General features: G+C 42.3%; 1 protein-coding gene and 1 non-coding gene across 2 annotated transcripts; both read left to right on the top strand.

Annotated features, from left to right (window-relative positions):
- Window positions 1-47,787: 47,787 nt before the first annotated feature.
- LOC121574252 (teneurin-2-like) lies at window positions 47,788-124,903 on the top strand. Its single transcript, XM_045222697.1, has 4 exons — window positions 47,788-48,062; window positions 69,895-69,954; window positions 76,638-76,949; window positions 124,758-124,903. Exons 1-4 carry the CDS (start codon window positions 47,837-47,839, stop codon window positions 124,901-124,903), a joined length of 744 nt encoding a protein of 247 aa, XP_045078632.1. The 5' UTR covers window positions 47,788-47,836.
- Window positions 124,904-129,405: 4,502 nt separating this feature from the next.
- On the top strand, window positions 129,406-129,480 carry trnas-uga. Its single transcript has one exon. It is a non-coding gene; the product is annotated as a tRNA-Ser (tRNA).
- Window positions 129,481-144,179: the final 14,699 nt, after the last annotated feature.

The raw sequence follows: 144,179 nt of genomic DNA, 5'->3' as shown, positions 1-144,179 counted from the left end.
ACAGTAAATACTGAATTCATTCCGTCCGTATGCTGTTGCATAATTCATTTTTATCAAGTCGACCAGCTCTGCCCTTGGCTTCAGTAGAATATATTGCCTTGTCTGCTCTTATGAATACATTTATATGTTGTTGAAGAGTGTATAAGTGCCTGTGTTCCCTGCAATGCCCTATCTGTGTTGGTTTAGTTGCTTTGGCAAAGCTTGAAAGAGAAGTCTTGACACAACAGAGGAGATATACTGTAAGACTGAATCAAATTCGACGGCTGATAACAGTCCTTGCAAGTCAATTCATAAAATCTTCAACGCTCAACAATCCCGTTTTTCAGATTGTATCTTATTACATAACTGCAGTGTTCATGTTATTGAAATTCTTTTGATAGCATACACCTTGTCAGACTGTACATTTTAGGCCTATCAACTTAACCTGTTTTGGCCATGGAGTTTTTACATTTTGAACAACATTTTTTTTTTGCAAAGTAACCTGTTGTGTTTCTGCACAGCCAGGTGTTGCCTTGAAGGTAAATTAAACATTCTGTAGTCTAAATTAATAAAAGAGTGCAATCAAGTATACAGTTTTAGAAAGCTCCAACTTCTAAATAACTCCCCAAGGAACATTGAATTCACTGCCTCGCTCCCTACCTACTCCCTCTCTGCTGGAATTATTGAACTTTTGAGGCTGAACTTTTTTATGGTATTTCCTTTTCAAAGAGAAGTCAAGTGACAGAGGATATGCTTTTTAAACCAGCTAAATATTTAACTACAGTGAGGGGAAAAAAGTATTTGATCCCCTGCTGATTTTGTACGTTTGCCCACTGACAAAGAAATGATCAGTCTATAATTTTAATGGTAGGTTTATTTGAACAGTGAGAGACAGAATAACAACAACAAAATCCAGAAAAACGCATGTCAAAAATGTTATAAATTGATTTCATTTTAATGAGGGAAATAAGTATTTGACCCCCTCTCAATCAGAAAGATTTCTGGCTCCCAGGTGTCTTTTATACAGGTAACGAGCTGAGATTAGGAACACACTCTTAAAAGGAGTGCTCCTAATCTCAGTTTGTTACCTGTATAAAAGACACCTGTCCACAGAAGCAATCAATCAATCAGATTCCAAACTCTCCACCATGGCCAAGACCAAAGAGCTCTCCAAGGATATCAGGGACAAGATTGTAGACCTACACAAGGCTGGAATGGGCTACAAGACCATCGCCAAGCAGCTTGGTGAGAAGGTGACAACAGTTGGTGCGATTATTCGCAAATGGAAGAAACACAAAATAACTGTCAATCTCCCTCGGCCTGGGGCTCCATGCAAGATCTCAGCTCGTGGAGTTGCAATGATCATGAGAACGGTGAGGAATCAGCCCAGAACTACACGGGAGGATCTTGTCAATGATCTCAAGGCAGCTGGGACCATAGTCACCAAGAAAACAATTGGTAACACACTACGCCGTGATGGACTGAAATCCTGCAGTGCCCGTAAGGTCCCCCTGCTCAAGAAAGCACATATATAGGCCCGTCTGAAGTTTGCCAATGAACATCTGAATGATTCAGAGGAGAACTGGGTGAAAGTGTTGTGGTCAGATGAGACCGAAATCGAGCTCTTTGGCATCAACTCAACTCGCCATATTTGGAGGAGGAGGAATGCTGCCTTTGACCCCAAGAACACCATCCCCACCGTCAAACATGGAGGTGGAAACATTATGCTTTGTGGGTGTTTTTCTGCTAAGGGGACAGGACAACTTCACCGCATCAAAGGGATGATGGATGGGTCCATGTACCGTCAAATCTTGGGTGAGAACTTCCTCCCCTCAGCCAGGGCATTGAAAATGGGTCGTGGATGGGTATTCCAGCATGACAATGACCCAAAACACACGGCCAAGGCAACAAAGGAGTGGCTCAAGAAGAAGCACATTGAGGTGCTGGAGTGGCCTAGCCAGTCTCCAGACCTTAATCCCATACAAAATCTGTGGAGGCAGCTGAAGGTTTGAGTTGCCAAACGTCAGGCTCGAAACCTTAATGACTTGGAAAAGATCTGCAAAGACGAGTGGGACAAAATCCCTCCTGAGATGTGTGCAACCCTGGTGGCCAACTACAAGAAATGTCTGACCTCTGTAATTGCCAACAAGGGTTTTGCCACTAAGTAATGTTTTGCAGAGGGGTCAAATACTTATTTCCCTCATTAAAATGCAAATCAATTTATAACATTTTTGACATGCGTTTTTCTGGCTTTCTTTGTTGTTATTCTGTCTCTCTCTGTTCAAATAAACCTACCATTAAAATTATAGACTGATCATGTCTTTGTCAGTGGGCAAACGTACAAAATCAGCAGGGGATCAAATACTTTTTTCCCTCACTGTATATATGCTTTTAGGCTGACAGATGATATTTTCTAAGAGATATATTGTAGGACTTAAAATTCCTCAATATGAATAAAGTTGACGGTTACTTTTTTGGGTGATGGTGAATCAAATTGACATGTTATAAATGAACACGCTCTCTTGAGAATGTCCTCATCCAGATTGTAGTACACAATACAGCTGGTGTTAATAACAAGGGTGGCAAGTACCCTAGCGGTTAAGAGGTTACGAGTGTTGGGATAGGTCGCTGGTTCGAATCTTCGAGCCGACGAGGTGAAAAGTGAAAAATGTGTCTGTGCCCTTGAGCAAGGCACGTAACCCTAATTGCTCCTGTAAGTCACTATGGATAAGAGTGTCTGCTAAATGACTAAAATGTAAATGAAAAGAACATGCAGGACTGAGCTTATTTTAGCCTAGTCAGAAATTAACAGGTTAAATTTGCTGGACAGCCTTTGTGCCCCTGAAGCCAATGGAAGCCAATGGTGAGAGAAGCAAGTAGCCTTATTTATTCAATTTTCTCTCCATCTTAACCTCTCACCATATGCCTTTTCAGCCAAAGAAATTACCCAAAATTGGAATTATAGTCTGAAGAAACGTTGTATTAATACATTTGAACAAGACAATCAAATACTTTTGTGTTAATGTGGCTTTAGAAATTATGCACCGTCATGCTGGGTGTTTTTCTCCTGCTGATCCTATGCCCAGAAGCCAAGTGAGCAGCGAGCACTGATCAGATCTAATTTAGATGGAGTGTACTTACTAACTACAGTATACAGACAGGACTTTGCCTCTAACTACCCTCTTCCCACTACACACTGTGTGACTCTGCACAGCGCTGCCCCACTAAATTAGATATGGTAGAAATAATTGCATTCTACGGAAGCCCTGAAGTCCAAGGCCACAAAAAATGTAGAATGTTGGAATTGGAATTAACTTGTTTGAATGACTTTGTATCTCGTTTGAATGACTAAGTATCCTGTTCGAACGACTTCAAACAACTTAGCATCTTGTTTGAATTACTTAGCATCTTGTTTGAATTACTTAGTATCTTGTTTGAATGACTTAGAAGAAGGAAAAACAATGACTTCGTTGTTATTTTGTCTAATTAGGCCTCATTTGTTATGCAGATTGTCAGACTGTGTAATGGTTGCTGCAGCCATTTATTCACTGATTCCATCCATTGATATGATTATTCATTGACAGTTCTTTGATAACCTAAAGCAGGGCTGCTTTTGAATGCCAGAGCATGTAAGTGGGTGAGTGTGGAGCAAGAAGCAGAGCATAATTTGAGCAGATTCAAAAAATGGTGTCGGCTCCAATTTCGCTCTGGTACTGCTCAGCCACACGCTTTGTTTCCTTTATCACTATTCTTTAAATTATTGTGACGACACCCACAGTAGCCTATATTTAGTTTATATTCTACTTTCTATCATTAGGATATGTTGTTTCTATTTTGAAGGACTTCAAATGTATTAATGGACGTTTTTAGGTAAGCAATACATAGGCTACTGTAACATATATTTTCATTTTTCTTGGAATAGAAACACCATAATATACAGTAAATCAATTTAATTAAGCTAAAATATCAGAAATAAAGAGTAAATAATAAAGGTCAGTATTCTTTTCATAAATAAAAGGGAATAAATAATCTCAATCTGCAGCGGTCAAATTATTTGCGCACAGAAGCAAGCACCAACAAGCTTCATATGTGCATTGAGCATGGGAAATGCGCTCTACAAATAAAATATTATTAGTATTATTATAAAGACAGATGTAAAAGCTAAATTACATAAAGGAATATTAGTGGGAATATAGCCATAATATAAATAAGAGAAATGAGAATGGAATGAATGCCTTCAAAAAGTATTCATACCGCTTGATTTATTCCACATTTTCTTGTGTTACAGCCTGAATTCAAAATTGATTATATATCATTCGTTTTTTACCATCTACACAAAATGCCCCATAATGACAAAGGGAAAACATGTTTTTAGAAATGTTAGCAAATTTACATAAGTGTTCACACCCCTGAGTCGATACTTTGTAGAAGCACCTTTTGGCAGCGATTACAGCTGTGAGTCTGTCTGGGTAAGTATCTAAGAGCTTTCCACACCTGGATTATACAACATTTGCCAATTATTCTTTTCACAATTCTTCAAGCTCTGTCAAATTGGTTGTTGGTCATTGCTAGACAGCCATTTTTAGGTCTTGCCATAGATTTTCAAGCAGATTCAAATCTATAAATCGGCCACTCAGGAACATTCACTGTCTTCTTGGTTTACAACTCCAGTGTAGATTTGGCCTTTTTTTTTAGGTTATTGTCCTGATGAAAGGTGAATTCATCTCCCAGTGTCTGGTGGAAAGCAGACTGAACCAGGTTTTCCTCTAGGATTTTGCCTGTGCTTAGCTCCATTCCGTTTCTTTTTTATACTGATAAACTCACCAGTCCTTAAAGATTACAAGCATACACATAACATGATGCAGCCACCACTATGCTTGAAAATATGTAGAGTGGTACTCAATAATGTGTTGTGTTGGATTTGCCCCAAACATAACATTTTGTATTCAGGACAAAAAGTGAATTGCTTTGCCACATATTTTGCTGTATTACTTTAGTGCCTTGTTACAAACAGGATGCATGTTTTGGAATATTTGTATTCTGTACAAGCTTCCTTCTTTTCACTCTGTCAATTAGGTTAGTATTGTGGAGTACAGTAACTACACTGTTGCTGATCCATCCTCAGTTTTCTTCTATATGTCAGGAATAACTTTACACGCTCTGAGAAACAAGTCCTTAAATGTCTAGAATGACACCTCTATAGTCATACGCCCAGCGGACAAGGGTGGCGCTGTTACTGTACAAGACTACACTCTCCACAGTGGTTCCCAACCTTTTTTGGTTACTGTACCACCAACTGAATTTTTCTCTGCACAGAGTACCCCTGAAGTAGCCCCTCATTTGCATTTTACCAGTAGGCCTATAGTCAAATGAGTCTTCTCAAGTACCCCCTGTGGATTGGCCAAGTACCCCCAGGGGTCCTAGTACCCCTGGTTGGGAACCACTGCTCTATAAGACTGAAGTACTCAGGCAAATTAATGATCAGACGTTCTGTAAGAGACTTACTACAAACCACCAAAACAGCTTTTGGCTGTAATTTAACAGACTGTGACCAAGTGCATGCACAATAGTGATATCACCAAAAGAGAACACAGATTATTGATGAGTAAAAACAGCTCCATGCTGGTAATCTGCAGTTCCTAAAATACTGTTTAATCATCTAAATCCCCAAAGGGACAGGACAAATCTTCTTTGCAATATCAGACCAGGTTTGATAGAAGACATGAAGATCTCTGTTCAGCTTCAAATGCCCTGATTTGATAAATATGCCCCTATGTATTGTGACACTTTTGTTTGCCAAAGACCCCACAATTAGACATTAGTTAAACTTCTTACTGCTAATAAAAAGGACTCCACACAACATTATTGTCCTGATAATCCATCCGCACCTCAATATTTTTGCGTAGGTGGCTTTTGACTCCTGGTAGCTTGAAACATTTGAAATAGCCTAATCAGTATGCGTCAGTCTGTGCAGAATAGTAAGGTAGTAATCATTTATTACTATTATTATTATTATTATTATTATTATTATTATTAGTGCTACTACTGCATGAGGCTATAAAACTGCCACAGCAAGTTGATCCCTGCAATGTGACGATTTATTTTGCAACCTGTCCGCCAAATCCATCCATTACGCACCAATTTGTAAGTCGCTCTGGGTAAGAGCATCTGCTAAATGACTTAAATGTAAATGTAAAAACAGTTCTCCCTCTCAAATATTTCAAATACATTTTTTTGGCCTTATCATCAAATTAATAGGTTGCTATCATCGGTTCTATAAAAAAATCGGATAGCTTCCTTATGTTTCAGTAAACCATTAGCCAACACTTCAAAGATTAATCGAAGTGTCATCATGAAAGTTAACAATCTCTTCACTTTATTTATTGATTAAATGTATTTTTTCCTGTTATTGTGAACTGTAGGCTATAACAAGTTAAACCTTTCAATTGAAGGCCTATCACAAACCTATTTTTGTAAGCAATATTGGTATGCTAATAAAAGCATGTTGTTCGCAGTATAAACCAGCCTATTATCTCTGAAGTTCATTCATTTATTGGTGATGTATACTTTAAATGTATGTTTAGGCTACACTCTTAGAAAAAAGGGTTCCAAAAGGGTTCTTTGGCTGTCCCAAAAGGAGATCCCTTTTTGGTTCCACATAGAACCCTTTTGTGGTTCCATGTAGAGCCCTCAGTGGAAAGGGTCCTACATAGAACTCAAAAGGGTTATATGTGGAACCAAAAGGGTTCTACCTAGAAACAAAAAGGGTTCTTCAAAGGGTTCTCCTATGGGGACAGCTGAAGAACCCTTTTGGGTTCTAGATGGCTCCTTTTTTTCTAAGAGTGTACTGTTAGTGCTCACATATGCTACTTCTCTGCCAGAGTGCGTGAGATAACTAGTCCTACTGGTAAGTGCGGTCTAAGCAAATTCCCTTATGATTTCACTTTACCTCCCTACACTGATTCAATTGATGGAAAACCGTTGTTTGCCTCTTGTGTCGTACGCATTTAATTCAACATTTAATTCTAGCTCACAATCAAAGACGGCTGTGTATCCCATCCAGCAGTGAAGTGTAGGCCTATGCCTATGTAGCCCTGTGACACTGTCCTACTGCACTCTGTGCTGTCCTACTGTGCCGGGCCGTACTTAAATGAAATAGATTTTTTGAGAAATAGCATCCACAAATCATTTGACCGCTGCAGTTTGAGATTATTAATTCCCTTTTATTTATGAAAGGAAGCTGATACTGGCCTTGATTAATTACGATTTATTGCTGATATTCTATCTTAATTTAATTGATTTATATTATTGTGTTTCTATTTCAAGAAAAACAACAATACATTTAACATCTGTTAATACATTTGAATAGAAACGACATATCCTAATGATAGAAAGTAGAATATAAACGAGATATAGGCTACTGTGGGTGTGGTCACAGTAATTAAAATAATAGTGATAAAGGAAATGAAAAATGCAGAGCATGCCCAGAGCTTGTGGCTGAGCAAGCTCTGGGCATTTTTTTAATCTGCTCGAATTACACTCTGCTCCTCACTCCACACTCGCCGATTTACATGCTTTGGCATTCAAAAGCAGCCCTGCTTTAGGCTATCAAAGAACTGTCAATGAATAATCAGATCAATGGGTGGAATCAGTAAATTAATGGGTACAGCAACCATTACACAGTCTGACAATCTGCATAACAAATGAGGCCTAATTAGACAAAATAACAACGAAGTCGTTCAAACAAGATTCTAAGTCATTTGAATGAGATTCTAAGTCGTTAAAATGAGAATTGCAAGAGTCCATTTTTTCTTTTAAAAAATTGCCTTGGGCTTCAGGGCTTCTGTACTTCCATAACATTCCTTTCATTAGTCAGAGAGAAAAATGTCAAGCTGAAAACTATGTTCTGTAGCACTCCGTTGCTGATCCGACAGGTACAATGTATTTGAAGGAAAGGGACAGCCTACTTAATGTTAATGTCGGCTTATTATGTTGTGAACCACTGATACCATTTGTTCAATAGTAGATTCATACACTCTTCAATTAGGCATATTTTTCATTTTAACAGCCAAAGAATGAACATGAATGAAGAGGAAAGTACAGTACGTTGGCTTTGGTGCCTCATATTGTCATTTAGAGTGGTCGTTATTGTCCTGTGAGAAGGTATTTGAACAGGATGTTGTTCTTCTATGGGAAAGATTGAATGTCACATTGCTTATTCTTTTATTTTCTTATTTAGTGTTTTCAGTAGGTGTAGGTAGGCAGCATTCAGATAAATGTAGGGGCCCGAGGGGGAAACTTTAGAATCCAGAATCACACATAGACCTGCTGTCTGATGTTTTCCCATTTCTCTGAAGGTATGATTCTTCCCCTTTCTCCAAACAGGCAAAGTTTTTTTTTTTTTTCTGAAGGCGGGGGTCCAAGACTCCATGAGGGTGGTATGAGGGCCCGACATCCACAGGTGGGGGTTGTGCTTACAGCCCAACACCGTGCAGGACGTTTAGCATTTGCCAGAGAACACCAAGATTGGCAAATTCGCCACTGGCGCCCTGTGCTCTTCACATATGAAAGCAGGTTCACACTGACAGACGTGACAGAGTCTGGAGACGCCGTGGAGAACGTTCTGCTGCCTGCAACATCCTCCAGCATGACCGGTTTGGCGGTGGGTCAGTCATGGTGTGGGGTGGCATTTCTTTGGGGGGCCACACACCCCTCCATGTGCTCGCCAGAGGTAGCCTGACTGCCATTAGGTACCGAGATGAGATCCTCAGACCCCTTGTGAGACCATATGCTGGTGCGGTTGGCCCTGGGTTCCTCCTAATGCAAGACAATGCTAGACCTCATGTGGCTGGAGTGTGTCAGCAGTTCCTGCAAGAGGAAGGCATTGATGCTATGCACTGGCCCGCCTGTTCCCCAGACCTGAATCCAATTGAGCACTTCTGGGACATCATGTCTCGCTCCATCGACCAACGCCACGTTGCACCATAGACTGTCCAGGAGTTGGCGGATGCTTTAGTCCAGGTCTGGGAGGAGATCCCTCAGGAGACCATCCGCCACCTCATCAGGAGCATGCCCAGGCGTTGTAGGGAGGTCATACAGGCACGTGGAGGCCACACACACTACTGAGCCTCATTTTGACTTGTTTTAAGGACATTACATCAAAGTTGGATCAGCCTGTAGTGTGGTTTTCAACTTTAATTTTGAGGGGGTGACTCCAAATCCAGACCTCCATGGGTTGATAAATTTGATTTCCATTGATAATTTTTGTGTGATTTTGTTGTCAGCACATTCAACTATGTAAAGAAAAAAGTATTTAATAAGATTATTTCATTCATTCAGATCTAGGATGTTATTTTAGTGTTCCCTTTATTTTTTTGAGCAGTGTACAATATGTTAAAAGTACTTGTAGTTAATTGAAGTGTTCATCAGTGGTTTGATTTAGAAGTCTAATTGGAGAAGTGCTATTAACTCATTGGAGCTGTGACAGGACTGTCATCAGTCTACTCCCCCTAGTAGGCTCTCTCTGCCTGCTGGATAACACTGTGGGAGGCACTGCTGCTGGCATTATCAAGCCTAACTACCTTCCCTGACCTGAGAACCCCTTTTGGAACACAATGTGACTGTGACCCAATTGATTGTGTCCTCCGTGTATAAAAATGCACAGCACAGTAATAGATGCTTGCGCAGTGATACACAGAACTCTGTGGCGATCCTACTCATGTGACCTTAGTCTATGTGCTCAGATAACACTACTTTTTGGACTCTGTCTACTGTACAGGGTGGTGCACATTCAGTCGCTACTCTGGCCCGACACACAATGTAGAGGGGACAATGCTACTTCATTTGTATTGTCACATACTGCCTTGATGGTGTGTTTCTTCGTCTTTTACTAATTAGATGTTTTTCCTCCTTGTGATGCTCCATAGTGTCACGATCGTCATAATGATTGGACCAAGGCGCAGCGTGATATGCGTACATCTTTTTAATAGTGTACTGGCAACACGATACAAAATACAAAACAACCAAACGAAACGTGAAGTCCTCGGTTAACAACACGGAACAAGATCCCACAAAACACAAGTGCACAACAGGCTGCCTAAGTATGGTTCCCAATCAGAGACAACAAGCAACAGCTGATTCTCGTTGCCTCTGATTGAGAACCACCCCGGCCAACCTAGAAAACACATGAACTAGAAACTGAACATAGAACACAAAACATAGACCCTACACACCCTGGCTCAACATATAAGAGTCCCCAGAGCCAGGGCGTGACACATAGACTGCTCTGTAAGGTGCCATGTTGTGCTGGCCTAGTGTCTATTCACAAGAACAATTACAAATCAAAGTGTTTCTAGTCTAAAGAGAAATGAATAGATAATTGTATATCACTTTTTAAGTTAAATTCAATCATATGTTTTAATGAGATCACTTTGGAAGATTCATTCCTATTATCCACTCATATCTTACCTCTTTCTCTGTCTCTCATTCTCTCTTTTGCAGTACTCACACGTCCTTTCCTCTCTCTGTCTGTTTCTTCCTCTCTCTCTCTCGTCTTTGCTGTCTGACTTGTTTGCTGTGTGACAGGCTTTTAGTGGAGGGGATTTGTCAGATTAACCAGGGCCACCCCATCATCGGAGCCATCCCCAGTGAGGCGTCTGTCTGCCTGCCATTTGCCTTTGCTGTGCTGGCTGGAGCTCCCCTGCTGTGCTGTTCCTCAGTGTCACACATTCACCGGGCCGTTGAGCCATCAGAGGTGTCAGCATACAGCCCCAGTCTTATCTCCTGCTGTAATAACTGTGCCCACTCAGGCAACTCCATCTCCAAGGCAATTTCCCAACTCACTACCCTGGTTTAGGGGTCTGAGGAAAGGGTACTCATGTATGTGTATGTGTATTTAAATGTTTACTTGTTTATGTATTTATTCACTGTGTTCTTTGGCATGTTTGTTCATGCAGAGCTCCGGCTTGTTAGAGGCACTTTATGGATTTGTAACTGGCCAAGTGCTCTGTCAGCCGAGAAGGTGGATGACTTTGAAAAAAAACTATGAATTTACATTTTACATTTTAGTCATTTAGCAGACGCTCTTATTTTAATTTTTTTCATACTGCCCCGTGGGAATCGAACCCACAACCCTGGCGTTGCAAGCGCCATGCTCTACCAACTGAATCACACATACGTACACATGTACACATAGAGAAAACACACACGCACACGCACACACACACACACTAGAAAGGCACAGCAGGAACTTCTTCCTCTCTGACTTGTCTGGCTGGGCCTTGATTGTTTCCCAAACAGCAGGAACCAAATAAGATTGGATATGCAGTGCTTAGAGATTGATCTGCATTAAGGAGAGATTGTTGTGATGAGTCATTACGGATGCAGTGTGCTTTTGCTGGCTGTTGTACTTCTGGCAGCCATTCAGTTGTACTTGTGTCATTAGAAAGGAAAGGATTAGACGCTAAAGCTTTTGGGTTTAGATTTGGTGTGGCAACTCACCATGGCTGCTGTAGAGCATAGACCTAAATCAGGAAACTAAGAGTGCTTTGTGAAAGCTTTTTGATCAACACCACTCAAATGTATAAGTAGAGATGGATGTGATAGTAGCTAACATCCTAAAGGCACAGAGGAGAGGCCTTGATCAAATCAAAAGAGAGATGTGTTTACTTTGCATAAGGCACTTGGAAATGACTCTATTGCTCAGCATAACAGCGCTGTACACTCAGTCAAAAGCCTAGTGATTGGACCGGGAGGATTTAACTGTGATTCCTCCATTTGGTTTGTATAACTGACTGTCAACATACAACTAGTTCATCTGTAACAGAGAATTGATGAAAAACGGTTCATGAATTTCAATGGGGGTGTATGTCAGTGTGAGCCTCCCTGCTCCAGTCAGTTTAGGAATTGTGATAATCAGGCTTTACTATCTATAGAACAGATCAGAAATGACTGCTAGATTAAGACACTTCAATATTTGGTCGCCAAATCCGACATTTAATCTCAATCCGCTGTATTGGACTGCAGAAATTCTCTGACAGGAAAAGCAATCTTCTGACAGGAAAATCAGGTTCTCTCTCAATTTCTTCAGTTTCCAAAAGCTACTATAGTATCCTAATACTCCGTGCTTCTGTGTACGAATCTAATATATGATTTCAGTTCCGATAAGGACCATGATCTGGACATAAAGTCTGAGGTATTTGTTAGTGATAGCAGCATGGCAGGTGGATTGTGGTGAGGGGATCATTGGGACTCATTTCTACAACAGTAACGTACTGCATTTAAATGGCTATTTTCCCTCAGCAATTTCGAAATGTCTGACAGCTCCATAGCTTGAGTGGAATCTGATCACACCAGAAGGACATCTTGTTAGGTCTCCAGGGCAGTCTTCTACATAATGGAACCCAGGCCCAGCAATGATGAAATTCTTAGCAGTCTAGTTGACTACAGCTACTAGTATGCCTCCTCCTTCATTTCATGGTGAGTATATTTTCATACGAGAAATCAAATGATTATAGTAATTCCTATAGCCTTAAGCTGTCCCCATTAGATGTGGGAAATGTTTTATTTTGTTGTTTAATTATAACCCCCCATTTTAACTGTAGTTTGAAATATCGTAAGAAAAAATTATAACGCAGAAAATCAGCTGATAGATTCCTCCTACCATTTGCTTGTATTCAGTACCTGCTCATGTTCAACTCAAATTGTTTTTACTTGACCTCTGGCACATAATCTCACACATAGTCATTTCATCATATGATATGATGTTTGATGTCAGTACAAGCCTATACAATTTCACATGGGGCACCAGAGCTAGAGATATCCACATCCATTTAACTTATCCCTGCTCTCACACACTCTTGGTTTGGCCCTGTAGGGTTAAAGATCCAATTACCAGACTGGCAGATTCCCTAAACTGCTTTAGATGTCACAGATGTCACACTCTCCCAGGTCGGACACCGAGCCCCTCAATCCAACCCATTTGCATGCTGGGAGGGTTCCAGGGCTGATAAAAATTGTGATTTATAGGATGTCTCTGATGTTAATCCCTGATTGATCGGTAAATTGAGTCTTATAAATGAGTTATTTTCTGTGCCGTACATAAAACAGTCCTTCTTCACTAAATCTCTATTTAATGTTTCTCTCTCTCTGCTCTCACATGTTCTTCTCATATTTGCCTGTATTGAAATATTAAGGAGGGTACCAGGAAATGATATGTCTACTGGGAAATGAGGTGACATTTTTGGCAAAGGAAGTTTAGATAAAAACAATTTGAAGCCAGACTGTAACTCTAACTAACTAACTTTGTGTCAGTGCTTTGTTGGCAAGTGGAGAAGTTGATGTCACCCTTTTTTAAATATCTTAAAGTTGAACTTTACAGAAATAGCTAGGTCACCTTTCCCCTCACACTTCTCAGTCAATGTGGCAGAATATTTCAGTTGAGTCATTTAGGTTTTGTTCCTGTTTTAAGTCCAACCTAGATGAGTTTGAAGTGCTCTGTGGTGCTGCAATCTGTTTCTGCCTCTCATCCTTCCTTTTTATTACTGACGTAGAGTTTGAAGCATTTGTCGACAGCCTGCAATAAGTGGATTACTCAGGGGCACGTTTTAATGAGCAAGGGAGAGAAGCACAGATGCATGGTGAGAGGATGGCAATCATGTTTTATGCTGCACATTGAGCAAATTAATCAATAGACTCATTAATGGAAGAAACACCTGTTGTAAACACAGGCACAGATAAACATCTGTTCTCTTTATCGCAGACCATGAGAACAGGTTTTCTGTCATCTCTGTTCTTTTATACTTCAGTGTACTTCCATGTATAAAACAATCTGCATGTATGCTTTTCTAACTTCTCTGATGTGTTTCAAGTAGGGGCCTATTGTTTGACTTAAAAAAAATATATATTTGACGGTTTAGTATACTGCAGATACCCGAATACCTGAATAGTTACCCAACTATTGTGGAATAAGGCTCCTCTTATAGCCCACTTACAAATCATTCAAACCCCTGATAATATTTACACCCAAAGCTGAAGTGTAAAGGCCCATGGTTTGGTGTATCTGGGCCCTGCAATACAATCGGAGGATGGAAGCCTTCCAGTCAATCATTGGGAGCCAAACCTGGGGGTAGTGAGGAGAGCTGGAGACCATCCAACTGCTTTTTCTCTCATTACTGTGGGGCTCCATCAATATCACATTGGCATAGACGGTGGTTTCCCGTAGCTTTAATTCACTTTCCTCTCCCCCACTGTAGAACACGCCTGTCTGTTCATTCACAGAGATGGCACATCGGGCCAGGTCTGAATATGAGTCTTGCTGCCATCTGTTCATGGGACTGAGACTCACACCGAAGGTGTAGGCGGAGACGATTGTTCACTTTGGCCTGTGAATATTTTAGGGAAGGAGTTCAGTAAAGTGTTAGCTACAGTGCCATCAGAAAGTATTCATACCCCTTGACTTATTCCACATTCTGTTGTGTTACAGCCTGATTAGCTTTCATCAAGGCAAAGCGTGTCTACTCTGAAGAATCTCAAATATAAAATATATTTTGATTTGTTTAACACTTTTTTTGGTTACTACATGATTCCATATGTGTTCTTTTATAGTTTTGATGTGTTCACTATTATTCTACAATGTAGAAAATAGTACAAATAAAGAAAAACATTTGAATGAGTAGGTGTGTCCAAACTTTTGACTGGTACTGTATGTAAATGAGATATTTCTGTATTTCATTTCAATACATTTGCTAAAATGTCTAAAAACATATTTTCACTTTGTCATTATGGGGTATTGTGTGTAAATGGCTGAGAAAACAAATCCAGGTCATCCATTTTTAATTCAGGCTGTAACACAACAAAATGTGGTATAAGTCAATGGGTGTGAATACTTTCTGAAAGCACTGTATGTCATTTTGATTGCTTGCCTGAATGATGTCTGCCTTTCCATCTACTATGATGTGTGTGAATCCCTGCCTCAGAAGTTTGTCTATACCTGTATGTGGGACTTGTTGGGTTGAAGCCCTGGGAGTGTTTGTCGGCTGCTTATCTGCTCAGGTGGCTCGCATGTGGAATCAACAGGGTCCTAAAGGGCATATTCACTCAAAGCCCAGAATTTATGCAATTCCCTGTGGAAACCTGCCAGTCACCAAGTGACCAAGTGGAAAGATGTGCATGAATTTGGAGGAGGGAGGAGAAGGGAAATGTTCAGAGAAGTAGCTATGCTCAGGGAGCAAGAGGCTACCGTGTAGAGCCACATGAGACAGACCTCCTTAAAGACATTTCTCTCTACCTTCCTACCTCCCTCAGTAGTGTTGCCTTGTTTGTACAACTAAGTTTGTGAGACATAGTAATTTCATTGTTCTGGTTTTATTTATGGTTTCGATGTGTTGCAGTTCTAACTGTTTGAATCCATTGAATGTGCCTCACAGTAACTTGTGTTGAAATTCAGGTCAGGCTCCAAACACCAGCAAAGCTGTGAAACCGATTGTTATTGTCTATATTATTTTATTTACATGGTCAAATAACTCAAGCGTAGATTGGTAACTTTCTAAACTAATGTGGCGCACAGAAACTAGAGGCCATGAGTAACTTCGTCAAAAAAGAATGGCACCAATTGGCCTATAGGTGGTACTGTTATAAGCACCCTCTTATCCGCCACCCCGTTTGAAACGTTGTATGTAGGTGACTCATTCGGAACAAATTTGGCTCAAGGAACCATAAGGTCCGTCAGGATAGATTTTCCTCCATCTTGTAAATTTTGGAAAACCTTTAAAAAACGTATTCTCAAATATGGTATGTAGGCCCATGGTACATATCTTAACTTAGTCTGAGAAAAGATAAGGGGTTAGTTAAGAGATGGCTGAGTTATTGATAAATCAGAAAATCCCATTTTACTTGTCCATCTAAATCCCCTTCACAATGGCCTATCAACTTGAAACTGTTTAGGGTCATCAAAGACATTACCATGATGAACCATATGGAAAGCTTGTAATTGATATCTTAACAAATAAGGATACTATTAAAAATTCACTTTTCTGACTATGTAATAACACTAACGCTTCAAATACATAATCATAAAAAATCTAAAAGTCAGATTCACTCCAGATTTGGTTTTTGGACTCTTCATAATAGTCCCTAAAGAGTTGAGAAAATAATATTGATGCATTCAAAAATGGCCAAACTATACCAGTAGATGCATATTAACACATACACTAATAAGATAAAATATTCTAAAAAATACTGTTTTTGGGAGATACTGGTTTATCACATATGCGTTCACGAAATTTCCTTTCATAGGATACCCGGAGGCAAAAGGTGTGTTCCTCTGCTCAGATGTTGCTGACACCTGAAAATATCTTACAATGCCGAGATAGGTATTGTAAGTATCAGCTAATCATATGTTATAGCAATCTGTCAGTTGATAACACAGTCGATGACGTTGCACGCAACCATTGGTTGATGCATGCAACATCTGAGCAGGGGAACACAACCCAAGTTACCATAGCAACACCCACCCGTAGTATGCATTCCAGCAGGTATATCTCATTGGTCATCCCCAAAGCCAACACCTCCTTTGGCCGCCACTCCTTCCAGTTCTCTGCTGCTAATGACTGGAACGAACTGCAAAGATCTCTGAAGCTGGAGACTCTTAACTCCCTCACTAACTTTAAGCATCAGTTGTCAGAGCAGCTTACCGATCACTGAACCTGTACTCAGCCCATCTGTATTTTATTTTAATTTTTTTTAACCTTTATTTAACTAGGCAAGTCAGTTAAGAACAAATTCTTATTTACAATGACGGCCTACACCGGCCAAACCCGGACGACGCTGTGCCAATTAGCCCACCCAACTACCTCATCCCCATATTGTTATTTATTTTGCTAATTTGCACCCCAGTATCTCTATTTGTACATCATCTTCTGCACATCTATCACTCCAGTGTTAATACTAAATTGTAATTAATTTGCACTATGGCCTATTTATTGCCTTACCCCCATAACTTACTACATTTGCACACAGTGTATATAGATTTTCTATTGTGTTATTGACTGTATGTTTTTGTTTATCCCATGTGTAACTCTGTATTGTTGTTGTTTTTAATCACACTGCGAAGGTTAATTAAATAAATAAAAAGTAAAAAAAAAAATATCCGCTGAGTGATTGGTTGAGGCTTCTTAGGTGTGTGATGTCACTACGAGCCCTTACCAAAACAAAAAAACATGGCGGACAGTTTCTCTCCTCGGATCTTAAACCAGTATTAACCACCAACTTCAATGACAGTTACCTTAAAATTAAAAGACAAATCTAACATAACCACACCCAAATTGTCACAGAGGAGGGCTTGCTAGCTAGCTACAGTGTTTGACATCTCAGCCATTTTCTTGTAAAACAGCTCAGCTAGCTAGCGAAATGCTATTTTACGATGCAAGCTAGCTAACGTGTTGGATAAATTGCTTCTAGACTCGGGAGCTCATGGGGGCTACAGGAGCCAGCAGGTTACGGTACGTCTTAACATGTTCCGTTGGGGGAAATGAAACATCAGAGCCCCATTCCTTTTCAATGAAGGGAAGCGAAGTGGGCCGGGGGACCATTGGGCGATGCAAGTATGGGCGAAGGGATGTGAACAGGGTGGGACCAAAGTTGGGGAAAGCTTAACTTTATGCAAATACTCTGTGACATTGCGGCACGCTTGACCAATCTAAGTTCCCTATACTGTAGCTTCCAGACCCTACTGGATTGGCTGTTGATACCTAGCACTACCTCGCTTGCTTGCTGGCACCCACACGAGGGTGAAGCTAGTGTGGCGAGGCAGAATACAAGTGCTAGTTAAAAGATACCGTTATATGATTCCACAATGGACAACAACAACTAGCTAATAGAACTGAACCGATGAACACAGGCCAATGAAATTTCATTTGTAAACGTTATGTCCAGTGCATTTGGAAAGTATTCAGACCCCTTGATTTTTTTCCACATTTTGTTACGTTACAGCCTTATTCTAAAATGGATTAAATTAATGTTTTTCCTCATTAATCTACACACAATTCCCCATAATGTTTTGCACATTTATAAAAAATTTAAAACTTAAATACCTGTGGTATTCAGACCCTTTGCTATCGAAATTGAGCTCAGGTGCATCCTGTTTCCATTGATCATCCTTGAGATGTTTCTACAACTTGATTGGAGTCCACCTGTGGTAAATTCAATTGATTGGACAAGATTTGGAAAGGCACACACCTGACTATATAAAGATCCTACAGTTGACAGTGCATGTCAGAGCAAAAACCAATCCATGAGGTCAAAGGAATTGTCCATAGAGCTCCGAGACAGGATTGTGTTGAGGCACAGATCTGGGGAAGGGTACAAAAAAATATCTGCTGCATTGAAAGTCCCCAAGAACACAATGGCCTCCATCATTCTTAAATAGAAGAAGTTTGGAACCACCAAGACTCTTCCTAGAGCTGGCCACCCAGCCAAACTGAGCAAGAAGGGCCTTCATCAGGGAGGTGACCAAGAACCCGATGGTCTCACTGCCAGAGCTCCAGAGTTCCTCTGTGGAGATGGGAGAACCTTCCAGAAGGACAACCATCTCTGCAGCACTCCACTAATCAGGCCTTTATGGTAGAGTGGCCAGACGGAATCCATTCCTCAGTAAAAGGCACATGACAGCCCGCTTGGGCTTTGCCAAAAAGCACCTAAAGGACTCTCAGACCATGAGAAACAAGACTCTCTGGTCTGATGAAGCAAGGTTGAACTCTTTGGCCTGAATGCCAAGCGTCACGTCTGGAGGAAACCTGGCACCATCCCTACGGTGAAGCATGGTAGTGGCAGCATCATGCTATGTGGATGTTTTTCAGAGGCAGGGACTGGGAGACTAGTCAGGATCGAGGGAAAGATGAATGGAGCAAAGTACTGAGAGATCCTTGATGGAAACTTGCTCCAGAGCGCTCAGGACCTCAGACTGGGGCGAATGGTCACCTTCCAACAGGACAACGACCCTAAGCACACAGCCAAGACAAGCAGGAGTGGCTTCAGGACAAGTCTCTGAATGTCCATGAGTGGCCCAGCCAGAGCCCAGAGTTGAACCCGATCGAACATCTCTGGAGAGACCTGAAAATAGCTGTTGAGCGACGCTCCCCATCCAACCTGACAGAGCTTGAGAGGATCTGCAGAGAAGAATGTGAGAAACTCCCCGAATACAGGTGTGCCAAGCTTATAATGTCATACCCAAGAATACTCAAGCCTGTAATCGCTACCAAAGGTGATTCAACAAAGTACTGAGTAAAGGGTCTGAATACTTATGTAAATGTGATATTTCAGGGTTTAAAAAATAAATAAAAATCTAACAAACCTGTTTTTGCTTTGTCATTATGTTGTATTGTGTGTAGATTTATGAGATATTAGTCGAAAGTTTGGACACACCTACTCATTCAAGGGTTTTTCTTTATTTTTGCTATTTTAGACATTGTAGAATAATAGTGAAGACATCAAAACTATGAAATTACAAATATGGAAGGAACAGACACATCTCAACATCAACTGTTCAGAGGAGACTGTGTGAATCAGGCCTACATGGTCGAATTTCTGCAAAGAAACCACTACTAAAGGACACCAATAATAAGAAGAGACTTGCTTGGGCCAAGAAACACGAATAATGGACATTAGACCAGTGGAAATTTGTCATTTGGTCTGGTGTCCAAATTGGAGATTTTTGGTTCCAACCGCCGTGGCTTTTTGAGACGCGGTGTGGGTGAACGGATGATCTCTGCATGTGTATTTCCCACCGTAAAGCATGGAAGAGGAGGTGTTATGGTGTGTGGGTGCTTTGCTAGTGACACGGTCTGTGATTAATTTAGAATTCAAGGCACACTTAACCGGCATGGCTACCACAGCATTCTACAGCGATACGCCATCCCTTCTGGTTTGGGCTTAGTGGGACTATCATTTGTTTTTCAACAGGACTATGACCCAACACACCTCCAGGCTGTGTAAGGGCTATTTAACCAAGGAGAGTGATGGAGTGCTGCATCAGATGACCTGGCCTCCACAATCCCTTGACCTCAACCCAATTGAGATGGTTTGGGATGGGTCGGATGGCAGAGTGAAGGAAAAGCAGCCAACAAGTGCTCAGCATATGTGGGAACTCCATCAAGACTGTTGGAAAACATTCCATGTGAAGCTAGTTGAGAGAATGCCAAGAGTGTGCAAAGCTGTCATCAAGACAAAGGGTGGCTATTTGAAGAATCTCAAACATAAAATATATTTTTATTTCTTTAACACTTTTCTGGTTAGTACATGATTCCATATGTGTTATTTCATAGTTTTGTTGTCTTCACTATTATTCTACAATGTAGAAAATAGTTTTAAAAAATAAACTGGAATGAGTAGGCGTTTCCAAACGTTTGACTGGTGCTGTATATCTTTTTTTAATCAATTTTAGAATAAGGTTGTAACGTAACAAAATGTGGAAAAAGTCAAGGGGTCTGAATACTTTCCAAATGCACTGTATATGTCCTTAGAAGCTGTGTGAATAGAAAGTCACTGCAACCTTAGATGTCTGATCTAGACCGGTTTGTGGCACTGTAGATGTCATTGGTACAAGTGGCACCATAGAAAACTAGAGCGATAACTATTGATCAAGTGGTCTAATGCAAATGACTGTTCGATTCAAATTATGCAGACGAACAATGTGAATTATTGTGATCAGTATAGGTGTATAATCACATATTGTTGCCCTATTATGTGGTCTGAACGTTGTGAATAGTGAATATTTTATTCCGTAAAATGAGGAGCCGGAAGTCCTGCCGCTTTCGCAGTCAGCGTATTACAGCTGTGAGAGTGTATTGAAGTATTTCGGAAAGGTAATGTGGAGTGTACCAACTGAGATTTAAATCAACATGGTAGTTCTTTCACTTAGGGCCGGGATGATACCAGTATCGCAATATTTATTCCATGGCAAAAATGTTAGCATGAAGCAGACCAAACTCTTTGGTCCTTTTAAAAACCTGCTGTATGTAAAATAAATGGTGTGCTATAGCTTGGAAAATAAAGACATGTGACTCTGGATGACAACAATGATGTTTGTTTCCAACATTAGGGCTGTTTTCCTAAAGAAGTCAGTCTCTTCGTGTTTTGTTTCCTTGCCACAACACTATGGAGTATCGCGATACTGTTATCGTTCCGGCCCTACTTTCACTGATAAAATAAGTTTGTTCCTACACGATGGACTGCTTGCTTTGTTATCCAACTGATCTTGTGTCCTATCTGTCATTCTGTGAACCCCGTTCATTTGCTGCTCGCAGCTATATTTTTATGTTGTTTTTCCGTGACACCACAGAACGCTATTCGAATGGCTCACAAAACATTTATCCTACTGGCATTGTCATTGTGGAGGGATAACACATAATTTGACCCTTTGTTGCTGGGTGTGAGCTACAAAGAGAAGATAGTCAAAGCCTCATTTTTTTATTCAAATAAGTTTAGTACCTACTACCTATAGATCTCTATACTGAATTCACACACACACACACACACACACACACACACACACACACACACACACACACACACACACACACACACACACTAACTCAGAGACGTGGTTTCATATTGATGAAGTCGTGGTGCATATTGTATACTAGATATACTAGATTAGCATTTATTTTTGAGAAGGGAAATGGTTTGAATACTATGATAGATAGTTTTCCAAGAAATGACCATTTTAAACCGAAAATTTAATAGACTCAAAAATATAATGGGCATGCATATTTTCCATAAATGTAATGTTGGAAAGATATGGTGGGCAAACAGAGTATTTTAATGTCAGTTTCCCTCTGTCCTGTTACTACATGAAACTTATACAGGAACCATTGTGACCCACAGAGGATAGCAGAGGGAAATAGATGCTGTGTAAGAGTGACATGTAGTACCTGGAAACAAAGATACTGTTTGATTTAGCAATGGTCGATGATTTTAGCAGCGCGAGTACAACAGTCGATATCAACATATCGACTGTTGTACTCGCGCTGCTATAATCCTCGACCATTGCTATTTGAACTTCCGGGATGTTTATAAGGCCCTCCCCCGCCCTCCTTTTGGCAAATCTGACCACGACTCCATTTTGCTCCTCCCTTCCTATAGGCAGAAACTCAAACAGGAAGTACCCGTGCTAAGGACTATTCAACGCTGGTCTGACCAATCCACACTTCAAGATTGTTTTGATCACGTGGACTGGGATATGTTCCGGGTAGCTTGCGAATTTCTTTTTGACGAATACACTGAAATGGTGACTGAGTTATCAGGAAGTGTATAGGTGATGTTGTGCCAACTGTGACTATTAAAACCTACCCTAACCAGAAACCGTGGATAGATGGCAGCATTCGAGCAAAACTGAAAGCACGAACCATCGCATTTAACCAAGGCAAGGTGACTGGGAATATGCCAGAATACAAACAGTGTAGCTACTCACTCTGGCAAAACATCAGTATAGAGACAAAGTGGAGTCGCAATTCAACGGCTCAGACACGAGACGTATGTGGCAGGGTCTACAGACAATCACGGACTACAAAAGGTAAACCAGACATGACACCGACGTCTCGCTTCCAGACAAGCTAAACACATTCTTCGCCCGCTTTGAGGATAACACAGTGCCACCGACGAGGCCCACTACCAAGGACTGTGGCCTCTCCTTCTCTGTGGCAGACGTGAGTAAGACATTTAAGCATGTTAACCCCCACAAGGCTGCTGGCCCAGACGGCATCCCTTGCCGCGTCCTCAGAGCATGCGCAGACCAGCTGGCTGGTGTGTTTACGGACATATTAAATCTCTCCCTTTCCCAGTCTGCTTTTCCCACATGCTTCAAGATGGCCACCATTGTTCCGTTACCCAAGAAAGCAAAGGTAACTGAACTAAATGACTATCGCCCCGTAGCACTCACCTCTGTCATCATGAAGTGCTTTGAGAGACTAGTCAAGGATCATATCACCTCTACCTTACATGTCACCCTAGACCCACTTCAATTTGCTTACCGCCCCAATAGATCCACAGACGATGCAATCGCCATCACACTGCACACTACCCTATCCCATCTGGACAAGAGGAATACCTATGTAAGAATGCTGTTCATTGACTATAGCTCAGCATTCAACACCATAGTACCCTCCAAGCTCATCATTAAGCTCGAGGCCCTGGGTCTGAACCCCGCCCTGTGCAACTGGGTCCTGCACTTCCTGACGGGCCGCCCCCAGGTGGTGAAGGTAGAAAACAACATCTCCACTTTGCTGATCCTCAACACTGGGGCCCCACAAGGGTGCGTGCTCAGTCCCCTCCTGTACTCCCTGTTCACCCATGACTGCGAGGCCAAGCACGCCTCCAACTCAATCATCAAGTTGGCAAATGACACAACAGTAGTAGGCTTGATTACCAACAATGACGAGGCCGCCTACAGGGAGGAGGTGAGGGCTCTGGGAGTGTGGTGCCAGGAAAATAACATCTCACTCAACGTCAACAAAACAAAGGAGATGATCGTGGACTTCAGGAAACAGTTCTAAGAAATAGAACACTAGTCATTTTAATAATGTTTACATATCTTGCACTACTCATCTCATATGTATATACTGTATTATATTCTATAATATTCTACTGTATCTTAGTCCATGCCGCTCTGTCATTGCTTGTCCATATATGTATTTATTTTTTTATTCCATTCCTTACTAGATTTGTGTGTATTGGGTATATGTTGTGAAATTGTTAGATATTACTTGTTAGATATTATTGCACTGTCGGAGCTAGAAGCACAAGCATTTCGCTACACCCGCAATAACATCTGCTAAACACATGTATGTGACAAATAACATTTGATTTGATTTGATTTGGTTCTGTAATGAGACTCTTCACCAAGGCAGCATTTTATGTGTAATTTACATGGCATGCAAACTGTTGTCTACACACTAGTGCTTTGCATTTGCATGCCTACTTTATTACCATCCAATCAAATGTGCATTCTCTGTGTAATTACAACACACAAACAACCGCCCAGACAAAAACAAAAACTTTCAGTGTGTTCACCATGGTTACTAATACAAATGTTATACAGCTGAGATCGATGGAGCACAGGATGGGATTCTATCATCACTCTGTTTCTTCCCAAGGTTGATCCCACATCATGTTTTATCTCTTGTGGTTGAAACCAGCTGTTATTTTTACCCTCAGTGCATCAATTAGAGCACTAAAAAAGATTCACATACTAATGGCAGAGGTAATTTTGTTCAGACTATCACGTAAGAGAGGAGGAAACAGCCCCCTATTCATTTGTCTGAGCAAACCATGGCTTGAATTATTTAGCGTTACCTATTTGATCGATGCCAGAGACCAGTACTCCTCTGGTACAAAATAGTTGTCCGGATTCTCCCTTTATTATTAATGAAGGAGGGAGGAGAAAGAGAGTGTGTGTGTGTGTGAGAGAGAGAGAGAGAGAGAGAGAGAGAGAGAGAGAGAGAGAGAGAGAGAGAGAGAGAGAGAGAGAGAATGTTCTTCATAGTTTTTAGGTTGAATGGTCTCAGCCATTGTGCATATTTGATTCATATTGTATATTTTCTCCTCTGTGTATTCCCTTATTTTTCAGCCTATGCCAATGTGTTGGGCAATCAATGGATGCTCATTGGTTGCTCTCTGAGCTGATGTCATTGAGATGGAATAGAGATCAACCTGAAGGCCTGATGTGTTGGGTAAAATGAAGGCACTACTTACTGAGTATTTCCCCAAAAACATGTGTACCTTCATTACTAGCATTGAGATTTCAGATCAGCAAAGAGATACGAGCTTGTTGATTCTGGGGATGATAATCTTCTCCCACATGTTGCTGAATGCTGATAGCAGCATGTATGTTTTCCACCCAGCTTCAGATGAATGACAACGTCTCCAAAAGAATCCAGTTCATCACACACTTCAATTGGCAGTATAGCTCATAAGGAGAGATATCTGAGGACATACAATGGCTTTGATTATCCTGGAGATAGTGCTTGCATGAAAATCACGTTCTAGTGTAGTAATGAGTGATTTGATAGTCAATAAGCATAATTTATTTGTATGCCTTAGCGCAGGAGTATTCAACCGGTATTTAACCGCGGACCCCAGGTACTGCAGGGGGTCCGCGTAAATATATGAGTATCAACAGAATAAACAGATTTTGAATTACATACCTACAGTAACAAAAAGAGGAGAATATCTTTTTTTGAATGATGTCAACTTTATTTCTCAACTCCAAATATTGAGCAAATTACACTCATTGGAGCCAATTACACTCACTGGAGTATTTGACATAGGCTTTGAAAGAGCACCCGTGAATAGGCTACCAGTTCGGCAAGTTAGCCGCTAGCTGCTGGTAAGATTTCTTGACTTGGACATACATTTTTGCCAACACATGGCTAACCTTTGCTTAACTAGCTAAACAGCTGCGATTAGCGAAAATGAATTTGGAGTTACCTTCCTAGCTAATAGGCTATGTCAGAGTTTACACCTCTTCTTCCAATTATAATGTGGGTAGGTCAAAATAATGAAAAACAATGTTCCAAACCTATTCAATTTAAAATGTTGATTACTTCTCCATATCATTCACCTGATTATAAGACAATACGTGTTTTTGTTTTTTTTTGCTGACGTATGATGAGGTTCTGTGAGTCGCCGATTTGCTTGGGAGGGGGGTCCCCTGGTCAAGAAAAGGTTGAAGACCCCTGCCTTAGTGACTCAGATCCTTTTTGGCTATTTATTAAGGTTTTTCAGTTTTCGAATTTCATAAATATTTAATGGTTTACAATTTCATATTATATTTAGATGGGTTAGATATATTTAGATGGGTCATGTACATTCAAGGTCCCGGGGACCCAAAGGGGGGTACACATTACCCCCCCCCCCCCCATACACCCAACCCCAATGAGTGGTTCAATGGGTCCCGAGAGTCAGGACCAAGAAGCACAGCTCAAAGGTATATGGACATGTATGGTAGCAGATTCTCAGCATTTTGGGCTTTTCTAAGATAAAAAGCTCTCTCTCACACACACGCACGCACGCACGCACACACACATTTCACGGTACACCTGTTGTATTCGCCGCATATGACAAATAAACATTTGATTTTACATTGTGTATGCACTGCATGAACCATTGTATATGGAGGAGGATAGATCATCTGAGGATTGATGGTGCAGCACTAACAACATGTACCCTTAGATACCCCTGTGCTCAAAGTTCAAATACATGCAATTTGTACTTTCTCATGTACCAACCCAGCAGTGTGCAAAGCCCCTTGTGCAAATACTGCAAAAGCTACATAAGCCATGGACTTGCTACAATATAACCCTCAAGGGTTTAGGCCAGTAGCTTGCTCTCTCTCCCTTACATTGATCACTTACTCAACTCTCCTCCACTCTGTCAAATGGCCCATGAGTCTACAATATAATGTATTGTCTGTAGTTCCTTCATACTGCATATAACACACTCATACTGTATGCAGTAGCAGTGCGTGGATAAAATCACTGGGGAAGCCAAGCCAGGAAAAAAAGCCATATTACAACCTATGTGTTGTGATAATTGAGTTGTTTGCTCTATAACCTGTTAGTTCATATCCCTTGCCACCGTGATATATAGGCCTTAAGGCCGAGACAATAAGAAGACACAGTGGCAGAATAACTTCAACCACACCATTGTTTCATCACAAAACTGGAGAGCAACATCTGTCCGGTGGAGTCCACAAAGCATATTGTATGTAACAAACAGTTCCCCTACAGCATGGTCAATCAAGTTAATGTTTCCAATATTTTCAGACTGCTCAACAACTATTGATTTAGAACACCAGAGAGTTACCGCAAGTCGCAAAGAGCTGCCTCCACTATTCCAGCACCATTTCAACTTCAACATCATCAAATCACCTATGATTAGTCTAGTACAGAGACAACTAAACGATTCCAAAAACAATTTAGTCCAATCAACTTAAGCTAAATATCAAGTTTATGTCCATGGCACTGATTTCTGTATGTGTGTGTGTGTGTGTGCGCGTAAGTGGATTTTTTTGGGACGTTAGAATCATTGGCCAGTACGGAGAAGTAAAAAAGTCCAAATCAATGTCTCCACCCATGGCTAATTTAGGAAAGGGACCATTTTAGCTAGCTAGCTAGCTAGCCACCGGAGGACAACAACACAACAAGATGCAACAATTCAAAAATGTTCTGTCAATGACGTTTGGCTTTTAGATGTGATGTGATTGGTTTGAAGCCAAATCCAAACTGGCTTCCCTTGACACTTTATTTTGGTTTGCTTTATCAGTTTAGCTCAATGCTGATCAGCTATTATTGTATTGGCCAAATGCTCGCTGGCTTCCCTTGCATTCAATGCTACGGGCGGCAACATTATCATACTCTTTTTGACCAGACAGCATCAGATAGATGGGCTACACATACAGAGACAGAGGGGCGCTGTTTCTCTTGCTCGGATGCTTTCTCCGGTGAGACACATTCAGCTTCTTGTGAATTGAAGGAAAATTATGAAACACAGAGAGACGAAAGTTACATTCTTTTATATGTTTTTTTCTTTGGAGAAGCCTGGCTTCCCTTGGCACCCATGAATACACGCCACTGACTGTTGGCAAAGTGGATACCAAGTCCGTTGCACAACGGAATGCATTCAACCGAAATGTGCCTTCCGCATTTAACCCAACCCCTCTGAATCAGAGAGGTGATGCCTTAAACAACATCATCAGCGCCCAGGGAGCAGTTGTTGTTGGGGGTTAACTGCCTTGCTCAAGGGCAGAAAGGCAGAATTTTCCCCCTTGCCGGCTCTGAGATTCGAACCAGCGACCTTTCAGTTACTAGTCCAACGCTCTTAACTACTAGCCTGCCTACCTAGCGGATCAAGTCTAACACTGCTAATTGTGTCCCAATGCTTTGCTTTCAATATAGCCCAAAGTTAAGTCAATGCAATAACTCCCTTGTTTCAGATATGAGAATAAAAATCAATGTCTCTTGTTGTAAGTCAATGTGTGTCTATTGAATTCATGGTCCAATTATGTTTTTAAGATAATCCCTATTATTGCTGTGGGTATGTGTGTTTCTTGTTGGCTCCCTTTGTACGGGTTTCAACACATTACCAAAGTCCAGACTAGAGGAGCTATAATTGCTATTTAAGAGTGTGGCCAAACAAAGGTACTTGAAACCCAGGGCTAAAATTAGGTGATTTTCATTGACCATCTTTCACACAAAAAAAATCCTGTTTTAGTCTTGACAGTAGAGGCTCTAAGAATAGGGACAGGTTCCAGAGTTGTTATTATCAAACATACTCAGCCCTTTTGAAATGTTACAGTTCTACTAATTGAACTCAATGTGCTTTCAACTTGTGATTGGCTGGCTAATACAGCAGAGGTTTTCCAGTGAATTTCTACTTTTATTTTTTTATTTTTTCAACTCAAGCATAATTGCACCTCACAAATGCTTGGCTGTTAATGCTTTTCTGGCTAGTTTTTGGACTGCATATGAAACGACGTTGCTAGAATGATTATTCAACGTAGGCTACTTTTGCCCTGTGGACTATTTGTTTAATGTTATTTTACTCATGGCAGGTATCCATATTATGTTATTGTGTTCTGAGAATCAGCTTTTGTCTGCATTTCACAGAATTTACACAATGGATACACCTAACAATGTAATATCAGTAAGCCTGGCTGATGTCATTCATCCCTAAGTGTTTTCAAAAGTTCTGAAATAAAGGAAGACTCAATGAGAAGTCTGGATAACATGTCAAAGAGAACAAAGAGTGAGACCTTTGGAGAGAACAAGACAAACGGATACACTTGAAGATCCGTAACATAATTTTTAAAAAAACATTGCATTCCGTTTGGTTATGATTGAATATAACTTTACTCAAGGAAATGGACAGCTTTTTCTCATTTTATAATACTTGCTCTCTTTGGCACTCAAGGAAGGATGGAATGTTGCTGTATGAACTGTTCTGATTTTGTGACTGAATGTTTGCTTGTTCCTAGAAATAAAAATTGGATTTTGCCAGTTGTTTGTCACATATTAATCTGAACCAAGCTGTCGTATACATGATTACGAGGCAGTGTACCAGACATCAACAAAATTTTCATTACTTTGTTGTTAATCTGTTTCTAACCCAATAACAATGATTATTCATCTGGTCTGATACATATAAAGCAAGATTATGAATCGTAAAATCAAAGCCACCTTAACCTAGGCATAGCATACAGTAATTGTTTCTTTTCTCCCACCAACTGTTGAATTGGTACAGTAACAGTACAGTACAGTAGATCTCATATCATTGTGGCTGCACTGAGGCTGTTTGCAGGACCCAGACCTCCTGCCCCTGTCTTAGGGCATTAAAAAAATAATCCAAAGGGATAGAAGAGAACATCATTCTTTTGGCTGGTTTATCTATTTCATGGCCAGTGCTTAGGAGGGGCCTCCCTGCTGTTCCACTGATCCGCATATCTAAGTGACGCTTTGGGAGAACCTTCCTCCCTAATACATCAGGCAGCACTAATGGACTGTTGGATGCCTCTGATAGACGTGATATTCACATGCTGTCATTCACTGTAAGCATTTTTACTGGCATCACGCCACCGTCTCGGGGTGTTGTATTAAACACCACACTGTTGTGCCTGGGAGAGCGTGGTACTGTTAGACTTTGAAATTGTGGCACTGTTGTGCCTGGAGAGGAGACTGTGGCACCATAGGGCTTTGAAAGTACATGGCACACAGAGGCTGCCTCCTCTTCTCTCTCATCAGTGTCTCCTCTCCTCTGCTGTTTGAAGCTCCAGTAGGCTGAGACACATTTGATCATTAAAGGCAGGTTGTGAAGTCAGACAGGAGGAGTCATGCAGTCCCATTTTCACGGGTGGCTCTCTGGGAGGGAAGGGAGCTTTGTTTTCAACCGGTACTGTGACTCAGTTAGTCAGTCCAGGACAGACTGGACCTTGAGACTTGACACAGTTAGGGCCGTGTGTGATGTTGTCACTTGGCGCTCTTAGTCTCCTGTGAAGGTGGCAGCAGGTGGCAGCATCTCTACAACACACTGATATCAAATCCCTCCACTCAGGGACAAGCAGGGGAGTTTATGTCATGTCAGCAGTGTTCCATTGTCTGACTCCCTGACAGTCCCCTGTTTTTACTGCTCCTCTCTCCCACCTTGCGTCGTCGTCAAAGAACATTGAGCAGTAAACGTAGAATATGCTTATGTATGTGATTTTTCTAGACGGTTATCATCACTGTGCTGCTAAATACATTTTGTACTGTATGCTAAGTCTGGACCAATAACCATTTTCTGTCTGACAGAAAAAACTAACGTATCTGATTTACAGTATCTCCAGAGTCAGTGGTGCATGCAGAGTCAATGGTGGAGGGCAAAATTTATAGAAACGAGATGCGGGAATAGAGGGATGTTTTAATTAGCCCTTTTGTCTTTTCCTCTGACCTCTGCATGTTCTCTGAACAATGCTGAGACAGAAACCAAAACACACCCATGTACTCCACACCCGGTTTGTGTGTGTATGTGTCTCCGAGGCATGCTTTGACAAATTCCCACTAATGATTTCCTGATAATGAGGCCTCCTGGAGAATTGAGGTCTCAACTCAACTCAGCCCTGTGGAAAGGTCACAGCAGCTGCATCGATGGCAGATCGGATACAGGCGGTGGTGTCACTTCCGCAGAGGACTGATAGGTGAGAGAGGGATTGGAATAGAAGAGAAGAAGAAACAAGAGGACAGTAATTTGTGGTGCTCAAATAACAGATGTAAAATGTTTTTTTTTTTAGGTACAAAGTAGACTTGGGCGGTATCCAGATTGTCATTCCTTCATACCGACCTTGTGCAATCCTGGGATATTCAGTAATACTGCACTGAACACAATGGGCGCTATTTTCAAACCCCACTGAGACTCTGTAATCCGAAGGTTAGTAATGCTAACAAATACATTTAAAATCCATAGTGAACACTAGCTAAATGCTAACGAGCTCATGCAAACATTTTATACACTCTTTGACATAAACTATTTGCAGGACAGACATCCCTGCTCATAAAGTTATAATGGTTACAAAAAAATGCTACTTACAGTTTGCTGTACACACAAAACAAATATTAGACAGAATCTTGATCCAGGAGGGGATTATCGGCTGTTACCAAGAGAGAGGCTTGATTTCGCAAGAAGCTAACGATTTAGCTACATACACTGAACAAAAATATAAACGCAACATGCAGCAATTTCAAAGATTTTACTGAGTTACAGTTCATATAAGGAAATCAGTCAATTTAAATTAATTAATTAGGCCCAAATCGATGGATTTCACATGACTGGAAATACAGATATGTGACTTGTTTCAGGAATCTAGGCGTATGTCGCGCGTCACTACTTCACTACTTCACAGGAGAGACATTTTTTTAATTAAAATGTGTTTTGGGGCAGAAATGCCTTCAGGAACATGTGAACTTTCATGTGCCTTAATAACAAACTTGTATGCCATCTGTAAATACAAATAAAATTGTTAAATTACAAGCCTAGTTGGTTTAGTCACAGAAAAAGACAGGAAACTTCCCGCTAGCCATGATTGGCTGAGATAATGGATGGCTTGGACATGCCAAGAGATGAGTTCGTATTTGTCTGTCATGTAGCATGCTTCTGTCTATAACATGAGCTGTGTAGGTAATCCTTACTAGCCGGCTATCACGAATAACTGCAAAAGTGTTGCTAAGGCGCTCTCCACTTTCTGGAGGACCGAGTTTTGAAATCAGTAGAATGCCCGGTGGAAGCAGAGTATGATAGCTAAGGAGATGGAGAAAATTCAGGCGTTTGATTGCAAATGCGGAGGGAGTTGAAAAGAGAACACAGAAGGCTGTTATTTAAAACACCTGTCTACGGATTTCATATTTTAACTAAGGTCAACATTGGCATCCGTGACAGAGAGGGAGAAGCGTTCACCCATGTATACGGGTAAGAGTGTCGAGCTAGCTACATTTTCTGATATTATAAGTTTCAGATTATTTCAGAAAGTCGTTGTCATTGCAAGTTAAAGCGTACTGTTAGCTAGCTAACATTAGCTGGCTGGTTGGCTGGCTCGCTAACTAACGTTACGTGTATGATCTGTGTAGCAATATTATTCATATCTCAGAGCCATTTGCATTGCTAGATATAGCCTAATGTTAGCTAACTAGCTAACATTGAACCTAGTTGATTAGCTTTAGCTACCTGTAGATTCATGCAGGGTAGTAAAGTTATGAGTTGGGATTATGGTTCATTGTTTAGCTAGCTAGCTAAATGTCTAAATAAAATAATCCACTATGCAAGTAACCATTTCACTGTACCGTTTACACCTTCTGTATTTTGTGCATGTGACCAATAAACTTAGATTTTATTTTATATAGTGTGTGTTTACCGGAGACGGTGATGTGAAGAACAACATTACCTGCACCAAAGTCAAATTTTGATACAACGTTAGGCCAACGAGACAGTGTCCAAGTTCTAAAATTCTCCGGTAGAATGCCCTGCTTTTATTTCGTCACACTCACAACCGTAAGCTATTTTCTGTAATTAGCTCGCCATTAACTTGTAAATAATGATCTTGTTGTGAGTTTATTTTCCTGTAATAATTTATACAAATTAACTAAAGTTAAAACATAGTCAGCTATATGATACAGTCATTATTTGAACTGACTAGCCAGATAGCTAGTCAGTTCAAACGAACCAAAATATTGTTTAGAAAGTTGCTTTTAGTTGCCTGGTTTGCTAGATTGACATACTGCATACTGAATTAATTTTTTAACGGATGGGTTTATTAGTGTTAAAATACACCTGTTATGCTATTTTGTTGATGTCAAGCAGCCTGTCATTTTTTTATTTATACTTTTTCATAACGACAATGACAAGTTTGATGTCGGACAACGATGTCACTGTGACAACTGTATACAGACATGTTGATAGACGTAGTATAAACCAGCCTTCAGTCTTGAAATCTTTGGTTGTTTAGTACACTACTGTACTCACTGTTTAACACATAGCCTCACATGTGAATCCTTAAAGAGATGGATGGGGCTAAGTCTTAAGAGAGTGTGAATGAGTGGGTGTACACTCCAGGGGGTGTACCAAAACATTCAAGGGCCATTTTCTCAAAAGTGGGGTTACAAGTTTATCAACTTTCGAAGCAGAATTACTTTTCCATTGTTCCTCAACTGTAGTTTATTATATACCATTTTGTAGCTCTGAGTCTCTACTTTTATCCAATGTAAAAAAACACCAATTCAAATTTTGCTATATAAGACCGAATCGAGCCAGTCGGTCACATATGCATCTGTTGGTCACAGATACTACACTACATGGCCAAAAGTATGAGACAGCCCTTCAAATTAGAGGATTCGGCTATTTCAGCCAGACCCGTTGCTGACAGGCGTTTAACATCGAGCACACAACCATGCAATCACCATAGACAAACATTGGCAGTAGAATGGACCGTACTGAAGAGCTCAGTGACTTTCAATGTGTCACCGTCATAGGATGTCGCCTTTCCAACAAGTAAGTGAGTCAAATGTATGCCCTGCTAGAGCTGCCCCAGGCAACTGTAAATGCTTTTATTGTGAAGTGGAAATGTCTAGGAGCAACAACGGCTCTGCCGTGAAGTGGTAGGCCACACAAGCTCAAAGAACGGGACCGCTGAGTGCTGAAGTGTGTAGCGCTTAAAAATCATCTGTCATTGCAACACTCACTACCGAGTTCCAAACTGCCTCTGGAAGCAACTTCAGCAAAATAATTGTTATTCGGGAGATTAATTAAATGGGTTTCCATGGCCGAAGAGCCGCACACACGCCTAAGATCACCATGCACAATGCCAATCGTCGGCTGGAGTGGTATAAAGCTTGCTGCCATTGGACTTAGGAGCAGTGGAAACGCGTTCTCTGCTTCACCATCTGGCAGTCCGATGGACGAATCTGTGTTTGGCGGATGCCAGGAGAACTCTACCTGCCCCAATGCATAGCGCCAACTGTAAAGTTTGGTGGAGGAGGAATAATGGTCAGGGGTTGTTTTTCATGGTTCGGGCTAGGCCCCTTAGTTCCAGTGAAGGGAAATCTTAACGCTACAGCATACAATGACGTTCTAGACGATTCTGTGCTTCCAACTTTGTGGCAACAGTTTGTGGAAGGCTCTTTCCTGTTTCAGCATGACAATTCCCCCGTGCACAAAGCGAGGTCCATACAGAAATGGTTTGCCGAGATCGGTGTGGAAGAACGACTGGCCTGCACAGAGCCCTGACCTCAACCCCGAGCCAGGCCTAATCACCCAACATCAGTGCCCGACCTCACTAATGCTCTTGTGGCTGAATGGAAGCAAGTCGGACGACCACTGCGCCACTCGACTCCCGAGTGGCGCAGTGGTCTAAGGCACTGCATCGCATTGCTAGCTGTGCCACTAGAGATCCTGGTTCGAATCCAGGCTCTGTCGTAGCCGGCTGTGACCGGGAGACCCATGGGGCGGCGCACAATTGGCCCAGCGTCGTCCAGGGTAGGGGAGGGAATGGCCGGCAGGGATGTAGCTCAGTTGGTTGTGGGTTCGATTCCCACGGGGGGGGGGCAGTATGAAAATAACTGTAAGTCGCTCTGGATAAGAGCGTCTGCTAAATGACGTAAATGTAAGTCCCCGCAGCAATGTTCCAACATCTAGTGGAAAGCCTTCCCAGAAGAGTGGAGGCTGTTATAGCAGCAAAGGAGGGACCAACTCCATATTAATTCCCATGATTTTGGAATGAGATGTTCGACGAGCAGGGGCCACATACTTTTGGCCATGTAGTGTACATTGTAAAAAAAAAAGGCGCGTTGATCAGAAAACCAGTCAGTATCTGGTGTGACGATAATTTACCTCATGCAGCGGGGCACATCTGCTTCGCATAGAGTTGATAAGGCTGTTGATTGTGGCCTGTTTAACGTTGTCCCGCTCCTCTTCAATGGCTGTGCGAAGTTTCTGGATATTGGCGGGAACTGGAACACGCTGTCGTACACGTTGATCCAGAGCATTCCACACATGCTCAATGGGTGACATGTCTGGTGAGTATGCAGGCACATGAGTTTCCAGGAATTGTGTGCAGATCCTTGCGACATAGGGCCATGGATTATCATGCTGAAACATGAGGTGATGGCGGTGGATGAATGGCATGACAATGGGCCTCAGGATCTCATCACGGTATCTCTGTGCATTCAAATTGCCATCGATAAAATGCAATTGTGTTCATTGTTCGTAGCTTATGTCTGCCCATACCATATCCCCACCGCCACCATGGGGCACTCTGTTCACAACGTTGACATCAGCAAACCACTCTCCCACACGTCTGCCATCTGCTCCTCATTGATGGAACCAACTGCAAAATATACTGCAATTGGACGCTTTGATGCTGCTTGGGCAATTAAAAATATTGATTGGGGAACTATTTGCTGGGGAATGTGGCTATTTTTCTAGATCTTTTCTTGTGCTGTGTTTTAGTTTGTTTTTCTACTATCTGATTTTGATTTGATTTTGTCTATCAATTGTATGTACAGGGCTCCCTTGCGAAAAGAGACCCTGGTCTCAATAGTGACTCCCTGTTTAAATAAAGGTAAAATAAATAAAAAATATTGCCCAAGCCTAGTACATAGTATACACCTTTTGTCATTCAGGTGATGGAATATGCAGGATTCTGTAGCACATACAGTATTTGTATGACTGGTATTGGGGTAAATCCATTTGAATTCAATCACTTTTTAACAACATGCCTTTTGATTTAAACAAAACTTTCCATACATGTTTGCCCATGGAAGAAGTGGACAGAGAGTTACTTTTTGGACCTGAATGCCAAAACCCATTTTACATACCTCACCATTCCATGAGACATCCACGTCTTCATCACTGGAAAAGGTAAACAGTTGAGTTTGATATCATTTAAACCAGGGGTAGGCAACTAGATTCAGCCGCAGGATGATTTTTGTCAGAGTGGATTGTCGGGGGGCCAGAACATAATTATGAAAAATGTGTACAATGGAAATTGACCACAACTAAGCTCAAAAAGAGATTGCATTTGAAAATAACAATTATTTCATACTTTGATTATGTCTCTTTTTTTATTCGGGGAATACTTGGGAACAGTTTCCTAAATCTAACATATTTGTACCTGAATTCCTAGTGATTTTAGACTTTCTTGACAAAAAACACCCCCCCTCCCCCTCACTCGCGGGCTGGTTTTGTCCGCCGGTTGCCGACCCCTGATTTAAATGCTTACAAACAGGGTTGTCAAACGATTGTATAATTTCTTGAAAAATATGTTTTAAAATACAAAATATGCATTTTTTTCACCTTTAATGTAAATTAGCAAAAAACATGTAAATTCAGATTTGTTTTCATATTTACATATGTTGTAGCTTAGACCCTACTTTACATCAGAGGTTTTTGTGTTGTGCCCGCCATTGTTTGAGACACAACATGCTCTTGAATACAGGGCGGGTGTCATTTCAATCATAGAAATATAATTAATGGATGGACCTATCCATTCAGACCACTGCAATTTAGCTGGTACACCATTGACATTTAAATTGAATTGACATTTTAACTTCTAATTACTACCACAACGATGGCCACCGGTCCACCCACCGCAGAATGCCAACTTAAATGCCCACACCAGTATAAATCCACTTTTTCATGTTCTAATATATGAAAAAAGTACAGAAGTTTTGGTATACCGTGCAACACCAGGGCCTGCCAGCAGCCTACCTACCAAAGATTGCACTGTGTCCATTACAATGTAGAAAAACATGTATCTTATGGAAGATGCCCAAACTTTGGAGATAACAATTGCGAAGTCAAAGATGGAAGTGTCCATCTGTGAAAAAGTTTTCCCTGTTATGCTTGTGACAAATCCAGCTCCAGAAACAGTAGCCAGCCGGCTAATCTTTTGAATACGGTGCAGTAAAAAAAAAAAGCTACAACGGATAACATTAGCTAGCTCGATAAAGTTAGCAAGATAGCTAGCTAATGTTAGCATGCTAATTAGCTACACTGACAGCTGTCAGTTCCCTATTTGTTGATGTTTCTCTCGTCAACAGGATATTTTTTCCCACCCCCAATTCGTGAATATATATAAGTAGTCTGCATCATTCTTCAGAGGTGGAACCTAAACAAGCATTTCCGCTCGAGGCCAAAATAGGGATGACATTTCCCTCTGGTGGGGGCCTTTAAATGGTTATGTCTATTCTATGATCTATATTTCTATGATTTCAATAGGTTTCCTATGGAGGATTGACAGTATAATTTAAAACAACAGATACTCCCATTCAAGGCAACATTATCCGATGTGTGGACCTCCAACCATCATTGTGGTACCATTTTAAAGTTGACATTTCTATTTTATTCCCATTTTAGTACATTTATCAGCCAAAACGTAACACCCACCCTGTATTCAAGAGCATGTTGTGACTCCTCCGATGGCAGGCACAACACAAAAACCTCAGATGATGTAAAATAGTGTATATGTACTGTATATGCGAAGATGAGTTTACGCGTTTTTAGATTGTTTACATTTCTTTTCAAGAAATTATTAAATAGTTTGACAACCCTGTTTGTAAGCTTTTCAATGATATCAATCTAAACTGTTGATATTTTCCGTTAATAAAGACATGCATGTCTCATGGTATTGTGGGGTATGCAAAATAGGTGAACTTTGAGCACCTTTATCTCTTGAATATTTTGCATTCAGGTTCAAAAAGTCACCTTCTGAGCACTTCTATAATGGATGAATATGTATGGAAGGTTTCGTTCAAATCAAAAGGGTTGCTGTCAAAAGGTGTTTGAATTCAAATGGCTTTACCCATTGGTCTATTTTTTGCAGTCAAAGCTGGTGGGGATATAGTGTATCCAATCCCCTGCCAAGTCTGATCTGATGAATTTTTACACAACCAACCAACCAACACTCCCAGTCAGAATTTGCCCATGGTTTTGTAAGTAGCACCAAATGATTTATGGTGACAATGTTCAGCTGCAGTGGCAAAGACAAAAGAGGTGATTCTATTTCCATGCTCATGAGAGATAAAGAACCCAATTTTCACATTGTGAAACATCCTCAACATAAATAGGGCAAATAATGAGATAGTGAAGGAGACATCATTCCACACACGCGCGGTCTGAATTGTATAGCCAGTGCCTCGGCTAGTGTCTGCATTCTAATTCTATGGTACTTGGGAGAGGAGAGAGCATGCCACTCCAGCCATTTGTGAGAGCTGTCTCATGCGGAATCTAATGTGTTTGGAGAGGATCTCTATTATCTCCAGGGGGGTGGGAGGCTGAAGTGGCCTATGGAGCAGTGCTCTGGATGGGGCTACCATCCTCTCTCGCTCCCCCTCCTCTCAGCATTTCCTCGTACATCATTACAGGTACTCCTTACAAAAGCCTCTCATCCATCCCTAAGTGGAAGCCAACCTGCACACTGAATGAAGATGGCCGTTTTAATACATCAAAGCAATTTGGACCTAAATAGTTCCTCATCATCATCATACGGTACATGTAACTGGAATTGTACTATACAGTAGTAGGTACTAGCGAGCGGTGGAAAACAACGCTTTAATAAGCTGTCCATCATATTAATTTTACAACTTGCGCCAACGGCACATTTTTATTGTCTGAAAACAACTGGAAAAAAACAATTTCCCTCACTCAAATCAAGTCAGTTTAATCTGGTGGTGCTTGTTTTGCATTTGAATGACCATTTGACTGAGATAGATAGGGAAAATAAATAGAGCGGGCTTAGTAATCATGGTGGTTCACCTAAATTCCCCCAGAGGCTGTGCTCAGGTCTGCCACAGCTGGACTGATACCATCCCTCCAATCTGACGCTCTCTGAAGGTAAAAATACTCTCAATCTCCATTTGGGGGAATGGCAGTGTGTTACACAAGAGTCTTTGCAAAAGGTCAGATAACTAGAATTGCTTGAGGTAACCTGAGCATCCGTGGAGGGATTAGAGATGTCTTAGCCTAAAGTTTAGTACAGAGAAAAACAGCCTCGAATCATCCAAAGGAATTTATTGAAACACTGAAATGAAAATGACATGTAGCGAAAAGGCAATGTCTTATTTTATTGCCAGGTAGAGAAACCTTCACTCCCACTCAGTAATCAATAAGTGAAATGCCATACATGTGTATTGAGTTGAAATAGCAGCTTTAGCTAAATTAAAATCACTTTACCAGTCAGTCACTTACATGACTCATTAGGCTCCCACAAAAAGGCTCTCTGTTTGTCTGGTACCCTAGCCAGACAGCTATGTGTCTGTTTGTTTATCTGTCTGGCCAGGCTACCTATGTTCTTCCAGAGGTTACCTCACCATTAGTCTGAGTGGCTGAAGGCACATCACAGCTCAGTTGATCCACAGCAAATCCACAGATGCCCTCTACCTTTACCCACTGGTCTCTCTCTATTTAGAGCTCTCGTCTCCTTCCCTCCCTTTCCTCTTCTTATGTAGCACACTTTCTCCTTCCTCACATCCCTTCTCCTATTCTATCCCTCTGTTTCCTATGTCTGGCAGTCTGCCTGCCTCCACATCCTCTCCCTCCCAGGTGCACTCCCTGGCACATGCTCTCCTTTTGTCTGCCTCCCCATTCCTCCTGTTCTCTACCTGTTGGACTAGCTCCTAACTCTCCCCACCCTCCAAGCAGCTTTAATTATCCCATCAGGACCCACAGGTCTGACTCACCGCTGACATCACAGCTATGGTCACAAAGTCGCACCTCCACCCTTTCAAATCCCTTTGTTTTCAGGCAGATTAAGGCATTGAGAGGTCTGCCCAATGTGGATTTGGGGATTAGTTTAAATGGAGTATGTGGATTGCTGCTGCCACGGTGAGCTCACAATATATTTTTTTCTCTTCTTCTGGCACTGACTGTGGCCCATGCCCATTTAGTTGTTCCCTTACTGAACTGTATCTGAAATCCCTCTGTTGTTCGCGTGCCACTTTTCATGGAAGTGTGAACGTGTTCTCTTGCTCTCTTTTTCTCTGTCTCTCTCCGTCACTCTGTCTTACAAACAAAACACACATTTAGTCACACACACGATGTTTTAAAAGGATGAATGAGTCAATTAGCACTCCTCATTCATATTCATGAACTGTTTTGTCCCTATGTTGTTGTTTAAATTAATAATTACAGTGGGGAGAACACGTATTTGATACACTGCCGATTTTGCAGGTTTTCCTACTTACAAAGCATGTAGAGGTCTGTGAGAGACGGAATCTAAAACAAAAATCCAGAAAATCACATTGTATGATTTTTAAGTAATTAATTTGCATTTTATTGCATGACATAAGTATTTGATCACCTACCAACCAGTAAGAATTCCGGCTCTCACAGACCTGTTAGTTTTCTTTAACCCTCCCGTTGTCCTAGGGTCAAAATGACCCGCCACTGTGTTGAACCAACTTTATTTAATTTTTATATTTTTTGGATCATTTGTGAGAAGGAGGCAGTGATACTTTCTTTAAAGTCTCTGTACCAAATATTAAGTTCTGCTTTTCTGATGTATCAAATACTTATGTCATGCAATAAAATGCAAATTAATTACTTAAAAATCATACAATGTGACTTTCTGGATTTTTGTTTTAGATTCAGTCTCTCACAGTTGAAGTGTAGCTATGATAAAAATTACAGACCTCTACATGCTTTGTAAGTAGGAAAACCTGCAAAATTGTCCGTGTATCAAATACTTGTTCTCCCCACTGTATGTGCTGGTATGATGTGCAGATATGTTTTTGTAATTGACAATACACCTGTTTGAGGATCAGATGATGCAATTTGCTGCAGCATCGTTGTGGTAAAAAGGGCTCGACTAAGTTGTGCAGGTTGAAAGCATAGCTCTTTAATGATAATCTTTATTTAGTGCTTTTCATCTTGATAATTGCTACTGTACCTCGTATGTGCATGACTGCACGTATACCTACCTTTGATGTTTTTGTTTGGCTCTAACTTCTTCTCCTTAATGCTGTTTCATCACTCTATCCTCTAGTCTCTCCTGATCATTGACAGTCCAGCATGGCTCCTATCATCCTACCAAACACAATCCCATCCCTCCTAACCCATATAAAAAACACTATATTATACTATGGTCTAAATACTGAAGTCTGCAAAAACACTACAGTGAATACTACAGTATTCACTGTAGTATACTGTAGTATTTACGGTTAACTACAGTATAAATACTGTAGTGAAAGAAAACTGTAGTATACATTGCATTCGGAAAGTATTCAGAACCCTTGACTTTTTCCAATTTTGTTACCTTATTTACATAAGTATTCAGACCCTTTGCTATGAGACTCGAAATTGAGCTCAGGTGCATCCTGTTTCCATTGATCATCCTTGAGATGTTTCTACAACTTGATTGGAGTCCACCTGTGGTAAAATCAATAGATTGGACATGATTTGGAAAGGCACACACCTGTCTACATAAGGTCCCATGGTTGACAGTGCATGTCAGAGCAAAAAGTTCGAAGGAATTGTCCATATGAGCTCCGAGACAGGATTGTGTCGAGGCACAGATCTGGGGAAGGGTACCAAAACAATTCTGCAGCATTGAAGGACCCAAGAACTAAGTGGCCTCCATCATTCTTAATTGGAAGAAGTTTGGAACCACCAAGACTCTTCCTAGAGCTGGCTGCCCGGACAAACTGAGCAATCGGGGGAGAAGGGCCTTGGTCAGGGAGGTGACCAAGAACCTGATGGTCACTCTGATAGAGCTCCAGAGTTCCTCTGTGGAGATGGGAGAACCTTCCAGAAGGACAACCATCTCTGCAGCACTCCACCAATCAGGCCTTTATGGTAGAGTGGCCAAGACGGAAGCCATTTCTCAGTAAAAGGCACATGACAGCCAGCTTGGAGTTTGCAAAAAGGCACTGTGATGTCACGAGAGGCTGTGTCCTGGAGGGACGTTACATCCCCCTGAGGTGGCTGCAAACCCAGACAGCTATGGCTCCATCTGCTGGTATGGTCGGGAACTCCACCCCTCTGGCCAATCTTCCCACGCAGCTGAAACAAATGAGGAGCTGATGAGCTGAAGGTTTGGGAAGGGAAGAGACACTGAGGGAGTGTGTGGGGGGTGAAGAGACACAGTCTCCAACCTGGGCTCTCTGGAGGACAAGAGTGCTGCACGTCCACTTCCATGAGGAATATAAGGATTTGGAGATACTTACCTTTGGGAAATACTCACCTTTGGATATATGCACCTGTGGAAATACGTGAGAGACATTTGGAAGGACTTTTTGCTGGGTTGGCCACTAGCTGCAACGTGGACTACAGTAAGGCTGGGGAAAAGTTATCTGAGCGAGTGAGAATTATGATTTTGGATGTGGAAGAGACATCCCTGAACTGTTAACCCTTAAAGAGCCACAAGAGAACAGAATTTTGTTATATTTTCGTTAATTTCCCAAGACCTATAATAAAATCCTTGTTTTGTTTGAACCTTGTCTCCTTGCACTACTTGAGCAATCCCGCTGAAAGCTGTGTAGCCTCTCGTGACGTCACAGATGGTGGAGAATACGGGCACGCTCAAGCGTTAATAGTGCATGTCAGAGGAGGATACCGAAGGTTTGATCACCCAGTTTTCCAAGTTGGCCGTAGGCTCCCCGCCCGACTGAAATGGAGGACATATTGAAAGCCCTTGTTGCTGGCCAGCAAGCCCAGATGCAAGCAAACGTGGCTCTCTTGGAGGAGCAAAAGAAAGCCAACCTTCTGAAGGCAGAGGAATTGCAGTTGCAGAGACAGAGGGTTGTCCAAAATACCCGCCCAATAAAGGCAAGTGACTTTATATCTAAGATGGGAGCTACCGATGACATTGAGGCATACCTGCATGCATTTGAGGCCACGGCCACTAGGGAAGCCTGGCCCAAGCAACAGTGGGTTGGTCTGTTAGCCCCCTTTCTAACCGGGGAATCGCTGAATGCTGTCCGGGACCTGGGCCCTGACCAGGTTACTGACTATGATGCCCTGAAGTCTGAGATCCTCAGCAGATATGGACTCACAAAGTTTGGTATGGCCCAGCGCTTTCACAGCTGGACCTTCCAACCAGACCAACCTCCTCGGGCGCAGATGCATGAACTTGTCCGAATCGCAAGGAAATGGCTGGATCCGCAGAGGAATACAGCAGCGGCGGTGGTGGAGGCCGTTGTGGTGGATCGTTACCTACGCGCCCTGCCTTATGAGGCAAAACGGTTCATCAGTCAACAGGCCTTGACCACGGCTGATCTGACCGTGGAAGCTGTGGAAAAGTACCAGGCCACAGCGGAGATGCTGAATGCTTCCCGAAAAGACCGCAGGAGGGCGGCCCCACCACAAATGGGAAGAACCCGTCCAAAGGACCCCAAGGTCTCGAACCCAGCCACGTCAGGACTTATCCCGGCTCCAGGGGGAGCCAGAAACCAGGCGGGTCCAAGAAGAGTACACCAGGAGGGGGAAACTCGACAGTGTTACCGGGGTGGGGAGATGGGACATATCTTCTGGCAGTGTGGGAAACCAGCCGATGAACCTATGCCCACTGCGGAGTCCTCCAGCTCAGCACCCACACACCGTTTTGCCTCGCTCTTGGGAGTCGTAGATGGCGGCCCAGATCGACCCCCCACCTGCCCGGTAACTGTGAATCACCATGATGTGGAGGCCTTACTGGATTCTGGTAGCCGGGCCACCCTGGTGCGTAAGGATTTGGTGGGCCCAACGTGTCTGACCCCGGGAAAGTCCTCCCAGTTTCCTGTGTCCATGGGGACACCAGAGAATACCCCATTACTGAACTTACAATGACCAGCACACGGGGAACCATACACACGACGGCGGGGGTGGTTGATTCCCTCCCCGTCCCTGTCCTAATTGGACGAGACTGCCCAGCCTTTTACCCACTCTGGAGAGAGTCTCAGGAGAGGATAACCCGAGTACCTCGGAAACGGAGAGGCAAGACTCATGCTGGGAAGGCTCCGGGTGCAATCCTCCGAATTACTCACTCCCGCCCGGGCTCTGATAGGGATGGCAGGTGCCCAGACCGACACAGAGACGGAGCTACAGAATCTGGACAAAGAACTGTCTGGTCTGAAGGGGACCGCTGAGAGGTATCGTTTGTTAAAGCAACAGTTAGACATGAAGACAGAAGAGTTAGATATCCTCCAGGCTAAACTCCAACAGAGCTCCTTCCATAAGCAACAGGAGGAGCTGGAGAGGCTGCGCAGGACCATCGAGGAGTGTGAGGAGACCCTGCGCAGTAGTAAGGAGGTCCAGAAGAAGGCAGAGGAGAAGTACAAGGTGTTGGAGAACAAGATGAAGAATGCGGAGGCAGAGAGAGAGAAGGAACTGAAAGCTGCTCAACAGAAGCTAAACTCTGCTAAAACCAAGGCTGATGCGTTCAGTAAGAAACTCAAGGAGAGACAACAGGAGGCTGAGTCCCTGGTCCTAGAGGTGGAGGAGTTGAAGAGAGAGCAGGCTGGCAAGCACCACGGCAATGCGGACGCCCTCTCCCGGCGTGATGCCTTCTTCGCTGCCTTTACCCGACGAGGACGTCGGTCCCGAGGAGGGGGATGTGTGATGTCACGAGAGGCTGTGTCCTGGAGGGACGTTACATCCCCCTGAGGTGGCTGCAAACCCAGACAGCTATGGCTCCATCTGCTGGTATGGTCGGGAACTCCACCCCTCTGGCCAATCTTCCCACGCAGCTGAAACAAATGAGGAGCTGATGAGCTGAAGGTTTGGGAAGGGAAGAGACACTGAGGGAGTGTGTGGGGGGTGAAGAGACACAGTCTCCAACCTGGGCTCTCTGGAGGACAAGAGTGCTGCACGTCCACTTCCATGAGGAATATAAGGATTTGGAGATACTTACCTTTGGGAAATACTCACCTTTGGATATATGCACCTGTGGAAATACGTGAGAGACATTTGGAAGGACTTTTTTGCTGGGTTGGCCACTAGCTGCAACGTGGACTACAGTAAGGCTGGGGAAAAGTTATCTGAGCGAGTGAGAATTATGATTTTGGATGTGGAAGAGACATCCCTGAACTGTTAACCCTTAAAGAGCCACAAGAGAACAGAATTTTGTTATATTTTCGTTAATTTCCCAAGACCTATAATAAAATCCTTGTTTTGTTTGAACCTTGTCTCCTTGCACTACTTGAGCAATCCCGCTGAAAGCTGTGTAGCCTCTCGTGACGTCACAGCACCTAAAGACTCTCAGACCATGAGAAACAAGATTATCTGGTCTGATGAAACCAAGACTGAACTCTTTGGCCTGAGTGCCAAACTTCACGTCTGGAGGAAACCTGGCACCATCCCTATGGTGAAGCATGGTAGTGGCAGCATCATGCTGTGGGGATGTTTTTCAGTGGCAGGGACTGGGAGACTATTCAGGATCGAGGGAAAGATGAACGGAGCAAAGTACAGTGAGATCATTGATGAAAACCTGCTCCAAAGTGCTCAGGACCTCAGAGTTGGGCGAAGGTTCACCTTCCAACAGGACAACGACCCTAAGCACACAGCCCAGACAACTCAGGAGTGGCTTCGGGACAAGTCTCTGAATGTCCTTGAGTGGCCCAGCCAGAGGCCGGACTTGAACCCTATCGAACATCTCTGGAGTGACCTGAAAAAAGCTGTGCAGCGACGCTCCCCATCCAACCTGACAGAGCTTGAGAGGATCTGCAGAGAAGAATGTGAGAAACTCCCCAAATACAGGTGTGCCAAGCTTGTAGCGTCATACCCAAGAAGACTCGAGGTTGAAATCGCTGCCAACGGTGCTTCAACAGTACTGAGTAAAGGGTCTGAATACTTATGTAAGTGTGATATTTCAGTTTTTTATTCTATAACCTGTTTTTGCTTTGTCATTTTGGGGTATTGTGTGTAGATTGATGAGGGGGAAAAAACAATTTAATTAATTTTAGAATAAGGCTTTAACGTAACAAAATGTGGAAAAACTCAAGGGGTCTGAATACTTTCCGAATTCACTGTATACTATAGTACCCTCAAACTCAACTCTGGACCTCGAAGCCAGTTTCACTGCTTTTTTTCATTGTTCCCCTATAATACAAAAAAAAAGTATTGTTTTTGCAGACTGTAGTGTTTTTGCGGACATTACTGTAGTATTTACTATAGTATTCTACAGTATACTACAACATTCTATAGTAAGTAAAACACATGAATGGGGATACTACAGTGTGTAGTATAGTATTCTACAGTATACTACAGTTTACTACACAATTCTATAGTAGGTACTGTAGTATTATATAGTAAACTGTAATATTTTTTCATGTGGGTAACCTGTGACCACAAGCAAGGTTAGCCGGAGCCATAGTACATGAGAGAGATCTACATAAGAGAAACTGTCCTGTATGTTTCATCATGACTCACTTCTTGTCTATTGTTGAGTGGGTTAATATTGTCAGTCCAGATGAGTGTCAGCGTTTACCACTTACCATGATGAGGCCTTTGTGTGTGTAAATACTGCTGGTAATCAATGCCCAGAGTGGAGATTCCTCTTGATATGGAAACACTTCAAATAAAACCTTATTAAAAGTATTGATCTGCCCTCAGCTACAAGCCCAGTCAGTGGAATAAAGAGGAAATGTTCAAAAGCTTCCTATGCAAGCTATTATCAATATATTTTTCCTTGTTTCCTGTAAACATTTTGAAACTGCAAAATGTTAAAAGAGAGAAGTAAAGTGTTCTTTCATATGCGGCTTATCGGTTGTTGAAGTGGAACAAGGACATGTGTAATAAGAATCTTTCCACGTTTTATGCCTGTGAGGTTATGCTTGTGAGCTTCAAATAATAGTAATTGTTGTACTATTCTTTTGTGCAGTTCATCTGAATCTGTTGCTGTGTGAACATTGTTAAGATGGATAACAAAATGAATGTTACTGTTTTGTTCTATACGGAGGTCTAATATTCAAAGGGAGATGCATTATACTACCTGCTCTTTGACGCCATAGTTTCCTGCTTCTCAGCTACTGCTGGTGGGGGGGTGGTGGTGATGATGGTTGTGAGGCCTTGGCTGTGCCTGGCTGGTGTAGCACAGCCTCAGCCTCACAGACAGATGCAGAGTGGGCTGGTGTCACTGAGCGTCTGGACGGAGGCCTCCTCCCTCCAGCAGAGTCTGCTAGCTATGATTCTCCTTCTCTCTCGCCTCATTGGGGGAGACAGAACTAGCTCACAAAGTGATAATGAGCCTGAGACATCGTGAAGCTCCCCAGTCCTCATCCCTCCAGCAGAGACTGCCTGCTCACTGTATGAGTGGGAGAGTGTGTCCTGACTGTGTTTTGACAGTGTAGTCAGTCAGGTGTTGATTGTGTTGATGAGTGTATCTCTTTAACCTCAGCAGGAGATTTGGAATGGGACAACTCCACCAATCCCCCTGGTGCTCCCATTCTGTGTTGACATGACGTCTCCGAAATAGACATGCATTGTTAAATGCTTGTTTGGTATATTTCTTTCAATTTCTTCTGAAAGAGCATGACTCTCACAGGCAGCGTAACGGACTACATGTCATTGATAGATACTAAAGTTAAGTACCTTACCTACGACAACACTGTATGGTGGTCCAACACAAGATTTGAACAAGCATCGTTTTCAGTCCAGTTCTTTTGACTCTGTCTTGCAGTCCAGTTCAGCATGGTCTTAGTATTCTAGGAAGTGAACATGTTACTTTGATGTGTCAGTTTTCATGCCAGCTCTGCTCTCTCTCTCTCTCTCTCTCTCTCTCTCTCTCTCTCCCCCTCTCCCTCACTGTTGCCCCTAACAGGTGAGCGCATCAACCTAAGCCAAACCCCTCGGAGCATTAGTGCCGGTCGCCGTGAAGATGGACACAAAGGAGCGCCGGCACCGCTCCCTGACCCGGGGCCGCTGCAGGAAGGACTTCCACCATGCAACGGAGTCCCTGGAGCCCGAGGAGTGCCGCGTGGCCACCCAGAAGTCCTACAGCTCCAGCGAGACGCTCAAGGCCTACGACCACGGCACGCGCCTACGCTACGGGGGCTGTGTGGCAGAGCTGGTGCATCACGAACACGAGGAGTACGTCCGCCAAGGTGAACTCTACGTTTCTGTCTCTGTCTCCACTGACCAGGGATGTTTTTCAATACATTCTCTTAGTTTCACAAGATTTCACAGTCTTCATTTTAGTCCTGTCCGCAGCGTCTTGATCATGTTTTACTAAAGATAACCTCCCACGGTCTCTGTCATGATGTGGGTCATACCTTCATACTAGAGCTGGGCAATATGGACAACAATCCATATCACAAGAAATTGCCTGAATTAATGCGATGACGATAAACAGAACGATAAGTTTATAACAATGTGCGCCACAGTTTTTTAAATGATCCTTTAAACTACTACTACTAGTTTGATGGTTGTAGCCATCAATTGTCCCATTAACAATCACCCATATTTGCACACTTATTTCATTTCATGTACTACTTATCGTAATGAACGATATCAGTAAAATGCCTGCGATAAGTGGTCGGTGTCAATAATTTTTGGTTTATCGTCCCAGCTCTACTTCATACCATTCCTATACCATACCAGGTATACAGTATTACCGGCAGTGCACACAAGGGACGCACAAAACAAATGTAGGCAGCAGGGATCTTGATCCAGGAAGGGATTGATTGTCTCTGCTGTAACCAAGAAGCTTGCTCTTGCAAGCTAGCCACTTAGCTAGCGAGTTAGCAAACCAAATACATAGCTGGAGCCCTGAGCTGGATAATTTATTTTGGCACATCTTAGAGAGGTGACGTATATTTCTAATCAGTGGATGGGCATATGACATTTTTTTACTGTTCGAGTACTCGCATGATTTTTTTTAGAGTACTCGAATGAAAAATAAAAAGCACAACAAGGTCCACACTGGAAAAAAATATGTGTGCATTTATCTATATGTCAACAGATCGCAACAATGCCTAATTTATCATAACCATTACAGATAACAAATCCTAATTGCTAAATTGCCCCATATATATATATTCAGTCAATAAAAAAGAAAGTGCCATTTAAGATTCATTTATTGAAACCGTAATATCAACTGGTTATATTATATTGTGGAACACAATCTTCAAAAAGGTAGTAACCACAGCAGTGGCGCTTGCTTGGCTGTGCAATGGCATAGCCTTGTTTTGGTAATTTAGCAGACAAGACACTCTTATTTCCAGAACCCTTATCACAGTCAAGACACACCTATTTTATAGTTTAAAAAAACATGATGTAATATAATAGAATGAAATACAACAGAATAGTTTTCCAAATGAAAAACGTTGCTAGTGCAGAGTGATGTGCATCTCATGGCTGGAACAGTTATTCTCAAAAATAGATTTTTTGAAACAGGGCTCGATTTAGCGAGTTGAAAGAAAAAAAATTCAGGGTTACAAACCAAAATCAGTGTTATTTTCGATATACAGACGTTCGATTTAGTTTGATCTGTTCTTTGAAATTTTCAAAATGGATGAACAATTCCACATTGAACATGGCATGGTAATGAATTACAGCCATGACATCTGTTTGGTGTAATATGCCTACTCACCAAACAGATGTCATGGCTGTTATTCATTGCCATTACCATATTACCATATTATGCTTAATGATTCTGATGAAAATACGCTCTTTGTCTTTATCAAACTAATGTTTTTGCATATTTTCAGTGTGGAACCTGTCTATGTTTAGGGGGTTATAGCCGAGGCTAACCAATTCTAAATGGCACTAGCAGTTCGCAAAGTAGCTTAAGCAGAAAATAGATAGGATGCAATTATTCCAAAACTGCAGCTCATTGTTGGAACACATATTTTTCTACTACAATCAAGAAGTCCATTTTACATTTGGGATAAAACTCTCGTCATTTGGCAAGGAATGTAGCTTGTGTATCCCATCAGATAGATACGTTTTTATAGGAATTTAATTCTGTAGGCCTAACGGGAGCTTGTGTGTGCACTCAGCATGCGTGTGTGGAGGGAGTGGTCGGAACGCAATTGATTGAATGAGACATGGAGCGGAAAGGGAATTTAGGGAGAAGAACAGTGTGATGCTTGGCTTGGGGTCTTTTTTGTTGTGCCTCGCAAATGCACATGTACAAATTGAACACTAGAGTCAAAGCAAATTAACGTTGTCTTCAAGACAAAATGTCACTTGCCCGTTCGGGCAGCCACAAAGCACATTACACCAAATAGTTTTAAAGTATTTGAAAAAATTAAAATCTGTTAAAGATCGAGCTTTGACATCCGTTCGAGTACTCGAGTACTCATGCCCATCCCTACCTCAAACCAATACAGTTTTTGGGGGACGGTTTTGAAAATCATACCGTCTGTATTTCAAAATACCCTGGTATACAGTATACCACCCAAGCCTATACGTCTCTCTTTCCAATCACCTGCACGTCACGCTCTCCAAACCCCAGACTCACCTGGTCATCTGTGGCGCTATAGGATTTCACTCTACACAAGGATGTTGTTTTCTATGGAAAATGGAAGAGATTAAGGGGAGTTTTTGGTTATTTTCAGTAAAAAGCGCCTCTCCAATCTCACTTTCCTGGTCCACAGAGTGTGGATTATTCATTCTTCCTTCACGGGGTTGGACAAGCAATGACCCTTAACTCTCTCAGAATATTCAGTAGCTAACTGCACCCTTTCTCATTCAATTTCACAGGATACTAAATCCATGCGAAAACAATTGCAAAAAAGGCTTTTAACATTCCTGTCAGTTTGTCAATTAAAAACGGGGTGACAGATGTGCTGCTTAGTTTGGATCCAGACTAAAGCCCATCAATATTAATTTGAGGATGAAACCGTGATGAGTGACAGGTTGGGCCCGCTCCTACAATGTATTTGTCTACAAAACGTTATTGTATGCACAATGCTGTAGCTCTCACGTTGATTAATTTGATCAAACACATCTCTGTTGGGCTCATGAAAACACACAGTCAGATGGTGGCCAGGCGTATTAGTGTCTGGGAGGAGAGATAAGCTACATCATTCACAGGCTGGGCTGCTCCTGGCCCGGACACTCAGCGGGGAGGAATTCCTAATAGAATGGAATGCTGCTGGCTCCCTGCACCGACAAAGTTTACATCTAGAAAGTCATTGAAACATAGCATAGACAAACCCTGTTGGTCAAAGTCATGGGAATTCATATCTAAACCTTGTTTAAAATGAAGGAAACATTTGAATATCATTCTACTTTAGTCAAATGGATAACAAAGGTCATTCCCCAATCAAAGACAGTCAGTCGCATAGCGGTGTCCTAACACTTGTCTGTAATCGTTCAGTATTGTTTGTGGAAATAATCAATTGTATACAGTATATGCCGTTTAGCAGACGCTTTTATCCAAAGTGACGTAAAGTCAATAGTGCATACATTTTACGTATGGTGGTCGTTTTCAGCCCTCTCATGACAGACAGACTCCGTGGCATACACACTGCTTCCTTTAGATGGATTTTGTTATAAATAAGTAGCACTAACTAATGTAAATCTGGTCATTTCAGAAACCTTTCCTGTGGTAGGGAATTGCCGTTCAAAGCAGAAGGCAGACACTTCCAGGTGCTACATAGAAGTTCTATCTCTATTTGTTATTAATCTTTAACATGAAAGATGTATTGTGACTTGTACTGAGTTCACTACCATTGTATGACCTAGGTTATGCTATTGCCTTACACAGTACAGTAATTCAATGGGTGCAGGTTTTATTATGACATTTTTATTTGACGTTTTCACTTTGTAGTTATAGTGACACATTCTAAGCGGTTGCCTGTGGTTCTGAGATGGGTTTGCTGTGGAATTAACTGCTAAGGCCTCACACAGAACTGCATTACTCTCTCTCTCTATAGCATTGTTCAGTGTGCCCTGGGAGATGAGCTCAGGTAGATATCAACGGAAGAACAAAGACAGATGTCATGCAGGAAGGAGTGTCTGGGTTGAATATGCAGCTCTGGAAAAACCTACTGAGGATACTAAACAGTATGCCTACCTCACCCAGAGCTATGGCTCACCTTGTCCTCACCTCACTCTCACTCAAACATCACACAGCACTTTCCTCCATGGATAGACTTTACCATGGAGAGCAGGTGTCACCTGACGAATATGAGAATTGAGGGCAAGAGAGAGAGAGAGAGAGAGCGCGGAAGACAGAAAAGAGACAGAATGCACCAGAACTTTAACACAACTGCTTGAGATGGACTTCGTGAAGTTTCTGCTACCATCTGATCCAATTTCTTGCAAAAGGGACACGTGCTTGTTCTCACCCTCCACCTTCTGTTCCCTCTATTCTCCTATTCCCTGGCAGGTGATGTGTCATTAGTCACCGAGATAAATGAGGACATAAAACTGTCCGTGTGTACAGCTTCAACACTGCAGTCAGGGTTCAGATGTGTGTGTGTGGGCCTGTGTCAGCCACAGCCATATGGTGGGGGATATCAGGTAGAGCAGGGTAGGCTCGTAATGACCCTGGGCTGATGAGAATGCACGCCGTCTCAGCCGCGGAGAGCCGAGCCAACCTCTCCATTAAGAGCAGTTTGGCTCCACGCAACATCTGATGTCATGCACTTCTGCTCCCCGGTTCAACCATTACCAAACACGGCTCTACCCCAAACACAGCGCCAATGTCGTTTGTTCTCATTTGCCCACATTATTTGTTCTGGGCCTTAATCTTTGTGTGTGCATGTGCCCTTCATGTTCCAGTAGAATCCTGAACATAATTTAAACATGTCAGAATAAAGCCTTATGTTAAAAGCCATAAATACAGGCCTAAATAGACATAGTATGTACAGTATTGATTCTTTGGTTATGGTAGATTGCAATATTGAGGGATGTAGACAACAAAATATAATCTTGATACAGAAATAGAGCTGGGACAGACTTGAGAGAGAACGGGCGGAAGATACAGCCATTACCATTGTGTGAATCCATAGTGACGTGTGCGACTGCTTGTAGACGAGTTGTCATAAACAGAGATGATAGATCATTTCCATTGTCAAGGGGAGCGTTTGTCCTTTGGCTTAAGGAGCTGTGTGTGCGGGCTGCGCAGACTAAGATTGGGATGTAATATTGATGGGTTTGTGGCTGCTGGTGTGCTGTCTTTGTCTGGGAGAGACTACTGGAATATGAATGAGCCTTTAGCAAGAGGAGGATTGGGTCTGGGGCCAAACAACATGAGTGTGAGGAGATGGCGAGTGGTGCGGCGCGCCAGGACAGGTTTCCCAGAATACCAGATCATGGCCATGCCACTGTGATCTGAAGAAACAGCAGGAGACATACAGGGCTGTCTATTTGTTCCTGTCTTTCAGTGGGTTTCTCTCTGCCTGTATATTCACCTCAAAGGCTGTTTTGTGTGCATTGTGTAGGTGCAGTGGGCCTAGAGTATGTGGACTGATAACGAGATTGGCTGCCCGTTGATTAATTTCAATGCTCATAGTAATAGGAGCACACAGCATTAGCAGGGGATGAGATGGTGAGATGACATTTGTAGGTCAGTGCGAGGGCTTAGTGTGAGAGGGCACAGTTTGGTTTTACTACTGTAGCCCTCAGAGGCTGTGCGGCGCTAGTTTGTTAATTCCATTAGTTGCGTCACAATATACTCTCTGCTCTAATGCACAGATTGTAAGTCACCTCAATCGACACCATTTATTTAACAATTTGAATACAAATCTGAGAAAGCAACTACTTTTCTGAAACTATTGGATTGGCTGACTTCAACTAATGGCAGGGCTGTATCTGGAACGGCATGTTGAATATAGAAATAAAATGAATAGAGCACACACAATCACCTATACTATTCCAATCTATCTGACAATCATATTTGATCTACACATTACATTTATATCTGAACATTTAGTAAATGCCAGTAGATTGTCGACTTGATTCATCTTGCTAGCTAAGATTTTGAAAGTATAATGGTGACATGATCAGTCCAATCAAAGCTAAGGTAATTATAATGTGATTTGATGTAATTTTATCTGTGGCCAATGACCTTGTGCCTTCTTGGATGGGCACATCTTTTTTTGTGGTATTTTTTACCCCTTTTTCTCCCCAAGTTCGTGATAACCAATTGGTAGTTGCAGTCTTGTCCCATCGCTGCAACTCCCGTACGGACTCGGGAGAGGCGAAAGTGGAGAGCCATGCGTCCTCCGAAACACGACCCTGCCAAACTGCTCGCTTAACCCGGAAGTCAGCAGCAGCAATGTGTCAGAGGAAACACCGTCCAACTGGCGACTGTGTCAGCGTGCATGCGCCTGGCCCGCCCCAGGAGTCGCTAGAGCACGATGGGACAAGGACATCCCGGCTGGTCAAACCCTCCCCAAGCCCGGACGACGCTGGGCCAATTGTGCGCCGCCTCTTGGGTCTCCCGGGATCGAACCCGGATCTGTAGTGACGCCTCTAGCACTGCAATGCAGTGCCTTAGACCACTGCGCCACTCGGGAGGCTTGGATGGGCACTTATAATGTAAATCTATTGCATCACCCAAGGGGCTTTAACTTTCTAGCTCTCCCTGTAGATTTTGCGGTGACGTAGTGTCCCCATTTAATGACAGAACACTGAGCCAATCATGGCGCAACTAGAGAACATTACCAACCCCTACGCTCCGTATTTTCCGCTGGCTGACCCTCCACCACAGAAAGCACTGAGCTAGGCCGAAACACCTGCATTTTGGAGCTGCCTTACTCAAAGCATAAAAGAGACCATGTTTATATGCAGCTTTATTAACTAAATTATTCTTTTTTTTACATTGTTTGCAAACTGATATGTGACACCCACCTGCCCTGAATGACGGGTCGCCACTGGTGCATTTAAGTTTCCATGTAGCTTTGTGACTGAGCATGCCAGAATAACTAGGAAGGCCAGTATGACTGAGCAGGCCAGCCTGTGTCTCCACAGTATTACCAAGGCCTCTTCCTCTGAGCAACCCTCTCTGGCTGCTTCTGCCTAACTTATGGCCATGCTTCAGTGATATGGTTATCTGTTGAAGTACAGCGTCAACAGAGGACTTGGCCTCAGGACACTGCAGCCATGGGTCGTTACGTCCTCCCCTTCCTCCCATCCTGGCTCCACTAGCCTTGTAGTGTGGTGTTGTCTCCAACCCCATCCAGGATTTAGAACAAGGATAAGAATTGTCCTGTCCTCCTCCAGATCTCCGCTTTGAGCTAGCCTCAGTGGTACACCAGTGGTATAGAGGTGTACGGTGTAGGGCTGACCCCAATTAGTCAACTGGTCGATTGTTTGGTCGATAGGCTTTTGGTCGACCAAGTTGTTTTTAGTTGAGCAGTAGCAAAATATATATATATATATATATATATATATATATATATATATATATATATATATATATATATATATATGCGCCCATCTCAGTGAATTAATCCATTGCGGAGGCCTAGACTAAGAGCCAATTTATGCTTGATACGAAAATGTGGTCGGAGGCTCCATATGGAGGGTGTGACACAATTACTGAGCCTCGGAGGCATGCAGAGACCAAATCGAGCTCCGTACTGCATCTCCATGCACCTCCCAAATGTTGTAGCAATGCAGAGGGCTCGGTTGATGGTAGGTAGGGGCGGTACATCCTGTATAAACACAAACTCACTTCCTTGACAACTTCCTTCACAACAGCTCTGCACTGCTCTGCGAAGCGCAAGAAGTATGAAGGCCCTGACTTCTGCAGAGGCGTATCACCGTAAATGCTGCACGGCCAATGCAGACGTTGGATTGACCATGCAGCGCCCAGATGCACAATGCACTTCTCGCTCCAGAATGTGCTCTCTCCCGCCAATTTGTGCACATACGTTTTTCATAACTTAATTGTGTGAATTGTTTGCGTTTGATTGTTAGTGTATATATCATTTCCCCATTACATACTGTATATCACCAGTAGTACATTTCCCATTAATTCCTATAATTATTAATCTACAATGTTTGTTTGGTTATGGTAATTTCTGTTAATACATTAAATATATTATTATTTCAGTCTTACTGTTCGGAGTGGACACATTGTTTTCAGAGCGCACAACCTATGCTATACTTGTGAGAAAAAAGTTTTAGTTTACAGTATTTCATTCCATTTACGAGTTTTGTCAATTCAATTTAGTCATTGTCTTTTGTTTGAAGCGCTACTGTCAATGTTGAGTAAGGATGCGCACCTGATTACGCATAGAAGTATATAGGCCAATAGGCTACCTGGCCTAAGTGGAAATGTAGGCATATACAGTGGCTTGCGAGAGTATTCACTCCCCTTGGAATTTTTCCTATTTTGTTGCCTTACAACCTGGAATTAAAATTGATTTTTGGGGGGTTTGTATCATTTCATTTACACAACATGCCTACCACTTTGAAGATGCAAAATATATTTTTTTGTGAAACAAACAAGAAATAAGACAAAAAAACTGAAAACTTGAGCGTGCGTAACTATTCACCCACCCAAAGTCAATACTTTGTATAGCCACCTTTTGCAGCAATTACAGCTACAAGTCTCTTGGGGTATGTCTCTATAAGCTTGGCACATCTAGCCACTGGGATTTTTGCCCATTCTTCAAGGCAAAACTGCTCCAGCTCCTTCAAGTTGGATGGGTTCTGCTGGTGTACAACAATATTTAACTCATACCACAGATTCTCAGTTGGATTGAGGTCTGGGCTTTGACTAGGCCATTCCAAGACATTTAAATGTTTCCCCTTAAACCACTCGAGTGTTGCTTTAGCAGTATGCTTAGGGTCATTGTCCTGCTGGAAGGTGAACCTCTGTCCCAGTCTCAAATCTCTGGAAGACTGAAACAGGTTTCTTTCAAGAATTTCCCTGTATTTAGTGCCATCCATCATTCCTTCAATTCTGACCAGTTTCCCAGTCCCTGCCAATGAAAAACATCCCCACAGTATGATGCTGCCACCACCATGCTTCACTGTGGGGATGGTGTTCTCAGGGTGATGAGATGTGTTGGGTTTGCGCCAGACATAGAGTTTTCCTTGATGGCCAAAAAGCTCAATTTTAGTCTCATCTGGCCAGAGTACCTTCTTCCATATGTTTGGGGAGTCTCCCACATGGCTTTTGGCGAACACCAAACGTGTTTGCTTATTTTTTTCTTTAAGCATGGCTTTTTTCTGGCCACTCTTCCGTAAAGTCCAGCTCTGTGGAGTTTACGGCTTAAAGTGGTCCTATGGAAAGATACTCCAATCTCCGCTGTGGAGCTTTGCAGCTCCTTCAGGGTTATCTTTGGTCTCTTTGTTGCCTCTCTGATTAATGCCCTCCTTGCCTGGTCCGTGAGTTTTGGTGGGCGGCCCTCTCTTGGCAGGTTTGTTGTGGTGCCATATTCTTTCTATTTTTGTATAATGTATTTAATGGTGCTCCGTGGGATGTTCAAAGTTTCGGATATTTTTTTATAACCCAACCCTGATCTCTACTTCTCCACAACTTTGTCCCTGACCTGTTTGGAGACCTCCTTGGTCTTCATGGTGCTGGTTGCTTGGTGGTGCCCCTTGCTTAGTGGTGTTGCAGACTCTGGGGCCTTTCAGAACAGGTGTATATATACTGAGATCATGTGACAGATCATGTGATGCTTTGATTGCACACAGGTGGACTTTATTTAACTAATTATGTGACTTCTGAAGGTAATTGGTTGCACCAGATCTTATTTAGGGGCTTCATAGCAAAGGGGTTGAATACATATGCACTCACCACTTTTCCGTTATTTATTTTTTAGAAATTTTTTAAACAAGTTATTTTTTTAATTTCACTTCACCAAATTCGACTATTTTGTGTATGTCCATTACATGAAATCCAAATAAAAATCAATTTAAATTACAGGTTGTAATGCAACGAAATAGGAAAAACACCAAGGGGGATGAATACTTTTGCAAGGCACTGTAAATGTGCCCATTTGGGGATCTGACAGTATTTCTGATTGGCTTAACGCACCACCACTAATGAGCTGTGGAACTTCTCAAGGTAATGTTTTCTTCACCTCAAACAGCAAGCAAACGAATCTGTTGAGAATGACAACAGTTCCTCAATGTATTTGAAAAATCTTTCCAGCTCTCTACCTTTCAATAACCACTCAGCATGAAAGGGAAAAATGTCATGCTCTGATCCAGTGGAAACGTCATAAAATAAGCCTACCTGATTACTTCTTATCAGTGCTTTACTTGGACTGAAATAGGTTCCGGTACTCAATCTGGGTGCTGGTACTGTTTATATTGAGGTGCAGGAGCACCACAATACTTTTGAGCTAATATTCTTTAAGAGGAAAAGGAGCTCAAGCAGTAGAACATTTGAGGTGTCAGTACTCAGCTCCGGTGAGCTCCTGCTCAAGTCAAGCACTGCTTCTTATCCCTTGCACAAATAGTCTACAGCTGTGTCTGTCCCGAGCTCACTGGAACTGGAAACTCGGTGTGCCCAGAATATTTTATACAATGTTGCAAGTTCGCTATCTCAAGCTTTCTTCGGCCAGACCCCAAGTTAATAGTTGATACAATGTTTCAAGTTCGTTGCAGACAGGCCATGCATAGCCAATATGATTTATAGGATATATATTTTTTATCAGGATATTTTCTGATAATGTTTTTATCTGCAATGTTTTTATTTGTTGGCTTTATGTAGGCTATTTTTACATAGTTGGCAATGACAATAGAAGTTACTTTTTAGGTTTGTATAATTTTAATTTAGATTTGGATAGAATTTTGAGTAACCACATGACAATGATTTTGAGATAAGAAGACATTATTATAAATTAAATGAAACTGTTCCACGAAAATGTGCATATGAAAACCATAACTGGCACTCAGATCTGTAGAAATGGTAAGAAAAATTGGCATTCCACATGAGAAAGGTTGCCAACTCCTCGTGTAGCCTATTACCAGCAAATTCAGGAGAGTAATGGCAGAATCTGCGAAAGCCAGCCGGAAATGGAGGAGAATGGTCTAGTGAGGTTAAGGTTTTAGTCTTCTGGTTATCTAGATCTCTGGCTCCTTCTTGAGTAATTTGTGTGTTATTTCATCAAACGGTAAGATTAACGCATCAGACAAGCTCAATGCATATAGTTGATTTTATTAAAACACATAGGGTGTGTCTATATATGGAAAAATACACATTTAAAAATGTTGACCAATCGATTGGTCGAAAGACGACTTTCGAAAGACGACTTTCGGGTCGACCAAGATTTTCTTTAGTCTGGGATAGCCCTAGTGTGGTGTGTATATACATTAGCAGTCAAAAGCTTGGACACACTTACTCATTCAAGGGTTTTTCTTTATTTTTACTATTTTTTACATTGTAGAATAATAGTGAAGACATCAAAACTATGAAATAACACATATGGAATCATGTAGTAACCAAAAAAATGTAGTTTGTATTTGAGATTCTTCAAATATCCACCCTTTGCATTGATGACAGCTTTGCACACTCTTGGCATTCTCTTGGCAGTCGCAAAAACCATCAAGCGCTATGATGAAACTGGCTCTCATGAGGACCACCACAGGAATGGAAGACCCAGCGTTACCTCTGCTGCAGAGGATAAGTTCATTAGAGCTACCAGCCTCAGAAATTGCAGCCCAAATAAATGCTTCACAGAGTTCAAGTGACAGACACATCTCAACATCAACGGTTCAGAATTGCTGCAAAGAAACCACTATTAAAGGACACCAATAATAAGAAGAGAGCTGTTTGGGCCAAGACACATGAGCAATGGACATTAGACAGGTGGAAATGTGTCCTTTGGTCTAGAGTCCAAATTGGAGATTTTTAGTTCCAACCGCCGTGTCTTTTTGAGACACGGTGTGGGTGAACGGATGATCTCTGCATGTGTAGTTCCCACCGTAAAGCATGGAGGAGGAGGTGTTATGGTGTTGGGGTGCTTTGTTGGTGACACTGTCTGTGATTTATTTAGAATTCAAGGAACACTTAACCAGCATGGCTACGACAGCATTCTGCAGCAATACGCTATATCCCATCTGGTTTGGGCTTAGTGGGACTATCATTTGTTTTTCAACAGCACAATGACCCAACACACCTCCAGGCTGTGTAAATGCTATTTTACCAAGAAGGAGAGTGATGGAGTGTTGCATCAGATGACCTGGCCTCCGCAATCCCCCGACCTCAACCCAAATGAGATGGTTTGGGATGAGTCGGACGGCAGAGTGAAGGAAAAGCAGCCAACAAGTGCTAAGCATATGTGGGAACTCCTTCAAGACAGTTGGAAAGTAGTCCAGGTGAAGCTGGTTGAGAGAATGCCAAGAGTGTGCAAAGCTGTCATCAAGGCAAAGGATGGCTATTTGAAGAATGTCAAATATAAAATATATTCTGATTTGTTTAACACTTTTTTTGGTTACTACATGATTCCATATGTGTTATTTCATAGTTTTGATGTCTTCACTATTATTCTACAATGTAGAAAATAGTAAAAATAAAGAAAAACCCTTGAGTAGGCGTGTCCAAACCTCTGACTAGTACTGTAGGTCTAGTTGCATTTCATAAATCTGGGCAAAGGTTTGCTTTTGAAGGTTCAGATCTCAGTAGTGGTATTTTTAGCGGATCTCAGTAGTGGTACTTTTAACAATAGCAATTAGCTATTGTTAAATCCAAGGGAAGGGAGGCAGTGTAATTCCAGCTCCACAGTGTGTTGCAGATCCTTTCATTTCCAGAGGCCCTATTAGCTTCCTGGGTCCCAGTTAGACCCCACACCAGGGCACTCTTATCCCGTAAGTAGCTCCCTCTTTATTTTGCATAAGATGAACAATAATGCACTGGAGTGAACCCTGGTTTTTCACCCCCCTCCAGAACATAATGGCCTGTAATGTGGAATTCCAAGGATGCAGACACCTTGAAAATTTGCCTGGCTTTGAAATTGAGCCAGCCGGTGAAAGAGGTGGGATACATTAGCCCTTAATGTCTTCGCCACAACTAAGCCCCCGTTGCTAAGATAATTAGCTTCAAGCCAGTAAAGGCTATTACGGTCTTTCTTTCTCCCTTAACCTTTTCATATCTTTTCAGTCATTTTAGTTAGTCTGAACTTAATGTACAAAATGTCGCTACTTCAACTCAACAACAAAAGATGTCTATTCTCATGTTTAGATGAAGGCCTTTTAGATCATGCTGATGTTCAAGCCAGAGAGCAATGCATCGTGTTAACCAAGATTTTGTCATCCAATTCATGTGTACATGAAATACTGAGTATACTCATCCACTTGTGCTCTGAACAAAGTATAGCTAATAGCTGCTGCCTCATCTGAGAAGATAAAAAGGGAACACAGCAATATGTTAGTGATGGTGGGAGTGGAACCCTGATGCATTGATGGAGGACTCTGAGATCTCCATGGGCCGGAGATTTTTGAGCAATCTCATGAATGAAATAGTCAGAGACAGATGCTCCACAATCAGGCAAGGAGCAGGATAGGACACTCTGAAATGACCCTAATGGGCATCTATAAGGTTGGAATTCCAGGATCTGCATATGTCAGTGGCCCACAGACTCTGATCGGTCTGAAAAGCACTGTGCAAAGTGACTGAGATCAGAGAGCATGTTAAACGCAGCAATGAGGACAAAATGGGGATGATCAATGCCAATGTATGGCGATAAATGAGAGAGATCAGTTTGATTAATGTTCATATACTGTACAGCTGATAGATATCAAAGATTTGCCATGCCCGTGATCACGGTTTAATAAGAAAGTATTTGCTCTATTTGCCTAGGAAATGCGGCTGCATTTCTCTTCTGATATTGATTAGAACCAGGCATGCCAAGTCTGAATCCTTCTGGATGTTAGGGCATAAGTGAAACCCATATGTCAGTTATGCCTCCAAACTTCTCTCCCCTTCTGCACCTTCACTTTTCTTTTTCTTTTTTTCTACTCAAATCAGGGAAAATGCAGTGAAGCGAGAGAGGAACTCTGAGACAGAAAATGAAAGAAACATATTCGATTTCATTACAGTTATGAGCTTTCATTAAGGTTTGTTCTCCCATGTACCTGAGAAATTGAGTAGTTTCAGTGAAAGCGGCTGGGAGTCCTCTATTTCAGCTCAGCAGGGATTTTTCTTTGGAACAAAATCTCTGGCATCATTATTACTTATATTAACAGTCCAGACTTGCCTAGGGCTCTCAAGAATTTAGATTTGCACTATGAGGCACAGGTTGGGCTTTGTATCACTCTGAAAAGTAATGGGTTTTATCACGGAAATACTGGGTGGCTTTTTCAATCAGCGCTACTCAGCTCAGATGGCTTTACTTATAGAAAATATTTTTTGGGGAAGGGGGGGGGGGTTGTGCGGAGGAGGGTGGGGATGGGGGAGAGAAAGCTCCAAGACAAATCAGTTTTTCATCCTGTTTGTCACTGGACATGGCCCGTATCCCTGTAGTTTCAGTCGTGTGCAGGTAGATCTGACAGGCCTGGTCACCTCAGCTTACCCACTCATGTTATCTCTTTCAGACCACAAACACTCTGCCAGTCCTGGACATGCAGCTCATTTGCATATGCATAAGACCATCAATCAGGCTGTTTGAGTGGCCTGAAAGGAGACAATTGAAGTGATGTCAGTCTTGAATTGCCACGCTGTACCTGCTGGCATGCGAACAATGCTGTGTTGCCATAGAAACAGTTTCCTCGACAAATGACCTTTCCTCCTCCTCTCTCCTATTTCAGCACCTTGTTGAAAGGGGCTGCTGGCTCACAAGGCCTGCGTGTTTGTGGATATGTAAAGTGTGTGGACCAACACTGGGACTGAGGGAGATGCCAGGCCATGACTAAACTGTGTTTGTTAGGGAAATGACCTTGTCTTTTTCTCCCTCATTAATCAATGGAAACTTTGTGTTAAAACATCTGGTCTGCATCATCAGTATTGCACGCCTGTCTTTCTATTCTCTTTTGGTTAAACAAAGATCCATAGATCTATTTGAGGGTTTGCAAAATAGCTAAAGTCTTTTCAGTTTAGAAATATAATTAAAATGCCATGTCAAACAACTTGTGTGAAATCACCATTATCATTCTAATTGAATAGTTTTTTTTCCCATCTTAGTGTGTGTGAATAAGAATGACCATATGTGACCCACCACCTTGATTCGGTCTTATGTAGCAAAATTTGAAATTGTGTTTTTTACATTGCATAAAGGTAGAGACTCAGAGCTAGGAATTGTATATCATACACTGCAGTTGAGGAACAATAGGAAAGTAATTCTGCTTTGAAAGTTGATAAACTTGTAACCTCACTTTTGAGAAAATGGCCCTTAGCCCCACCCATCTCTTTAAGGATTCACATGTGAAGCCATGTGCTAAACAGAGTGAATAAGATAGTGTAGTGAACAACCAAAGATTTGAAGACTAAAAGTGGTGAAAGTAGAAGCAAAAAGTAGTAGCAAAAATACACTTTATCTAGTCCTTAGCCTATATCCTAATCTGACTTTGGTGCAGGTCATGTTTTTCTTCACATTACCGTCTCTGGTAAACATACTATATCAAATAAAGTCAAAGTTTATTTGTCACATGCACAAGATACAGAAGGTGCAACTAAATAGTTACTTGCATAGTGGATACTTTTGTTTAGACATGTAGCAAGCTAGGTAGCTAAACAATTAACCATTATCCCTACCCACAATACTAGCAATACAAACTGATTGTCATAGCTTGCCACCATGCATAAAGCTGCAGGTAGCTAAAGCTAAACAACTAGGTTCAATGGTAGCTAGCTATCTAACAGTAGGCTATAACTAGCAATGCAAATGGCTTTTTGAGATACAAATAATATTACTAAACAGATCATACACAAAACGTTAGTTAGCGAGCCAGCCAGCTAACAGTATACTTGAACTTGCAATGAGAATTACTTTCTGACAAAATTAGAAACGTATAATATCTGAAAATGTAGCTAGACTCTTACCCTAATACATGGATGAACGCTTCTCCCTCTGTCATGGATGCCATGGTTGCCCTTAGTTTGAAGATGTAATCCGGAGACAGGTGTTTTATACAACAGCCTTCTGTGTTCTCTTTTCGACTCCCTCCGCATTTGCAATCATAATCTGCTTTCATCGGGCATTCCAATGATTTCAAAACTCGGTCAACATCTTCCATGACAACAACACTGTTGGTTGCCGTTTCTTCCCCATCACTGTCATCCAAAGACTCTACAATGTCCGATTAATTTTCAGTCAGAGAGAGTCAGCATGGCAAGATCATCCTCCAGAAAGTAGTCCATCACAACTTTTTTATACTGATCTTTGTCGATAGCGCCTGTTAAATTCAGGGCAGAAATGTTGAGAGCAGTAGCAACACTTTTGCAGTTCTCCATGATATCTTTCAAAAAAGCAGCAGTGGCAAGGATTATCTACACATACTGAGCAGCTCATGTTATAGACAGAAGTGGGAAGGTTCCTGTCTTCTTCCGTGACTAAACCAACTAGGCTCGTAATTAAAAAATATTTACAGATGGCATACAAGTTTGTTATTAAGGCACATGAAAGTTCACATGATCCAGAAGGCATTTCTGCCCCAAAATAAATGTTAATGAAAAAAATGTTTACGTTCAAATGCCTCTCCTGTGAAGTAGTAACATGCGACATTACATTTACATTTACATTTACGTCATTTAGCAGACGCTCTTATCCAGAGCGACTTACAAATAGGTGCATTCACCTTATAGCCAGTGGGATAACCACTTTACAATGTTTTTTTTTTTGGGGGGGGGTAGAAGGATTACTTTATCCTATCCCAGGTATTCCTTAAAGAGGTGGGGTTTCAAATGTCTCCGGAAGGTGGTGAGTGACTCCGCTGTCCTGGCGTCGTGAGGGAGCTTGTTCCACCATTGGGGTGCCAGAGCAGCGAACAGTTTTGACTGGGCTGAGCGGGAACTATGCTTCCGCAGAGGTAGGGGAGCCAGCAGGCCAGAGGTGGATGAACGCAGAGCCCTCGTTTGGGTGTAGGGACTGATCAGAGCCTGAAGGTACGGAGGTGCCGTTCCCCTCACAGCTCCGTAGGCAAGCACCATGGACTTGTAGCAGATGCGAGCTTCAACTGGAAGCCAGTGGAGTGTGCGGAGGAGCGGGGTGACGTGAGAGAACTTGGGAAGGTTGAACACCAGACGGGCTGCTGCATTCTGGATGAGTTGTAGGGGTTTAATGGCACAGGCAGGGAGCCCAGCCAACAGCGAGTTGCAGTAATCCAGACGGGAGATGACAAGTGCCTGGATTAGGACCTGTGCCGCTTCCTGTGTAAGGCAGGGTCGTACTCTCCGAATGTTGTAGAGCATGAACCTACAGGATCGGGTCACCGCCTTGATGTTAGCGGAGAACGACAGGGTGTTGTCCAGGGTCACGCCAAGGCTCTTCGCACTCTGGGAGGAGGACACAACGGAGTTGTCAACCGTGATGGCGAGATCATGGAACGGGCAGTCCTTCCCCGGGAGGAAGAGCAGCTCCGTCTTCCCGAGGTTCAGCTTGAGGTGGTGATCCGTCATCCATACTGATATGTCTGCCAGACATGCAGAGATGCGATTTGCCACCTGGTTATCAGAAGGGGGAAAGGAGAAGATTAGTTGTGTGTCGTCAGCGTAGCAATGATAGGAGAGGCCATGTGAGGATATGACAGAGCCAAGTGACTTTGTGTATAGCGAGAATAGGAGAGGGCCTAGAACTGAGCCCTGGGGGACACCAGTGGTGAGAGCACGTGGTGCGGAGACAGCTTCTCGCCACGCCACTTGGTAGGAGCGACCGGTCAGGTAGGACGCAATCCAAGAGTGAGCCGCGCTGGAGATGCCCAGCTCGGAGAGGGTGGAGAGGAGGATCTGATGGTTCACAGTATCAAAGGCAGCAGACAGGTCTAGAAGGACAAGAGCAGAGGAGAGAGAGTTAGCTTTAGCAGTGCGGAGAGCCTCTGTGACACAGAGAAGAGCAGTCTCAGTTGAATGACCAGTCTTGAAACCTGACTGGTTTGGATCAAGAAGGTCATTCTGAGAGAGATAGCAAGAGAGTTGGCTAAAGACGGCACGCTCAATAGTTTTGGAGAGAAAAGAAAGAAGGGATACTGGTCTGTAGTTGTTGACATCAGAGGGATCGAGTGTTGGTTTTTTGAGAAGGGGTGCAACTCTCGCTCTCTTGAAGACGGAAGGGACATAGCCAGCGTTCAAGGATGAGTTGATCAGCGAGGTGAGGTAAGGGAGAAGGTCACCGGAGATGGTCTGGAGAAGAGAGGAGGGGATAGGGTCAAGCGGGCAGGTTGTTGGGCGGCCATAAGCCTAGCTTCCTGAAACGGGTCACATACACTACATGACCAAAAGTATGTTGACACCTGCTCGTCGAACATCTCATTCCAAAATCATGGGCATTAATATGGAGTTGGTCCCCCCTTTGCTGCTATAACAGCCTCCACTCTTCTGGGAAGGCTTTCCACTAGATGTTGGAACATTGCTAAGGGGACTTGCTTCCATTCAGCCACAAAAGCATTAGTGAGGTTGGGCACTGATGTTGGGCGATTAGGCCTGGCTCGCAGTCAGCGTTCCATTTAATCCCAAAGGTGTTCGATGGGGTTGAGGTCAGGTCTCTGCGCAGGCCAGTCAAGTTCTTCCACACTGATCTCGATAAACCATTTCTGTATGGACCTCGCTTTGTGCACGGGGGTATTGTCATGCTGAAATAGGAAAGGGCCTTCCCCAAACTGTTGCCACAAAGTTGGAAGCACAGAATTGTCTAGAATGTCATTGTATGCTGTAGCGTTAAGATTTCCCTTCACTGGAACTAAGGGGCCTACCCCAAACCATGAAAAACAGCCCAAGACCATTATTCCTCCTCCACCAAACTTTACAGTTGGCACTATGCATTCGGGCAGGTAGCATTCTCCTGGCATCCGCAAACCCAGATTTGTCTGTCGGACTGCCAGATGGTGAAGCATGATTAATAAGTTCAGAGAACGCATTTCCACTGCTCCAGAGTCCAATGGCAGCGAGCTTTACATCACTCCAGCCAACGCTTGGCACTGCGCATGGTGATCTTAGGCTTGAGTGCAGCTGCTTTCATGAAGCTCCCGACGAACAGTTATTGTGCTGACGTTGCTTCCAGAGGCAGTTTGGAACTCGGTAGTGAGTATTGCAACCGAGGACAGACAATTTTTACATGCTACACGTTTCAGTACTCGGTGGTCACGTTCTGTGAGCTTGTGTGGCCTACCACTTCGCGGCTGAGCCGTTGTTGCTCCTAGACTTTCCACTTTACAATAACAGCACTTACAGTTGACAGGGGCAGCACTAGCAGGGCAGAAATTTGGCAAACTGGCTTGTTGGAAAGGTGGCATCCTATGCTCTTCAGTAAGGCCATTCTACTGCCAATGTTTGTCTATGGAGATTGCATGGCTACGTGTTCGATTTTATACACCTGTCAGCAAAGGGTGTGGCTGAAATAGCCAAATCCATTCATTTGAAGGGGTGTCCACATACTTTTCTATATACGGTGCATTCGGAAAGTATTGAGACCCCTTCACTTTTTCCACATTTTGTTACGTTACAGCCTTATTCTAAAATGGATTAAATAAAACATTTTCCTCATCAATCTACACACAATACCCCATAATAACAAAGCAAACACTGTTTTATTTATTTATTTGTGAACATTTATTGAAAACAAAAACCAGAAATATCTTATTTAAATAATTATTCAGACCCTTTGCTATGAGACTAAATATTGAGCTCAAGTGAATCCTGTTTCCACTGATCATCCTTGACATGTTTCTACAACTTGATTGGAGTCCACCTGTGGTAAAATCAATTGATTGAACATGATTTGGAAAGGCACACACCTGTCTATATAAGGTCCCACAGTTGACAGTGCATGTCAGAGCAAAAACCAAGCCATGAGGTCGAAATAATTGTCTGTAGAGCTCAGAAACAGGATTGCGTCAAGGCAAAGATCTGAGGAAGGGTTCCAAAACATTTCTACAGCATTGAAGGTACCCAAGAACACAGTGGCCTCCATCATTCTTAAATGGAAGAAGTTTGGAACCACCAAGACTCTTCCTAGAGCTGGCCGCCCGGCCAAACTGAGCAATTAGGGGGAGAAGAGCCTTGGTCAGGGAGGTGACCAAGAACCCGATGGTCACTCTGACAGAGCTCCAGAGTTCCTCTGTGGAGATGGGAGAACCTTCCAGAAGGACAACCATCTCAGCAGCACTCCACAAATCAGGCCTTTATGGTAGAGTGACCAGACGGAAGCCACTCCTCAGTAAAAGGCACATGACAGCCAGCTTGGAGTTTGCCAATAGGCACCTAAAGAATCTCAGACCATGAGAAACAAGATTCTTTAGTCTGATTAAACCAAGATGGAACTCTTTGGCCTGAGTGCCAAGTGTCACGTCTGGAGGAAACCCGGCACCATCCCTACGGTGAAGCATGGTGGTAGCAGCATCATGTTGTGGGGATGTTTTCGGTGGCAGGGACGGGGAGACTATTCAGGATCGAGGTAAAGATGAACGGAGCAAAGTACAGAGAGATCCTTGTTGAAAACCTGCTCCAGAGTGCTCTGGACCTCAGACTGGGGCGAAGGTTTACCTTCCAACAGGACAACAACCCTAAGCACACAGCGAAGACGACGCAGGAGTGGCTTCGGGACAAGTCTCTGAATGTCCTTGAGTGGCACAGACAGAGCCCAGACTTGAACCCAATCTAACATTTCTGGAGAGACCTGAAAAAAGCTGTGCAGCGACGCTCCCCATCCAACCTGACAGAGCTTGAGAGGATCTGCAGAGAAGAATGGGAGAAACTCTCCAAATACAGGTGTGCCAAGCTTGTAGCGTCATACCCAAGAAGACTCGAGGCTGTAATAGCTGCCAAAGGTGCTTCAACAAAGTACTTAGTAAAGGGTCTGAATTCTTATGTAAATGTGATATTTCAGTTATTTGTATTTTTATAAATTTTCCAAAAAAATTATAAAAACCTGTTTTTGCTTTGTCATTATGGGGTATTGTGTGTAGATTGATGAGGAAAAAAACTATTTAATCAAGGCGTCGGAATACTTTCCGAACGCACTGTACATGTATATTGTATTAGAAGATTATACTTAAGCAGTAAGGCACGCAAGGCAGTGCTGTATCATGAATACAGTCACTGGTAAATGACATTGTTCGGCCCAACGTGATAGGGGCCAGTCAACCCATTGCCCTCGCGTGCCTTATTGCTTTTAGAAAACTCTTACCAAAATATTCAAATAACAATGAATTACATATTTTCATTAAAATGACAATTCATACAATTTCATTCCAGACAAAAATCGGGTTGTTAGTTATTTTGGTTCATGTTGCTACAGATGCGACCCAGTCGTTAATTATTTTTGCATAGTTGCTATGCAAAAAGACTGGTCGTCCGTTCTAAACAAAATAGTTGCTACGCAGGCAGGATAATGGTTTTGTCGCTTGCTAGCCAACTTCAGCTAACTCAGCCACGTCAAAAATTTAACCTGGAATGACAGTACACTGTCTGCATTTTCGTTTGTTTTATCTTTTTTTCTATTGGCATTTAATTGGATCCATGATAATGACATTGATGCGTGATTTCAACTGGCTCAGAAAAAGTTGTCTCGTCTCATCTGGGCACCGTTCACTCTATGTATGGTACTACAGAGATCAAAATACAAAAGTACCAAACTAAATGCTAGGCTGGAAGCAAGGGGAAATAATGTGTGCGTTGAGATAAATACAAGAGATGATTCGGACAGCAACGTGAACATGATATTCTTATGGAGGTTAAGTGATAATTTTCAGATGGAACTGTTAGCCGGCATAGGTTTGTCTGTGACGGCCAATACAGCATGGCTTGGAACACTGCTCGTACAATCAGCATCCAGGATCCAAACAACCAGTTTTATAAAGTACAGTACAGCACATTACAAAGAATCCTGACTGATGGTAGTTGTGCTGTCTTCTTGCTCACCCACTCAGCCTACGTGGAGCTGGCCCCCATCGGCATCAGCTATTTCCTGTCAGGTATGCACTACACAGGTACAGTGGGGAGAACAAGTATTTGATACACTGCCGATTTTGCAGGTTTTCCTACTTACAAAGCATGTAGAGGTCTGTAATTTTTATCATAGGTACACTTCAACTGTGAGAGACGGAATCTAAAACAAAAATCCAGAAAATCACATTGTATGATTTTTAAGTAATTCATTTGCATTTTATTGCATGACATAAGTATTTGATACATCAGAAAAGCAGAACTTAATATTTGGTACAGAGACCTTTGTTTGCAATTACAGAGATCATACGTTTCCTGTAGGTCTTGACCAGGTTTGCACACACTGCAGCAGGGATTCTGGCCCACTCCTCCATACAGACCTTCTCCAGATCCTTCAGGTTTCGTGGCTGTCGCTGGGCAATACGGACTTTCAGCTCTCTCCAAATATTTTCTATTGGGTTCAGGTCTGGAGACTGGCTAGGCCACTCCAGGACCTTGAGATGCTTCTTACGGAGCCACTCCTTAGTTGCCCTGGCTGTGTGTTTCGGGTCGTTGTCATGCTGGAAGACCCAGCCACGACCCATCTTCAATGCTCTTACTGAGGGAAGGAGGTTGTTGGCCAATATCTTGCGATACATGGCCCCATCCATCCTCCCCTTGATACGGTGCAGTCGTCCTGTCCCCTTTGCAGAAAAGCATCCCCAAAGAATGATGTTTCCACCTCCATGCTTCATGGTTGGGATGGTGTTCTTGGGGTTGTACTCATCCTTCTTCTTCCTCCAAACACGGCGAGTGGAGTTTAGACCAAAAAGCTCTATTTTTGTCTCATCAGACCACATGACCTTCTCCCATTCCTCCTCTGGATCATCCAGATGGTCATTGGCAAACTTCAGACGGGCCTGGACATGCGCTGGCTTGAGCAGGGGGGCCTTTGCGTGCGCTGCAGGTTTTTAATCCATGACGGCATAGTGTGTTACTAATGGTTTTCTTTGAGACTGTGGTCCCAGCTCTCTTCAGGTCATTGACCAGGTCCTGCCGTGTAGTTCTGGGCTGATCCCTCACCTTCCTCATTATGATTGATGCCACACGAGGTGAGATCTTGCATGGAGCCCCAGACCGAGGGTGATTGACCGTCATCTTGAACTTCTTCCATTTTCTAATAATTGCTCCAACAGCTGTTGCCTTCTCACCAAGCTGCTTGCCTATTGTCCTGTAGCTCATCCCAGCCTTGTGCAGGTCTACAATTTTATCCCTGATGTCCTTACACAGCTCTCTGGTCTTGGCCATTGTGGAGAGGTTGGAGTCTGTTTGATTGAGTGTGTGGACAGGTGTCTTTTATACAGGTAACGAGTTCAAACAGGTGCAGTTAATACAGGTAATGAGTGGAGAACAGGAGTGCTTCTTAAAGAAAAACTAACAGGTCTGTGAGAGCTGGAATTCTTACTGGTTGGTAGGTGATCAAATACTTATGTCATGCTATAAAATGCAAATTAATTACTTAAAAATCATACAATGTGATTTTCTGGATTTTTGTTTTAGATTCCGTCTCTCACAGTTGAAGTGTACCTATGATAAAAATTACAGACCTCTACATGCTTTGTAAGTAGGAAAACCTGCAAAATCGGCAGTGTATCAAATACTTGTTCTCCCCACTGTATGTACCACAGCCATACTGGACCTGTATTCTCTGCACCTGCCTTGGGGACATATACAGGTGTGACCCTCCTACTGTACCCCCTCTCTCTTACTGTACCTGTTGTGTACCAGTGAAGATTCCTCCAGTGTCCAGTCCCAAATAACCAAACCAACTCCCCTTACTCCTTCTGTGGGTGGATGTAGATAATCTTCAAACAGTTTGTTGTTTGCTTATCAATAATGTTTGCATTTAGCTTGTGTTCATGTTTGTATCATGCCTGTGTTAAATGTTATAATATATCATACACATCTTACCTCATACTAATATCTAACTTTCACAATTATACAGTGTCTTGTCTTGAAATCCCAGGGCGTTCAATCTGAAAATATGATCTGTGCACAGTCATCTCATATTCTGCTTGTCTGTACAGTATACACAGGTCCACGTCGATCATGATTAATTTATCCTTTATGATTGCTATTTCCGTTGTTATCCTTTGATACTACTAATATCCGCTCATGATGTCTTAAAGGCACAGTACAGTACACAACCCATGTGCTGTCCTTGCTAAGACCTTCCTTTTAATGTTGTTCATTATTAATTCAATGCAGTTATTTACATTTACATTTTTTACATTTACGTCATTTAGCAGACGCTCTTATCCAGAGCGACTTACAAATTGGTGCATTCACCCTATAGCCAGTGGGATAACCACTTTACAATATGTTTTTTTTTTTTTTTTTTTTTTTGGGGTGGGGGGGGTAGAAGGATTACTTTATCCTATCCCAGGTATTCCTTAAAGAGTTGGGGTTTCAAATGTCTCCGGAAGGTGGTGAGTGACTCCGCTGTCCTGGCGTCGTGAGGGAGCTTGTTCCACCATTGGGGTGCCAGAGCAGCGAACAGTTTTGACTGGGCTGAGCGGGAACTATGCTTCCGCAGAGGAAGGGGAGCCAGCAGGCCAGAGGTGGATGAACGCAATGCCCTCGTTTGGGTGTAGGGACTGATCAGAGCCTGAAGGTACAGAGGTGCCGATCCCCTCACAGCTCCATAGGCAAGCACCATGGTCTTGTAACAGATGCGAGCTTCAACTGGAAGCCAGTGGAGTGTGCGGAGGAGCGGGGTGATGTGAGAGAACTTGGGAAGGTTGAACACCAGACGGGCTGCGGCATTCTGGATGAGTTGTAGGGGTTTAATGGCACAGGCAGGGAGCCCAGCCAACAGCGAGATGCAGTAATCCAGACGGGAGATGACAAGTGCCTGGATTAGGACCTGTGCCGCTTCCTGTGTAAGGCAGGGTCGTACTCTCCGAATGTTGTAGAGCATGAACCTGCAGGATCGGGTCACCGCCTTGATGTTAGCGGAGAACGACAGGGTGTTGTCCAGGGTCACGCCAAGGCTCTTCGCACTCTGGGAGGAGGACACAACGGAGTTGTCAACCGTGATGGCGAGATCATGGAACGGGCAGTCCTTCCCCGGGAGGAAGAGCAGCTCCGTCTTGCGAGGGTTCAGCTTGAGGTGGTGATCCGTCATCCATACTGATATGTCTGCCAGACATGCAGAGATGCGATTCGCCACCTGGTTATCAGAAGGGGGAAAGGAGAAGATTAGTTGTGTATCGTCAGCGTAGCAATGATAGGAGAGGCCATAGTGAGGATATGACAGAGCCAAGTGACTTGGTGTATAGGGAGAATAGGAGAGGGCTTAGAACTGATCCCTGGGGGACACCAGTGGTGAGAGCACGTGGTGCGGAGACAGCTTCTCGCCACGCCACTTGGTAGGAGCGACCGGTCAGGTAGGACGCAATCCAGGAGTGAGCCGCGCCGGAGATGCCCAGCTCGGAGAGGGTGGAGAGGAGGATCTGATGGTTCACAGTATCAAAGGCAGCAGACAGGTCTAGAAGGACAAGAGCAGAGGAGAGAGAGTTAGCTTTAGCAGTGCGGAGAGCCTCCGTGACACAGAGAAGAGCAGTCTCAGTTGAATGACCAGTCCTGAAACCTGACTGGTTTGGATCAAGAAGGTCATTCTGAGAGAGATAGCAAGAGAGTTGGCTAAAGACGGCACGCTCAATAGTTTTGGAAAGAAAAGAAAGAAGGGATACTGGTCTGTAGTTGTTGACATCAGTGGGATCGAGTGTTGGTTTTTTGAGAAGGGGTGCAACTCTCGCTCTCTTGAAGACGGAAGGGACATAGCCAGCGGTCAAGGATGAGTTGATCAGCGAGGTGAGGTAGGGGAGAAGGTCACCGGAGATGGTCTGGAGAAGAGAGGAGGGGATGGGGTCAAGCGGGCAGGTTGTTGGGCGGCCTGCAGTCACAAGTCGCAGGATTTTATCTAGAGAGAGGGGAGAAAGAAGTCAAAGCATAGGGTAGGGCAGTGTGAGTTGGACCAGCAGTGTCATTAGACTTAACAAACGAGGATCGGATGTCGTCAACCTTCTTTTTCAAAGTGGTTGACGAAGTCATCCACAGAGAGAGAGGAGGGGGGGATTCAGCAGGGAGGAGAATGTGGCAAAGAGCTTCCTAGGGTTAGAGGCAGATGCTTGGAATTTAGAGTGGTAGAAAGTGGCCTTAGCAGCAGAAACAGATGAAGAAAATGTAGAGAGGAGGGAGTGAAAAGATGCCAGGTCGGCAGGGAGTTTAGTTTTCTTCCATTTCCGCTCCGCTGCCCGGAGCTCTGTTCTGTGAGCTCTTGTTATTAATTGAATTCCTACTTTTCAGCTGATTGCAAGAGATTGCATCCGCAGCGTTGTTTTAATTAGTGCAGCAAAACGTATTGGTTGAGCATGACCTTTTGCTCAATTTCTTATTCTGGAGCTGAAACCTAATTGGGCCTCTGTTATTTTATTGACTCACTGTTGTACTTTTAATTTCAGGTAATTGTTTTTGTCACTACACTATTGTCTACTCTACACAACTTGTGTGGATTACTCATAGGTCTTCCTCTGACTTGCTGTCTCAACACATAGTTGAAGTGCCTTATTAAGGGGTTGTTGATTCGATGCTGTTGTACTTGTTGATTAGCTGCTGTTGTACTTCTACAAGCAGTAGGAGTGGTGGAAGTTGCAGTTTTCACATTGACATGCAGCTATGCTTTCTCCATCTATTACTCAGAACCCCCATCTTTTCCCTTCTGCCATGAACACACACACCTGGTGATGGCTCCTTTGTGATTGTGTCCGAAAATCTTTTTTTAGAGCAGAGTTGTATTCCATGTTATTGCTGAAGCATTTCCCTTGCCACAAAGCTTCATATAATACTACCGCTTTAAAGATGGAATCATCAACAGAAACAAAAGCAAAGTGGGCACCCCACCTGTGCTTTCCTAAAAAGCTGAGGGATGGGCCTGGAGAAATGTAACCACTCTCAAATTCAAATCGAGATCTATGTATGCAAGGACTGACCATCCATGAAAAGTATATTCTTAACTATTTTGTAACTATTTTATATTTGATGTTTTGAGGCTATAAAGTGTTTGTTTACATTTACTTTGTTTCGAAACATTAGAGTATAACAAGCTTATATTTAGGGTTGTAATGGGGTATGACAGTTGCACTAAGCTCATGAGGCATTTATAAGTTATATTCTTCATGAATCAATGCGTATATATCATTAATTTATAAGTCCAAAAATGGATGTAACAACTAAGGATTCTAGCTTTAACATTATTGTATTTTTTATTCCTTGTACTCACTCCTCCTCCACACCATGACCTTTCTTTATTCACCCTCGTTTTCAATTAATCCTCTTCAAGCCACAGGGTCTTTTGGCGATGTTGTCATAATAACCTGGGCCATTGCTATATCTCTGTTATGTCTCATTTCTCTCTATTTTACATTTCTCTGACCATGGAACAGAAGCATCCACCGGTCAGCCAAATGTGTCATAATGAAAATTACATTTCTGGTCCATTTCCCCCCATTAATTTAATTGCTTATCTTCAGAACTGCATAGTTGAGCAGTGTTTCCGCTGCAGTCATTTAACTGTGGCGCTGCGCCATTGGCAAAATCATTGCTGTCACGGCAAAGAAATTGGCAAACATGTATTCTGAGAAGCAGTCAATGCACAACTATTCTTGCAATTGCGGGGAAAACAGCAGTTTTAATGGCCTCTGTTAAAAAGAAGGGGATCCAAGCTTTCCATTACTGCTTTGTTTATTTCTCAACTTCGAAATATGCTCGAACTGCACCCTTTTAAACCCGGAGTTATTAGCAGCGGCATGGTTAAGCACCTTTCCAATCCGCAATTCACCATGAGTGCATAGGGGAGAGTGGGGCTAAATGTAACACAGATCAATTGTAGGGTAACTTGGGGTAAAACGTCACCCTAGCTCTAAATCCTTTTTTGAGAGTGACTTAAAAAATAGTGATGAGACGGATTACATTTTTTGTTGAGCAAGAGTAGTGGCAACCAGGGGAAGTGTTGGGGGGGAAATGGTGACGAAGTGGTTTCTGTGAGAAGTACAGGCAGGGGGCGTGTTATCCCAGGTGGCTGGTTAACCCAAGTTACTCTAACTAGATTATATTCACTGTGTTTATGAACGATTTTTTGGGACATAAAATTCATCAATAGGATGCTAATTAGTTAAAAGATCGCATTTGGGATCTAGCTAATGATTCGCCTAATAGCATACCTTATAATATGGACCATGCATAGGCTATATGCATGGTCTAATATGTAAGAAAATATGTTATAGGGCTAATTTCTGGTGGTGGAAATTATGTGTTGCCAGCATACATTTATTTTCATTCATTTTGGAGTAGTATGTCCTTTTAAAAAAGTCACCAGAACAGAGCTTCTCAATCCTTCTACATAAAACATTTCCAGGGTGACCCCTGGAATTTCTAATACAGCTCTTTGTAGATGACAACAATGACATAGTGTGGGGACTGAGCTTGCATATGATGCCCTTTATCTGAGATGCTGTTTTTAAAGAAATGCAAACATTTCAGCAAACATTAACACATCTAAATGTCACTTCTCTTTTTATAACTGCTTCAGCCTGCCTCAAGAAACCTCTCAGAATAATATGCATACACATACAGCATCTACCCACCCCTCCTGCTCTGGGTGTAACTGGGTTGTTGCTGTTCTCAGGGAGCTTCACACTGGCGGAGCTGGGAGTGAGTGACCAACAGGCCCAGCACCAGCACCAGACCCAGCACCAGCACCAGGCTGCCTACCACTCCTCCCACTCGGAGCTGGGCCTGCTTCAGCTGGGCTACTCCCTCAGCGCCGGCTCTGACGCAGACTCTGACCCGGAGGAGGTCATGTCGCCGGAGCGTGCCGTCCAGCTGTGGGGGGGTCATGGGATCAAGTCCCATCGCAGCTCTGGCCTCTTCAGCAGGGAAAACTCAGCCCTCACACTCACCGACTCAGACAACGAACACCAGTCTGACGACGAGTCAGGTAGGACAGACAGAAAGAGAGAGAGAGGTGGGGAGGGATTGGGGGAGTGGAGAAAGAGAGATGGAGAGAGAGGCTGAGGGAGTAAGGGGTAGCTGAGACTGAAACCAACAGAGAAATGTAGTGAGGGTGGGTGTCATGTAAAATTGATGGACACAAAGAGACAGAGCTCCTTGGAAGTGCACTTGCAGATTTTTGATGCACATGTTTTTCTTGACTTAAAATGTATGTCAGTGCTACCAAGCCAGTCTGGCTGAATGTCACTGAACACTAGTGCTGAGCAATTAACCAAAATGTCTGTTATTTTTCCTTTTTTAAACAACTACTCAACCAAGGTCAGTTCAATTATTTGAATTCCATTTTGTAAAAAAATTTCTGTGAGTGCAATGCGCAGTTTCTCTAGAGATAAATCAGATCAAGCCCGAACTGTGCAATGTAGTAGGGAGTTGTAGTTTCCAACATCCCAATATTCTACATAGTTTAGCGCAGAAAACATGGTAATTAACTACAATGACCATAATCCATTGCGCACCTACTTGTCCGGTCTGAGACGGAGAGAAGAGACAGAAGAACGGGCGATCGAGAGGGATACAGAGCATTTGCTTCATGAGCTATCTCTACCTGAAAAAACATGTTGTAAGATTGATAGTTGGTGTTCAGTCATAACAGTATCCCTAATATACTTTGAAGAACTACTAAAATAGTGATTTTGTCAGACAGCATAGGCAGCAGCTCTATAGAGATGAGATGATGACTTGGAATTAAACAATAAAGCCATCATATAGGCCTAAAACAAATGTAATATATACAACAACTGAAATATTTTATTAAAGTAAAGTCATGTGAATAAATTATGGTTAATAAGTGATAAGCAGTAATGGGCATTCACTACCATCATGGGACTTGTATTAATTGTTTTATTCTGTGTTGTTACAGCATTCAACCCACATAATGGTTAGTGCATTTAATGTCAAAAAAAATTATCAAAACCGAAATATCAGAAAACGGTAATCATTTTTAAATAATCGACCCGAAACCGAACCGACCTCAAAAAGCACCAATCGCTCAACACTACTGAACACGGTCTCAGTAACTAAATTCACCAATCAGAAGTGTTTTTGAATGGACCCAGAGCAATAGAGCCACCAACACTGGATCCTGATCAGGACTTTGATCAGATTAAGTCCTGGACACGATCTCTCCCACTGTGCTGAGGCAGTCAGCCGTGCTGCTCTGATTGACATAGTCTCTTAGAGATCAGCTCTTTTCCTCCTTCTCTGTCTCTTCCTCCCTCTATCCCGCTGGCTTCTTCTCCGCTAGCCGTCTCTCTGAAACCATCACCACACACAGAGAGAGCATGCTACTGTAGAGCATACCAGCCCCACTCTGACTCTCATTTCTCACTAACGTCCTAGCAGTATGCCTACTAGGATGGCAATGATTTTGTGATTGCTGCCAATGAGAATATTAATTTGAGGGAAATGATAGTGTTTTCCTCTGGTCCCTTCTCCTCCATCTCTTCTCCCTGTGTTTACCTGGGCATCGGGGGTTTGTGTATGTTAAATGATCTGTCGTGTTCTTTGCACTCTGAGCTTGGCAGTAATGGCAGGTTTTAGAGGAGAGGTGTTGTAGTTGGATTCTGATTAGTGTTTGAACACGCGTTTGTCTACCTGATTATATACGTGGTTGTAATTTCTAGACAATGGAAGATGATCCCGTTGTTTGATTCTGTTAGAGCTCTGTGAGTGTGGGGGCATGAGGACGCATGCTGTGGTCTCCCCGTAGGTGTCGCGCATCACGTCTCGCGCCACCCGGCTCACGCTGCAAATTACGTGGTGCTGATTTCCACTGGGGAATCATCTGCATTGTTCACAGTACAATATGCATCAGGGAGCGCTCACAAGCCTTTGTTTTCCATAAAAGGGTTATTTTTCAGTGTGAAAGCCAGAAATTAAATCCCTGCGTCCTCCATCCACCCTAGCCTAGAAGTTATCTTAGAGCAGATCCCCATGCACGGCGCTGCATGATCCATTTTAATATGCCTTTTTTATAGATTGGTTCGTAAAGTGTTTGTGTAGATTGAATTAAATGCGCACGCAGCAAGACTCCAGACACTAATGTATTCTCACCATGGGAGCTAATTAATAAGGACAGCGAAACGAGCGTTCGATTTGATCAAGAGACCACAGGATGACTAGCGCTAGCAGTAGAGTGCAGAGGACTGTGTTTGTCCTGTGTGTGAGGCGAGGCAGGGCGAGGCGAGGGGGGCACTGTCTCTCTCAGTTCTGCTCATTATCACCTTACTGTGTTTTATGGTTGTTTTTGGGTCAGGGGGGTCTTTTGGCGAACACAGCTGAGATTAACTGAACCACAGTGCTGTCGTCACCCTGCCCAGCGACTGACTCCAAGTGACTCCCCTTCATCTGGCCTGTCAGAGTGTCACAGACTTCTGTTGGCCCTCTAGCTCCTCCACAGCGCCTGCTGCCTCGCCTCGCTCTCGCCCGCTGCCTTCTGGGAGATGTGCCTCTGTGCCAGAGACGCAGTGAGAGAGGGCCCTGCCCACACACCAAAGCGGAATAAAAACAATGGGCTTATTAGCATCCCGGCCCTCATTAAAACAGCAGGATTTCTCTGTTATTTGTTGTATTGAAAGTCTTTGAAGCTGATATCTGACTAGAGTCAAAATGCACTGGTGCAGAAGCATTTTATCCATCGGGTAATGGCAGACAGAGACTTGACAATAATTGTCAATATAGAATACAGCTTGGTAGGAGACAAAGTTTGTGAAGAGCTGAAAACATTATATAAATTGATTTAATGCTAATTCACAGCGGGGAGCATCAGGGGTTGTATAGTGAAGCACTTAACTTACTGCCATGCCTACTGGGATCAGAGAGGAGTGTCAACTACAGTACCATACTGTTGATGCCACAGGTGTATCCGATCAACATACAGTAGACTATAGCTTCAATTGTTGCTTAAAAGATTCCACGTGTCAGCAGTATAACATAGATTCCATGGGTTAGGCACTCAGAAATCACACACGTGTACCTGTATGTTGGTGGACGTAGTCGTCATTTACGATGGAATTCATGTAGGAAAATGGTAGTGGGAGACTGACAGGTGGATCCCTATCTCTCCAGTTATAACATAATCACACATTTCACTGGTATCCCATATCTCATTAACAAACATCAATCTAATTATGAAGAGATTTGTTGAATTTAACAACCAGGGCGTGTCTGCCTGTCTCCCTCTCTAAATCTCTACATTGTGTCACTTGGATTGTTAAATGAATGGAAATGAACATGTCTGTCTGTCAGTAATGGAAAATGATGGAGCAAGTGGGCAATCATTAGTTCTAAGTCAAATCTTAGCTATGGTTTCCAGGACAACCATCCTCCTTGAAACAAAATTTGGCAGGCCCTTTGGGTCTGGGTGTATTTCAGTGTGTGTGTCAACATTCATCCTCACTCCTGTGAATGATGTCTCAGGTTGCCATAGGCTTGGTTGTTTTCCAGTGGCATGCCAATAGTAGTGGAGCTACGGCGCTGGAATGAAAGGCTGCTGACTGTAGGATTACAGCCCAACACGACTGACAAAATAACATTGTGAAAGAGTTGTCATAGCTGTTGTCATTGTCTGCCAAATGTCACTAACTTAACAGTCAAAATGTTCTCCATATTACATTTGTTTCTTTCTGTCTTATTTTGATAAGAGGGGGAGAAGTAAAAGGGGCCCTCATTTCATTTCATTTGTGCGTGCTGAAAGTGTTGGGATTGGCAGCCAGCTAGGCTAACGTTAGTGCAGCGCAGCATGACAGGAACAGGGGCCCAGCCAGGCGAGGCATTTCCTGGGCACAGGTGTGACAGGCGCTAATGAATCCACTAATGGCAGCCGTTCCCCTCCATGCTTATCTGTCCCACTTCTATCTATACTGTTATTTCACGATTGTTTACAGGCCATTAGCATTTGTTATGTGGTAGAATAACACACACTGGGCCTTTACTGCGGTTGCCTGTTGGGAAAATGGCGGTGACAATGCTGAACGTTTATTTAACGTGTCGACGGCTACAGCAAAGGAGGTAATTGAGAATTGATTTAGCAATAATGACTTTTCATATGTTCCCCTGCACAATGCTGATGCTGTCTGATTAACTTGCGAGACTGCAATTTGCCACTTAATGGGGTCTGCCCTTTCCCTTTGCAAAAGAGGAGCTGACTTTAAGAGTTGTGTGAAAATTCACTGTTTGAAATTGTCATTGTCTGCTTTGAAAACCGATCCATCTTTGTCTTGTTTCACTTGTTACCATCAAAGACAGAGATAAGAGCATTGTATTTGGCGAAGGATGTGGAACCAGGGATTGGCTTTGTGTTTATCGCAGTCAGACACACAATGTGGTCTCTAGTAACTAAGGGGATGCTGTTATGCAGGGTAGTTAACATAACTTAACCATTTACACAGTCCATTTATAAAACCTCTCAGATTAAAGATTGCTTGCTGGGAAATGCACAGCTGTTCCCCACCTGGAAATGGATTGCAGTTTGGAGGAGGCAGATGAAAACAGAGCTGCTGTAGTTTGTTGGGGAAAGTGCCTGTCCTTTTCCAGCTGTCTACCCCATACCCTTATTTCCATATTGTGGAATCATATGCCCCTCAACAAAACCTCCTTTCATCATTGTAGTGTGCTAAGGTTTGAGTGCACTAAGAGTCATACCAGCAGCATGATAGTGCACTTAGTCATACCCACATAAATACTGTAAAGGTGTGCTTTACTCATGCCCGTAGCACTACACTGAATACAGAACCATTCAGTCTGCAGCACATTTTTACTTACTCTGAATATCAATACAGTTGACGTGGAGTGAAGTTTTCTTTCATACATTCATACAGCAATGGGGAGACATTGTTTGCATTCTTGTGACTATATTATATTTGCAGACTCATAATGTGCAGGGAGCAATAGGATGTTCACAGGCACATTCAGTACACTGATGTGACAAATGATGGCAATGTGGAACCCGGCAGGAAATGACATTTTAGATAACAGTGTGCCATACCTCTTTTACCAAGCACATCTGGTGGCAGATTTAGTCAATACAATAAAATATCAAAATTACAATGAGACTCCGAAATAGAGCGAGAAACCCCACTGCTTCTTTAAATTGGATTCCATGTTCTAGTTCGGAAAATGGTAAAGTAAATGAAAAAGTCTAGGAGTATGTGAGAACACCCAGTGTATAGATTGCGTTGAGAGTGGAGGCATGACTGACAATGTGTTAGTTCTAGATAGGGAATAGACTGCAGATAGAAACTTGCCCTGAAAGGGTTCAGGGTTATCAGGATGTTAGTGTTCAATGATAGGGATCTTTTTTCTTTAAAGTGTAATATTTATTTTCTTGTTTGTGTGTGTGGGGGGGTGGGGGGGGCTTGTCTTGTCTTCATATTTGCCATTCTGTATTTATTTTTTGTTCTTATTATTTACATTTTTGTGTCTTCCATCTCAAGCATACTTCGATGACGAAGGTGATGATGAGGATGAGGAGGATCTGTACAGTCACCACCGTTTCAGTAAGTGCCATCTCACTTTCACCCCTCTACTGTGTACTGCAAAGCCATCTGTGTTCTTTCTACAACTGTGCCTTTACAACATTCATCTGCAGTTGTTACCTTTGATACCACCATCAAACACACTGATGTGAATTCATCCTTCATGGCATTGTTCAGTGCTCCATTGTTGTTGTTGTCATCCTTTCCCGTTGTGTTGGGCTGAGTGGGTTGTTGGGGAAGGTCTTTTGTCCCCTGTGAGTGGGAGGAAGATTAGCTGTACTCCTGTGCTGTGGCTGTCTGTCAAGGGAAGAGAACAGGGAACTAACAGACAGGGACACTCAGTGGCAGTAGCCTGTTGTAACTGAACAGTACTGTTTTCCCTGATGAGAAGTTGTCACACAGAGACAGATTGCTTTCTTCATAAACCACTCATTAGGAACTCCATTAATCACAATTCCTTAAACAAACCCAGGGCCAATTAGCTTCTTTCATCTGGAAATACCAGTCATCACTGAATTGCTTTTCCAGCTATTTCAGGCATTTGACAATTATTTTAGCAATTCAGCAATGAGTCAGTTTTTTTTCTCCATTAGTCAAAGCCACGGCCATATGTTGTGCACAGGGTAATTGAGGGATCATCTGTGTTGTTGTATGTTTAAGTAAATTGAAGTATTACAATCATTATTGGAGTTTAAAACATGCTTGATTTAGGCCATAAATTACATCTGTGTCACAGCTTATCTCACAGTTTCTCTTCAGCCACCAGGAACATGTATTTAGCCACTGAGAAGATGGAAGCAGTGTCCCTATGGTAGGAGTAATGCTGTTATCCAAAGGTAGAAAATAACACTGGTTAGAGTACTGAGTAATATCCGCTGGTGCCATTCATATGGCATGGAGATGAAACTGAATGGGAGTGGATTGTAGGTCGATAACGGCAACCAGTGCTTTGTTCCCTAATCAATCACCTGTCAAACAATCACAGGTCTCCTTGATGCTACACCGGCTCCTGTAGAGCACTGCTTAAACTCATCATGACCCAGTTTGGCTGTACCTGCATCTCCTTCCCCAACCCTGTCCCTCCCTGACCCTGCAGGTTGTGTGTGGGCCTGTGTGATGACTCCCCTCTCCCAGTCTCCTACTGTGTGCTGGGGAGCAGAGCGGTGTACAATACAATTGCGCAAACAATCAGAACCTTCGTTCTAAAGCACCACAGGAACATTATTTTGACTCAACAAGGGCTTGAGCCTTTCTTTGTGCCTGTCATTTTTTCTCACAGTGCAGCCTGCTTTCTTCAATGGCAGAATGCTGCCTTTGTTATTTGATATTAGATGCTATCTCACTTTTATGGTATTGTATATCCCGTTGTTTTAACAGGGTATAATGAGTCTCTGTTTAAATTTGTTCAACATGCTAGGTCTAGTTATTGATGTCATATGTGTAGTTATTGTGTATGATACAAGATCCTGTTTTGGAAACCTTGGTAGATGTATCTAGGTAGGAATCTAAAACATTTATTTCAAGACCTACAGTACATTGCAATACATTGGAGGGATGCATAATTTGATCAGAGCATTATGCATGAAAACAGCTACATGATTGGCATATTGTAAACATTGTTATTTACATTCTTTCATTAGCACAGTTCTGACAAACACACAGATGCACATCACTGAGCAGCACATTGCTGCTTCCTCACACAGAACACACTTGTTTGCTTGGGCTAGATTACTATGCTTGGCCCAAACGTTTTCTCCTAGTACATGCATTGAAACCGTGCCGGTATTCCCCTTGAGATCAAATCTGACATAGAAAGGACAGTGATCCAAAAGACAGTCCAGGAATAATAAATCAAAACTCTTAGGGATTCAGCAGAATAGATATAAGGCATGTTGGTTTATTTGTGGCGCTACCTGTGATGGATGGTGAATAGTGATAACTTTAATCAACATCTGTGGCTGGGAAAGAGTGCTCCAAACTAAACATTGTCAGTATTCTTTCCAGTGTTGAAATCTTTAATCCCACTGTTTTTGGCACCTAATTATCGTACGCTAGGCTCATTTGCACTCAGCTCAGTCAGACTGTAGGGAAGGAAATAAAACTTAACCGATGGACATGTACATCTCATTCACACCTATTACTGGATGGATGTTTGCTTTCACACAATAATATTGGTGCAATTTAAAAGTTTCTACTACAAACTATTACTAAAGATTATTGTGAAGATGTGACATGCTGTAATACAAGGTCCACTATTGGATTGAACATTGATAATAAAGACAGACAACACTTGAATAGAAAGTGATTTTGCCCTTTTAGTTTGCAAAGGTAAATAGAAAATGGATACTTGGAAGAGATCTCCCTTCCCACATCCACATGTCAGTAATTAACAACCCATGCAAGGAGGCCAAAGCAAAGAATTTCATTCCATGTTTAGAATTCTTGTCTTCAGAGAGGTATATGAATTGCAGCGTCTTTTATACCATTGGCATTTGGGATTGAAAAAGAACCTGAATAGCGGTTTCAGCCAAGCGGATGCAAACAAGTATTGTTGACTTCCTGGATATCCCTTTATCCCATACAATACAGTACAGTGCAGTAAACACACACACACACACTGTAACAAAGCAGTGATGTAATGGCAAAGAGGAGAGGAACTATCCAAGTCAACTGTCCACCACAATCTTGACTGTACATGAATGACGGAAATGCGTGAAAGGCAGGCTCTGTATTATTTGTCTGGATATCCAGTAACTTTCACGCAGTAGCCAGAATCTGTCTGTAACACAATGTGACTCAGTGATGATTATTTGTTGTTGCATCTGGACAGGGGCCAGCCAGCATTGTGGTGTCATAAAGGTTCTCCAATTGTTATCAACATAAACAAGGAGGATATTGACTGGGCTTGTAGGGCCCCCTTGTGTTAAGTTCATCCCGGATGCGTATGGAGATGTATGATATTCATTTCCTGTGCCCCTCTGTATGTTCTTTAGGATCAACGATTCAGTTTTGTGGTATTTCCTCATCCTTTTTTCTCTCTTACTCTTTCTCTCAAATGCCATGAAAATATTTTGCAAGGTGGATTAACTGAATTACCCAAATATACCTGAAATGTCATCGTTTTTTCAACCTCTTCTTTGTCCCATGCCTCCTGTTTCCCTCTACTTCTAAAAGTGTGTGCCATTTAGTTCCATGCTCATTCACATCAGTGTCTCTAAACACATTTAACACACTCAAAACTAGTCAAAAGCTTGAGTTGTCTTCAAAACACACAAAAAATGTTTTGAAGTGGATGTACAGTTACTTAATCATTGATTTACCAGTCACATCAAAGTTACTCCAATCCTGCAGGACACTAAGCATTTAATCTGAGAACATATGTCAGCTCTGTTCCTCTGTGGCTTCTCTTCAGAGACCGAGGGGAGAAAGATTGTCTGCTCTTTGGGGACAGGATGCTACTCCTGTTTGATAAGCCAGTAGTCAGAGATGTGGGTGGCTGCCAGCGTTCCTCTTCTTTCTGTTTCTCTCTTTCCTGTCAGTTCTTTTGTTCTTGTTTCTTAAAACACCAGTGTCACTGACAGTCTCTTGATTCCTCCCACTTCTTTTCAAATGAAAACAAACATGAGATGTTATGAAATGAAAGAATTGTCACTTTACCGATGCAGAGAGGAGGCGGATGCTCCTTTCCCGTTGTGCACTCAACGCCACAAGACCAAAATAAAAGCAGTCGAAAGTCGATTTTCTGAAACACAAAAAAAAGTGTCAGTGAGTTCGTTGATGAAGAGATTGCCTTGTTTTTATGGGAGCCCTGTCTCTGTGGAGAGGTAGAGCTGAGCCGATGGCTTCACCTGTCACACGTCGGATTGATCCAATTGGTGTTGGCTACTGACGTGATCTATGCGCCGATCCATAAGTGAATCCTTTTAGTCCTAGCAGCTCTTTCTCCAACTGTTCTTTACAGCACTTATTTTCATCAGAAAGCGTTCATACCTCTGCAGCATGCGACAGAGCCTTCATCACTCCCCACTGCATGCTGGGAAATGGTACAAACACTTACCATTCTGCAGCATTGATGCAGTGATTAAACATGGAGAGTGTGGATGCCTGAGTGAGAGGGGCTTAGGGCCGGCCACAGCACTTTCCTGCTCTGCTGACAGCCCCCTATCATAATACCTCCTCTGTTTGGAAGGGGAACCTAATAAGGGGTTGAAGGAACAAATTGGAAGATTGAGGCCTAATGATCCTGTCTGCAGGGCTGTTTACTGAGCAGGCCATCAGTGGTGGTCCCCAGTGACAGGCCCAGTGCACAGCACAGCAGCAGCAAAAAGCATCGGGCTCTCTGGATCCATGTCACACATTCACTCTCCCTCTCTGGATCATCTAACAGGAGCGGTCAACTTTCTCCCCAGACACCAGCATTGTAGAGAACTGGCTCTTGGTAATTGACAGCAATTATTATGGAAATGGAGAGGCTTGCGAGAGATTAACCCGCCAAAATTAGTATTGGAATGAGGCTGGCATTGGCAGGCGAGGGGACTGTGTGTGTGCCGCCTGGACAAATTGGAATTTTCGTAGAGCTTTGGTTGTACATTTGCTGGCTCTTCCCATCCTCGCCTTATTCAGCTCTCATTGCCACACACTGTTTATTCCTGGCCATCGCAAAGTGTGACTCCAATATCCTCATCTCCATGTCACCTGATTGATGACTCTTGTACTGTAGCCATGTACATAGCTTACCTTTTTAAAGGTTAAATAGCCCTCTTCCATTGCAGCTGTCAGATAAGGCTGTAGTGTAGTTTAACCAGGCCTGGCCTATGTGATGCTATTTATTATAGGGAGAGATAAGGGTACTGAGAGGAGCCAAAGAGGAGAGAGGCAGGCGATGCTCAGCAGTCCAGAAAATAGTCTAACACCCTCCAAGGTGGGGGTTCTTATATGGACCCATGGACTATTTATGTGTGTGTATTTAACTGTTGTTGTGACATGGGTTTAGTTGAGTGTTAGCTGTAGGAAGACACTGACTGGCTGGAAGGAATCAAGTAGTAGCGCATGAATGTTATCACACTTGTATTCAAGTGTCTTTAGTACTCCTAGCCACAAATTCGGCCATGCATAACATGCATAGAATTGTCTTGTGCAACATCTTTGCAAACCTCAAGTCTAAATAGAGAGAAATACTGTAGCTTGCCATTCATTTTTTCATGCACCATGGCCTCATGAGTTTAAGGGCTGTAACATCAATATTAATCAAGAGATCAGGTCACTTTTGTCATCCATTTTAGACCCTCATCCAGAATTATTTTGGCCTGGCATTTAGCACATTATCCATAAATCATTATACCAGCTGTAGCACAATAAGAAAATGTTAATGTCTCTCATTATCTATGCAGCAGAGGATACAACATCTCAATGTTCACCTGTCACCTCAGGTAGCAGTATGAGGGCAACCTGTCTCAAATAACTCACAGCCACACACCACAACTAAGGTGTGGCTCACACAGGCAGACTATTCAGAAAAGTAAGTCCCTATTCTTCACACCCAGCATTAGAACCAGCATCCCTCTAGTCAGAAGTCAATTTCCATCAGCCCTCTCTCTTAATCTCCCCAGTATCAGGGTATTATACCCACCACTCAGGCCACCAATGGGTTACAGCTTTACTCCAGCTTTCACACATGTGGCATGTCCAACCTATACAGTACAGTTGTGGTCAAAAGCTTTGAGAATGACAAAAATATTACTTTTCACAAAGTCTGCTGCCTCAGTTTTTATGATGGCAATTTGCATATACTCCAGAATGTTATGAAGAGTGATCAGATGAATTGCAATTAATTGCAAAGTCCCTCTTTGCCATGAAAATGAACTTGATCCCAAAAAAACATTTCCCCTGCATTTCAGCCCTGCCACAAAAGGACCAGCTGCCATCATGTCAGTGATTCTCTCGTTAACACAGTGAGAGTGTTGACGAGGACAAGGCTGGAGATCACTCTGTCATGCTGATTGAGTTCGAATAACAGACTGGAAGCTTTAAAAGGAGGGTGGTGCTTGAAATCATTGTTCTTCCTCTGTTAACCATGGTTACCTGCAAGGAAACACGTGCCGTCATCATTGCTTTGCACAAAAAGGGCTTCACAGGCAAGGATATTGCTGCTAGTAAGATTGCACCTAAATCAACCATTAATCGGATCATCAAGAACTTCAAGGAGAGAGGTTCAATTGTTGTGAAGAAGGCTTCAGGGCGCCCAAGAAAGTCCAGCAAGTGCCAGGACCGTCTCCTAAAGTTGATTCAGCTGCGGGATCGGGGCACCACCAGTGCAGAGCTTGCTCAGGAATGGCAGCAGGCAGGTGTGAGTGCATCTGCACGCACAGTGAGGCGAAGACTTTTGGAGGATGGCCAGGTGTCAAGAAGGGCAGCGAGGAAGCCACTTCTCTCCAGGAAAAACATCAGGGACAGACTGATATTCTGCAAAAGGTACAGGGATTGGACTGCTGAGGACTGGGGTAAAGTCATTTTCTCTGATGAATCCCCTTTCCGATTGTTTGGGGCATCCGGAAAAAAGCTTGTCCGGAGAAGACAAGGTGAGCGCTACCATCAGTCCTGTGTCATGCCAACAGTAAAGCATCCTGAGACCATTCATGTGTGGGGTTGCTTCTCAGCCAAGGGAGTGGGCTCACTCACAATTTTCCCTAAGAATAAAGAATGGTACCAACACATCCTCCGACAGCAACTTCTCCCAACTATCCAAGAACAGTTTGGTGATGACCAATGCCTTTCCCAGCATGATGGAGCACCTTGCCATAAGGCAAAAGTGATAACTAAGTGGCTCGGGGAACCAAACATCGAAATCTTGGGTCTATGGCCAGGAAACTCCCCAGACCTTAATCCCATTGAGAACCCCACAAATTCTGACAAACTCCAAGCATTGATTTTGCAAGAATGGGCTGCCATCTGTCAGGATGTGGCCCAGAAGTTAATTGACAGCATGCCAGGGCGGATTGCAGATGTCTTGAAAAAGAAGGGTCAACACTGCAAATATTGACTCTTTGCATAAACTTAATGTAATTGTCAGTAAAAGCCTTTGACACTTATGGAATGCTTGTAATTATACTTCAGTATATCATAGTAACATCTGACAAAAATATCTAAAAGATAAGACCAATACTTGTGTCATTCTCAAAACTTTTGACAACGACTGTACACATACTGTATAGCTGTGACCTAGCACGGCCCTGGCAAATCTTCCCATTAATCAGGTCACAGAAAGAAAAAAAGGGATTTACAAAAACATGTTCCGTGACACTTTGCCCGCTCTGGGGCCGCCACAACAGACGACTGGCAATGTGTGCTATTGAAGATAGAGGGGCTGGCGGAGTTTCAGTGTTGATTACAGCCATTTCAAATGGGTAGACTCGTCTCTCTCTCTTTCTGCCTTGCTTTCATGCCTATTTTTCAAACTCCGTTTTGATGTCTGCAAAAACGCACAACTGTGTCTCTGTCAGAAATCGGAGAGATTACAGGTGGAAGGGAGGGGTGGAGAGAGAAAGGTATACAACAAGGCACAACTGTTTCAACAGCTGTAAGACTCTTTACTGTCAGGCTGAGTGAGAGAGGGCAGCAGGCACGGGCAAGAAAAGCACATTTTTCTCCTTTCAATCTAATTTTAGCCTTTCTTTTGCACAAATTGTTGTTGTTTTTCTTTGATGCACAAACTGTCATATTGAATGTAGTTTTCCACTGTAGTGTCCTACCACGCCATTACTCATACATCAAAGTATGTATTGAAAATTGAAGGAGTGGACAACGAGAACCAATAATGTTGTGTTTTATCTGATCTTTAAATGAGCGGTTCCGTCAGAGTAAGTGACTGAGCCATCGCGTGTTCTTATCGACGTAGTGTAATTATTATTGTTGTGGTTGATGTGGCTGTCGTTGCTGGCCCTTCTGCTGCTTCTGTTAGGCAGAGGGGTGACACAATGAGGGCTTGATCTTGTCATTTCATAACAAGACCTTTAAAGATGCTACTCCCAAGAGAGGGGAGAGTGCCGATACTAAAGGTTCTGTCCCAGATGTTGGGCTGTGTGGTCAGCTGTGTGGTCAGCTGTGTGTTCAGAAAGGAAATATACTCCTGATGGCATTGACCTGACTTTCCGTATGTGGACAAGCCCCTGGTTTGACAGTGACTGCCTAACATGCGTGCATGCAGCCGGACCCCACAGCCCCTTTGCACCAGCAGGGTATGAGTCAGCTGGTTGCCATGGATACTGTTAAACCAATTTGAATGATATTGCTCTCCCATCCCGGTCCATAGTTAATGTCTGAAGAGCAGAGTGCTAAATATGCCCTCAGCTAACCAGGATGATCTCCAGTCTCATCTTATCACATCACTTTGATTATGTATGGGGCCATACTAATGGCAGGAAAACACTTTTTATAGTTTTAACTTCAATATAATTCATGGCAACAAAGGAAGTCATGACATTTCAAGGAAGTCATGACTTCAAGGGAAATAGTGTGTGTTTCTGTAATTGAGTGCAGTGGACTGACATAAGCACTGTGACAGCAGATCTGCAGGAGAGTCGGAGTACAGGGGATCTCCGAGCCTCTCCTGCAGACCCATGTGGTGGGTCTCAGCACACGGCCGGGGGGCTCTTAGTGTCATAGACAGAAGATGGTCTGTCACTCATCAGTCTGGGAGAGCAGGCTCACATCCACGCATCATTAAACACAGAGACGGTCACCACAAACCACAGCTTTCCCTGACAAACCCCCCTGCCTTCTTTCCCTCACCCATCCCCAGCTCCAGCCTCATCCCCAGCCTCATCCCCAGCCCCAGTCTCAGCTAGCCTCTGCCCCAGCCCCAGACTCAGCCCCAGCCCCATTCTCAGCTAGCTTCAGCCCCAGCCCCAACCACAGCCTCAGCCCACTCTCACCTTGTCAAATGCCAGGGAGGAAATCAGATCGTCACCTATGCATTATTGATTTTCTGCTCGGTTGGTCTCCATTGGCCATGTTTGTGACTGTCTCCCTCCGGGGGGGAAAGTGAAGTTGCTCACTGTAGTCAAAGTCACCAAAGTTCAATGACATGGTTACAGGCACCTGTCACTCAGAGACCAGATCAGAGTGGAAGCCAACCGTACAGCACTCATTAATGAGCGAGATGGACAGAAGGACTAGTGGGGGGAATAGTGTGAGATGTTGATGTCCTGCAGATATGCAATTTACCGGAGTTCCTAACTGTTCGTAAGAGAACCTTGAATTTAACCTAAAACAGGACAGAGATGCAATTTATCTCAACTTCCTTTTCATAGGGAGGAAAGAGGGCTTGACTCAGGAGCGTGGGTACAGTATGTGTCATAGTAATCCTCTGAGGAGACAAAACATGTGGCCCAGATGTACTGTATGTTTGAGAACTGTGGCCTCAAACCTTAAATAACAAATCCTTACAAAAGATTGCATCAAAGGTTAAACTCTTTGTTCAAATCTACTAACATTGTATACAGTGAGGGAAAAAAGTATTTGATCCCCTGCTGATTTTGTACGTTTGCCCACTGACAAAGAAAGTATCAGTCTATAATTTTAATGGTAGGTTTATTTGAACAGTGAGAGACAGAATAACAACAAAGAAATCCAGAAAAATGCTTGTCAAAAATGGTATAAATTGATTTGCATTTTAATGAGGGAAATAAGTATTTGACCCCCTCTCAATCGGAAAGATTTATGGCTCCCAGGTGTCTTTTTATACAGGTAACGAGCTGAGATTAGGAGCACACTCTTAAAGGGAGTGCTCCTAATCTCAGCTTGTTACCTGTATAAAAGACACCTGTCCACAGAAGCAATCAATCAATCAGATTCCAAACTCTCCACCATGGCCAAGACCAAAGAGCTCTCCAAGGATGTCAGGGACAAGATTGTAGACCTACACAAGGCTGGAATGGGCAACAAGACCATCGCCAAGCAGCTTGGTGAGAAGGTGACAACAGTTGGTGCGATTATTCGTAAATGGAAGAAACACAAAATAACTGTCAATCTGCCTCGGCCTGGGGCTCCATGCAAGATCTCACCTCGTGGAGTTGCAATGATCATGAGAACGGTGAGGAATCAGCCCAGAACTACACGGGAGGATCTTGTCAATGATCTCAAGGCAGCTGGGACCATAGTCACCAAGAAAACAATTGGTAACACACTACGCCGTGAAGGACTGAAATCCTGCAGCGCCCGCAAGGTCCCCCTGCTCAAGAAAGCACATATACATGCCCGTCTGAAGTTTGCCAATGAACATATGAATGATTCAGAGGAGAACTAGGTGAAAGTGTTGTGGTCAGATGAGACCAAAATCGAGCTCTTTGGCATCAACTCAACTCGCCGTGTTTGGAGGAGGAGGAATGCTGCCTGTGACCCCAAGAACACCATCCCCACCGTCAAACATGGAGGTGGAAACATTATGCTTTGGGTGTGTTTTTCTGCTAAGGGGACAGGACAACTTCACCGCATCAAAGGGACAATGGACGGGGCCATGTACCGTCAAATCTTGTGTGAGAACCTCCTTCCCTCAGCCAGGGCATTGAAAATGGGTCGTGGATGGGTATTCCAGCATGAAAATGACCCAAAACACACGGCCAAGGCAACAAAGGAGTGGCTCAAGAAGAAGCACATTAAGGTCCTGGAGTGGCCTAACCAGTCTCCAGACCTTAATCCCATAGAAAATCTGTGGAGGGAGCTAAAGGTTTGAGTTGCCAAACGTCAGCCTCGTAACCTTAATGACTTGGAGAAGATCTGCAAAGAGGAGTGGGACAAAATCCCTCCTGAGATGTGTGCAAACCTGGTGGCCAACTACAAGAAACGTCTGACCTCTGTGATTGCAAACAAGGGTTTTGCCACCAAGTACTAAGTCATGTTTTGCAGAGGGGTCAGATACTTATTTCCCTCATTAAAATGCAAATCAATTTATAACATTTTTGACATGCGTTTTTCTGGATTTTTTTGTTGTTATTCTGTGTCTCACTGTTCAAATAAACCTACCATTAAAATTATAGACTGATCATTTCTTTGTCAGTGGGCAAACGTGCAGAATCAGCAGGGGATCAAATACTTTTTTCCCTCACTGTACAGTGTAGGTCAACTTGGCAGTTTATTTGTATCTGATAATTATAAATAGTTGTTGGACCTCTGCAAGCACAGTGGCATGTTTTCATACATACCAAGGGAAGCCAAGAACATTTATTTATGTTTCGTCTCTTTGTGTTTAATCATTTTCCTTCAATATGCAAGAGGCGGAATGTATCTCACCGGAGAAAGAATCCGAACGAGCTAAATGTATAGGTCATCTATCTGATGCTGTCTGGTCAAAAAGAGTATGATATTGTTGCCACCCATAGCATTGAATGCAAGGGAAGCCAGCAAGCAAATTATAAAATAATAAACAAATCTAAACTGAGCGAGCTCAACTGTGAATGGTCCTGGCGCACCAGAAAAAAAGTGTCAAGGGAAGCCAGTTTGGATTTGGCTTCACACCAATCAAATCACATCAAAAACCAAACGTCATTGACAGAAAGAAACTAGTTGTAGTAGGCTAATGTTAACTAGCTGGGTCATCATTGCCCCTGTAAGGAAGTTAGGCTAGCGAAGTACGACAGAGTCATAGACCGTTTCAGCAACATGAAAGAGAGGAGGATGGAATTAGCGTTTCTCTACAAGTAGGGTGAGTCAACATGTTTTTTCTACTTGCAAGCACGCACGCACACACACACACACACACACACAGAGAGAGATCAGTACCAAGGACAGCCAAATCATATTTAGCTTACGTTGATTGGACTAAATTGTTTCGGTATCTTTTAGTTGTCACTGTATTAGGTGATTTGATGATGTTGAAATATTAAAGTTGAAATGGTGCTGGAATAGTGGAGGCAGCTTCTGTTTTCTTTGCGACTTGCGGTAGCCTAACTCTCCATGGTTCTAAATCAATAGTTGTTTAGTAGACCGAATATTTCAGAAACATTAACTTGCTTGACCATGCTGTAGGTCATGCAACTGTTTGTTACATGCTGTATGCTTTGTGTACGTCACCGGACAGATGTTGCTCTCCGGTTTTGTGATGAAACACAGGTGTGGTTGAATTTATTCCACTGTGTCTTCTTATTGTCTCGGCCTTAGGCCTATATATCACGGTGGCAAGGGATATGAACTAACAGGTTATAGAGCAAACAACTCAATTATCACAACACATAGGTTGTAATATGGCTATTTTTTCCTGGCTTGGCTTCCCCAGTGATTTTACCCATGCACCGCTACTGCGCAAGCAACACCCACATGCAACACCAAAGTTTCCCTGTAAACTAACAAGAAACGTTTTCACTGAATAGCTGTCACTGGAATAGCTGCCATATTCTCAGCTCATTTCATCAATATGCGTAACAGAGTAACAGAGTCAACACTGTGAGTGAAATGTGACTTGAAGGCCCATGTATTGTGTGATTTCTGGGGTATGAACTTGATCTCAAATTTTACAGCCATATTGCTTCAAACCAGCTCTTTAGTCTTCTGTGGTAGTTAGTCAACGGTCCATTCCTAATGTAGGACACTACCCATTGGAGGAGACACATTTGAATGATGAGATTAATATAATTTGCAGTTCAGTATGGGCTTGTGATATGGGCACATGTTCACCATGTTAAATCTCCAGAGTTGTGTGACAAACAGCTTGTCACACTGGCCCTCTTGTTAGGAGTTTGCAGATGGCATGTCATCCATCCTTAGAAGTCCCTTTCCTCTCTCTCTCTCTCTCTCTCTCTCTCTCTCTCTCTCTCTCTCCATTCCCTCTTGCCACTTCTCTTTCATTCTGTCTCTCTCTGCCACAGAGCACTTTGACGCTACCATGCACCCATTTTCCTTTGAAGGTGTAGCTAAACCAATCTGTTCCATGAAGTAAACGCTTCCATATTCAATGGCTTGCTTTTGATTGCAGTTTGAATAGATGTGAGGGAAGATAATGATGTGTTTGTTTCGTGCTCTTTTGCTGGCAGGTAATTCATCTCTTAGTAAGATATTTATTATTGCATTATTGACACTAACTGTCACGACTTCCTCCGAAGCTGCCTCCTCTCCTTGTTCGGGCAGGCTTCGGTGTTCGTCGTCACCGGCCTTCTAGCCACTGCCGCTCCTCATCTCATCATTCCATTTGTTTGTCTTGTTTATTACACACACCTGGTTCATATCCCCTCATCAGTACCTGTTTAAGTATTCCCTCTCCCCCCCATGTCTTTGTGTGTGATTGTTACTTTGTGAAGGTATCGCTAGCTCGGTTGAGCATTTTGTTATGTTTTCGCCGGGAATATTTACCCGTGTATGTTTGGTTCCCAGTACGCATTTAAGTCGCACTGGGATCGTGTTCACGCATTGCTGAGGACTACCTTATTGGGCTTAATAAAGCTTATTCCTTCTTCACACTCCTGCGCCTGATTCCATCCATCCCATCGCCCATACTAACCCTGACCCTGAAGCGATAATTGCTTTTCAGTGGAATAGTACTGGTAGCTAGTCAATACCAAAGTATTGTCAATGCCTTTGTCAATACCACAGGTAAAGTCTGTCACCGATTTTCTTTGCTACAATTCCAGTAAGAGGCTGTAGAATGTTGGGGTGGGTCCCTATCTGACAGAAATAACCAGAGACTTGGAAATGTTGCAATAGGACATTTGTCAATTTGAAATAAAGATAAGACCTTGTGGCCATATTTAAATTAGTGTGAATAATGATTGTCTTAACAAAATCTGAACAACAATTTAGGGTTAGGGCTATTCTACTAAAATGCAATCGTATTAATGTCCTGCTTGTTGCAAAGTAAAACAAAGAAGACTGATCCTATCATCGTAATCAAGAGTAGGGGGGAGGGGACAGGGGGGATATGTCCCCCCCAATGTCAGAAGCAGTACCACTATCATTACTCACCGCACTGGGTAAAGTAATTGTTTTTGGCAACAACAAAGTAAGTTTAAGTAAAAAGTGTGAACGTGAATAAACGTTGATATGTTAGAATGAACATGAGCAGCTATAAGCTTTGTCCTGGCTATTAGCCAGTGGTGTAGAGGTGCATGGAGAAGTGGGTATACTCTAATTTTGCGACCAGAAATCCTGACCCCCGTAGCAAAATGTGTCCCCTCCCAATGTCAAAGTCGCTCCTATGCCCCTGGTGAGAGCAAACATGAGCTTAAGTTACTTTATGGAATACTGTAGATTAGGGATGGGCAACTTTGATTGGGGTGTGGGCCACAAAAAATCTGAACTCCTTATGAGGGGCCCCAGTTGCTCGCGGATCTGCGTACCCACATCCATACATCCCCCAATTGACGATGATTCTCCGTAGTGGCGCCGGAGAAGATGGCTGCCGTTTTACAGCCCTCTAACCAATTGTACTATTATGTGTGTTTTTTCACGTTATTTGTAATTTATTCTGTACATAATGTTTCTGCCACCATCTCTTATGACCAAAAAGAGCTTCTGGATATCAGGACAGCGATGCCTTGTAAGGATCCGACGGCGAGCGAGTAAACTGCCTCTTCCATCAATCCTATTAGCCAATGTTCAATCATTTGAAAACAAATTGGACGACCTAAGATTAAGGTTATCCTACCAACGGGATATAAAAAACTGTAATACAGAGGGTAGTGCATACGGCCCAGTACATCACTGGGGCCAAGCTTCCTGCCATCCAGGACCTCTATACCAGGCGGTGTCAGAGGAAGACCCCAAAAATTGTCAAAGACTCCAGCCACCCTAGTCATAGACTGTGTTCTCTGCTACCGGACGGTAAGCGGTACCGGAGCGCCAAGTCTAGGTCCAAAAGGCTTCACAACAGCTTCTGTTGAGAAGGGGGGGGATTGATCCGGGGGCCTTCAAAAGGGGTGGGGGGGGTAGATTATACACTTTATGCTGTAGATTATACACTTTATGCACCATAACATTAATCTATTCCCCAAAACCCCTCGAAATGTCTCATGTTATTTCTGCTAAACACCATGTATTTTGTTTGCAGTAGCTGTATCTGTTCAAAGTTTCTTACATGTATGCTTTTTATAAATACAAAGGGATAAATTAAACATAAGACTTCTTTTTTTTTTTTTTTTTTTTTTTTTTTTGGGGGGGGAATGGATCAGCTTAATATTGCAGATAGATTGTATCTTCTATCAATGTAATTGTCTGCATCACTTCCAATCCCCCATGGTTTTTTTTATTTTTTATATATATATTCCCCTTTATTACTTTTCAACCCCACCATCCTTTCCCTACTTGGAGTAAATTAGTGAACAACAACGCCCAGGCCTCTACTTCCGGTCTATACTTACTATCTACACCTTATGGACAGAGTTAATTTTACAATAATTCTATTATATATATATATATATATATATATTTTTTTTTTTTGCTCCTGAACTTCTTCTACTCTCAACCTCTCCGATCATTTTCATGATGTCCATCCGGTTTGCTTCTAAATGCCATATCTTTCTAACTGTGCTCTTTCCCAAAAGCTCCCAACATACAACCTATATACTTATTATGGACACAGTATGCTTACATTATTAGCTATCTTTGTTATTATTTGTTGTTATTTGTTATTAGTCCCATCCTTCAACTCTATTCAATACCTCCCATCTATCTCTTAACACCATCCATATAGGATTTCTATTTGCCATATATATTTCAACCGTACTGTGATGTTTTACAAAAGTTCTGAACCTTTCTATTCTCATTGCTTCTACAGATTGTGAATTAAAAATAAACATTTTTGCTAAAAGTATTATTATATTATTGATTGATTGACTATGACTTTTCAGATCACCCAGTAATGCTATCTGCAAGGTTAGTTCCAGGTAAATATTGCAATCCTTTAGCCATTCCTGGACCTGTGTCCAAAAACAAGCTACAAATGGACAGAACCAAAACAAATGATCTAATGATTCTGTCTCTTCACAGCAAAATCTGCAGAGCTGGGAAGATTGTATGCCCCATGTAAATAACATTATATTGGTAGCAAGAATTGTACATAATAATTTAAATTGAAAGATTCTAATTTTTGAATCCGGTGTCGTTTTGCGTGTCAGTTCATAAACACTATGCCATGGGATCGGTACGTCAAAGATCTCTTCCCAACTATTTTGCAATCTATATGGGACGGCTGTCAATCCTTTGGTCCTTAAGTGAAACTGATATACTTTTTTATTTATCACAGTTTTCCTTAACCAATTATGTTCTTTAATGCAAGGCCGACAGACAAGTTCCTTACTTTCTCCCCCTTCAACTTTCCTCTTCCACTTTTGCGGTAAGGCTGCAATTATTTGGTTGTAATTTTGGGTAGAGCAGACATTTCCATATGTTTTTGTTAGCTGCATGTGCGACATAACTCCACCAGTCCTACCGATGATATCATTTACGAAGATTATACCTTTTTTAAACATTCTGTCAAAAAATAAAGGTTTTTTGTCAATTAGTATATTTGAATTTAACCACAATATTTGTTGCATTATTTGTTCTGTCGTTTATGGAGGATTAAATTGAAATTGCAACCAACTTTCTATGGCTTGTTTTAGAAATAGTGACATTTGGGAGATTATTTCCTTTTCAAATAACTGAAAGTGAGAGGTTGTAATCTGAATAAAGGGAAAAAGGCCTTTCTTGAACAGTGGGTGAGACAATCTTACTAATTTGCTTGAGAACCAGTTCGGATTTAAGTATAACTTTTGGATGACTGAAGATTTTAGTGATAGGTCTAATGCTTTAATATTTAATAATTTCTGTCCTCCGAATTCATATTCATTATATAAATATGCTCTTTTAATTTTGTCTGGCTTGCCGTTCCAAATAAAATTGAATATTTTTTCTCATATAATTTAAAAAACTGTTTGCTAGGCGTAGGCAAGACCATAAGCAAATAGGTAAACTGGGATAATACTAAAGAGTTAATCAGGGTGATTTTTCCACAAATTGAAAGGTATTTTCCTTTCCATGGTAGTAAGATCTTATCTATTTTTGCTAACTTTCTATTAAAATTTATTGAAGTGAGATCATTTATTTCCTTTGGGATATGTATTCCGAGTATATCCACATCACCATCAGACCATTTTATTGGTAAACTACATGGTAATGTAAAAATTGTATTTTTTAGTGATCCAATACGTAATATAGTACATTTGTCATAATTTGGTTTTAATCCAGAGAGGTTAGAAAATTTATCTAGATCCTCTATGAGGCTGTGGAGGGATTATAGTTGTGGATCTAAAAGAAAACATGAATCATCTGCGTACAATGACACCTTTGTTTTTAAGCCCTGTATTTCTAATCCTCTGATATTATTATTGGATCTGATTTTAATAGCTAACATCTCGATGGCCACAATAAATAGATATGCCGATAGTGGACAACCTTGTTTCACTCCTCTTGACAGTTTAAAACTTTCTGAGAAATAGCCATTATTTACTATTTTACACCTAGGGTTACTATACATGATTTTGACCCATTTTATAAGAGATTCTCCAAAATTGAAATGCTCCAGGCATTTATATATAAACCCCAGTCGAACTTTATCAAATGCCTTTTTCGAAGTCTGCTATGAATAGCAGGCCTGGTTTCCCATATTTTCCATAGTGTTCTATTGTTTCCAATACTTGCCTTATATTATCTCCAATGTATCTTCCATGTAAAAAACCTGTCTGATTAGAATGAATAATATCCGACAATACCTTTTTAATTCTATGCGCTATACATTTTGCTAGGATTTTTGCATCACAACACTGAAGTGTAAGGGGCCTCCAATTTTGTAAATGGACTGGATCTTTATATTTTCCACTTGTATCCTGTTTCAGTAATAATGAGATCAGACCTTCTTCTTGAGTGTCAGATAATCTACCATTTACATAGGAGTGGTTAAAACATGCTAATAACGGTCCTCTTAGTATATCAAAAAGGTTTGGTATACCTCGATTGGTATGCCATCCAACCCTGGAGTTTTCCCGGACTTAAAGTCTTTAATTGCATCCAGAAGTTCCTCCTCTGTAATTTCACCTTCACATGAGTCTTTCTGTGTGGCTGTTAATTTGACATTATCAATAGAAAAAAAATCTCTACAATTAGCTTCAGTTAGAGGAGATGGAGGCGACTGAAAAGAAAACATATGCTTAAAGTACTTTGTTTCTTCCTTCAAAATATCATTTGGTGAATTATGGGTGACTCCGTCAATTGTAACGAGTTTCATGAAGTTCTTTTTGGTAGCATTCCTATGCTGAAGATTAAAAAAGAATTTTGTGCATTTTTCCCCATATTCCATCAAGTTTGCTTTATTTTTATAACATATTACACTTGATCTTTCTTGAATAAGTTTTTCCATTTCTTTTTGTTTTTCCTCTAATTTATTCTGAGCCTCTATGTTACAGTTTTTATTGCCATCTATCTGTTCTGTTAGACTTTCTATTTCCTTTCTTAGTATAAACTCTTTTGACCTAAATTGCTTTTGTTTTCGAGATGAGTACTGAATTGCATGGCCTCTAAAGGCACATTTAAAGGTGTCCCATACAATAAGGGGATTCGCTGTACCTATGTTATGTTGGAAAAAGTCAGTTATAAATTCCTTTGTTCTAATTATAAATAAATTATCATCCAATAGGCTTTGATTAAATTTCCAATATCCTCGACCATGTGGAAATTCAGTAAGAGTAATGTATATGCCTATTATATGATGGTCCGACCGCATTCTGTCCCCTATCAACACTTTTTTTTACTTTTGGTGCCAACGAGAATGAGATAAGAAAGAAGTCAAGACAACTAGCTTGATTCAGTCTCCGCCATGTATATCTCACTAGATCAGTATATTTAAGCCTCCATATATCTACTAGTTCTAATGTATCCATGACATTCACAATTTCCTTAAGAGCATGTGGGTGATTGTTTGTGGTGTGATTTCCTTTTCGGTCCATTGAGCTATTTAAAACAGTATTATAATCCCCCACCATAATAATATTGTCTTGAGTTGCTTGCAGGCTTGATAATTTATTATATATATTGTCAAAGAATTGTGGATCATCATTATTTGGTCCGTAAAGGTTAATGAGCCATATCTGTTTATGGTCCAATAACATATTTAAAATAATCCATCTACCTTGCGTATCTATTTGGACAATTTGCACATTCGGATCGAAATTACTATTAATTAATATCATCACCCCTTTTGAATTTATTTGCCCATGGGAGAAGTATATTTCCCCCCCCATTCTTTTTTCCACGCTACTTCATCTCGAATTGTTGAATGAGTTTCCTGTATACAATAGATATTATATTCCTTCTCTTTGAGCCATGTAAATAGCTACTTCTTGTTCTGTGTTCATGCACTGTATCATGACTTCCCATCACAGAGAAGATGTAGCTAACAGGCTTTGTAGCAGAGTTCTGATTGGGATTTACTGTTCCAGAGCTCCAAATCCTTCCACTGTCGGAGCTGTGACAGCACTTTGGCAGGGTCTGGGCTGGTACAACCAACCGTATCGTCATGCAAATGTTTCCCTTCCTCCCCTCATATGTCAGATGCTAATTAGCATGTATCTAATTAGTGTTAGAAGATTAATCACTCTTGGGAAGGAAATGAGGGGTTCAGTGGCGGCGTGATGTGACTAAGATGCTGGGAGCTATGCTACTGTGTGACAAGGCTCCCCTCAAAAAACAAACATGTGGAAGGAATAGGAAAGCTGATGAGTCAAATGGTTCCTGTGTCTCTCTGTGTTAAGCTGAAGTTCAAAATTACCAAGATAGCTATTATATAGGGTGCTGTGTGATGACCCCACATTGGTCTGAGGTTGACTGAATGGCAGGTGCCATATTAAGACATTCAGTACTATACTGGATGTATGACCATTCATAACAGAAACATATACATTGTTATACAATCTTACTTGTGGTGGTGAGAGGGATCTAATACTTGTCCAGTGAAAACAGAGTAGGAGAAGCGGTCAGAGATTAGGCCTCTTAAACTTGGTGTTCCTGTTCTTTCCCTCACCAAGAACTATTAAGATGAAAAGATGAAAGATGGATATGAATTGAAAGGGAATAAATGATGATACCATGAAGTGATACTCTATTTTCTTCTTTGCTCAAAGGAGAGTGTTTGATTAAAACCAGTTCCCTTGTTCCCTTTATGGATATAACCAAATCTGATTCCACCTATTAGCTTTAGTGCAAAATAAAGAATCTGTCATTATAAAATGAATGTTGCTGCTTTAAATACAATCAAAGTTTGAATTACTATACTAATACATCCTCTCATTATGCTTCATTAAACTGGTATGTTTACTGTTGTGGAAAACCAGTATATGGTACATTATTGTTATCTAGAAATGTTTTTATTTTATTTATATTGTTTCATTATTTATTTTTCTCCCAATTTCAATTACGATCTTGTCTCATCGCTGCAACTCCCCAACGGGCTCGGGAGAGGCGAAGGTTGAGTCATGCGTCCTCCAAAACATGACCCGCCAAACTGCGCTCCTTAACACCCACCCACCAGCCGCACCAATGTGTCAGAGGAAACCGAAGTCAGCCTGCAGGCGCCTGACCCGCGACAAGGAGTCGCTAGAGCGCGATGAGCCCCACCGGCCAAACCCTCCCCTAACACGGACGACACTGGGCCAATTGTGCGCCGCCCTATGGGACTCCTGGTCACAGCTGGTTGTGACACAGCCTGGGATCGAACCCGGGTCTGTAGTGATGCCTCAAGCATTGCACCAAATTGCACCAAATTATTCCGAACTATGGGGCTGAAAATGTAGTACATCTAACTTAACATTATTCAACTCATTACTAGATACTTGACTTTGGCTTCTCAGAAAGGAATTTAATGTGTGTTAAGAGGGTGGCTTGTGGTGTGGTAGCATGACATGGCCAAGAGTAGTGATTGTTCATGCAGTTCTACAGATAGCCTGTGGCTACTTAGTAGGGCAAATGGTGGGTGTCTGTTAAGTTTAATTAGATGAATGCAAAATGAGGCAGTGCTAGGGGCGAGTGAACTGGCATCTAGATATATGTTAATTCTCATTTGCATGCCTGGCTCTTTGAGGTATGGGATTGGGGGGAGCGTTGAGTTTGTCACTGATATAATTGGCGCGGGCTCACTCTCGGTGCTCCCAATTTCATTGTCTTACTCTACGAGCATTGACATGAACCCCCCACTCCCCCCCCCCCAAAGGCACAGTAGCTAATTTCCATCCTCTCCCCAGCCTCGGTAAGTGACGGCCAGCGGCAGCCACCTGTGTGGTGATTAGCCGATCACTGACAGTCTGCAGGGGGAGATCACTGGAGAATAGAGAGATCACCCATGGGACTCACAGGCTCCTGAGCAGAGGAAATGTATGTTGTTGGTTTAAATGTATTTATTTATTGTGTTTGAAGGGCAATATTAAACTCCACAGGACGAGGAATTATAGGAAGCACTGACTGGTTATAAACCACTAGAGTGAGGCAGTATGGGGTATTACAAACTGGGATATGTTCCGGATTCATTCCAGGACCGGCCCCAGGCATAAGCGACATAAGCGGTTGCTTAGGGCCCTGGCCACTATGGGGCCCCCGACCCAAAAAATTAAATAATAACTGTCGTACACGTCGATCCAGAGCATTCCAACATGCTCAATGGGTGACATGTCTGGTGAGTATGCAGGCCATGGAAGAACTGGGACATTTTCAGCTTCCAGTAATTGTGTACAGATCCTTGCGACATGGGGCTGTGCATTATCATTCTGAAACATGTGATGGCGGCGGATGAATGGCACGACAATGGGCCTCAGGATCTCATCACTGTATCTATAACATTGTGTTCGTTGTCCGTAGTGTATGCCTGCACATACCATAACCCCACCGCCAACATGGGGCACTCTGTTCACAACGTTGACATCAGCAAACTGCTTGCCCACACGACGCCATACACACTGTCTGCCATCTGCCTGTTACAGTTGAAACCGGGATTCATCAGTGTAGAGCACACTTCTCCAGCGTGCCAGTGGCCATCGAAGGTGAGCATTTGCCCACTGAAGTCAGTTACGACGCCGAACTTCAGTCACATCAAGACCCTGGTGTGTCACGATCGTATACGGAAGAGACGGACCAAGGCGCAGCGTGATAAGCGTACATATTTATTAGTACTTAACACACGAACCAAAACAACAAACAAACGATACGTGAAGTCCTAGGTTACCAAAACAAACCTTAACGGAACAAGATCCCACACCGACTAGTGACAAACAGGCTGCCTAAGTATGGTCCCCAATCAGAGACAACGAGTTACAGCTGCCTCTGATTGGGAACCACCCTGGCCAACATAGATCCACACGATCTAGAAAACACAACATAGAAAATACAACATAGAAACTCCACACCCTGGCTCAACATTTAAGAGTCCCCAGAGCCAGGGCGTGACAGTACCCCCCCCCCCCAAAGGCGCGGACTGCGACCGCGCCACACAAACACAACAGGGTAGGGGCCGGGTGGCCATTCCGCCTCGGAGGCGGATCCGGCTCCGGGCGTGACCACCACTTTCTCTCCACCGCCCCGTTGCGCCCCTGGTCTGGTCTGGCACCGCTGACTGGAGCTGGACCCGACGACGGTGGATCGATCTGTACAGGCTCCGGACTGGAGCCGCTGGCTGGAGCTGGACTGGGCACCGGTGGAGCAGATTTCTCTGGCTCCGTAGTGGATCCGCTGACTGGAGTTGGACCGGACCCTGGTGGAGCGGATTGCTCTGGCTCCGGAGTGGAGCAGCTGACCGGTGCCGAACCAGGCACCGGTGGAACAGGCACGGGCCGTGCCGGACCCACGCACCACTGGCTTGGTGCGGGGAACAGGAGCGGGCTGGACCGGACCGGGCTGACGACGCGCACCACTGGCTTGGTGCGGGGAGCAGGAACGGGCCGCACCGGGCTGACGACGCGCACCACTGGCTTGGTGCGGGGAGCAGGAACGAGCCGGACCGGGCTGACGACGCGCACCACTGGCTTGGTGCGGGGAGCAGGAAAGGGCCGGACCGGGCTGACGACGCGCACCACTTGCTTGGTGCGGGGAGCAGGAACGGGCCGCACCGGGCTGACGCACGCGCACCACTGGCTTGGTGCGGGGAGCAGGAACGAGCCGGACCGGGCTGACGACGCGCAACACTGGCTTGCGCGGGGAGCAGGAACGGGCCGGACCGGGCTGGCGACGCGCACCACTGGCTTGGCGCGAGGGACAGGACAGGCCGGACCGGGCTGGCAACGCGCACCACTGGCTTGGTGCGAGGGACAGGAACAGGCCGGGCTGGACTGGGAACACGCACCACTGGCTTGGTGCGGGGAGCAGGAACAGGCCGGGCTGGACTGGGAACATGCACCACTGGCTTGGTGCGGGGAGCCGGAACGGGCCGGGCCGGACTGTGGAGGCGGACTGGAGGTCTGGAGCGGAGAGCTGACACAGCCCGTCCTGGCTGAATGCCTACCTCCACACAATACGTGTGAGGCATCAGCACAGGACGTACGGGGCTGTGCACTCGTACTGGCGCTACAGCACGTGGCACTGGCGCAGGATATACGGGACCGAGGAGGCGTACTGGAGACCACGAGCGTTGAGCCGGCACACCCCGTCCTGGCTGAATGACCATCTTTGCACGACACGTGCGTGGTGCTAGCACAGGACGTACAGGACTGTGCCGGAACACTCGCGGCACAGTACGTACCTCCGCATAACACGGAGCTTGCCCAGTCATACGCTTCCTAGCCTGAGTACGGGGAGTTGGCTCTGCTCTAACCCTAGGCTCCGCCAACCACCCTTTTAGCCCCCCCAAAAAAAATTATTGGGGCTGTCTCTCGGGCTTCCTCCTCGGCCGGTACCCTCTGCGTTGCCGCTGCTCCTCTCTATTGCGCGCCTCCACAGTCTCCTCCCAAGGACGGCGATCCATTCCGGCCTGAATCTCCTCCCAAGTCCAGGATCCCTTCCCGTCCAGGATCTCCTCCCAGGTCCAGGCTGTCTGTTCCCGGACACGCTGCTTGGTCCTCTTTTGGTGGGATCTTCTGTCACGATCGTATACGGAAGAGACGGACCAAGGCGCAGCGTGATAAGCGTACATATTTATTAGTACTTAACACACGAACCAAAACAACAAACAAACGATACGTGAAGACCTAGGTTACCAAAACAAACCTTAACGGAACAAGATCCCACACCGACTAGTGCCAAACAGGCTGCCTAAGTATGGTCCCTAATCAGAGACAACGAGTTACAGCTGCCTCTGATTGGGAACCACCCTGGCCAACATAGATCCACACGATCTAGAAAACACAACATAGAAAATACAACATAGAAACTCCACACCCTGGCTCAACATTTAAGAGTCTCCAAAGCCAGGGCGTGACATGGTGAGGACGACGAGTACGCAGATGAGCTTCCTTGAGACGGTTTCTGACAGTTTGTGCAGAAAATCTTCGATTGTGCAAACCCACAGTTTCATCAGCTGTCCGGGTAGCTGGTCTCAGACGATCCCGCAGGTGAAGAAGCCGGATGTGGAGGTCTTGGGCTGGCGTGACTACACGTGGTCTGCGGTTGTGAGGCCCGTTGGACGTACTGCCAAATTCTCTAAAACGACGTTGGAGGTGGCTTATGGTAGAGAAATTAACATTCAATTCTCTGGCAACAGCTGTGGTGGACATTCCTGCAGTCAGCATGCCAATTGCACGCTCCCTCACCAACTTGAGACATCTGTGGCATTGTGTTGTGTGACAAAACTGCATATTTTACAGTGGCCTTTTATTGTCCCCAGCACAAGGTGCACCTGTGTAATGATGATGCTGTTTAATCTGCTTCTTGATATTCCACAACTGTCAGGCCGGGGACTTTAATGCAGGGAAACTTAAATCAGTTTTACCTCAGTTCTAACAGCATGTTAAATGTGCAACCAGAGGAAAAAATAATCTAGACTACCTTTAAGGTGTTTGATGGGGTTGAGGTCAGGGCTCTGTGCAGGCCAGTCATGTTCTTCCACACCGATCTCGACAAACCATTTCTGTATGGACCTCGCTTTGTGCACATGGGCTTTGTCATGCTGAAACAGGAAAGGGCCTTCCCCAAACTGTTGCAACAAAGTTGGAAGCACAGAATCATCTAGAATGTCATTGTATGATGTAGCGTTAAGATTTCCCTTCACTGGAATTAAGGGGCCTAGCCCAAACAATGAAAAACAGCCCCAGACCATTATTCCTCTTCCACCAAACTTTACAGTTGGCACTATGGTAGCATTATCCTGGCATCCGCCAAACCCAGATTTGTCCGTCGGACTGCCAGATGGTGAAACGTGATTCATCACTCCACAGAATGTGTTTCCACTGCTACAAAGTCCAATGGCGGCGAGCTTTACACCACTCTAGCCGACACTTGGCATTGCACATGGTGATCTTAGGCTTGTGTGCGGCTGCTCGGCCATGGAAACCCATTTCATGAAGCTCCCGATGAACAGTTATTGTGCTGATGTTGCTTCCAGAGGCCGTTTGGAACTCGGTAGTGAGTGTTGCAACTGAGGACAGACGATTTTTATGTGCTACGTGCTTCAGCACTCGCCAGTCCCGTTCTGTGAGCTTGTGTGGCCTACCACTTCGCGGCTGAGCCGTTGTTGCTCCTAGACGTTTCCACTTCACAATAAAAGCACTTAGAGTTGACTGTGGCAGCGATAGCAGGGCAGACATTTGATGAACTGACTAGTTGGAAAGGTGGCATCCTATGACAGTGCCACTTTGAAAGTCACTGAGCTTTTCAGTAAGGCCATTCTACTGCCAATGTTTGTCTATGGAGATTGCATTGCTGTGTGCTCGATTTTATGAACCTGTCAGCAATGGGTGTGACTGAAATAGCTGAATCTACTAATTTGACGGGGGGTCCAAATACTTTCGGCCATGTAGTGTAGATATACAGTATATTCGGAAAGAATACAGACCCCTTGACTTTCTCCAAATTTTGTTACATTACAACTTTATTCTAAAATTGATTAAATTGTTTTTTTTCCCTCATCAATCTACACACAATACCGCATAATGACAAAGCAAAAACAGGTTTTTAGAAATGTTTGCAAATGTATAACAAACTGAAATATCACATTTACATAAGTATTCAGACCCTTTACTCAGTCCTTTGTTGAAGGACCTTTGGCAGCGATTACAGTTTCGAGTCTCCCATTTTCCTCTGCAGATCCTCTCAAGCTCTGTCAGGTTGGACGGGGAGCGTCACTGCACAGCTATTTTCAGGTCTCTCCAGAGATGTTCGATCGGGTTCAAGTCCAGGCTCTGGCTGGGCCACTCAAGGACATTCAGAGTCCCGAAGCCACTCCTGTAATGTCTTGGCTGTGTGCTTAGGATTGTTGTCCTGTTGGAAGGTAAACCATCGCCCCAGTCTGAGGTCCTAAGCGTTCTAGAGCAGGTTTTCATCAAGGTTCTCTCTGTACTTTGCTCCGTTCATCTTTCCCTCTATCCTGACTAGTCTCCTAGTCCCTGCCGCTGAAAAACATCCCCACAGCATGATTTTGCCACCACCATGCTTCAGCGTAGGGATGTTATTGGCCAGGTGATGAGCGGTGCCTGGTTTCCTCCAGACGTGACGCTTGGCATTCAGGCCAAAGAGTTCAATCTTGGTTTAATCAGACCAGAAAATCTTGTTTCTCTTTTGGCAAACACCAAGCTGGCGGTCATATGCCTTTTACTGAGGAGTGGCTTCCGTCTGGCCACTCTACCATAAAGGCCTGAATGGTGGACTGGAAGTTTCTCCCATCTCCACAGAGGAACTCTGGAGCTCTGTCAGAGTGACCATCAGGTTATTGGTCACCTCACTGACCAATGCCCTTCTCCCCCGATTGCTCAGTTTGGCTGGGCGGTCTTGGTGGTTCCAAACTTCTTCCATTTAAGAATGATGGAGGCCACTGTGTTCTTGGGGACCTTCAATGCTGCAGAAATGTTTTGGTACCCTTCCCCAGATCTGTGCCTCAACACAATCCTGTCTGGGAGCTCTACGGACAATTCCTCCGACCTCATGGCTTGGTTTTTGCTCTGACATGCACTGTCAACTGTGGGACCTTACATAGACAATCAAGTTGTAGAAACATCTCAACGATGATCAATGGAAACAGGATGCACCTGAGCTCAATTTCGAGTCTCATAGCAAAGTGTCTGAATACCTATGTAAATAAGGTATTTCTGTTTTTCGTATTTAATAAATTTGCAAACATTTCAAAAAAACTGTTTTCGCTTTGTCATTATGGGGTATTGTGTATAGATTGCTAAGGAGAAAAATGAATTTAATCCATTTTAGAATAACAAAATGTGAAAATAGTTAAGGGGTCTGAATACTTTCCGAATGCACTGTGTATATATATATATATATATATATATATATATATATATAAATATATATATATATATCTCAAAACTATGAAATAACACATATGGAATCATGTAGTAACCAAAAAAGTGTTAAACAAATAAAAACATATTTTATATTTTAGATTCTTCAAATTGCCAACAAGTGCTCAGCATATGTGGTAACTCCTTCAAGACTGTTGGAAAAGCATTCCAAGTGAAGCTAGTTGAGAGAATGCCAAGAGTGTGCAAAGCTGTCATCAAGGCAAAGGGTTTTATATTTGAAGAATCTCAAATATAAAATATGTTTTTATTTGTTTAACACTTTTTCGGTTACTACATGATTCCATATGTGTTATTTCATAGTTTTGATGTCTTCACTATTATTCTACAATGTAGAAAATAGTTAATTTTTTATGAAGAAAAACCTTTGACCGGTAGTGTACAGTGGGGAAAAAAAGTATTTAGTCAGCCACCAAGTGTGCAAGTTCTCCCACTTAAAAAGATGAGAGAGGCCTGTAATTTTCATCATAGGTACACGTCAACTATGACAGACAAATTGAGGGAAAAAAATCCAGAAAAACACATTGTAGGATTTTTAATGAATTTATTTGCAGATTATGGTGGAAAATACGAATTTTGTCACCTACAAACAAGCAAGATTTCTGGCTCTCACAGACCTGTAACTTCTTCTTTAAGAGGCTCCTCTGTCCTCCACTCGTTACCTGTATTAATGGCACCTGTTTGAACTTGTTATCAGTATAAAAGACACCTGTCCACAACCTCAAACAGGCACACTCCAAACTCCACTATGGCCAAGACCAATGAGCTGTCAAAGGACACCAGAAACAAAATTGTAGACCTGCACCAGGCTGGGAAGACTGAATCTGCAATAGGTAAGCAGCTTGGTTTGAAGAAATCAACTGTGGGAGCAATTATTAGGAAATGGAAGACATACAAGACCACTGATAATCTTCCTAGATCTGGGGCTCCACGCAAGATCTCACCCCGTGGGGTCAAAATGATCACAAGAACGGTGAGCAAAAATCCCAGAACCACACGGGGGGACCTAGTGAATGACCTGCAGAGAGCTGGGACCAAAGTAACAAAGCCTACCATCAGTAACACACTACGCTGCCAGGGACTCAAATCCTGCAGTTCCAGACGTGTCCCCCTGCTGAAGTTTGCTAGAGTGCATTTGGATGATCCAGAAGAGGATTGGGAGAATGTCATATGGTCAGATGAAACCAAAATATAACTTTTTGGTAAAAACTCAACTCGTCATGTTTGGAGGACAAAGAATGCTGAGTTGCATCCAAAGAACACCATACCTACTGTGAAGCATGGGGGTGGAAACATCATGCTTTGGGGCTGTTTTTCTGCAAAGGGACCAGGACGACTGATCCGTGTAAAGGAAAGAATGAATGGGGCCATGTATCGTGAGATTTTGAGTGAAAACCTCCTTCCATCAGCAAGGGCATTGAAGATGAAACGTGGCTGGGTCTTTCAGCATGACAATGATCCCAAACACACCGCCCGGGCAACGAAGGAGTGGCTTCGTGAAGAAGCATTTCAAGGTCCTGGAGTGGCCTAGCCAGTCTCCAGATCTCAACCCCATAGAAAATCTTTGGAGGGAGTTGAAAGTCCGTGTTGCCCAGCGACAGCCCCAAAACATCACTGCTCTAGAGGAGATCTGCATGGAGGAATGGGCCAAAATACCAGCAACAGTGTGTGAAAACCTTGTGAAGACTTACAGAAAACGTTTGACCTGTGTCATTGCCAACAAAGGGTACATAATAAAGTATTGAGAAACTTTTGTTATTGACCAAATACTTATTTTCCACCATAATTTGCAAATAAATTCATTAAAAATCCTACAATGTGATTTTCTGGATTTCTTTTTCTCATTTTGTCTGTCATAGTTGACTTGTACCTATGATGAAAATTACAGGCCTCTCTCATCTTTTTAAGTGGGAGAACTTGCACAATTGGTGGCTGACTAAATACTTTTTTCCCCCACTGTATATTATAAAAATATAGCGAACTGGATGGAATATGGGGAAAAATGCACCAACATTTTTTTTTATATTCAACATAGAAATGCTACCAAAAATAATTTACTGAAACTTGTTACAAATGACAGAGTTACCCGTGATTCACCAAACTATATTTTGAAAGAGGAGGTAAAGTACTTTAAGCATATGTTTTCGTTTCAGTCTCCTCCATCTCTAACTGAAGTTAATTGTATGGATTTTTTTTCTGTTAATAATGTAAAATTAACAGAATAAGGCCAAATTACAGAGGAAGAACTTCTTGATGCTATTAAAGCCTTTAAGTCCAGGAAAGCTCCAGGGCTGGATGGCATACCAGTGGAGGTATACCAAACCTTTTTTGATATACTCAGAGGACCGTTATTAGCATGTTTTAACCACTCTTATATCAATGGTAGATTCAGACACTCAACAAGAAGGTCTGATTTCGTTATTACTGAAACAGGATCCAAGTGGTAAATATAAAGATCCAGTCCATTGAAAAAATTGGAGGCTTCTTACACTTCATTGTTGTGGTGCTAAAATTCTAGCAAAATGCATAGCGTATAGAATTAAAAAGGTATTGTCGGATATTATTCATCCTAATCAGACAGGTTTTTTACATGGACGATACATTGGAGATAATATAAGACAAGTACTGGAAACAATAGAACACTATAAAAAATCTGGGAAACCAGGCCTGGTATTCATAGCTGACTTTGAAAAGGTTTTTGGTAAAGTACGACTGGAGTTTATATATAAATGCCTGGAATATTTCAATTTTGGAGAATCTCTTCTAAACTGGGTTAAAGTTATGTATAGTAACCCTAGGTGTAATAATATCAAGGGGTTAGAAACAAAGGTGTCATTGTACGCTGATGATTCATGTTTTCTTTTAAATCCACAATTTGGATCCCTCCACAGCCTCATAGAGGATCTTGATACTTTTTCTAACCTCTCTGGATTACAACCAAATTATGATAAGTGTACTATATTACTAGGCAAGTCAGTTAAGAACAACTTCTTAATTACAATAACGGCCTACCCCGGCCAACGTTGGGCCAATTGTGTGCCTCCCTATGGGACTCCCAATCACAGCCGGATTGTGATACAGCCTGGAATCAAACCAGGGGCTGTAGTGACGCCTCTAGCACAGAGATGCAGTGCCTTAGACCGCTGCACCACTCGGGAGCCCAACTTCCATATTGGATCACTAAAAAATACAACTTTGACATTACCGTGTAGTTTACCAATACAAATGGTCTGACGGTGATGTGGACATACTCGGTATACATATCCCGAAAGAAAGAAATGATCTCACTTACCACAAATAGATAAGATCTTTCTACCATGGAAAGGAAAATACCTGTCTATTTGTGGAAAAATCACTCTGATTAACTCTTTAGTCATATTCCAGTTTACCTTTTTGCTTATTGTCTTGCCTACACCTAGCAACCTGTTTTTTGAAATTATATGAGCAAAACAAATTCATTTTTATTTGAAATGGCAACCCAGACAAAATTAAAAAGGCCTTTTTATATAATGAATATGAATTTGGATGGCAGAAATAATTAAATATTAAAGCATTAGACCTCTCACTAAAGGCATCAGTCATACAAAAGTTATACTTAAATCCAAACTAGTTCTCTAGCAGATTAGTAAAAATTTCTCACCGCATGTTCAAGAATGGCCTTTTTCTCTTTATTCAGATTACAACCTCTCACTTTCGGTTATTTGAAAATGAAATAATCTCCAAAATATAGCTATTTTTAAAACAAGCCATAGAAGGTTGGTTGCAATTTCAGTTTAATCCACCAGAAAAGACAGAACAAATAATACAACAAATATTGTGGTTATACTCAAATATACAATATTTTTCTATTTATTTTAATTTAAAAAAAGGTATAATCTTTGTAAATGATATTATAAATAGGACTGGTGGAGTTATGTCACACATGCAGCTAACAAAAATATATGGAAATGTCTGCTCTACCCATAATTACAACCAACTAATTGCAGCATTACCTCAAAAATGGAAGAGGCGAGTGGAAGGGGGAAAAAGTAAGGAACTTGTCTGTCAGCCCTGCATTAAAGACCAAAATTGGTTAAAGAAAATTGTCATAAATAAAAAAAGTATACCAGTTTAATTGAAGGACCAAAATATTGACATCTGTGCCATATAGATTGCCAAATAGTTGGGAAGAGATTTTCGATGTACCGATTCCATGATACATGGTTTATGAACTGATACGCAAATGACAACATTTTCAAAATGTTTAATTTTTCAATTTAAATTAGTATATAAAATTCTTGCAACCAATATAATGTTACAGTGTATATATACGGGGATACAATCTTCCCAGCACTGCAGATTTTGCTGCGAAGAGACAGAGTCATTAGATCATTTATTTTGGTACTGTCCATATGTAGCTTGTTTTTGGTCACAGGTCCAGGAATGGCTGAAGAATTGCAACATTTACCTGGAGCTAACTCTGCAGATCGCAATACTGGGTGATTTGAAAAGTCAGAGCCGATCGATCAATAATATAATAATACTTTTTGCAAAAAATGGTATCTTTAATTTACAAACTGTAGAAACGATGAGAATAGAAAGGTTCAGAACTTTTGTGAAACATCACAGCACAGTTGAAAAATATATGGCAAATATGAATCCAATATGGATGGTGTTAAGAGATAGATGGGAGGGGTTGAATGGACCTGAAGAGTGGGGCTAATAACAGCAAGATAACTCATGTAAAATATACTGTGTCCGTAAAATGTATATACTGTAGATTCAGAACTTTTGTGAAACAGCACAGTTATATATGGCAAATAGAAATCAAACTGGATGAACATCAGAAATAGATGTGAGAGGTTGAGGGTAGAGGAAGGACAGGACTAAAAACAAACAAAATATAACTATTGTAAAATAGATTGTGTCCGTAAAATGTATATAGTATGTACGAGCTGGAAATAGAAGCCTAAGTGTTGTTCATTAGTTTACTACAATTACGTGAGGGGTGCAAGGGTTAGTGGAAAATAATAACGGGAAATATATATTTAAAATATATATATACAGTGGGGAGAACAAGTATTTGATACACTGCCGATTTTGCAGGTTTTCCTACTTACAAAGCATGTAGAGGTCTGTAATTTTTATCATAGGAACACTTCAACGGTGAGAGACGGAATCTAAAACAAAAATCCAGAAAATCACATTGTATGGTTTTTAAGTAATTCATTTGCATTTTATTGCATGACATGAGTATTTGATACATCAGAAAAGCAGAACTTAATATTTGGTATAGAAACCTTTGTTTGCAATTACAGAGATCATACGTTTCCTGTAGGTCTTGACCAGGTTTGCACACACTGCAGCAGGGATTTTGGCCCACTCCTCCATACAGACCTTCTCCAGATCCTTCAGGTTTCGGGGCTGTCGCTGGGCAATACGGACTTTCAGCTCCCTCCAAAGAATTTCTATTGGGTTCAGGTCTGGAGACTGGCTAGGCCACTCCAGGACCTTGAGATGCTTCTTACGGAGCCACTCCTTAGTTGCCCTGGCTGTGTGTTTCGGGTCGTTTTATGCTAGAAGACCAAGCCACGACCCATCTTCAATGCTCTTACTGAGGGAAGGAGGTTGTTGGCCAAGATCTCACGATACATGGCCCCATCCAGCCTCCCCTCAATACGGTGCAGTCGTCCTGTCTCCTTTGCAGAAAAGCATCCCCAAAGAATGATGTTTCCACCTCCATGCTTCACGGTTGGGATGGTGTTCTTGGGGTTGTACTCATTCTTCTTCTTCCTCCAAACACGGTGAGTGGAGTCTAGACCAAAAAGCTCTATTTTTGTCTCATCAGACCACATTACCTTCTCCCATTCCTCCTCTGGATCATCCAGATGGTCATTGGCAAACTTCAGATGGGCCTGGACATGCGCTGGCTTGAGCAGGGGGACATTGCGTGCGCTGCAGGATTTTAATCTAATGGTTTTCTTTGAGACTGTGGTCCCAGCTCTCTTCAGGTCATTGACCAGGTCCTGCCGTGTAGTTCTGGGCTCACCTTCCTCATGATCATTGATGCCCCACGAGGTGAGATCTTGCATGGAGCCCCAGACTGAGGGTGATTGACCGTCATCTTGAACTTCTTCCATTTTCTAATAATTGCGCCAACAGTTGTTGCCTTCTCACCAAGCTGCTTGCCTATTGTCCTGTAGCCCATCCCAGCCTTGTGCAGGTCTACAATTTTATCCCTGATGTCCTTACACAGCTCTCTAGTCTTGGCCATTGTGGAGAGGTTGGAGTCTGTTTGATTGAGTGTGTGGACAGGTGTCTTTTATACAGGTAACGAGATCAAACAGGTGCAGGTAATACAGGTAATGAGTGGAGAACAGGAGGGCTCCTTAAAGAAAAACTAACATGTCTGTGAGAGCCGGAATTCTTACTGGTTGATAGATGATCAAATACTTATGTCATGCAATAAAATGCAAATTAATTACTTAAAAATGATACAATGTGATTTTCTGGATTTTAGATTCTGTCTCTCACAGTTGAAGTGTACCTATGATAAAAATTACAGACCTCTACGTGCTTTGTAAGTAAGAAAACCTGCAAAATCGGCAGTGTATCAAATACTTGTTCTCCCCACTGTGTATATATATATATATCTATATATATATGTATATGTATATATATGTATGTGTATTTATTAGGGCTGTCAAAAATAGCGCGTTAACGACGTTAATTAGTTGTTTGCTGTTAATTACGTCAATTTTTTTAACGCATTTCACGCATGCGCAGTGTGACAAATTATTCAGGTCAGGAAAGTGGTTGGGAGCTAGAGGCGAGATGGAGCAAGGTGAGCAAAGTGGGCCTATTGACGGATTCAAATATAAAAAGAATGATGATGGTACAGTTAACAAGTACAAGGTTATTTGCAAGATTTGTAAGGAGTTTCAATTTCACCGGAGCTGTTCAAGCTTGAAGTACCATGTCAACGCCAAACATGCGTTTGCTGGGCCGTCAGATTCAGCAAGTGGTTTGCGCCAGACCACGCTGAATGTTTGCAGGCAATTAACAAAATCAACCTCAGATAATTTGACCAACACAATAGCAAAATGGATTGCAAAGGATTGTAGATCCATTAGCATTGTAGAAGACTCAGGTTTCCTTGATGTTTTGCAAGTGGCGTCTCAAGACTCATTCTATAAGCCACCGTCAAGAGCCACAGTGATGAAGAAAATCCACGAGCTCTATGAAAACGAAAAAGGAAAGAGGTCTTGGCTCAAGTAAATCATATCTTTATTTATCTTTTGGTATGCATTTCAGAAAAAAAATGGTTAGGATTCAGGTGTAATTGCAAATAGTGATTAATCATGATTAATCCACTGAAAATTCTGATTAATTTGATTAAAAATTTTAATCATTTGACAGGCCTAGTATTTATATGTATGTGTATATATATGTATATTTATATATACAGTACCAGTGAAAAGTTTGGACACACCTACTCATTCAAGTGTTTTTCTTTATTTTTACTATTTTCTACATTGTAGAATAATAGTGAAGATAATTAAACTATGAAATAACACTTTTTTGGTTACTACATGATTCCATATGTGTTATTTCATAGTTTTTATGTCTTCACTATTATTCTACAATGTATAAAATCGTAAAAATAAAGAAAACCCTTGAATGAGTAGGTGTGTCCAAACTTTTGACTGGTACTGTATTTATTAAAAAAGATATATGGGGGATTGGAAATGATGCAAACAATTACATTGATGGATGCTACAATCTATCTGCAATATTAAAGCTGATCTACCCCCCTGTTTTTGTCATTATGGGGTATTGTGTGTAGATTGATGAGGGAAAAAAAACAATTTAATACATTTTAGAATAAGTCTGTAACGTAACAAAATGTGGAAAAAGTCAGTGGGTATGAATACTTTCTAAATGCACTGTACAAACGTATCCAAACCAAAAACCATGGGCTAAAGGCTAGAGCTACCGCTTCCATGCACTAAAATAGAACTTGATTCTATTTGAGATGCCTGACACGCTGCAAGTCCCGCCTTTCCCATGTACTCATTGGTTTTCAGGAGCATACAGCCCCACGTGGGTATTTGAAAGATGAACGAGGATAGATTAATCATAGATAACTAACTAAAAACTCAGAGAGCTTCATTTTGAGGTCATATGAATTTAACATTTTAATTACTCTGCCATTTTCAAAGTCATGTCCCCCTGTCCTTGACTTTTCCTAAATAAGTCTATTCAACACACTGTCGTTGTTAGATTTTTTGATATCACAAACAGAGTTTGTGTTACAAGTAGTTTTAAGAGGCCTTTTCATTTTTTCCCCTTCCTTCACCAGTTGGCTGCCATCTGACAATGGCCCATAGAAACTACACCTAAACTATATAAAAATGAATTTCACACGTAGGCCTATAGACAAGATTAAATTGACAATAGTCAGATGGGTGACAATATTATCAATTGCTTTCTGAATGAAGAGAATGCAGCGCATCGTGGGTAAAAGAAGGGAACAGAGTCATCCTTCATGCAGGTAAGACATTTTGATTTCATAACCTATCTGGAAGAGCAGGTTCTAAGGTTTCTAAAACAAATACATTTCCCAAACAACTTAAACTCAGTCCTGTGTAGCTCAGTTGGTAGAGCATGGCACTTGCAGCACCAGGGTTGTGGGTCAATTCCCATGGGGGACCAGTATGAAAGAAGTATTTTGCACTCACTACTGTATGTTGCTCTGGACAAGAGCGTCTGCTAAATGACTAAAATGGCAAATGTAGTTAGGCATGGGATCTATTTCAAAATATATATTTTTTGTTGAATATTACAGCCGCTATTCAATGTGTTCTACATGTGAGCATTTGCGGCTATGCACAGACTAGTATCATAATAAAACTTAAAATATGATATTCTGTTCTTTTGAAATACAATTCATTCATTTTTTTGTGTTTCTAAAGACCTGCCTTAATGAGACGATACATAATGCATTTTTGATCGTGTATAACACTTGAATTGTGGTGTTTTGTGTTTTTCTCATTTTTTAATATAGCCTAGAGTAACAAAGTAATGAAAATGTTTTGTTTTTTCGTATTCTAATGGTAGGCTTACCTAAAACCTTAGTAAACACAACCCAATTATATATATTTTTGCAATAGAATGTATGAAATGTATTTATTAGACTGTTAGAATGCATTGGCTCAGAAGGGTATTGCTAGATGCCCAGTTTTTCTAGTGTTAATAGTCGGAGTAGAGAAACACCAGATTTTGTATGACTCCGGGTCAAAAATCTACAAAGATCCAGCAAAATAAAGTACCATATGCATTTCAGGTAAATAACAACACAATGTTCATCTCCCAGTACAAATTAGCTAGCAATAGCAAGCTAGCTAAATGTCCATCAATGTTGCATGTGTGTTTGACATGCCCCCAAATGAATATGGTTGGTTCACAGTTGGTTTTGATGTTTTAATCCGTGTTTCATGATCGCGTCTGGTGTGGATGGACAAAATCAACATGCGCGCGAGGGCGCACGCGGACTCACGCACGTGGCTGGTGTAGTCAACATGTTACAAGGAACGGGACAGACATGGCTGCATATAAGAAAGCCAGTTACAACCTCCGATGAGACATCAATCATGAAAAAGGACAATATAGGAGGAAGGTGGAATCCTATTACACCGGCTCCAACAGTCGTCGGATGTGGCAGGGCTTGCAGACGATAATGGATTACAAAGGGAAACCCACCCAGGGCGCGTTCTCATAGCATGCGCAGAGCAGCTGATAAGTGTCTTCACAGACATTTTCAATCACTCCTTGTCCCAGTCTGTAATCCCAACATGTTTCAAGCTGACAAACATTGTCCCTGTTCCCAAGAACATCAAGGTAACCTGCCCCAACAGATCCACAGATGACACAATCTCAATTGCACTTCACGCTTCTCTCTCCCAGCTGGACAAGGGGGGAAATAACCATATGAGAATACTGTTCATAGACTACAGCTTAGTGTTCAATACCATAGTCCTCTCCAAGCTCGGGACCCTGGGACTGAATACCTCCCTCTGCAACTGGATCCTGGACTTCCTGACGGGCCGTCCCCAGGTGGTGATGGTAGGCAACAACACCTCTGCCAAGCTGACCCTCAACACGGGGGCCCCTCAGGGTATGTGCTTAGTCCCCTCCTGTACTCCCTGTTCATCCCCTCATGTACTCCAAGTTTGCTGATGACACGACGGTGGTAGACCTGATCATCGACGGCGATGAGACAGCCTACAGGGAGGAGGTCAGAGACTTGGCAGTGTGGTGCCAGGACAACAGCCTCTCCCTCAATGTCAGTAAGACCTAGGAGCTGATAGTGGACTACAGGAAACAGTGGGGAGAGCACGCCCCCATCCATATCGACGGGGCTGTAGTGGAGCTGGTCGAGAGATTCAAGTTCCTTGGCGTCCACATCACTAAGGACTTAACATGGTCCACACACATTTTGACATGTCCCTCCGTCAACCCTGTGTCACTTCTAGGAAGATTTCAACCCACTTAATCCAAAAATTTCTCCAAGTTTCACCATCATTGTAAAGCCCTAGTTATTTTGTTGATTTGACAAAGCCATTTCTGAAGATTATTATTTATATTAGTGATTAATTTACCACTGTCCCTCATTCTAAGGTCAACCCTGTTACGTGACCTGAACTCTCGTTTTAATATGGTAAATCTATTGCTTTTTGAATATTTATTTCAAAAGAAACATTGAACATCTAATAGTCAAATCGTAGTGTAAAAGCAGGTGAGCTGGTTTGACTATTTTTGGCCATTTTCTGGTGTTTTGTTGTGGACAACTGAGTGTGTTGAGCAAAACACGTCAACCCTGTTACCCATAGATAGACAGGCTAGAAATGTTTTAGCAATTACATTTTTTTGTGAAGCTTGCATTCAATTGCCACTCCCTGTTGCACACAACAAGCTTCCCCTCGTGACAGGGGGAATGGATTTATGGCAGATATTCTGATAAAATTGTTAACCCTGTAACAGTCAACCCTGTTACGGTCAACCCTGTTACTTCATTTGGCACCCTGTTACTAAATTACTAAAGTTTTTTTTACCAAGACACTGAATCAGTGGGAGGACCCACATATCTACCTCAAATATCTTGTACCCCTGCACAGTGATATGGTACTGGTACTACCTGTATAGCTTAATTCTTATGTATTTTATTATTCTTGTGTTACTATTTGTATTATAATTTTTTTACTCTGCATCGTTGGGAAGGGCTCGTAAGTAAGTCTACACCCTTTGTATTTGGCATGTGACAAATAAAATTGTATTTGATTTGATTCATCATGTTTGCGTATGATTCTACATTCATCCTTGCCTCGTAAAATCAGCCGGATCTCACAAGCTTACATATAGTGCCTTCAGAAAGTATTCACACCCCTTGACTTTTTCCACATTTTGTTGTTTTACAGCCTGAATTTGAAATGGATTGACTTTTTTACAAATTAATTTAAAAGGAAAAGCTGAAATGTCTTGAGTCAATAAGTCGAGCAGTGAATTTCAAACACAGATTCAACCTGGTCTCAGGGAGGTTTTCCAATGCCTCGCAAAGAAGGGCACCTATTGGTAGATAAAATAAAAAAAGCAGACATTGAATATCCCTTTGAGCATGGTGAAGTTATTAATTACACTTTGGATGGTGTATCAATACACCCAGTCACTACAAAGATACAGGCGTCCTTCCTAACTCAGTTGCCGGAGAGGAAGGAAACTGCTCAGGGATCCCACCATGAGGCCAATGGTGACTTTAAAACAGTTACAGAGGTAAATGGCTGTGATAGAAGAAATATGAGGATGGATCAACAACATTATAGTTACTCCACAATACTAACCTAAATGACAGAGTGAAAAGAAGGAAGCCTGTACAGAATAAAAATATTCCAAAACATGCTTCCTGTTTGCAATAATGCACTAAAGTTAAAAAATATATATATATATTGGCAAAGAAATGTACTTTATGTCCTGAATACAAAGCGATATGTTTGCGGCAAATCCAACACAACTGTCACAAACATTGAGAGACGGGTCAGACCAAGGTGCAGCGTGGTATGCGAACATGTTTTATTAAACAGGATAAACACTGACAAAACAACAGAAGGCAACGAAACGTGACGTCGGAAGGCTATACACAAACAAGCCAAACTCACCGAAACACAAACAAGATCCCACAACCCAGGCAGGAAAACTGGCTGCCTAAGTATGATCCCCAATCAGAGACAACGAGCGACAGCTGCCTCTGATTGGGAATCACACCCGGCCAAACATAGAAATACAAGTACTAGACTCTAAACAGAAAACTCACACCCTGACCCAACCAACAAGAGTTCTCTCGATCAGGGCGTGACAACAACACATCACTGAGGACCATGGTGGTGGCTGCATCATGTTATGGGTAAAAAAATGGAATAGAGCTAAGCACAGGCAAAATCCTAGAGAAAAACCTGGTTCAGTCTGCTTACCAGCAAACACTGGGAGACAAATTAATCTTTCATCAGTCTGGTAATACGAGGCTACAAGGCATCCTGACAAATATAATGAAGGACAGTAAGTTAAAGCATTTAGATTTGTGTTCACTTTTAGTTAGCAATGAATGTTAACATGGACATTTTGGTCTCCCCTGTGCTCTTTTAATCGCTGTAAAATGCAATTGAAATATTGTGGTGAAGTGGCTATGCTACCTTTGCTCTTATCCATGCAGGGGCACATTATCGTGGTCCGACAATACCATATAGTTGTTTCACACGGGATCGCACGTTGTGAGGGCTTTTATGATGGACAGAAAATGTGTCCCTTACCGTATTACCTTGATAACTCAGCCAGTACATAGCAGGCCTCACTAAATTCAATTTCTCCTCTTTTTGAATGTCTTTGGTGCTGAAAATCCAATCACTTTAATCGTTGACATCCACTGTCAACACAGGAGGGTCTCTGTTAATTCAGATAAATGATACTGTAGCTGAGGGCATTGCTTATTTATGCAACACTATGGACATGGTCATATTCTTATTGGCTTTATAGACATTTGTGAATGTCTGATATGTGTTTACACTACTGATATTCCTTAGTTTTCCCCAAATCAATTTTCACATTCTACCCATAATCTACCCAAGATTTGATGAGAAAATGCAATATGGCTCAGATAGGTTATAGGTATGAAATGCATGGCCTGCTCTCAGATATATTTCACCCAAATCAACAGTAATAGTAGGCCTACTCTCTGATATATTGTATGTGTATAGTGCAGTATGGTGTAGTGTCCTCAGGGACTACTTTAAATGAGGACCCAATGGGCCCATGATGAAGCAGCTGAGGCCCAACAGATGTCCATCACACAGTAGAGGAGAGGAGCCTTACTGTATTTACCCTTACCAGTCACATTTACTCCTCTTGCTTGGCTATTTTTTGGGGGGACCTGTCAGGTATAATTTCCTTCTCGTTCTCTGCATGTCTATTTTCCTTTTAGTTTCCTGTAAAGGTTAACCAATCTTTGCTTAATCTCTGACAGGAAGACAAACGGCCAGGCTCAATCAGAGCTCCCCTCTCCCTCCCCTCTTGTTACACCAGCCCTTTGCTTCCATACACACACGCACACACACACACACACAAGCCTAATTGAATGACGGCTGTTGCCGCAATATAATGTGAGCCCAAACATTTGAAATTAGCTAAATTGTCATTTCCATAAAATAGTGATGCTCATACTTCAGGTATTTGCTTGTGGTGGGTCTTTTTTGTGTCCGGTGATTTCCAAATTCTCTCTTCTCTCTTCTTTCATTCTTTTTCTTCTGTCCTTCTGTTTGTCCACATTTTCATTGTTCTCTTTCTACTTCCATCCTTCATTTAATTGTTAAGAACAGAGTCCCAGTTATGTCTACCTGATCAAAGTTCTGCTGGATACGGAACACAGTGATGGTGTTGGAATAACGCAGTATGAGATATGAATATTTACAGTCGGGAATAATTAAATTGCAGAGCTTGTGAAGATCAAATGTACACTTGTAACAATACATTTGGATATGAATAACTTGATTATCTTCCTGTGATAATCTTATGTTCTCACAGCTTAGAGAGAACAATATTTGATCTCATTAAAATGACTGGGATATCAAAGCACAGGTGGACAGTTGTCAAGCTGTGCTACTTTCTAGATGTATTACCATAGCATCAAGCTGACTGATTTTAACTGACGTGACATAGTAGGAGCCTTTCCTTCACAAGATTGTATGATCCATAGAAAAATGACATACCACTAGTTTACCAGCTCTCTAAATAAACATTCCCTGTGACCTAAAATAGGCCTACTCACCATGCTGTTAGAAGATGACTAATCCATCCAGACTAGTATTATAAATATAGAATGCAGGTTGCCGTTTATTGTCATGAATCTTGCCCTGGAGGCAAAATTGAGCGATTTCCACTAGAGGGGCCAGCTGCAAAGTCAAAATGGGCTATGTCATACATATTCCTGAAATCAAAAAATAAGCTTTTTGGTCTTAATTTAAGGTAAGGCTAGACATTATGTTAGCAGTGTGGTTAGGGTTAAGGTTAGGGTTAGTTTTAAAACCATATTGTATGACGTTGTGGCGGTGCCAGCTAGTGACCACTCTGCAGAACTGCCTCCAGGGCAAGTTTCATGACCATAAATGCCAACCTGCATATAGAACAGAGTTGGGTTGAGTCTGTGTTATTGTGTCCAACGCTCCGGATTTTTAAATTTAGCCTAAAGACAACAGGAGTTTTCTCACACTCCTACTCAACCAGAACTGCAGCTATGGATCCGTATCCTTTGCCCTCTGAGCAGCCCGGGTCCCAGCTGTGCAGCTCTGTTGAACCAGGAAGTCACCCAGGTGGGAGAGGATGGAGAGCAGGAAGCCAGCATGTCCGCCTGGAGCCCAGTTCTCCACTGAGTTTTGGACCGGGTGGCAGCATGAAACTTCACAGGAGCATCGGCTGTTGACATAGGTGAGGTCATGAGACCTTGGCCTAGGCTACTCTTCAGGCATAACCTGCTCAAATCATATAATAGTAATAGTAGGATAGTACTTTTTCAAATAAAATAGTGTGTGGTGACCACTCATTAAATTTTTTATTTAGCTGTTATTTCAATGACAAATTCCTTTGTGGGAATAAATACACAGGAAGCGGCACAGGTCCTAATCCAGGCACTTGTCATCTCCCGTCTGGATTACTGCAACTCGCTGTTGGCTGGGCTCCCTGCCTGTGCCATTAAACCCCTACAACTCATCCAGAATGCCGCAGCCCGTCTGGTGTTCAACCTTCCCAAGTTCTCTCACGTCACCCCGCTCCTCCGCACACTACACTGGCTTCCAGTTGAAGCTCGCATCTGCTACAAGACCATGGTGCTTGCCTACGGAGCTGTGAGGGGAACGGCACCTCCGTACCTTCAGGCTCTGATCAGTCCCTACACCCAAACGAGGGCATTGCGTTCATCCACCTCTGGCCTGCTGGCTCCCCTACCTCTGCTGAAGCACAGTTCCCGCTCAGCCCAGTCAAAACTGTTCGCTGCTCTGGCACCCCAATGCTGGAACAAGCTCACTCACGACGCCAGGACAGCGGAGTCACTCACCACCTTCCGGAGACATTTGGATAAAGTAATCCTTCTAACCCCCCCCTTACCCCACCCCACCCCCACCCAAAAAAAATATATATATAATTTGTAAAGTGGTTATCCCACTGGCTATAAGGTGAATGCAACAATTTGTAAGTCGCTCTGGATAAGATAATTACTCCCCAATTACTGATCTATGTTGGAGGTAGAGACCATCATTACAATGTCATCCACATTGTTTAAAAAAAAATTTCGGACCCACAATCTTTACATTTTCCTCTCTCTCCTGCTCTCTCCTCTCTCTCTCTCTCTCTCTCTCTCTCTCTCTCTCTCTCTCAATTCAATTCAATTCAATAGACTTTATTGACATGGCAAGTAAAATTACTTACATTGTCAAAGTATAGATATAACAAAAATGGTGGGACCAACAGCAATAATAATAATAGTAGTGGTAATGAAAGCCAAAACAAAACAGGAAATATTATTGACATTACATTACACTTTTCACTGGCTGTCCCTCAGGTTGTGGCAGGAGGACACATATTTGGCTGCCAAAATTGCACATTTTGGCTTTTCACCCAATAAATATTGGATTTTTTCTTCCTCTTTTATAGTTTCAAATTCTTTGTACTGAATGATAATTTTGGGAAAGAAAGATTCTCTTAGGTCTGAGTATTTTTCACAGTGTAGTAGGAAATGCAGCTCTGTCTCTACCTCTCCCCGGAGGCAGAGTGAGCACAGCCTGTCCTCTCTGGGCAGCCAGGTTTGCCTGTGACGACCGGTCTCTATAGCCAGACTGTGCTCACTGAGTCTGTACCTAGCCATTGTTTTCCTCAGTTTTCTATCAGTCACAGTGGTCAGATAGTTTGCCACCATGTACTGTCTGTTTAGAGCCAAATAGCATTGAAGTTTACTTTGATTTTTTGTGGTGTCTTTCCAATAGGTGACATATTTTTTTCTTTTTGCTTTGTGATGATTTGGTTGATTTTCTGAGTGCTGTCCTGAAGCTCTATGAGGTTGGTTTTGGTTAGTGAACTGAGCCTCAGAACCAGCTGGCTGAGGGGACTCTTCTCTTGTTTAATCTCTTGACATAGTAGAGCTGTGTGATGGAATGTTTTGGGGTCACTTGTTTTTAGATGGTTGTAAAATTTGATGGCTCTTTTTTCTATTCGAATAAGGAGGGGGTATTGGCCCAATTCTGCTCTACATGCGTTATTTTGAGTTTTTCTTTGCACTTGCAATACAGTCTTGCAAAACTCTGCATGCAGTATTTCGATTGGATGTTTGTCCCATTTGGTAAATTCAGTATTAGAGAGCGGACCCCATGCTTCGCTGCCATATAGAGCAATTGGTTCTATAACTGATTGGAATTTTTTTTGCCAGATTCTAATTGGAATTTCGATTTTAATATTCCTTTTAATGGCATAGAATGCTCTTCTTGCTTTGTCTCTCAGCTCATTCACAGCCATGTGAAAGCTACCTTTGTTGCTGATATTTAGTCCTAGATATGTGTAATTTTTGGTGTGTTCTAATAGAACTGTGTCCAAATAGAATTCATATTTGTCATCCTGATTTCCGGACCTTTTTTGGAATATCATTATATTCGTTTTTTTTAGATTAACGGTCAGGGCCCAGGTCTGACAGAATCTGTGCAGATGATCTAGATGCTGCTGTAACCCCTTCTTAGTGGGAGACAGTAGCACCAGGTCATCTGTGTACAGCAGACACTTGATTTCAGTGTTGTGTAGGGTGAGACCAGGTGCTGCCGATTCTTCTAATGTTTTTGCCAATTCATTAATGTAGATGTTAAATAGTGTTGGACTTATTGGGCAGCCCTGTTTCACTCCACGTCCCTGAGAAAAGAAGTCTGTTTGCTTATTGCCGATTTTAATCGCACATTTGTTTTTAGTGTACATTGATTTAATAACATAATGTTTTCCCTCCAATACCACTTTCTATTAGTTTGTAAAAAAGACCTTTGTGCCAAATTGAATCAAATGCTTTCTTGAAGTCTACAAAACACGAGTAGATTTTGCCTTTGTTTTGATTGACTTGTTTGTCAATTAGAGTGTGGAGGGTGTAAATGTGGTCGGTTGTACGATAATTTTTTACAAATCCAATCTGGCTTCTGCTTAGGACGTTGTGTTCATCAAGGAAATGATGTAGTCTGCTGTTTATGATACTGCAGAGAATTTTCCCCAAGTTGCTGTTAATGCAAATTCCTCTGTAATTATTTGGGTCAAATTTGTCTCCATTTTTATAAATTGGTGTGATCAATCCTTGGTTCCAAATATCGGGGAAAATACCTGCAGTTAGGATAATGTTGAAGAGTTTGAGTATAGCCAATTTGAATTTGTGGTCTGTATATTTGATCATTTCATTTAAAATACCATCAGCACCACAGGCCTTTTTGGGTTGGAGAGTGCAAAGTTTTTCCAATAATTCTTGTTCTGTAATTGGGGTATCCACAGGATTCTGATAGTTTTTGACTGCTGATTCAAGGATTTGTAATTTTTCTTGTATATCTTGTTGTTCTGGGCTCTTTGTTATATTGCTGTAGAGGTTTGCAAAGTGATTTCTCCACAAATCCCCATTTTGGATAGCCAATTCCTCATTATGAGGTTTGTTTAATTTATTCCAATTCTCCCAGAAGTGGTTTGATTCTATGGATTCCTCAATCACATCCAGCTGATTTCTAATGTGCTGTTCTTTTTTTGTTCTTAGGGTGTGTTTGTATTGCTTCATTGTTTCCCCATATTGAAGACGTATATTTTTGTTGTCTGGGTCTCTGTGTTTATGATTAGATATATTTCTCAATGACTTTCTTAGATTTTTGCAATCATTATCAAACCATTTTTCGTTATCTATTCTTTTTGGTTTGCTCTTATGTTTCTTAAGATTAGCCAAGGAGGCTAATTTGTCAAATATAAAGTTTATGTTCCAAACGGCCAAATGTACACCTTTATTGGTGTAGGAGAATGTTAATGCTAAAAAGTTGTCCAGGAGAGATTGTATTTTTTGGCTACTAATTGCATTTTGGTAGATTTCTGTACTGTTTGCACTCCATCTATAGGTCTGTTTATAGGTCTGGTCTGTTTTCTCTCTCTCTCTCTCTCTCTCTCTCTCTCTCTCTCTCTCTCTCTCTCTCTCTCTCGCTCTCTCGCTCTCTCTCTCTCCCCCCTCTCTCACTCTCTCACTCTCCACATCTCCTTATTCCTAGTGAACATCTTTACCACTTTCCTCCCCCTTCTGTTCTCTGCTGGTAGCATCTTCTTTGTCCTCTCACTCCCAGATATATTTTTCTCCACTCATTCACCTCGCAAACTCATACTATGTGTTTTGTAAGGGTGAGTGAGATGCGACTCAATATTACAATAAACTTTACCACCACCTGAAATTATCCTCTTCGGGTCCTGTCCGCGCCCAGTACCGACTCCTTTTGATTTAGAAGTATTATTGAACATTGCGGACCCGCGTTGCTTTGAGACTTAGCTGCAGAATTGAGTTCAAAGCGCGGAGAGAGTGGCCGCGTTCGTTCGGAGACATGCGGGGAGCGATGCACCAGTCTGGCATGCACAGAACGAAAGGGCTGTTACACGAGCCAGGTAAGGATGCCCTATTTACACGCTCGCTTTTTTTCGAAGACAGGAAGAGCATGCGGTTGAGGTGTGAGGTAGACCGCGTGAGCATACCTGTTAGATTGACAATAGACAGCAGAAGTGTTAAACTTGTAGGGGTTGTTATTTGAGTTAAGCCATAGACAGTAGGCTCAATAGAGATGGAGCAATTGAGAAATTAGACATTTACCTGGACAATAACCTGCTAAACCATACATCAAAATCCCCTGTAGCTCAGTTGGTAGAGCATGGCGCTTGAAACGCCAGGGTTGTGGGTTCGTTTCCCACTGGGGGCCAGTATGAAAATGTATGCACTCACTAACTGTAAGTCGCTCTGGATAAGAGTGTCTGCTAAATAACAAAAATAAATAAATAATAATATCTCTGTATGTTTGCTAAAGAACCGTTAATACCATTAGGCTATTATGAATCGCCTTCCTGACTATTTTTAGTTGGGTGAAATATCAACGGAGATGTGCATCATCTTCACATAATCGAATGACAGACAGAACGCTTCAGGAAGACCTGTACCTCTTTATCGGTTGTGATTAGTTGCATCCATGCCGAATGCGTATATAAAGGCAATATCTTATTCTGTTGGTGGTAAACTCATTTTAATACATTATTTGTAATTCCGATAAAGCAGTAGTTCTATGACTACATGTTTAATAGCTTTGTCCTCGTTGTATTGGTTTTTGAGATAGCATTAATGGTTGTAATATGTGTATTGTAGTCTTATTAAATTGATAATTCACCTACATTTCAAATAGCTATTTTTTTTATTGGGGAAAATAGCCTACTCTACCTCGAGATTTAGCATCCCAAGATTGAGCTTATTGTTTACATAGCAACATTATTGCTTTAGCATGATCAGTGCAAAACAATGTGAGTGACAGGACCCCTGCTATTATCCTCCAAATAGCATGCCTGAAAATCCTCAAAGTAACTTCAAATGTTGTAACATAATTTATTGGGGAGGTTGAATATAATATCAGATATTTACTTCAAATATTATTATTATTATTATTATTTAATAGGCTACTACACAGTTATAGGCCTATGTGGTATTCACCATAATATTGAGATTACCTTTTATTTATTACAGTACAATGATTAATTTCTCACTGGTGATTTTTGGTCTGTTTTTATTATTGTTTGATAGGGAAAGATGCAATTTTACTTCAATAAAACTGACGTGAATGGAGCATCGCCAATTGATAGCACAAACACACCTCACACACTCCCACTCATACACATACAGTGCCTTCAGAAAGTATTCATACTCCTTGAATTATTACTGGTTACACGTGGTCTGTGGTTGTGAGACCGGTTGAACATACTGCCAAATTATCTAAAACGATGTTAGAGGCAGCTTATGTTAGAGAAACAAATATTACATTATCTGGCAACAGCTCTAGTGGACATTCCTGCAGTCAGCATGCCAATTGCACGCTCCCTCAAAACGTGAGACATCTGTGGCATTGTGTTGTGTGACACAACTGCACAGTGGACTTTCATTGTCCCCAGCACAAGGTGCACCTGTGTAATGAGCATGCTGTTTAATCAGCTTCTTGATATGCCACACCTGAGGTGGATGGATTATCTTGGCAAAGGAGAAATGCTCACCAATAGGGATATAAACACATTTGTGCACCAAATTTGAGAGAAATAAGCTTTTTGTGCGTATGGAAAATATCTGGGATTATTTATTTCAGCTCATGAAATATGGGACCAACACTTTACATGTTGCATTTATATTTTTGTTCAGTGTAGTATGTACAGTGCCTTCAGAAAGTATTCATACCCCTTGACTTTTTCCACATTTAGTTGTGTTACCGCCTGATTTCAAAATTGATTTAAATAGATTTTTCTCTCACCCATCTACACACAGTACCCCATAATGGCGTGAAAACAGTTTTAAACATTTTAGCAAATTTATTTTTAATGAAATACAGAAATATCTCATTTACATACTGTAAGTAGGCCTATTCACACCCCTGAGTCAATACTTAGTAGAAGCACCTTTGGCAGCGATTACAGCTTTCTGGGTAAGTCTCTTAAGAGCTTTCCACACCTGTCCAATTGTTTGTTTATCATTGCTAGACAACCATTTTCAGGTATTGCCATATATTTTCAAGTAGATTTAAGTCAAAACTGTTACTCGGACACTCAAGAAAATTCACTGTCTTCTTGATAAGCAACTCCAGTGTAGATCTGGCCTTGTGTTTTAGGTTATTGTCCTGCTGAAAGGTGAATTCATCTCCCAGTGTCTGGTGGAAAGCAGACTGAACCATGTTTTCCTCTAGGATTTTGCCTGTCCTTAGCTCCATTTACTTTTTATCGTGAAAAACTCCCTAGTCCTTAATGATTTCAAACATACCCATAACATGATGCAGCCATTTGTAAACATTTCTAAAAACATAATGCCACTTTGACATTATGGGATATTGTGTGTGAAAAACAAATCTAAATTGAATCCATTTTAAATTCAGGCTGTAACACAACAAAATGTCGAAAAAATCGAGGGGTGTGAATACTTTCTGAAGGCACTGTACATATGAACCAAACAGTTGTAAACCAACCAGGCCATGCAGTGGCGTAGCGCAGTTTCGCGGGCCGCAGAACTGGGGCAGAGAGATAAATATGCAGTTTTATACATAGAGATCATATTAAATTACTAGAGAGGCTATGTCATAAACCTTCAAAGTTCCAGAATGGAGTGAAAATGGCAGCCATATTGGTCAAGGAAATATCCAAACCAGTCTAATTGGAAGTAATGTCAGTAGAGGCATAATCCAGATTTTTCTTATGCAGGAAAATAAAAGTCAGGCATGTGATATATCAGAAATTGTGTAAATGAATTACTGTCAACCTAAAATATTGTCATATAATTATAAATACAGTTTATACGGGTTTTATACAAATGTTCTGTATAAATAGCCTTAACAAACTATAGTTTCGGCAAGTCGGTTAGGACATCTGCTTTGTGCATGACACAAGTCATTTTTCCAACAATTGTTTACAGACAGATTATTTCACTTATAATTCACTGTATCACAAATCCAGTGGGTCAGAAGTTTACATACACTAAGTTGAGTGTGCCTTTTAAATAGCTTGGAAAATTCCAGAAAATGATGTCATGGCTTTAGAAGCTTCTGATAGGCTAATTGACATAATTTGAGTCAATTGGAGGTGTACCTGTAGATATATTTCAAGGCCCACCTTCAAACTCAGTACCTCTTTGCTTGACATCATGGGAAAATCTAAAGAAATCAGCCAAGACCTCAGAAAAAAAATTGTAGACCTCCACAAGTCTGGTTCATCCTTGGGAGCAATTTCCAAATGCCTGAAGGTACCACATTCATCTGTACAAACAATAGTACGCAAGTATAAACACCATGGGACCACGCAGCCGTAATACCGCTCAGGAAGGAGACGCGTTCTGTCTCCTAGAGATGAACATACAAGTGCAAATCAATCCCAGAACAACAGCAAAGGACCTTGTGAAGATGCTGGAGGAAACAGGTACAAAAGTATCTATATCCACAGTAAAACGAGTCCTATATCGACATAACCTGAAAGGCCACTCAGCAAGGAAGAAGCCACTGCTCCAAAACCGCCATAAAAAAGCCAGACTACGGTTTGCAACTGCACATGGGGACAAAGATCGTACTTTTTGGAGAAATGTCCTCTGGTCTGATGAAACAAAAATAGAACTGTTTGGCCATAATGACCATCGATATGTTTGGAGGAAAAAGGGGGTTCTTGCAAGCCGAAGAACACCATCCCAACCGTGAAGCACGGGGGTGGCAGCATCATGCTGTGGGGGTGCTTTGCTGCAGGAGGGACTGGTGCACTTCAAAAAATAGATGGCATCATGAGGAAGGAAAATTATGTGGATGTATTGAAGCAACATCTCAAGACATCAGTCAGGAAGTTAAAGCTTGGTCGCAAATGGGTCTTCCAAATGGACAATGACCCCAAGCATACTTCCAAAGTTGTGGCAAAATGGCTTAAGGACAACAAAGACAAGGTATTGGAGTGGCCATCACAAAACCCTGACCTCAATCCTATAGAACATTTGTGGGCAGAACTGAAAAAGTGTGTGCAAGCAAGGAGGTCTACAAACCTGACTCAGTTACACCAGCTCTGTCAGGAGGAATGGGCCAAAATTCACCCAATTTATTGTGGGAAGCTTGTGGAAGGCTACCCGAAACGTTTGACCCAAGTGAAACAATTTAAAGGCAATGCTACCAAATACTAATTGAGTGTATGTAAACTTCTGACCCACTGGGAATGTGATGAAATAAATAAAAGCTGAAATAAATCTACTATTATTCTAACATTTCACATTCTTAAAATAAAGTGGTGATCCTAACTGACCTAAGACAGGGAATTTTTACTACGATTAAATGTCAGGAATTGTGAAAAACTGAGTTTAAATGTATTTGGCTAAGGTGTATGTAAACTTCCGACTTCAACTGTGTGTAAACAGACCATAAATGTCTAAATTTTTGTTTTCTTGGAAAGCTGTGAGCGCTATTATATGATACAATATCAGTACTTGTTGCATTTACAAGTCCTATCATCAACTGTTTTTGGTCAGTGTAAGGCTGTAGATTGACTGCATTGTTTGAATGGAATATTGGCAGTTGATTAGAAAAGTTAATGTAATCATTCCTCTAAAACTGTCTGGCTAGCTAGCTAACAAACATAGTAGGCCTACAGTGCAAACAAATTCTTAAAATGCATTACTTTACACAACATCTTATCACAGCACTGACAAACCGTGGTTGGCCAACTCCCTGACCAAAATGGCTGACATTTAGACCATCATAAGAAGGTTCATGTAATTCAATTTCTTTAAAATCATGGTTTATGACATGTTCATATGCTATCTGGGGGGGCCAACCTCCTGGGGGGACCCCAACCATGATTGCAGGAAAAAAAAGAATGTATATCGTACAGACGTGTCCCAAATTAAAACAGTTTTCAAACTAAATATTCACAAAATTTGTTTCGGGTTTATTCCTTTTACACATCATTGCGGGATTAGTATTGGTTCTCTGTAAAACATGCCTTTGCTTCATTTGAAATTTGATGCAGTGGCACAGATTTCCGTTTCATTCTCCGTATCTGAAATTAGAGGAAGTCTTGGCTCTCTCAACATCAAATCCTCCTGCTGAAAACATGAGCACAGTAAAGAGGACTGGAGAAGAGAGGGAGAGGACATGAAAGAGGGAGAGGAGATTAAAATAAAACTATTTTCTGCCCAGTCAAGGTGTGTGTGTGTCTGTGTTGTGTAGGTTTCACCTTTACATATGTCACCTCTGTGCAGCGTGGGGTACAGAGGAGGCTGGGGTGACTGAGGCACATCCAGGTTTTTACGAGGCTCTTAAAATTAGACCGGCAAGAATCAATTTACCTCAGCCTAGGACCCATAAACCCTATGACAGACAGCGGGAGAGGGCGTGTGATTGAACAGCTTCCTAGACTCCTGTCCAGCATGCATTATGAGGAGCAGCAGGGAGGCATCTCTCAGCAGCTTGTCCATATCAATCCTGACTGCTCTTGGTTCAGGAGCGGCGATTCTGCACACCAATCACTCACCTCTGTCCTTCTCGATGTACCACACTGCTATGTGCACAGTGTTTGTAGAAGGCGCAATTTCTCATCCACCCTGATCACACGCCACTGTGAAACAAGAGCAGAATTTCATGCTGTTTTTCTGCAGCTTGGAGATGGAGAGAGAGAGAGAGGGAAGAGATTAGGGATAGTGGAATGAAGGTCTGTTTCCATTGGTCCAGCAAGCTCCTTTGTTACAGTAATTACACCCACTTGTGCATCTTTTCCAGGACAAAAAAAGGAAAGTTTAAATTGAAAATATGGATTCCATTAACCTTGCAGGCAAAGGGCCACTCTCCAGCATCTCATTAGCAGCGAGGGGAATTGGTGAACACATAAAATTCTATTATTGTTTTATAAGCTGACAATTTGTTAATTTGCTGTGTCTGAAGTGTAAACGGCCTGTTTCATCAGGAGCATCTTAATGGGATGTGCGTGATGGGAGCGGCTTAGAGGTGTGGAGGGCCCTGATAAACAGGAGGCTGTTGGGATGCACACACATGCGCACATACACACACACACACGCATAGATGGACGCAAACACACAAACACACACGTAGGCACACAAAAATACTGTGTATACTCAAATACTGACAGGACCACATCAACGTGTTGTGGTAATGGTTGGCAGGTGTGAAACTCTTGATAGATAATACCATTCCCTTGCTCAAGGCCAGCTTGGTTCTGTTGTTGATCTGTGTTGGTGTCAATGGCAACAACAGAGTAATGGTGTCTTCTTCAGTGTGTAATGTAGTAGCAGTAGCCCCCTTTGCTGGTCTCTACTGGTACTCAGCCACAGGGGCTTCTGTTGCACTGAGATTGCTGGGAGGTCAAACTCAGATTGACCTTGAGTTTAAGCACCATCTCAGGGTGGTGTCACAAACCTACTGTATATACAAACATATGAATAGCTTCAACAATGTAGTTTAAATACAATCATAAACATAATTGAATTGAGTAGTAGAACATATGAAATAAGTCTTTAAAAGGAACTGTGATGAAGATTTGGTCAGACATTTGCCAGTCAGGTTAATATGTCCCCCTGACAATCTCTGAGTGTACTACTACAGTATGCACACTGGCCGTGTCCAAAATCCTTCATAAAGTATTCACACCCCCAGGGAAAAAAGTATTTGATCCCCTGCTGATTTTGTACTTTTGCCCACTGACAAAGACATGATCAGTCTATAATTTTAATGGTAGGTTTATTTGAACAGTGAGAGACAGAATAACACAAAAAAAATCCTGAAAAACGCATGTCAAAAATGTTATAAATTGATTTGCAATTTAATGAGGGAAATTAGTATTTGACCCCTCTGCAAAACATGACTTAGTACTTGGTGGCAAAACCCTTGATGGCAATCACAGAGGTCAGACGTTTCTGGTAGTTGGCCACCAGGTTTGCACACATCTCAGGAGGGATTCTTTTCCACTCCTCTTTGCAGATCTTCTCCAAGTCATTAAGGTTTCGAGGCTGATGTTTGGCAACTCGAACCTTCAGCTCCCTCCACAGATTTTCTATTGGATTAAGGTCTGGAGACTGGCTAGGCCACTCCAGGACCTTAATGTGCTTCTTCTTGAGCCACTCATTTGTTGCCTTGGCTGTGTGTTTTGGGTCATTGTCATGCTGAAATACCCACCCACGACCCATTTTCAATGCCCTGGCTGAGGGAAGGAGGTTCTCACCCAAGATTTGACGGTACATGGCCCCGTCCATCGTCCCTTTGATGCGGTGAAGTTGTCCTGTCCCCTTAGCAGAAAAACACCCCCAAAGCATAATGTTTCCACCTCCATGTTTGACGGTGGGGATGGTGTTCATTGGGGTCATAGGCAGCATTCCTCCTCCTCCAAACACGGCGAGTTGAGTTGATGCCAAAGAGCTCGACTTTGGTCTCATCTGACCACAACACTTTCACCCAGTTCTCCTCTGAATCATTCAGATGTTCATTGGCAAACTTCAGACGGCCCTGTATATGTGCTTTCTTGAGCAGGGGGACCTTGCGGGCGCTGCAGGAGTTCAGTCCTTCATGGCGTAGTGTGTAACCAATTGTTTTCTTGGTGACTATGGTCCCAGCTGCCTTGAGATCATTGACAAGATCCTCCCGTGTAGTTCTTGGCTGATTCCTCACCGTTCTCATGATCATTGCAACTCCACGAGGTGAGATCTTGCATGGAGCCCCAGGCCGAGGGAGATTGACAGTTCTTTTGTGTTTCTTCCATTTGCGAATAATCGCACCAACTGTTGTCACCTTCTCACCAAGCTGCTTGGCGATGGTCTTGTAGCCCATTCCAGCCTTGTGTAGGTCTACAATCTTGTCCCGGACATCCTTGGAGAGCTCTTTGGTCTTGGCCATGGTGGGGAATTTGGAATCTGATTGATTGATTGCTTCTGTGGACAGGTGTCTTTTATACAGGTAACAAGCTTAGATTAGGAGCACTCCCTTTAAGAGTGTGCTCCTAATCTCAGCTCGTTACCTGTATAAAAGACACCTGGGAGCCAGAAATCTTTCTGATTGAGAGGGGGTCAAATACTTATTTCCCTCATTAAAATGCAAATTAATTTATAACATTTTTGACATGCGTTTTTTTTCGGATTTTTTTGTTGTTGTTCTGTCTCTCACTGTTCAATTAAACCTACCTATAGACTGATCATTTCTTTGTCAGTGGGCAAACGAATAAAATCAGCAGGGGATCAAATACTTTTTTCCCTCAATGTATTTGTTTTGTGTTTATTTTTCTTTTTTTTTGGGGGGTGTTGGTAGATCAGCTTTAATATTGCAGATAGATTGTAACTTCCATCAATGTAATTGTCTGCAGCACTTTCAATCCCCCATATGTTTTTTTTCTCTCGCAAATATATACATATATATATATATATACCACATCAGTCACTGGCTTCATCAATAAGTGCATCGATGACGTCGTCCCCACAGTGATCGTACGTACATACCCCAACCAGAAGCCATGGATTACAGGCAACATCCGCACTGAGCTAAAGGGTAGAGCTGCCGCTTTCATGGATCGCTTATAAGAAATCCCGCTATGCCCTCCAACGAACCATCAAACAGGCAAAGAGTCAGTACAGGACTAAGATCGAATCGTACTACACCGGCTCTGATGCTTGTCGGATGTGGCAGGGCTTGAAAACTATTACAGACTACAAAGGGAAGCACAGCCGCGAACTGCCCAGTGACACAAGACTTCCAGACGAGCTAAACCACTTCTATGCTCGCTTCGAGGCAAGCAACACTGAAGCATGCATGAGAGCACCAGCTGTTCCAGATGACTATGTGATCACGCTCTCCGTAGCCAATGTGAGTAAGACTTTTAAGCAGGTCAACATTCACACGGCTGCAGGGCCAGACGGATTACCAGGACGTGTACTCCGAGCATGTGCTGACCAACTGGCAAGTGTCTTCACTGACATTTTCAACATGTCCCTGACTGAGTCTGTAATACCAACATGTTTCAAGCAGACCACCATAGTCCCCGTGCCCAAGGACACTAAGATAACCTGCCTAAATGACTACCGACCCATAGCACTGACGTCTGTAGCCATGAAGTGCTTTGAAAGGCTGGTCAAGGCTCACATCAACACCATTATCCCAGAAACCCTAGACCCACTCCAATTTGCATACCGCCCCAACAGATCCACTGATGATGCAATCTCTATTGCGCTCCACACTGCCCTTTCCCACCTGGACAAGAGGAACACCTACGTGAGAATGCTATTCATTGACTACAGCTCAGCATTCAACACCATAGTGCCCTCAAAGCTCATCACTAAGCTAAGGATCCTGGGACTAAACACTTCCCTCTGCAACTGGATCCTGGACTTCCTGACGGGACGCCCCCAGGTGGTAAGGGTAGGTAACAACACATCTGCCTCACTGATCCTCAACACGGGGGCCCCTCAGGGGTGCGTGCTCAGTCCCCTCCTGGACTCCCTGTTCACCCATGACTGCATGGCCAGGCACGATTCCAACACCATCATTAAGTTTGCCGACGACACAACAGTGGTAGGCCTGATCACCGACAACGATGAGACAGCCTATAGGGAGGAGGTCAGAGACCTGGCCATGTGGTGCCAGGATAACAACCTCTCCCTCAACGTGACCAAGACAAAGGAGATGATTGTGGACTACAGGGAAAAAAAGAGGACTGAGCACGCCCCCATTCTCATCGACAGGGCTTTAGTGGAACAGGTTGTCCACATCACCAACGAACTATCATCGTCCAAACACACCAAGACAGTCGTGAAGAAGGCACAACAAAGCCTATTCCCCATCAGGAGACTGAAAAGATTTGGCATGGGTCCTCAGATCCTCAAAAAATTATACAGCTGCACCATCGAGAGCATCCTGACTGGTTGCATCACCGCCTGGTATGGCAACTGCTCGGCCTACGATCGCAAGGCACTACAGAGGGTTGTGCGTATGGCCCAGTACAATACTGGGGCCAAGCTTCCTGCCATCCAGGACGTCTATACCAGGCGGTGTCAGAGGAAGGCCCTCAAAATTGTCAAAGACTCCAGCCACCCTAGTCATAGACTGTTCTCTCTGCTACCGCACGGCATGCGGTACCGGAGTGCCAAGTCTAGGTCCAAAAGACTTCTCAACAGCTTCTACCCTCAAGCCATAAGACTCCTGAACAGCTAATCATGGCTACCCAAACTATTTGCACTGCTCCCCCACCCCCAACCCCACCCCATCTTTTTACGCTGCTACTCTGTTAATTATTTATGCATATTCACTTTAACTCTACCCACATGTACATATTACCTCAACTACCTCAACTAGCCGGTGCCCCCGCACATTGACTCTGCACCGGTACCCCCCTGTATATATAGCCTCCTTACTGTTATTTTATTTTACTTCTGCTCTTTTTTTCTCAACACTTTTTTGTTGTTGTTTTATTTTACTTTTTTTATAAAAAAATTAATGCATTGTTAGTTAAGGGCTGTAAGTAAGCATTTCACTGTAATGTCTACACCTGTTGTATTCGGCGCATGTGGCCAATAAAATTAGATTTGATTTGATTTACATACATACATAGATACAGTTGAAGTCGGAAGTTTACATACACTTAGGTTTGAGTCATTAAAATTCGTTTTTCAACCGCTCCACAAATTTCTTGTTAACAAACTATAGTTTTGGTAAGTCGGTTAGGACATCTACTTTGTGCATGACACAAGTAATTTTTCAAACAATTGTTTATAGACAGATTATTTCACTTATAATTCACTGTATCACAATTCCAGTGGGTCAGAAGTTTAAGTTGACGGTGCTTTTAAACAGCTTGGAAAATTCCAGAAAATTATGTCATGGCTTTAGAAGCTTCTGATAGGCTAATTGACATCATTTGTGTCAATTGGAGGTGTACCTGTGGATTTATTTCAAGGCCTACCTTCAAACTCAGTGCTTCTTTGCTTGACATCATGGGAAAATCTAAAGAAATCAGCCAAGACCTTAGAAAAAACATTGTAGACCTCCACAAGTCTGGTTCATCCTTGGGAGCAATTTCCAAATGCCTGAAGGTACCACATTCATCTGTACAAACAACAGTACGCAAGTATAAACACCATGGGAAACACGCAGCCATCATACCACTCAGGAAGGAGACGCGTTCTGTCTCCAAGAGATGAACGTACTTTGGTGCGAAAAGTGCAAATCATTCCCAGAACAACAGCAAAGGACCTTGTGAAGATGCTGGAGGAAACAGGTACAAAAGTATCTATATCCACAGTAAAACAAGTCCTATATCGACATAACCTGAAAGGCCGCTCAGCAAGGAAGAAGCCACTGCTCCAAAACGGCCATAAAAAAGCCAGACTACGGTTTGCAACTGCACATGGGGACAAAGATTGCACTTTTTGGAGAAATGTCCTCTGGTCTGATGAAACAAAAATAGAACTGTTTGGCCATAATGACCATCGTTATGTTTGGAGGAAAAAGGGAGATGCTTGCAATCAGAAGAACACCATCCCAACCGTGAAGCACGGAGGTGGCAGCATCATGCTGTGGGGGTGCTTTGCTGCAGGAGGGAATGGTGCACTTCACAAAATAGAAGGCTTCTTGAGGAAGGAAAATTATGTGGATATATTGAAGCAACAGCTCAAGACATCAGTCAGGAAGTTAAAGCTTGGTCACAAATGGGTCTTCCAAATGGACAATGACCCCAAGCATACTTCCAAAGTTGTGCCAAAATGGCATAAGGACAACAAAATCAAGGTATTGGAGTGGCCATCACAAAACCCTGACCTCAATCTTATGAAAAATTTGTGGGCAGAACTGAAAAAGTTGTGCGAGCAAGGAGGCCTACAAACCTGACTCAGTTACACCAGCTCTGTCAGGAGGATATATTGGCCCTCCTATAGCTCAGTTGGTAGAGCATGGCGCTTGCAACGCAAGGGTTGTGTGTTCGATTCCCATGGGGGGCCAGTATGAAAAATGTATGCACTCACTAATTGTAAGTAGCTCTGGATAAGAATGTCTGCTAAATGACTAAAATGTCAACTGGATCACTAAAAATGTAAAATGAGGAATGGGCCAAAATTCACCCAACTTATTGTGGGGAGCTTGTGGAAGGCTACCCGAAACGTTTGACCCAAGTTAAACCTTTTAAAGGCAAATCTACCAAATACTAAGTGAGTGCATGTAAACTTCTAACCCACTGGGAATGTGATGAAAGAAATAAAAGCTGAATAAATAATTCTCTCTACTATTATTCTGACATTTCACATTCTTAAAATAAAGTGGTGATCCTAACTGACCTAAGACAGGGACTTTTTACTAGGATTAAATGTCAGGAATTGTGAAAAACTGAGTTTAAATGTATTTGGCTAAGGGGACAGGACAACTTCACCGCATCAAAGAGATGATGGACGGGGCCATGTACTGTCAAATCTTGGGTGAGAACCTCCTTCCCTCAGCCAGGGCATTGAAAATGGGTCATGGATGGGTATTTCAGCATGACAATGACCCAAAACACACGGCCAAGGCAACAAAGGAGTGGCTCAAGAAGAAGCACATTAAGGTCCTGGAGTGGCCTAGCCAGTCTCCAGACCTTAATCCCATAGAAAATCTGTGGAGGGAGCTGAAGGTTCGAGTTGCCAACCGTCAGCCTCGAAACCTTAATGACATGGAGAAGATCTGCAAAGAGGAGTGGAACAAAATCCCTCCTGAGATGTGTGCAAACCTGGTGGCCAACTACAAGAAACGTCTGACCTCTGTGATTGCCAACAAGGGTTTTGCCACCAAGGACTAAGTCATGTTTTGCAGAGGGGTAAATACTTATTTCCCTCATTAAAATGCAAATCAATTTATAACATTTTTGACATGCGTTTTTCTGGATTTTTTGTTTGTTATTCTGTCTCTCACTGTTCCATTAAAATTATAGACTGATCATGTCTTTGTCAGTGGGGAATCTTACAAAATCAGCAGGGGATCAAATACTTTTTTCCCTCACTGTATTATCTCCGATGTATCGTCCATGTAAAAAACCTGTCTGATTAGAATGAATAATGTCCGACAATACCTTTTTAATTATATGCGCTATACATTTTGCTAGAATTTTTGCATCACAACACTGAAGTGTAAGAAGCCTCCAATTTTTTAAATGGACTGGATCTTTATATTTCCCACTTGTATCCTGTTTCAGTAATAATGAAATCAGACCTTCTTCTTGAGTGTCTGATAATCTACTATTTACATAGGAGTGGTTAAAACATGCTAATAACGGTCCTCTGAGTATATCAAAAAAGGTTTGGTATACCTTGACTAGTATGCCATCCAATCCTGGAGTTTTCCCGGACTTAAAGTCTTTAATTGCATCCAGAAGTTCCTCCTCTGTAATTTCAACTTCACATGAGTCTTTCTGTATGGCTGTTAATTTTACATTATCAATGGAAAAACAATCCCTACAATTAGCTTTAGTTAGAGGAGATGGAGGCGACTGAAATGAAAACATATGTTTAAAGTACTTTGCTTCCTCCTTCAAAATATCATTTGGTGAATCATGGGTGACTCCGTCATTTGTAACCACTTTCAGTAAATTATTTTTAGTAGCATTTCTATGTTGAAGATTAAAAACATTTTTCCACATTTTGTTGTGTTACAGCCTGAATTCAAAGTGGATTAAATTGAGATTTTTTTGTCACTGGCCTACACACAATACCCCATATTGTCAAAGTGGAATTATCTTTTTAGAAATTATTACAAATTCATAAAAAAGGAAAAGCTGAGATGTCTTGAGTCAATAATTATTCAACCCATTCGTTATGGCAAGCCTAAATAAATTCAGGAGTAAACATTTGATTAACAAGTCACATAAATTGCATGGACTCTCTGTGCGATAATAGTGTTTAACATTATGTTTTAAAGACTACCCCATCTCTGTACCACACACATACAATTATCTGTAAGGTCCCTCAGTCGAGCAGTGAATTTAAAACACAGATTCAACCACAAAGACCAGGGAGGTTTTCCAACGCCTCGCAAAGACCTACCTGTTGGTAGATGGGTAAAAATTAAAAAGCAGACATTGAATATCCCTTTGAGCATGGTGAAGTTATTAATTAGGCTTTGAATTGTGTATCAATACACCCAGTCACTACAAAGATACAGGCGTCCTTCCTAATTCAGTTGCCGGAGAGGAAGGAAACCGCTCTGGAATTTCACCATGAGGCCAATGGTGACTTTAAAAGTTACAGAGTTTAATGGCTGTGATTCTAGAAAACTGAGGATGGATCAACAGCATTGTAGTAACTCCAAAATACTAACCTAATTGACAGAGTGAAAATAAGGAAGCCTGTGCAGAATAAAACAATGCCAAAACATGCATCCTGTTTGCAACAAGGCACTAAAGTAATACTGCAAGAAATGTGGCAAAGCAATTCAATTTTTGTCCTGAATACAAAGTGTTATGTTTGGGTCAAATCCAATACAACACATTAATGAGTACCACTCTCCATATTTTCAAGCATAGTGGCTGACTTCATCATGTTATGGGTATGTTTGTAATCATTAAAGACGGGGGAGTTTTTCAGGATAAAAAATAAACGGAATAGAGCTAAGCACAAGCAAAATCCTAGAGGAAAACCTGGTTCAGTTTGCTTTCCAACAGACACTGGGAGATGAATTCACCTTTCAGCAGGACAATAACCTAAAACACAAGGCCACTGGAGTTGCTTACCAAGAAGACAGTGAATGTTCCTGAGTGGCCGAGTTACAGTTCTGACTTAAATCTACTTTAAAATGTATGGCAACACCTGAAAATGGTTGTCTAGGGGCTGAGGAGTATTTCTGTCTGTAATAAAGCCTTTTGTGTGGAAAAACGAATTCTGACTGGCTGGGCCTGGCTCCACAGTGGGTG

Source organism: Coregonus clupeaformis, chromosome 9, assembly GCF_020615455.1.
Source record: "Coregonus clupeaformis isolate EN_2021a chromosome 9, ASM2061545v1, whole genome shotgun sequence".
Taxonomy (NCBI): Eukaryota; Metazoa; Chordata; class Actinopteri; order Salmoniformes; family Salmonidae; genus Coregonus; species Coregonus clupeaformis.
Note: the sequence above shows the minus strand (reverse complement) of the source record. Positions and strands in the feature narration are given on the sequence as shown.

What these genes read in the sequence shown, in the direction of transcription:
- LOC121574252 (XM_045222697.1), top strand. Translation starts at nt 47,837, where the DNA reads ATGGACACAAAGGAGCGCCGGCACCGCTCCCTGACCCGGGGCCGCTGC. An exon ending in CGAGGAGTACGTCCGCCAAG is followed by an intron (nt 48,063 to 69,894) that starts GTGAACTCTACG and finishes TCACCCACTCAG; the next exon opens with CCTACGTGGAGCTGGCCCCC. An exon ending in GTCAGGTATGCACTACACAG is followed by an intron (nt 69,955 to 76,637) that starts GTACAGTGGGGA and finishes TGCTGTTCTCAG; the next exon opens with GGAGCTTCACACTGGCGGAG.